Source organism: Apus apus, chromosome 27, assembly GCF_020740795.1.
Source record: "Apus apus isolate bApuApu2 chromosome 27, bApuApu2.pri.cur, whole genome shotgun sequence".
Taxonomy (NCBI): Eukaryota; Metazoa; Chordata; class Aves; order Apodiformes; family Apodidae; genus Apus; species Apus apus.
Window position 1 is genome coordinate 605,641 of NC_067308.1, and position 136,402 is coordinate 742,042.

General features: G+C 56.7%; 7 protein-coding genes and 1 long non-coding RNA gene across 9 annotated transcripts; 2 read left to right on the top strand and 6 right to left on the bottom strand.

Moving 5' to 3' along the window:
• Positions 1-9,667: 9,667 nt before the first annotated feature.
• VANGL2 (VANGL planar cell polarity protein 2) lies at positions 9,668-28,838 on the bottom strand. The gene is made up of 9 exons (XM_051641029.1): positions 28,798-28,838; positions 20,648-20,827; positions 18,649-18,917; positions 18,444-18,564; positions 15,912-16,519; positions 14,126-14,262; positions 13,111-13,246; positions 11,980-12,211; positions 9,668-11,005 (listed from the first exon to the last, which is right to left on the bottom strand). The coding sequence occupies exons 3-9, from the start codon at positions 18,717-18,719 to the stop codon at positions 10,745-10,747; spliced, it is 1,566 nt and encodes a 521-aa protein (XP_051496989.1). The 5' UTR covers positions 18,720-18,917; positions 20,648-20,827; positions 28,798-28,838; the 3' UTR covers positions 9,668-10,744.
• On the top strand, positions 27,901-34,799 carry LOC127394902 (uncharacterized). Its single transcript, XR_007891699.1, has 3 exons — positions 27,901-28,010; positions 33,928-34,071; positions 34,601-34,799. It is a non-coding gene; the product is annotated as an uncharacterized LOC127394902 (long non-coding RNA).
• A 2,395-nt stretch (positions 34,800-37,194) lies between these two features.
• NHLH1 (nescient helix-loop-helix 1) lies at positions 37,195-37,704 on the bottom strand. Its single transcript, XM_051641139.1, has one exon. It carries the CDS (start codon positions 37,702-37,704, stop codon positions 37,306-37,308), a length of 399 nt encoding a protein of 132 aa, XP_051497099.1. The 3' UTR covers positions 37,195-37,305.
• Positions 37,705-57,354: 19,650 nt separating this feature from the next.
• Positions 57,355-74,736, bottom strand: NCSTN (nicastrin). Its single transcript, XM_051641008.1, has 17 exons — positions 74,588-74,736; positions 74,244-74,348; positions 72,278-72,401; positions 71,733-71,851; positions 70,253-70,398; positions 69,052-69,202; positions 67,919-68,028; positions 66,428-66,580; positions 64,858-64,962; positions 64,617-64,694; positions 64,305-64,474; positions 62,674-62,776; positions 62,326-62,421; positions 61,254-61,341; positions 60,970-61,121; positions 60,001-60,213; positions 57,355-58,033 (listed from the first exon to the last, which is right to left on the bottom strand). The coding sequence occupies exons 1-17, from the start codon at positions 74,712-74,714 to the stop codon at positions 57,911-57,913; spliced, it is 2,163 nt and encodes a 720-aa protein (XP_051496968.1). The 5' UTR covers positions 74,715-74,736; the 3' UTR covers positions 57,355-57,910.
• Positions 74,737-74,816: 80 nt separating this feature from the next.
• Positions 74,817-104,010, top strand: COPA (COPI coat complex subunit alpha). Its single transcript, XM_051640978.1, has 33 exons — positions 74,817-74,909; positions 75,704-75,817; positions 76,786-76,859; positions 77,357-77,437; positions 78,359-78,435; positions 78,530-78,639; positions 81,832-81,941; positions 83,044-83,143; positions 84,232-84,367; positions 85,075-85,157; positions 85,844-85,994; positions 86,865-86,931; positions 87,039-87,114; positions 89,882-89,964; positions 90,649-90,788; positions 91,783-91,868; positions 93,119-93,257; positions 93,534-93,696; positions 94,677-94,823; positions 95,092-95,281; positions 95,902-95,997; positions 96,327-96,415; positions 97,075-97,198; positions 97,477-97,566; positions 97,660-97,769; positions 97,957-98,034; positions 98,236-98,304; positions 98,529-98,665; positions 100,079-100,265; positions 101,205-101,315; positions 102,185-102,346; positions 102,431-102,625; positions 103,327-104,010. Exons 1-33 carry the CDS (start codon positions 74,870-74,872, stop codon positions 103,384-103,386), a joined length of 3,675 nt encoding a protein of 1,224 aa, XP_051496938.1. The 5' UTR covers positions 74,817-74,869; the 3' UTR covers positions 103,387-104,010.
• Positions 104,011-104,402: 392 nt separating this feature from the next.
• S100A11 (S100 calcium binding protein A11) lies at positions 104,403-107,025 on the bottom strand. 2 transcript variants are annotated; one of them, XM_051641160.1, is made up of 3 exons: positions 106,868-107,025; positions 105,285-105,422; positions 104,403-104,700 (listed from the first exon to the last, which is right to left on the bottom strand). In XM_051641160.1, the coding sequence occupies exons 1-3, from the start codon at positions 106,874-106,876 to the stop codon at positions 104,551-104,553; spliced, it is 297 nt and encodes a 98-aa protein (XP_051497120.1). In that variant the 5' UTR covers positions 106,877-107,025; the 3' UTR covers positions 104,403-104,550. The 2 variants fall into 2 exon arrangements, with proteins under 2 accessions (XP_051497120.1, XP_051497121.1); XM_051641161.1 differs by lacking the exon at positions 106,868-107,025 and adding an exon at positions 106,515-106,854.
• A 3,119-nt stretch (positions 107,026-110,144) lies between these two features.
• Positions 110,145-117,409, bottom strand: TCHH (trichohyalin). The gene is made up of 2 exons (XM_051641221.1): positions 117,272-117,409; positions 110,145-116,600 (listed from the first exon to the last, which is right to left on the bottom strand). Exons 1-2 carry the CDS (start codon positions 117,407-117,409, stop codon positions 110,145-110,147), a joined length of 6,594 nt encoding a protein of 2,197 aa, XP_051497181.1.
• Positions 117,410-123,788: 6,379 nt separating this feature from the next.
• CRNN (cornulin) lies at positions 123,789-125,722 on the bottom strand. The gene is made up of 3 exons (XM_051641222.1): positions 125,585-125,722; positions 124,713-124,979; positions 123,789-124,592 (listed from the first exon to the last, which is right to left on the bottom strand). Exons 1-3 carry the CDS (start codon positions 125,720-125,722, stop codon positions 123,789-123,791), a joined length of 1,209 nt encoding a protein of 402 aa, XP_051497182.1.
• Positions 125,723-136,402: the final 10,680 nt, after the last annotated feature.

Sequence of the window (136,402 nt, forward strand, 5' to 3'; positions counted from 1 at the left end):
ATTCATGTCCTGCTTGGGAATTCCAGCCAGCAGGACCCAGGACATGTCCCCTTCCTCCTCACTCCCACCCACCCCCCCCCAGCTGAGCAGAACGCCCAGTTTGGCACCAGTTTCCCAGTGCCTGGGGACAGAGGGGTGCCCGGGGGGGTGGGAAGTCTTTTCCCTCTGAGTCTCTTCCCCTGCTCTTTGTCTTCTCTGTGCAGGAGAGTAAATTATTCAGGGCTGCAACCAGAGCTCCCTTTGATGTGCCTGGCACAGCAGAGCCCTCCAGGAGCTCCTGGAATAAAACTGCACCCACCCCCCACCCCAGCTCTGGTTCTGGCTGCTTGTTCTTTGGGGGTGGGGGATGAAAACAACCGGTTCTTGAGGAGCCAGTTCTTGGTTCTCGGCGTCTTTCCCCGCGTGGCTCAGGTTGGTTTGGGAGCTCCTCAAGTTCCTGCCGAGCTGTGAGGAACGTTGATCTCGGTGGGGAGTGTGTTTCAGCCAGGGCTTCACCCGTGTGGCACCAAAGCTGGCCTTTGGTCTCCAATCCTTGGTCTGGACAGGGTTGGTGGCACCAGGGAATGGTCCCCAGGGAGGTGGGGAAGAGCTGGAGGACCCTCCTTTGCCTGATGGGGGGCCAAGCTCCATCTCTCACCCAGGGGAAAGCCTCTCCAGTGACCCCCCCGCCCACCCAGGGATGGTTTCTGAGCACTCATCAACCTGATGAACTTGGGTTGGCAGGGGACACGAGGTGGTGACAGCCAGGGAGGGCAGGGATGCCATCCCCATGGACCTGGAGAGGTTGGAGAGGTGGGTCCAAGCCAACCTCGTGTTGTTCAACAGGGCCAAGTGAAAGGTCCTGCCCGTAGATCAGGGCAACCCCAAGTGCAGACCCAGGCTGGGAGGAGAATGGATGGAGGGCAGCCCTGAGGAGAAGGACTTGGGGGTGTTGGGAGAGGAGAAGCTTGACATGATGCATCAAAGCTCACCATGGCCTGGGCTGTGTCACCAGCAGCGTGACCAGCAGGGCCAGGGAGGGGATTGTCCCCTCTTCTCTGCTCTGGGGAGACCCCCTACAGGGCTGGGAACAGCTCTGGGGTCCCCAACACAGGGAGGACATGGAGCTGGTGGAGAGAGGCCAGAGGAGGCCCTGGAGATGCTGGGAGGGCTGGAGCAGCTCTGGAGCCAGGCTGGGAGAGTTGGGGTGTTGAGCCTGGAGAGGAGAAGGCTCCAGGGAGAGCTTAGAGCAGCTTCCAGTGCCTGAAGGGGCTCCAGGAAAGCTGGGGAGGGGCTTGGGACAAGGGCAGGGAGGGATGGGATGAGGGGGAGGGATGAAAACTGGGAGAGGGAGCTGGAGGTTGGAGATGAGGAGGGAATTCTGGAGGGTGAGGGTGGGGAGAGCCTGGGCCAGGTTGCCCAGGGAAGCTGTGGCTGCCCCATCCCTGGCAGTGTTGAAGGGCAGGTTGGATGGGGCTTGGAGCAGCCTGGGCTGGTGGGAGGTGTCCCTGCCCATGCAGGGTTTGGATCTAGATGATCTTTAGGTCATGGAACGGTTTGGGTTGGAAGAGACCTTAAAGACCACCCAGATGATCCACTAAATGATCTTCAAGGTGGCTGCTCCATCCCTGGAAGTGTTGAAGGATCTAATGTGGGGCTTGGAGCAACCTGGGCTGGTGGGAGGTGTCCCTGCCCACGCAGGGGGTTGGATCTAGATGATCCTTCAGGTCCCTTCCAGCCCAAACCCATCCCACCATTCTATGGTTCCACGATTCCATGATTCTATGACTCAGTTTGAGTGGCAACATCTCTGAGCTGGGAGGAAGCCCTCGGTGGGGCAGAAAGGGGAAGGAAGCCATTGCCAAGGGGGGGGTTGGTGCTGAAGGGCTCGGAGGGGCCAAGGAGGATGGGGCTGAGAGGCGTGGTGACCTCCTGGCTCTGCATCGTGCTGCTCGGCTCCACGGGGGGTGAGTTGGGGCTGGAAAGGGGGGGGGATCTGGGGCTCCCCCCATCCCTGGGGCTGGAGGGAGGAGGAGGATGAAGAGGGTGGTGTGAAGGCAGAGGGTGCGAGGCCACGATGCCTTCCCAGGGGACCCTTTCTGGGGGGGACACTCTGCCCCATGTTCCAGGGGGGTTGAGGCTCAGACCAGTTGCTTTATGGTTTGTCCTGGCTCAGCCTTCGGGGGGGGGGGGGAGTTGGGGTTCACTGGGCTCCCCAGCATGGAGCTGCACCCCAAATCCACACCCTGGGCTCCCCAGTCCTGCCCAGCCCTTTACTGGGGTGCTCCCTGACCCTTCTGCACCCCAAACCCACACCCTGGGCTCCCCAGTCCTGCCCAGCCCTTTACTGGGGTGCTCCCTGACCTTTCTGCACCCCAAACCCACACCCTGGGCTCCCCAATCCTGTCTCAGGGGGTTGGGGTGCTCGGAGACCCCCTTTCCCCATAGCAGGGGGCTGGGGTTCTTGGGGACCCCCTTTCCCCACCACAGGGGGCTGGGGTGCTCAGGGACCCCTTTTCCCTGCTGCAGGGGGCTGAGGTTGTTGGGGACCCCCTTTCTCCACTGCAGAGGCCTGGGGTTCTTGGGGACCCCCTTTCCCCACCATAGGGAGCTGAGGTTCTTGGGGACCCCGTTTCCCCACCACAGGGGGCTGGGGTGCTCAGGGACCCCCTTTTGCCACAGCAAGGGTCTTGGGGTGCTTGGGGACCCTCTTTCCCCATAAGAGGGGGCTGGGGTTCCTGGGGACCCCCATTTCCCACCACAGGGCACCCGTTGGTGCTGGCCTTGCTGCTGGGTGCCCAACCCTGACGGTGGTGTCACCGTGGGGCTGGTGGCAGCTGGTGGCCCTGCCCGACTTCCAACAGGCTGGGTGTCCCCACCAGCCCCCACGGTGTCACCCCCCTTGTCACCTTTGTCCTTCCTGGGGGAGGTTTGTCTCCGTGGGGCCGCATGGGAGAACTAAGGGAGAGGACACCCCAGCCTGGGCTGCCACCAGCAGTGGGACCAGCAGGATTGTCCCCCTCTGAGATCCCCTCCTGCAGGGCTGGGAACAGCTCTGGGGTCTCCAACACAAGGAGGACATGGAGGTGGTGGAGAGAGGCCAGAGGAGGCCCCGGAGATGCTGGGAGGGCTGGAGCAGCTCTGGAGCCAGGCTGGGAGAGTTGGGGTGTTGAGCCTGGAGAGGAGAAGGCTCCAGGGAGAGCTTAGAGCAGCTTCCAGTGCCTGAAGGGGCTCCAGGAAAGCTGGGGAGGGGCTTGGGACAAGGGCAGGGAGGGATGGGATGAGGGGGAGGGATGAAAAGTGGGAGAGGGAGCTGGAGGTTGGAGATGAGGAGGGAATTCTGGAGAGTGAGGGTGGTGAGAGCCTGGCCCAGGTTGCCCAGGGAAGCTGTGGCTGCCCCATCCCTGGCAGTGTTGAAGGGCAGGTTGGATGGGGCTTGGAGCAGCCTGGGCTGGTGGGAGGTGTCCCTGCCCGTGCAGGGGGTTGGATCTGGATGATCTTTCAGGTCCCTTCCCACCCGAACCAGCCCATGACTCTCTGAACCTGGCAGGACGTGGGGCAGCAGCTCCCACTGCTCCCCTGGCACCCACCAGCCTGGCCCAGTGATGTCCACTCCTCCACCTCAGGTCACCTGAAGTTGAAGGGCCCTGGGACAAGCCACTTCTTGCTTTTCCCTGGGCCCTGGTGACCTGCAGCTCCATCCCTGCTCCTCGGGGGCTGCTCTGGCTCGGGGAGGCACCGATGGGAATTAACGCTCCCGGTTCCCAGCTATTGTCCTGGAAGATGATGATACTTTTCAAGTCATCACCCACAATTATTACGTGTTCGAGTCCAATGGAGACCCCGGCACGAACATCGGGCAAGACGAGAAGGGGACACCATCACCAAAGGTCACCCCAACCCCCCCTGGCTCTTGGGGTTCCACAGGAGAAGGGAACAAAACCGGTGAGTCCCACTGAGGAAGGAACCCATGTGGAGGTGCCACCAACCTGGAGGGTCCTGGGAGAACCACCCCCCCCATCAACAAGGTGCCTGGCACCCCCCAACCCCTCCAGCACCCCCATAACTCCCATCTCATCCAGTAGGAACCACCATGGGTGGTCACGTCAAGTACTGGTCCCCTCTCCTCTTTGTGGCCATCGCTCTGCTCGTGCTCTTCTTCACCTACCGACGGACCAAGCGTAAAGGTGAGAACCTCCCCCCCTAAATATCCCCCCCTCACGCCCATCCCCCAGCTCTGGGGGGCACCAACATCTCCCTGCTTTGCTCAGCCCTGTGCTGGGTGGGCAGGAAGGGGTGAGATGCACCTGGTTGCCCACATCCTGGAAACAGTGAGAGGTGCTGCAAGAAGTGGGTTGTTCTGGTGGGTCTTGATGAGGGGGGGTTGGGTTCAGGCTTTGGGGGGGTTGGGTTCAGGCTTTGGGGGGGTGGGGAGGGCAGGGTCAGGCCCTCATACCAGCTCCAGACCCTCCCCAGAACCCCCTTTTGGCCACGTTTTAGTCCCATGAAGGAAAAGGACCTGGGGGTGTTGGTTGCCAGCAGCTGAGTAGGAGTTAGTGGGTGGTGAGGGGAGGGATTGTCCCCCCTGTGCTGGGTACTGGGGAGGGGGCACCTGGAAGCTTGGGGTCAGTTCTGGGGTCTTCAGGACAAGGAGATGGAGGGGCTGGACTGTGTCCAGAGAAGGGCAAGGGAGCTGGGGAAAGGGCTGGAGCACAAGAAGGAGCTGGAGAACTTGTGAGGGGGAACTGAGGGTGGTCAGCATGGAGAGGGATTGGAGGACAAGGGGAAGGGGCTGGAGAACAAGGAGGAGAAGGGGCTGGAGAACAAGGAGGAGAAGGGGCTGGAGAACAAGGAGGAGAAGGGGCTGGAGAACAAGGAGGGGAAGGGGCTGGAGAACAAGGAGAAGGGGCTGGAGAACAAGGAGAAGGGGCTGGAGAACAAGGAGGAGAAGGGGCTGGAGAACAAGGAGGGGAAGAGGCTGGAGAACAAGGGGAAGGGGCTGGAGAACTTGTGAGGAGCAGCTGAGGGAGCTGGGGGTGTCCAGCCTGGAGCCCAGGAGGTGAGGGGAGACCTGCTGGCTCTGCAGCTGCCTGAGAGGAGGTTGGAGCCAGGGGGGTCGGGCTCTGCTCCCCAGGAACAAGTGATGGGACCAGAGGAAAGGGCCTCAAGGTGCCCAGGGGAGGTTGAGGTTGGATCTGGGGAACAATTCCTTCCTGGGAAGGGTTGTCAGGCCCTGGCCCAGGCTGCCCAGGGGGGAGTCCCCATCCCTGGAGGGGTTTCCAAGCCCTGGAGATGGTGCTGAGGGACACAGGGCAGTGGTGGCCTTGGCAGGGCTGGGGGAATGGTGGGACTGGGTGATCTCAGAGGTCTTCTCCAGCCAGATCCCTGGTTCTGTGTCCCTCAGAGGTTCCCCCTCCCTCACATCTGGCTCTCCAAGCCCAGATGTTTGTAACCCTCGTGTCTGCCCTGACCCACAGGGGCCCAGGATGGAGCCACCCAAGGCAGCGACTCCTCAGGTGAGAGGGGGTCACCCCAACCCCCACCCCAACCCCAGCCCACCTCCCCAGCCCCGTGCTGGAGTGTCCCCTCCTCCCACCAGTGCCCTGCCTCACAGCCCAGCTCCTTGTGTTGCAGATCTGGGAGCTGTGGGTCAGCCCCAACCTGACAACACCTCCCTGACCATCCCCGTGCCCAAGGTGAGTCCCCCCTGGTCCATCCCTCTGGGGAAGCCCGTGCCTCAGTTTCCCCACCCATCCCGGTACATCCCCTGCCTCTCTTGCAGGAGGAGAGGAAGGAGTTGAAGAAACCCTCAGACTCTGATTTTAGGTCCTCAGACTCAGGTTCTGAGACCTCAGACTCAGATTCTGAGACCTCAGACTCAGAGGATTCCAAAACCACACCTGGGAAGAAGAACCTTGCCTCAAGTCAGGAATTTGGAAGTGTCCAAGAACAGGTTGGATGGGGCTTGGAGCAACCTGGGCTGGTGGGAGGTGTCCCTGCCCATGCAGGGGGTGGGACTGGATGGTTTTTAGACCATGGAATGGTTTGGGTTGGGAAGGGACCTTAAAAACCATCTGGATGATCCACTAGATGATCTCAAAGGTGGCAGCTCCATCCCTGGAAGAGTTCAAGGGGAGGTTGGATGGGGCTTGGAGCAGCCTGGGCTGGTGGGAGGTGTCCCTGCCCATGGTGGGACTGGGTGGGCTTCAGCTCATGGGATGGTTTGGGTTGGAAGGGACCTTCAAGACCACCTGGATGATCCCCTAGATGATCTTCAAGGTGGTTTTCCCATCCCTGGCAGTGTTGAAGGGCAGGTTGGATGGGGCTTGGAGCAACCTGGGCTGGTGGGAGGTGTCCCTGCCCATGCAGGGGTTGGATCTAGATGATCTTGAAGGTCCCACCAACCCAAACCATTCCATGATTCCATGGTTTCACCCCAATGCTGAGGGGGGGGGGGGTGGGCACTGCCAGCTGAGTCCCAGCCCCTCCAGCCCACGCAGGTCCCCAGGGTGGGTTTGTAGCCCCCCCAACCCCTGATCTTCCTTCCCCCCAGCCTGGCAGCCCCACAGCCACTGCTGGTTCCAAGGACTCTGAAGATCCCAGTGCCTTCCAGACAGCTCCAGGGAGCAAGACTCCATCCCCCAAGGGGGGCAAGTGGACCTGGCTGCGGTGATGGTCCCCAGCACCACCTGCCACCTCCGCCTTTCCAACTGTGGATGCTCCAGAGTGTGCCTGGATTCTGCTGGGAACAGGGAGCTGGGTGGGAAAAGGAACTGGGTGGGAACGAGGAACTGGGTGGGAACAAGGAACTGGGTGGGAAGAGAGACCTGGGTGGGAACAGGGACCTGGGTGGGAGCAAAGAACTTGGTGGGAACAAGGAACTGGAAGGGAACAGGGACCTGGGGGGGAACAGGGACTTGGACGGGAACAAGGAACTGGTTGGGAACAAGGAACTGGATGGGAACAAGGACCCAGGTGGGACATGTCCCATCACTGTTGTGTCCCATGTCCCATCACTGTTGTGTCCCATGTCCCATCACTGTTGTGTTCCATGTGGAAGGACTTTTTGGGGGTGTCTGTGTGGGGGGGTGGGTCTGGGGGCAGCTGCCCTGGGCACAGCTGAGCCAATAAAGCAGGAATTCACCCCCAAATCCCTGGATTTCCTCTACTCTGAGGATGGGGGAGCCCCCTCCCCAGCCCCCCCCAGCCTGGCTCAGAGTCACTTTTCCCCCCCCCATCTTGGGACCTCAGCAGGGGTGGTTGGGGTGGGATTTTTTTTTGGGGGGGGAGAAAAAACGTGTTTCTTGTGTTGCTCTGTTACTCACAAAGGAGGGGGGAAAAAAAACCCCAACCAACCAAAACAAAACCCACACAGGACTCAAAAAAAACCCCCCCACCCCCCACCCCCGACCTGCCTCAGTTTCCCCTCCCTCTGCTCCCCCCCCTCCCCCCCCCAAGGCTGAGATTGAGGGGGGGGGGGGAAGGTGTAAAAACCAAAGGAAACGTGACGTTGGGTCCCAGTGAATCGGGTGTTGCTGTAGCTGGGGGAGACCCACAAGGTGGGTTGTGGGGGGCTCTGGGCAGGTTGGGGGGCAGGGAGGGAGCTGGGGGGGGGGGGGGGGGTGAAAGGGGGGAGGCAGGTGCTGGCAAAGCCCCCAGCTTGGCTGGGGCAGGGAGGTGACCACAGCCAGCAGCTCTACCAACCCCAAACTTCAGCCCCCCCCCAAACCCCCAAACTTTGGCTCCTCAAACACTTAATTCTTGGTCCCCATCAACCCCAAACTTTGACCCCACAAACCTCAAATTCTGGGTCCCCATCAACCCCAAACTTTGGCCTCATCAACCCCAACTCCTTGGTCCCCATCAACCCCAAACTTTGATTCCTCAACCCCAAATCCTTGGTCCCCATCAACCCCAAACTTTGACCCCACAAACCTCAAATTCTGGGTCCCCATCAACCCCAAACTTTGGCCCCATCAACACCAATTCCTTGATCCCCATCAACCCCAACTCCTTGGTCCCCATCAACCCCAAACTTTGGCCCCATCAACCCCAAACTCCTTGGTCCCCATTGACCCCACAAACCTCAAATTCTGGGTCCCCATCAACCCCAAACTTTGGCCCCATCAACCCCAATTCCTTGATCCCCATCAACCCCAACTCCTTGGTCCCCATCAACCCCAAACTTTGGCCCCATCAACCCCAATTCCTTGATCCACCTCAACCCCAACTCCTTGGCCACCATCAACCCCCACATTTTGGTCCCCATCAACCCCAACTCCTTGGTCTCCATCAACCCCAAACTTTGACCCCATCAACCCCAAACTTTGGCCCCACCAACCCCCACATTTTGGCCCCCACCAACCCCAACCCTTGCCCTGCACCATCCTCCAAAGCTCAGGACGAGTTGGTTCCTCTCCACTTTCTTCCTCCAAAAGCACCAGGACGAGGGCAAAACAGCAAAAAAAAAGTCCAAAGGGGTTTATTTTTTATATATATATATAAAAAAACCCAACAAATTTGTACAATTTTAATTCCTCTATGAAAAAAAAAAACAACCAACCAACCAAACCAACCAACAGAACTTCCTACCACGGCCTTAAATGCTTTGATCCACTGCAAACTGGGTCAAAAAACCCACCTTTTTTTATATATTAAAACCCCAACTTTCCATGGGACAATTCTCTACACACATGCACGAGGGTTCAGCTCGGAGGGGGGAACCAAAACCAACCCCCAAAGCAACCAAAAAAGGGTTTCTTCAACTCCCAAGTGGAAAAAATTCCCCCTTTCCCCACCGACCCGTCTGCTCCTATTCAGGGAAGTCTTCTTGTTTGCATGAACCACCCCAAAACGGGCTCCCAGTGGCACTGGTGGGAACTGGGAGGGTCTGGGGGGAGGGTTCAACTGGGTCTCTCAGGGGTTGGAAATGCTTGAAAAATGGGGATTTCCTGGAAATTGGGCAAGTTAGTCCCAAGTAGCCCCTTGACTGGATGGGGACAGCCCCCCCAGAACCCCCCCAGTATCTTGGTGTTGCTACTGGGAGTTACTGGGGAAGCCCCCAGCCCCTCTGGGGTGACACAAGTGGCCCCAGCAGCCTCCTCATCCCCTCCCAGTACCTTGATGTTGCTACTGGGAGTTACTGGGGAAGCCCCCAGCCCCTCTGGGGTGACACAAGTGGCCCCAGCAGCCTCCTCATCCCCTCCCAGTACCTTGATGTTGCTACTGGGAGTTACTGGGGAAGCCCCCAGCCCCTCTGGGGTGACACAAGTGGCCCCAGCAGCCTCCTCATCCCCTCCCAGTATCTTGGTGTTGCTACTGGGAGTTACTGGGGAAGCCCCCAGCCCCTCTGGGGTGACACAAGTGGCCCCAGCAGCCTCCTCATCCCCTCCCAGTACCTTGATGTTGCTACTGGGAGTTACTGGGGAAGCTCCCAGCCCCTCTGGGGTGACACAGGTGGTCTCACCAGCCTCATTGTGCGTGTCCCCCCCCCCCCAGCTCACCCCCCTTTTAGTGCTTAGGACAAAAGAAACCAAAACCAAATCCAACTGGGATGAAACTGGGATGAAGCTTCCATGACCACCAACCCCTCCCTGCCCAACCACAATCCCTCCAGAACCCCACAAGACCCCCCCAGGACCCCATAAGACCCCCCCAGGACCCCACAAGACCCCTCCAGGACCTCACAAGACCCCTCCAGGACCTCACAAGACCCCCCCTCCAGCCCAGCCCAGCCCAGCATGGCCAGACAAGGAGATCCAGGAAGAAACCCATGAGGTATTTGAGACCTTGACACCACCAAGGCAGAGGTTTCATCACCAGTCCCTGCTGGTGGCATCACCATGGACCACCTGCCCCCATGGGACATGGATTAAGGACCTCACTGAGCCACCAGCTCCCAGCACCCTCACCAGGAACCCCTGGTTTCATCACCTCCCACTGCCTCTAGGTCCAGAATTGGACCCTGAGAGACACCTGAAGCTCCTCTGGCTGCAGCTGGAGTGGGGAAGCCCCGCGGAGATCCTGCTGGGACCAGGGCCATGGGTCACCTCAGGAGAAGAGGAACCACTTAAAAAAAAAAACCCACCCTTCTGGTTCTCTTCAAAAACCAGATCTTCACTTGCTTTTGTGAAGAGCTGAGTGTGGAAACCAGCAGGAGAAGGGTGAGAAGGACGTTCCTACAGCCAGGAGCAGCATCGCTCTTGGATGGTGTTGGATAGTGTTGGATGGTGTTGGATGGTCTTGGATGGCCTTGGATGGTCTTGGATGGCCTTGGAGGTTTTCATAGCAGCCATGGATCACGGAGGTGTTTGCAAAATCCTCACCAAACCCACATCTCTGAGATCAAAAACCAGCCCCAGATGGTGGGTGGTGGTTTAAGGCCAGAGCCAGGACAACGGCCAGGTAGAAAAGGAGCCAGAGCAGAAGGTCCTTGGGACCTGGTGGTGCTTGAGGACGCTGGTGAAGAACATGTGGAGTTAGCCCTTGAGTGATGGCACCGAAACGCCCTCTCCTTCCTGGCCATGCTGCTGTCCCTGGGGATGCTACATGGACTTCAAGGAGGAGGAGGAGGAAGGAGGAAGGAGCTCAGCCCACCCCAACCTGGGGTGGAGGGCGAGTGGTCCCTGGGTTGGAGCCAGGCATGGGTGCTGCTTGATGGCACCCACTGAAGTTCTGCCCTCGGGCCTCCCTGAGCCCCATGGAGACCAGGGGGGTTCAGAGAGGGTCTCCCCCCTCCAAAAACCCCTCCCCAACCTTCTCCAGCTCACACGGAGGTCTCAGACTGAAGCCTCATGACGAACTTGTGCGACTTGGGGTCCACGAACTCCTCCGAGAGCTTGAAGAAAGGGATCTTCTTGGTGCTCACCACCAGGCTGAAGTCCTGGCGCTTCAGCACAAAGACCACCCCGTCCTTCAGGCCGTTGGTCACCGGCTCCTCGCTGACCAGTGTCCACTGCTTGGCCAGCCAGCGGTCCTTGTGGTACTGGATGGTGGGTCCTGCCGTCAGGTACCGTTCCAGGAAGGCCTGGGAGGAAGGAAAGGAGATGTGAACATCACAACCATGGGATGGTTGGGTTGGAGGGACCTGAAGGATCATCTAGATCTCACCCCCTGCATGGGCAGGGACACCTCCCACCAGCCCAGGCTGCTCCAAGCCCCATCCAACCTGCCCTTCAACACTTCCATCATCCACAACTTCTCCAGGAAACCTCTTCCAGGCTCTCACCACCCTCACACTCCACAATTCCCTCCTCATCTCCAACCTCCAGCTCCCTCTCCCAGTTTCCATCCCTCCCCCTCATCCCAGCCCTCCCTGCCCTTGTCCCAAGCCCCTCCCCAGCTTTCCTGGAGCCCCTTCAGGCACTGGAAGCTGCTCTAAGCTCTCCCTGGAGCCTCCTCCTCTCCAGGCTCAACACCCCAACTCTCCCAGCCTGGCTCCAGAGCTGCTCCAGCCCTCCCAGCATCTCCGGGGCCTCCTCTGGACTCTCTCCACCAGCTCCGTGTCCTCCCTGTGTTGGGGACCCCAGAGCTGTTCCCAGCCCTGCAGGGGGTCTCCCCAGAGCAGAGCAGAGGGGACAATCCCCTCCCTGGCCCTGCTGGTCACGCTGCTGGTGACACAGCCCAGGCCATGGTGAGCTTTGATGCATCATGTCAAGCTTCTCCTCTCCCAACACCTCCAAGTCCTTCTCCTCAGGGCTGCTCTCAGGTGAAGGTGAACATCACCTTCCCATGGCTCAGCCTACTGGTTCTCTTGCAGCCTCAAGCTGCTGGGCAGGTCCTGCAGGAAAATCATCTCCACGTGGTTGGTTCCCATCACTGCCTGGTGCTCCCTTGGGGTTACACCCACCTTCCTGCCTCTGTCCCCCAACCCCTCTTCCTCCTGGGGGAGAAACACTGAAGATAAAAAAGCCCACCTGAGTCCTCACCCTTTGGACCAAGCCCCTGAGCAACCCTGGAGACCTGTCCCACCTCCCCTGTGCACCCCAACTCTGTGCACACCTTGGGGGTCATGTCGTGGGTGATGCAGAACTCGAGGTGCTGCAGGATGCTCTCCATGGTGTGGTAGGGCTGCTGCTTGGTGGTCCTCAGGTACTTCTGCATGGCCCGGGCCATGGAGGCAAAGATGGCCTGAGCTGCCTCCCGTGGGTCCATGATCTCCCGTGGGTTCTTCTGGTCCTCCTCCTGCAGCCTCTTGATGTGGGTGAAAGCTTCTTCCACTGCCACCACCAGCCTGCCAAGAGGAACCCCAAGAAGACCCTACCTAGAGATGGAGCCTCTTCCACCACCAGCCTGCCAAGAGGAACCCCATGAAGACCCTACCTAGAGATGGAGCCTCTTCCACCACCAGCCTGCCTAGAGGAACACCATGGAGACCCTACCTAGAGATGGAGCCTCTTCCACCACCAGCCTGCCTAGAGGAACCCCATGGAGACCCCACCTAGAGATGGAGCCTCTTCCACCACCAGCCTGCCTAGAGGAACCCCATGGAGACCCTACCTAGGGATGGAGCCTCTTCCACCACCAGCCTGCCAAGAGGAACACCAAGGAGACCCTACCTAGGGATGGAGCCTCTTCCACCACCAGCCTGCCAAGAGGAACCCCAAGAAGACCCTACCTAGGGATGGAGCCTCTTCCACCACCAGCCTGCCAAGAGGAACCCCAAGAAGACCCTACCTAGGGATGGAGCCTCTTCCACCACCAGCTTGCCAAGAGGAACACCAAGGACACCCTACCTAGGGATGGAGCCTCTTCCACCACCAGCCTGCCAAGAGGAACACCAAGGAGACCCTACCTAGGGATGGAGCTTCTTCCACCACCAGCCTGCCAAGAGGAACCCGAAGAACACCCTACCTAGGGATGGAGCCTCTTCCACCACCAGCCTGCCTAGAGGAACCCCAAGAAGACCCCACCTAGGGATGACAGGAACCCCACTTCCACCCCACAACCTTTCGAAGGAAGATCTTCCAGCACCACCCAACGCTTGGGATGCTCTTCCCCGAAAGCAGAACCACCTCAGCTTGGAAGAGACGACCCCAAGGAGCTCCCCACTCTCTCCTACCAGCCCAGCTCCTCACGGGGGGAAGGGGGGGGTCCTGAAATGGGTCCCCCAGCACCCAGGGGTGCCGGTACCTGGCGCGGCGTTTCCGCACCCGGCGCTCGTGTTCGGCCTCCTCGTAGTAATACTCGTTGTGGCTGTTGTCGCGACGTCGCGCGGCCGCCGCGATCACCGCCCGGGACTGACCCGTGGAGTTGTTGGTCGTGTTCTCTGTGGGGAACGTGGGGAGCTCAGAGGGACCTTTGGGGGGGACCCCAGTGCTCCCCAGGCCCCACGGATGGGTGGCTGTGGTCCCACTGCGGGCTCTCTGGAGTCACCAGGAGGGGAAGAGAGGGATGGGGAAGGGAAGGAGGAGGGAGAAGAGGAGGAGTTGAGGGGTGGGGAAGGGAAAGAGGAGGAGTTGAGGGATGGAGAAGGGAAAGAGGAGGAGTTGAGGGATGGAGAAGGGAAAGAGGAGGAGTTGAGGGATGGAGAAGGGAAGGAGGAGGGAGAGGAAGAAGAGTTGAGGGATGGAGAAGGGAAAGAGGAGGAGTTGAGGGATGGGGAAGGGAAAGAGGAGGGAGAAGAGGAGGAGTTGAGGGATGGGGAAGGGAAGGAGGAGGGAGAAGAGGAGGAGTTGAGGGATGGAGAAGGGAAGGAGAAGGGAAGGAAGAGGAGTTGAGGGATGGGGAAGAGGAAAGAGGAGGAGTTGAGGGATAGGGAAGGGAAAGAGGAGGAGTTGAAAGATGGGGAAGGGAAAGAGGAGGAGTTGAGGGATAGGGAAGGGAAAGAGGAGGAGTTGAAAGATGGGGAAGGGAAAGAGGAGGGACAGGAAGAGGAGTTGAGGGATGGGGAAGGGAAGGAGGAGGGAGAGGAAGAGGAGAAGTGGGGTGGGGAAGGGAAAGAAGAGAGAGAGGAACAGGAGTTGAGGGATGGAGAAGAGAAGGAGGGAGAGGAGGAGGAGTTATGGGTTGGAGAAGAGAAGGAAGAGGAGTTGAGGGATGGGGAAGGGAAAGAAGAGGAGTTGAGGGATGGAGAAGAGAAGGAGGGAGAGGAGGAGGAGTTGTGGGGTAGGGAAGGGCAGGAGGATTTATGGGACGGGGAGCTCACCCTCGCCGAGGGAATAGACTTTAAAGCCAGACATTTTCTTGGACAGGACGGACTTGGGCAGGTTGAGGAGGGCGGGGTTGTAGACCGGGAAATCGTGGTAATAGTTCTCCAGGATCCAGACGGCTGCTCGCTGGATGCTGCGGGAGACACGGGTGGGAATGGGGGGCACGGGCAGGAGAGGAGGTGAACCCCGGGAGGGGCCAGGGGGGCAGGGAATGGGGGACGGGCAGCGCGGGGCCTGCAGGCACCCACACGTATGTGCATGGACATGGGAGTGCCCGTGCACGTACGTGCGTGTGCACAGGCAGGTGGGAGGGTTGGATGTGATGATCTTAAAGGGCTTTTCCAACCTCAGAGATTCCTTGGATGTACAGAGCACAGCTGCACGTGCACACGCATGAACACCCGTGTGCACATGCATGAACAACCATGTGCACACACATGAACACCCCTGTGCACACGCATGAACACCCATGTGCACACGCATGAAGACACGTGTACACACATGAAGACCCGTGTGCACACGCATGAAGACCCGTGTAAACACACGTGAAGACTGATGTGCACACGCGTGAATTTTGTGGTTGGACATGATGATCTCAAAAGGGCTTTTCCAACCTCAGTGTTCCTGAGATTCTCTGAACACACACGTCAGTGTCTCAGCATGTGAACACACAAGCATCAACACCTGTGCACAAGTGTGGAATCATAGGACCATGGGACGGGTTGGAAGGGACCTTGAAGATCATATAGATCCAACCCCTGCATGGGCAGGGACATCTCCCACCAGCCCAGGCTGCTCCAAGCCCCATCCAACCTGCCCTTCAACACTGCCAGGGATGGGGCAGCCACAGCTTCCCTGGGCAACACACACACATGGACTCCTGTCACTGCACACATGTACACACACACACACACACACACACACACACACACACACGAATTCTACAACTGGAATTGATGACCTTAAAAGTCTTTTCCAACCCGAATGATTCCATGACTGTAGGTGCATTGAGGCCCGTGCACACACGTTTGTGCACACGCACCAGGACATGTACATACATGTGCACACATGTGGGTGGACTTGTGTCAACACACTTGCACGTGCACGGCACCAACATACATGTACATACACATGTGCACAGGATCAATGCACATGCACACACACGCACGGGCTCCAGGGAGAGCTTAGAGCAGCTTCCAGTGCCTGAAGGGGCTCCAGGAAAGCTGGGGAGGGGCTTGGGACAAGGGCAGGGAGGGATGGGATGAGGGGGAGGGATGGAAACTGGGAGAGGGGAGATATAGGTTGGAGATGAGGAGGGAATTGTGGAGGGTGAGGGTGGGGAGAGCCTGGGCCAGGTTGGCCAGGGAAGCTGTGGCTGCCCCATCCCTGGCAGTGTTGAAGGGCAGGTTGGATGGGGCTTGGAGCAGCCTGGGCTGGTGGGAGGTGTCCCTGCCCATGCAGGGGGATTGGATCTAGATGATCTTTAACTCATGGAATGGGTTGGGTTGGAAAAGACCTTGAAGACCACCCAGACGATCCCCTAGATGACCTTTAAGGTGGCTGCCCCATCCCTGGAAGTGTCCAAGGGCAGGTTGGATGGGGCTTGGAGCAGCCTGGGCTGGTGGGAGGTGTCCGTGCCCACTGTTGCATCAACCTGACCTGAAGACCCCTCCAACCCAAACCACTCCCCGATTCTCCGGTTCCACCCACACACCCCTGAGCCCTCCCCCACCTAGAACAAAAGGGACAGCCCCCCCCGTGTGCCCCCCCCAGCCCCATTACCTGAGGTGCCCGACGTTGTAGAAGCGGCTGGCGCCGTCGGCCGAGCGCACGGCCTTGAGGGTGAACTGGGGCTGGAGCTGCCGAAGCTCCAGCAGCACCACGGCCAAGTAGTGCACGAAGAGCAAGGCGTCCACCAGGGAGACAGCATATTGCACCACCCCCTGGTAGTTCCTGTCCCTCGAGTCCAGGATCCTCACGCCGTAAAAAAGCCAGTAGGAGACCACCAGGAGGAAAACCAGCACCATCAGCAAAGCTCGGAAGACGAAGACCCGAGGGAAAAAGGCTTTGGGGCGGCGGAAGAAAAGAGCCCAACTGCCCAACAGCAGGATGAGGAGTTTGAAGGCCACGGAGATGAAGAGCCCTTCACAGGGTGTCCCACAGGGTTCCAGCTCTTCCCGCCACAGCAGCTGAGGCAGGAGCATGAAGGCGAGGGGGGTGAGGAAGGCGAGAAGGGCCAGCGCCCCGGCCAGCGACACACCCAGGTGCCGGGAGCAGTCCAGGTGGGCACTGTCCTCCATGTCCTTGGTGATCCGGGTGATGTCATCGTGAGAGATGCTGTGCTCCGACGTCCCCGTCACCACCGTGGTGGTTTCCCCCCAGTTGTCGTCCTGTGGAAGGGGGAGGAGAGGATGAAGGGATGGGTTGGGTGGGTTGGAAGGGACCTGAAAGCTCATCTAGATCCAACCCCCTGCACGGGCAGGGACACCTCCCACCAGCCCAGGCTGCTCCAAGCCCCATCCAACCTGCCCTTCAACACTGCCAGGGATGGGGCAGCCACAGCTTCCCTGGGCAACCTGGGCCAGGCTCTCCCCACCCTCACACTCCACAATTCCCTCCTCATCTCCAACCTCCAGCTCCCTCTCCCAGTTTCCATCCCTCCCCCTCATCCCATCCCTCCCTGCCCTTGTTCCAAGCCCCTCCCCAGCTTTCCTGGAGCCCCTTCAGGCACTGGAAGCTGCTCTAAGCTCTCCCTGGAGCCTTCTCCTCTCCAGCCTCAACACCCCAACTCTCCCAGCCTGGCTCCAGAGCTGCTCCAGCCCTTGGATCATCTCCATGGCCTCCTCTGGCCTCTCTCCAACAGCTCCGCGTCCTCCCGGTGTTGGAGGCTCCAGAACTGAACACACTGCTCCAGGTGGGGTCTCACCAGAGCCGAGTGAAGGTCAGGCAGGGGGATGACTCCACCTCCCCCCTCACCCTGTCCCCAGCACCCCCCACCCCACCCCAGCCACCAAACCTCCAAGCCCGGCGCGTTGCCCGGCGCCATCACCCCCATTCCCGCGGCGAAAACCTCCGGCCGCGGGGGGGGACAGACAACAATTTGGCCAGGACCCTCTAGGAAAATCCCTCCGTGCTGCCGTCCTCCACCTCTCTCCAGCACCAGCAGAAGCAGGTTTGGAACTGGGAAGCTCCCAGGCAAACCCCCTCATTAGCTGGGCCAGAAGGAACATGCCCGGTTGTGTCCCAACACACCCTCGTTGCCGCCGCCGCGCCGGCGGGTGCTGCCGCCTCCAGGGCAGGACCAAGTCACCAGCAGCTCAGAGCCAACCAGGTCTCCCACCTCTTCCAAAACCCCCTTCCCTCCAGCAGGAAGGGGGTGGAAAAGACCCCTCCCCAGTTGATCCCTCCCCAGCTTGGGAGAGGGAGGAGAAGCGGCACCGGAGGTGCTGGGAACGCCGCGGCGGTGCCTCCGCTCTGTCTGTCTGTCCTCTCACCCAGACCTTCACATTCCACTTCACAGCGCTTTGGTATCCCTGAAATTTGGGGCTTTATCATACCCTGCTTCCCCCCCCCCCCCCGCCCCCAGCCCTGAATTTCAGCAGGAATTCCATTCCAAACCGCAAAACCAAAGCCCCAGCCCGGGGGTTTCCCAGAGGGGTGTGGAGCGCAGGAGGGTCCAAGGAGGACCAGTCCATATCTCAACCCATTTCCAGGGAAATCTATGATTCCATGGGCTCTCTCTGGCCACGACTGGACAGGGCAGGCTCAGCCACCACCACCGGCTCTGCCGGCGCCGACTCCTCAGTGGGGGAAGATGAAAAGAGCCGGAGCCGCCGGCGTGGGTGGCTGGGAATGATGAAAGCTGGAGCTCCACCAGCACCCAGCACGGGGGGCACGGCAGCTCCACACCAAGGGATCCCGCTGGTGAAGGGATGGAGCTTTGGGATGGGCTCCTTCACACCCAACCCACTTCCCAGAGCGATCCCGCCGGGAGCCGGGCTGGAACGATCACACCTCGACACGGCCCGGCCGGCGCCGAGCCAGGAGCTGGAGTTGAAACCTTCGGGAGTGGATCCCCAGGGAGTGGATCCCCAGGGTGTTGCCCACCTTGGGCACAGCCCGTGCCCACCCTGGTTGCTCCCCTGGGGTGCCAGGGCAGCCGGTCCCCCTTTCACTTGCCCCCTTCCCACAGCCACGGGTCAGCCCGATGGGTTCGACCGCTCCACCGGGAGCCCCCATGGCCCCCACCAGCAGCTCCCACCCTGGGCAGCCCCCCCGAGACGCCGACCCCCTTCTTCCCCCCGCCCAACTCACCCTCTCGTCCCCCCGAGTTGACTCATTGTCCAACAAGGGCTCTCCAGGTGCTTGGATGGTCACCGACTTGTCCCCCCGGCTCCCATCGCGGCTTTTTGAGCGATGTCGGTCCCGCCGGTCCCTGGGAGGCAGGAGAGGGGAGCGAGGTGGGCACACCAGGGTAGCAACACCCCCCTGGGGAGAAGGGAACCCCCCAACCCCTCACCTGTGCTTGCGGGAACTGCGGGAGTGCCCGGATTTGTAGGAATATCCCGAGTACTGCGACTCATTGTCCATGGTGTCGGAGCGCCGGGGCTTGTGCCGCTCCACGCCGAGGACCTTGGGTCTCCCCGGCCCCGGGACAGCAGCCAGGGCCTCCTTCAGAGGGGGCTTCTTCAGGCCCAAGGGCACCTTCAAGAAGTCGACCGTCACCTTGAGGGACTCTATTTTGATCAGCTGGTTGGGACTCGTCTCAGGAGAAAACGTCTCTCCCGCCTACGGAAGCCGGAGGGAAAGGTCAGAGGCGGCACCACAGCTTCCCAGGAATCCCCCCAGGGCTCCCACCACCCATCCCATCCCTGCACCACCACAGCTCCAGCCCCTGGTGGCAAATGGGGACAGGACTTCAACGAGGAATGGAAATTTGGGTCAATTTGGGGACATTTTCTGTTTTACCCCACGCCTGAACTCGTCCGGGATGGCCACTCTCCCCTTTAGGAGGGACACAACATCATCAGCTGCTGTTCCGGGTGATTTACACTTTTAATTAATATCTCACAACCCTTATTTTAACTGCCAAGAGAGCGCTGAGGGTGGGGGCCCAGAACAAACACCAAAAAAAAAAACAAAAAGAAGAAAAAAAAAAAGGAATGAATAATCAGGCCCAGGGAACGTTTCAGGCCCATCTCGCAGCGCCGGGCTCTGCCCAGACACGTTTCCCAGCAGGGAGCTGGGATCCCACACCCCAGAGATGGGAGCAGGAGCCCCGGGTTCTCCAGGAGCTTTGTGCCAAAAACCAGCTCCCCTGGGAGCTGCAGCCTGAGCTGGGGGAACTGGGGAGCTCCCAGGGTGGTGGGAGCCACCAAGGATGGGAAGGCTGGCCTGGGCCATCCTGGGAACACCTGGGGATGGGGCCAGCATGGCAAGATTGGCTTGGAGAAGGACCCATCACCCTGCTTGCCAACTCAAGGCCAAGCCCACGTTCCCATGATGGCCACTTGTAGGGTGCAGACATGAGAAATGCCCACACACCATTCCCACCTCAGGGTGCTGGATCTCCACTGGGTTGGGACAACAACCCCTTGGTTAGATCCCAGCTGGGCAGTTGTGTTGGTGGTATCCTGAGGTTCCAGGTCACCCCCTTGGGTTTGGGGGACACCCAAGCTGCTTACAGCCCCACTGCAGGCTCGGTGGTGGCTTCCCAGGAGCTGTGATCCCAGCGGGGAGGGGACCAGGACACGGATTGAGTGTCCTTGGGGACACTGCTGCCTGCCCCACGCTGGGGGATGCTGGCTCCCATCAAAAGGGTCCTACCAAATCCTCCTGTCCTCACTCTGAGGGTGCTGAGGGGGGTTGTGGGCATCTCCCAGAGCCCCAAACCATCACCACCCCCCCCCAGCACCTCCTTGCCAGGGCGTGGGGGGCCCACGCAGAGTTTGGGGGTGGGTCTGTGCTGGGTTTCCAGGGAGATGCCATTTCAACCAAAATAAACCCCCCAGTGTCTTTTGGCCTCTTTTCCAAAAGCCACAAGGAAGTGGGGGTGGGGGGTGGGGGTGGGGGGAGATGGGGTCGAGGAGGCAAAAAAAAAAATAAAGGAGCAGGGGGGGTCAGAGGAGGAGGAGGAGGGGAAAGGAGGGGTGGGGGGGCCCATCCTTTTGTCCCAGATGCTGGATGCTCACACATTTATCACTATGGAAACAAAAGGCCCCCCCCCCAACTGGTTGTCTAGGAGATGGTAACAGGGCCAGGAGCTCGTCCCAGCATCCCCAGCGAGCACTGGGGGAAGGGGCTGGGAGAGAAAGGACCCCCCTGTGCCCACCCCCCACCCCCCAACCTCCTGCCAACCTCCCCCCCCCCCCTCTTCTTCTGGGCTTTGTTTGCAGGCAGGGATCGAGTTTCTGCTGGGAACAATGCCTGGATCTCTCCTCCATCCAAGGACCAGGCTCCTCCCCAGTCTGGACCATTAACACCATGAGGAGGTTGATACCCGGGGCAGGGGGACTCACCGGTGGGGTCGGGGTGAGGTGGCTGGAGGTGGGTGCTGTCCCCCTTCTTGGTGGTCACCGAGGCACTTGGGACATCCTGAACCTCCGGAGGGCCAGGGTGGCATCCAGCTGGAGGGGGCTGAACTGGGGGGGGGTGTCTCCTCACGGGATGGGTACCCGAGCTGGGGGTCCACGGTCCAGCTGGGGGAAGCAAAAGGGAAGGGAATCAGGAGCTGGCTGGGCCACCCCACAGATGGTTCTGCTCCCTGGGGACAGGGACCACGGCGTGTGCTGCCACAGCCACGTGGCCGGGGCACGTCACACCAGGCAGCACCAGCCAAAGTGCCCGTCCTCTGGGTCACCCACCCTCCCCAGGAGCTCCTGGCTTGGCTGTGACCCCCCCTGTGAGCAATGGGCCTGGGAGGAACGGGAGGGTGGGCAGGAGGTCCCCAGAGATGCAGCTCCAAACCTGCCCCACCATCAGATCCAACCCTGCCCCACCATCAGATCCAACCCTGCCCCAGCATCACCTCCAAACCTGCCCCAGCATCACCTCCAAACCTGCCCCAGCATCACTTCCAAACCTGCCCCACCATCAGATCCAACCCTGCCCCACCATCAGATCCAACCCTGCCCCAGCATCACCTCCAAACCTGCCCCAGCATCACCTCCAAACCTTTCCCAGCATCACCTCCAAACCTGCCCCACCATCACCTCCAACCCTGCCCCACCATCACCTCCAAACCTGCCCCAGCATCACCTCCAACCCTGCCCCAGCATCACCTCCAAACCTGCCCCACCATCACCTCCAAACCTTTCCCACCATCACCTCCAAACCTGCCTCACCATCATCTCCAAACCTGCCCCAGCATCACCTCCAGGCCACACCAGCACCCTGTCCCCAACCCTGGCACAGTAGGATGTGACCCTCTCCAAGGTATCCAGAGCCATCCCAAGCTCTGCTCCCACCAACCCATCCCAGCAGAGCCAGGCACTCCTGGAGAGGTGAAGCTGATGGAGCAGCCAAAAGTCAAGACAGGCTTTTCCTACATGTCTCAGGGCTTTGAGGCATCAGGCCCTGGCCTGAAGCCCCCTTGGCCACCCCCATCCCGTGGCCAGCAGCCACACTGGAGCCTGTCCCCAAATCAGGGCTCTGGTGACACGGGGACCCTGGGGCCACCCAGCTCCTGAGGGCAAAGCCAGAGCTGGGAGATGAAGGTCAATCCACTCAGAGGGAGAACAAGGAACAGATTCCCAAGGGGAACAAGGCACAGATTCCCAAGGGGGGAACAGGACACAGATTCCCAAGGGGGGAACAGGACACACAGTCCCAAGGGGAGAATAGGGCACACATTCCCAAGGGGAACAAGGCACACATTCCTAGGGGGGAAAAAGGCACAGATTCCCAAGGGGAACAGGGCACAGATTCCCAGGAGGAACAGGGCACAGATTCCCAGGAGGAACAGGGCACACAGTCCCAAGGGGAACAGGGCACACAGTCCCAAGGGGAACAGGGCACACAGTCCCAAGGGGGAACAGGACACACATTCCCAAGGAGAGCAACCCATGAGCCCTGGGAAGGGCAGCAGAAGGTCGTGGTGAGCCCAGCCCTTCCCTCACAAGCTGGTGACAGGGCAGAGGTGCCAGGGACCTTTTCCCAGGGCAGAGCACGGGACGGTTTGTTCCAACACGACCCATGGGCTGATCTCTGCACCCAGACCAGGGGTCAGCTCCAGCCAACGAGGACCTTCCATCTTCATCCATACCAAGCTGGCCAAACTTTCTCCCCAGCAAAGAGGTGGTGGTTGTGGTGGGAGGGAACAATCCCCATCCTGGAAGTTCTCCCAGCTGGATTTGTAAACCCAGCAGCCACCCCACGGGTCTCTGGAGCTCCTCATCCTCCCGTCCCACCGCTGCTCTGGTGCCAGCAGAACAACTTGGCTTCTCCAGCAGGGAAGAAAGGGATTTGGGTTGGTTTGTTTTTTTTTTTTCATCTTGATGGTTTGCCTGGCAGAGTGAGGAAAGCCGGTTCAGCAGCACCGGGTGCTCAGGTGGAGGTTGGGATTGGATTCCTTGTCTCCAGGAGGAGAAGCAGCTTCACCTTCCCGAGCCTGCGGGACGCCGAGCAGCGCCCAGGGCTGGGAGAGGGAGCCAGACACATGCAAACGAGGAGGAAAACTCACTTTTTTTTAATAGTGAGGTGATTAACCCTCAGAACAAAGTCCCCAGGGGAGGAGAGGATTTGCCATCTCTTGGCTTCTTCAAGTCCAGACTGGATGGTTTCTTGGGATGGGGCTGGAGAACTTCACAGGGTTCAAAGCAGCGAGATGGGGCTTTGGGGTGGTCAGCAAAGCTGCTGCCACCTTCCCTCCTGCCTTTGAGAGCAGAAAGCTCCAACATTTGCATTCAAATGCTGAAAAGAAAAGAGATCCAAGCATTTCCAGACCAGAAAACTTGCTGATTTCCAACAGCTCCAGGACAATCTTCCCCTCGGAGGGAAATCTTCTCCTTCCTTCTGGGACAGGGCAGCACCAGCCCACACCTCCTTGCTTTATTCAGCTCCAAGACCTCAGCAAGAGCCAGGGACAGGGTTTGCTGGAATAAAACCTGCCCTGAGCCAAAGGCAGAGGAAGAAACCAGTGGCTGGACAACTCCTCTCCTGGCCAAAAAGGGTTGGGATCCCAGCAGCTGCCCTGGCAGTGGGGGGTGGGATCAGAGAGAACCCACCTGCTCCCGTGCCAGAGCTCAGTGATTTATTCCCCTGCTGCTCCAAATCCAGATCAGGCAAATAAATCCCAGCACCAAGGCAGGATGCTCCGAGGTGGCTACAAGAGGGGGGGGTGAACGCAGCCTGTCACACCCCAGCAGCAGCTGCCTTCCCACCAGCAAGGAGAAGGAAAGATCAGCCACATCTGGGCTGACAAGCACCACAACGACTGGGAAACTGAGCCACAGAGCAGGCCAGGAGGATCCTTGTCCATCATTCCACCACTGTTTATCCTCCCTAGAAAGCCCTGGGGGGGGGGGCTGGGAGCAGAGCTCTGCTCGTGACAGAGATGGGGAAACTGAGGCACACCTCAAGCTGGCCTCTGTAGCCACACAAGCTGTTTATGGCCAGGCAGGAAACCCAACGTGAGCCTCAACCCAGAACTTCTGGGCTGTCCTTGACATGGTGGGGGGGGGTTGGCCCTGGGGACCCCCCCAAGCAGTCCTACCCACAATGGGGGTACCCCCAGCAGGGCTCCAAAAAGCAGCCTGGGAACAGGAGGCACCTCCTGGCCCCAGCACAGGGGTCTGCCCAGCCCAGGGACCAGCACATTTGCTTGCTTGGCTACACAAACACGCCCTGTTGCCTCCACACAATGGGAACCTCCCCACCCCCCCCACCCCTCTCCCAGTGGCCACCAAACAAGCCCCCCAGCTGGGGATGTGGAAGGGGGGGGGAGATGTGGGGAGATGGAGCCATGACCCTATTTCATAAACAGCCTCCCCCCAAAAAAAATAAATGCTTGGGGAGATGGAGGAGGTGGCTGACACCAGGAGATGGGGGCCCACCAAAGAGGAGGAGGTGGGTGCACAACCAGGAGAAGCTCTGGATGCTCCTGCTTGGGTAGTGGGGGAACTGGGAGGGGTCTAAAAAGATCCCCCCACCCTGTGTCCCTTAAAGCCAGAGGCTGCTCCAGCTCCTTCCCACAGCCAAACCCCAACCAGGCTGGGAAAGCAGCTCCCCCCAACCCCACTGATGGGGGAGAAACCCACAAACTTCCAGTTCTTTGGTCTGTCGGGTCCAAGGGAGGCAGGGAAAGGCTCCTGGGAAGCCCCAGTGGCTTAATCCAAGTGTCCCCCCTCCCCCTCCTCCATGGGGTCTCATTCTGCTCTCAAATTGCTCAGCGTCAGCTCGGATGCAGGAGGTTTCATATCCCTTCCAAACTGCCACCTTCAATCACCATCACCCGGGGATTGTTCCAGTATCCAACAGGAACGTCCAGCCCCTCATTTGCTCCATCCCCACCGAGTTTCCTCCAGCAGGGAGGTCCCTCTGGGTGACCAGGAGACAAAACCCCCTGAGATTTGGGTGCCTGGGAGTGATGGAGGTGGCAGGTATATATAAAAAAAATAAATATATATATATATAAAAAAGATCTGGAACCAGAGGGAGAAAAGAAAGGGGGGGAAATAAAAGCCACCAAAAAATAACCATGGACAAAAAAAACCCATCAAAACCTTCCAGAGATTTGCATGAGAAGGGGGCTGGATGCAAAGAGAAAGGGATTTGCATTGCAAAACCTGCCGGCACCAAGGGATCCTAACTGCAGCCCTCCCGGGCACCCAGCACCCCCTGCAGCTCCACCTCTCCCTTCCCAGGGCTCAGCACCCAGGGCAAGGGCTCAGCACCCAGTGCAAGGGGCCCAGCACCCAGTGGAAGGGGCCCAGCACCCAGTGGAAGGGGCTCAGCACCCAGTGGAAGGGCCCAGTACCCAGTGGAAGGGCTCAGCACCCAGTGGAAGGGGCTCAGCACCCAGTGGAAGGGCCCAGCACCCAGTGGAAGGGGCCCAGCACCCAGTGGAAGGGGCTCAGCACCCAGTGGAAGGGCCCAGCACCCAGTGGAAGGGGCTCAGCACCCAGTGGAAGGGGCTCAGCACCCAGTGGAAGGGGCTCAGCACCCAGTGGAAGGGCCCAGCACCCAGTGGAAGGGGCCCAGCACCCAGTGGAAGGGGCCCAGCACCCAGTGGAAGGGCCCAGCACCCAGTGGAAGGGGCTCAGCACCCAGTGGAAGGGGCTCAGCACCCAGTGGAAGGGCCCAGTACCCAGTGGAAGGGGCTCAGCACCCAGTGGAAGGGGCTCAGCACCCAGTGGAAGGGGCTCAGCCAGCACCCAAACCCCCATCCCACCTCATCCCGAGCTCCTGAGGAGCACTCAGGGATCCCTGGAAGAACAAGCAGCAGCTTCACCCTCATGGTTTCTGGAGCTGGGTCAGGCACCACCATGGAATCATGGAATGGAGAAGGTTGGAAGGGAACTTAAAGCTCATCTAGATCCAACCCCCTGCATGGGCAGGGACACCTCCCACCAGCCCAGGCTGCTCCAAGCCCCATCCAACCTGCCCTTCAACACTGCCAGGGATGGGGCAGCCACAGCTTCCCTGGGCAACCTGTTCCACGTGCACCTTCTGACCCTCATAGTGAAGAATTTCCTCCTCATCTCCAATCTAAATCTCCCCTCTTCAAGTTGAAAACCATTATCATTTGTCCTGTCACTGCCCTCTCTTTTCCCAAGTCCCTCCCCAGCTTTCCTGGAGCCCCTTCAGGCACTGGAAGCTGCTCTAAGCTCTCCCTGGAGCCTTCTCCTCTCCAGGCTCAACACCCCAACTCTCCCAGCCTGGCTCCAGAGCAGAGCTGCTCATCCCTGGCATTGCCCCTTGGTGCCCAGTTTGCCACAGGTGCCCACCACCCCCCCAGGGAGGTGCTGCAGCTCCCACATCCCATCTCCCAAACCCCACTGCCCAAATCCCACCTCCCTCTGCCCTCCTGCTCCCACCATCCCTCCAGCCACACCAGTGGCACCTCCAGCATGAAGTGACCAACCTACAGTCACCCCGGGAGGATCCAAAGGTGGGTCCCAGGCTGCCCCTCCAGCAGCCCCAAGCACCCCAGTGGGGCTGCGGGACCCTCAGACTGGGCGAGCCCGGAGGTGTGGGGGCTCCACGGGTGGTTGGGGTCATTTCCTGGGATTCAGTGTCTTCACCAAGAGCATCATCAGAAGCTTTGTCCCCAAGGTGCTGCCACCACACCCCAAAAGGCCAGATCCTACCCCAAAAGGCCAGATCCTACCCCAAAAGGCCAGATCCTACCCCAAAAGGGACACCCACAGCATAAATGAGATCCATTATAGCTCTGCTCCATCAACTCCAGGTGCTTCACCCCACTGAAACCCTGCCAGGCAGGCAGCATGATCCAGAGCCTGGAGATGAGATCCACCTGGGTGCAGGCAAGGAGGAAGGGGACTCGCTCAGCAAACACCCCTGGAGGCCACAAAGGCAAAAATTCCCTGGTCCACGGGGTCCCTGGTCTTGCCACCCCTGGTGCTCCTGAAAAGCTCCTTCCTTCCTCACTGGAGCAGCCAGGGAAGGGCCGTGGCTTCCTCCAGGGTCCCCTCCCAAGCAATCCTGGCTGGACAATGAAGCCATAAAGCATCTGCCAATGCTCCGAAACCAGAACCGAAATCTCCAAGTCAAACCAAAAGACCTGGGTGGGGATGGGGGGGGGGGGGGGGGGGTTGATGGGGACCTGCCTGACGCCGGGGTGATGGGCTCCCTGCCCAAACCTCCTCTGGCCCCCATTGTCTGCCAGCTGAGGAGAACAAGGAACCACATTTAAGCACTCAAATGGCTGAAAGGAGCCTAGAAGGAGCACGGGGACCAGCAGCCAGTGTCCCCAGTCCTGGTAACCAGTGCCCCCAGCCCTGGTAACCAGTGCCCCCAGCCCCGGGTAACCAGTGCCCCCAGCCCCGGGTAACCAGTGCCCCCAGCCCCGGGCAACCAGTGTCCCCAGCCCCGGGTAACCAGTGCCCCCAGCCCTGGTAACCAGTGTCCCCAGCCCCGGGTAACCAGTGCCCCCAGCCCTGGTAACCAGTGTCCCCAGCCCTGGGTAACCAGTGCCCCCAGCCCTGGGTAAACCAGTGCCCCCAGCCCCGGGTAACCAGTGTCCCCAGCCCTGGGTAACCAGTGCCCCCAGCCCCGGGTAACCAGTGCCCCCAGCCCTGGGTAAACCAGTGCCCCCAGCCCCATCCTCAGGGCTGTGCCTCCAAGACCCAGGCTGCCCAGGGGAGACCCCCCCCTAACCCACCCACCCCTTCCCCAGCCACCTCCAGCTCCAATCAAGCCGTCTGCTAATTAAATCAGCCAGTCTCATCCTGAGCTCCCCCCCCCTCCAGCACAAAGGCAGCATAAATACCCAGGAGGAGCTGGGCTGAGCAGAGATCACATCTGACTCAGGCTGCCCGGGGAGCCCAGCTCGGTCCCAACACAATCCCAAATTGCTGTGATTAAGCAAGAACCATCCCCAGAGGCTCCGTGAAGATAATATTTAATTCTTCTTCTTCTTTTTTTTCCTGCCTGGGCTATTATACCAAGGCCTAAAGGGGCAGGGGGGGTGTGTGGGGGTGTGTGTGTGGGGGGGGGGTGTGTTTGGGGGGGGAGAAAAGAGACTCTACACCCTCTCCCAAGGAAGGAAAACCTCTCAGGCCAGCCAGAGGAGCAGGAATGATGGCTGAGCTCCTGCCCGGTGGTGGAGTGGAGGGAACTCCCTGTCGGCTCAGGGCACTGAGCCAGGATGGGACCAAGATAAACCGGATCCCAATCCGGCCGGGTCTCTCCCAGCAGCAGGTGAGGGTGCTGGGGGGGGGGTTGGGGGGGGCTGCCCCTGATCCCACATCCCACCAGATCCAAGCAGGACCATCCGACTCTTTCACCTCCCCATCCTCAGAGCAGCCCCCTCCTCCCCAGCCCTGGCACATGGGGAGGGAGAGGGACCCCCCCACCCCCCCATAGGTGCCCACCCGTGTCTCCTTGTTCCTCTTGTTGCTCTCACCAGGGAGAAGGGGCTGAGCTCCCCCCCCCCCCCCCAGCCTGGGCACAAAGGGCTGCGAGGCCAAGGGGAGGTTTGACCAGTAAACTCCAGTATAAACACGCCCGCTGAGCGCTGGGAAACCCACAGACACCGGCACCGAGCCCACCCGCCCACCCCCCCTCTACATCATCACCCACCGAGGGGGCTCCCCAGGTCCGGGAGGGTGGGATGGGGGTGGGGTGGGGTGTCCCCGGGGTGTCCCCCAAAACCACCGCAACCCTTCGAAAAAGGGAACAACCCGCTCCCCGGCCAGCGGGGCTCAGCCCCGGCCGCATCCTCAGCACCCCCCACCCACCCACCCACTTTGGGGGGTTGGGGGGGGGAGGAAAGCGGGGTAACCCCGCATCTCCCGCACCCCCAGCAGCCTCTCCCCGCCTGGCTGCCGGCCCAGGAAAGTCCCCGGCTTCCCAGGCCCTTCCTGCCGAGCCGAGCCGAGCCGAGCCGAGCCCCGCTTCCCAACCCTCCCCTCCCCCCCACCCCAAGTCCCGCTCCTCATCCCGCAACCCCCCCCCCCCCCGTTATCCCGCATTGCCCCGCACTCACCATCTCCACCGCAGCTTCGTACGCGTCCCCCCGAATTTCCCTCCCCCCCCCCCCCCAGCGCTAAAATCCCGGGGTGGTGGTTGTTGCTGCTGCTGCTGCTGCTGCTGCGGGGGAGGAGGAGGAGGAGGAGGAAGAGGAGGAGGAGGAGGCGGAGGAAATCCCGAATCCCAGCGGCTCCCCCCCCCCCCCTCCCCAACCCCGCCGTGCTCCCGGTCCCGATCCCGGCGTCTCGTGTGTCCCGTGTCCCCCCCCCCCCCCCAATCCCCGCCGCTCCCGCCCCCATTGTCTCCTCTCCGGGGCCATTGTCTGGGGAGAGACACCCCCCCCCCCCGCCTGCTCCCCCCTCCCCGGACCTTCAGGTGGGGTAAAAAAGGGGGTTGGGGGGGGGGGCAGCCCAAGATGGGGGTCCCGCCTCAGAGGGGGGGGGTCCTGGTCCTTTACCGGGGCTGATGGGGTAAGGATGGCGGTGGAATTTGGGGGGGGGGGGGGGGGCGGAGGTCCCTGCTGCTTGGGGGTGGGTGTTATAAGGGGGTCCCTTTTTGCTTGGGGGGTGGGTGTGATAAGGGGGTCCCCGCTGCTTGGGGGGTGGGTGTGATAAGGGGGTCCCTGTTTACTTGGGGGGTGGGTGTGATAAGGGGGTCCCTGTTTGCTTGGGGGGTGATAAGGGGGTCCCTGTTTACTTGGGGGGTGGGTGTGATAAGGGGGTCCCCGCTGCTTGGGGGGTGGGTGTGATAAGGGGGTCCCTGTTTACTTGGGGGGTGGGTGTAATAAGGGGGTCCCTGTTTACTTGGGGGGTGGGTGTGATAAGGGGGTCCCTGTTTGCTTGGGGGGTGGGGGTGATGCGGCTCAGGGTGAAGCCCTAGGGGATTCTCTCCCCGTCACGCAGAGCCCACCAGGGCCTCATGCTCGGGGGGGGGGGGAGGGGGAGGGGGCGGCCCCCATACCCCCAAAAGCCCCTCTGCACCTTGGCATGGGGGTCACGGAACCAGTCCCACTTTTGTTGGGCTTTTTTTGGGGTGGGGATAAGGACCTTCCTGTGACCGAGGGAACTCGCCGTGGCCCTTGGATCCCCCCACCCCTGAAATCTGGGTCCGTCCCCCGGGTCTGGCTCTGTCCCCTGGGGGGTCTCAGTGCTGGGGGTGGGGGGGAGGGTCCGGCCACGATTCCTGTGGGAAAAACGTCCTGGTTTGCCCCAGGAACAGGTCACGGCACTTGGGAGCCCCCAACTCCCTTACTCCCCAGGGACAAGGAATGCACAGGGAACACGGAGGGGGGGACACGGGGGGGACAGCAGCTCAGCACACACCCACAGACCACTCGTTTAGAGTCGTGCCCCACGTGAGCCCCCTCCACCAGCCGTGGGGGTCCCTTATGGGGAGGGGGGGAAGCTGAGGGGTGCCATGGGGGACACACTACTTATTGACGGGGGGGTCCCAGCACCCCCACCTGCTCCAAAGGGGGGGACTCCTGGACCCTTACAGGGCCCAGAGACCCCCGTGCAGAACCCACAGATAGAACCAGATCCCCCCCGGAGCGAGGAGGGGTCGTGGGACCCACCCCACGAGTGGGGAACCCCCGCAGGGCGGGGGGGGGGGAACCCCCTGCCCGGAACAGCCGGGCGGGCTCGGCGGGCGCTTTATATCAATGAGCGAGGCTGGGAGCGGGTTGGCCACGCCCCCTCCCCGGCGCTGACCAATGGCGTGCGGCGCTCCCAGCCCGGCGCACGCCATTGGCTGGATTTAAATGGCTTGTTTTGCCTGAATGGGGAGGAGGGAGCGGGACGGGGCAGGGTCGTGGCAGCGTCGGGCTCGGTTTGCCCTGGGCTGGGGGGGGTCCTGCTCAGCCCCAGTCCTGGCACAGCTCAGCCCGTGTGTTTTGGGGCCCTCTGGGTCACCTCCCCACCAGCCTGTGCCCCATAATAAGCCGAGGGAGCAGGCAGGTGGTGTCCGACATCCAGAAGGGTCTGAGCTGCTGGGTGAGGGAAGGGAGAAGCCAGAGCTGTGAGCTGGAGCACAGAGCTCAAGGCACCTCAGGAGAGTCTCTCTGAGTCCAGCCAGCTTGTCTCTCCCTTCTTGTCCAAGGTCTTGGCTCTGGTGGAGGAGACCACCCAGAAGCCATCACTGAAGCTCCCAGCCCAGGGTGCTCCAGCAGCTCAGCCAGTGACACTTACCCCACCAAACATGTTCCAGCCTCTCTGCTGGGCTCCACGCTGCAGCTGTTCCAGCTTCACCCCGTTCCCTGGGGCAGTCTGAGCAGCCCTGGGGCTGCTCCCAGTTCCTTCTCTGTCTCCACCTCCAAAATGGCAAGGAGACACGATGAAGACCTGAGGGAGGTGGATCCCAGCCTGTGCTGCCTCCCCTGCCTCCTGGCACAGAGCTGGGGGGTCGGTGCCCCCCCCCCTTTCAGGTGGTTCAATGGGTAGTGGGAGTCACTGGAGCTGCCTTGAGATGTAACTTTGGGGGTGCAGGAACTATGGCCAAGTTTGGGTCCCCGTGACCCTGCAGGGTTTGGGGATGGCTGCCGAGTGTGGGCCCCTCTGCTGTCCCTCCCCCCTGCAGCCAGCTGCCCCGGGCTGTCCCCTCACTCCTGCTCCAGCTCCAGGAGTGATTAATGGGCCCTGGGAGCTCATTCCTGGCCAGCTGGGGTGGCTGGAGCCTCCCTGCCATCTGGGAAGAGCTGCATTGTTCCACCTCGTGATTTACAGGGACAGTCCCTCCCTCTGCACCCTGCTCACCAAACAGAGGAGCCCACCCAGCTCTCAAGGTGCCCAGGCCCGTCCCACGTGGAGCACCCGGGATCAGCAGTGCACAGGGTGCTGGGTGCTTCCCACCCACCTCCCGAGGATGAAGGAGACCCCAGAACCTGCTCTGTCTTGCCCTGGCTCTTGGAAATGAGCAGGGAAGATGCAGTGCCCTTGTGAGGTCCTCCCTGAGCACAGCGGGGGACACTTGTGTCCCCCCACACTCACCAGCCCCCTCCCCTTGCCTAGAGCTGCCCCACCACCCCCACACAAAGCCAGACCCCAGAGGGATCCAAAGCCCACCCATCCCAAGGGCTCGGGGCTGGTTTTCCTGCTCCACAGGGAGGGGAAGGAAGAGGCTCCAGGGAAAAAAGATCAGGAGGTCCTGGAAAGCACCGGGCTGGGGGTGGTGGCCTCTCCCTGCCCTGGGCAGGACCAGCAGCCTCCGTCCCAGCCCCACCGAGCTGTGTCTGACCCCTCTGACAGCCCTGGGGCACAAAGGGTGCGTTTGAGAAGGTCCCACTGGTGCCTTTTGCCTTTGTCCCCTGCACCCATCCCAGTCCCAGCAGCAACGGGTCCCCTCGCAGGGAACAGGGGATGTTCCAGGCTCCGATAGGGCTGGGGGGGGGGGGGAGGTTTCCCAGGTTGGGGGGGGATGTTTTTTTCCCAGCTTGGGGGGTGACAGGGCTGTGGTGTGAGCCTGCAAGGGCCCGCTCCTGGGGACCCAGCAGATGGCACTGCCGCCCCGCGCAGCCGAGCAGGGGACCCAGCTGCTGGCCACGCTGCCACCCCCGGGGGGAGCAGGGCACACGCCCCCAGCCCGGCCCCGGGGCAGGAGGCTGAGACCAGGCGGGGGGGCCCTTCCCCCTTCCCAACCCGGGGTGTCCCGCCCTGCCCCGGCTGCTCCTTTTTTTTGGGGGGATCATAAGAACCACAGAAAAGGACCCGCTGCCACATCCCCCCCCCCCTCCACCTCGTTGGACACAGAAAAGCCAAGGGGCAGAAGCAGCTGAGCAGTTTAGTGCCCAGTTTATCTGCATCTCCAGGACAATTTTCCAGGGGGATTTTTCCCCCTTCCCCCCCCCCCCCCCCCCCCCAAATTGAAAAGCCCTTGTGAAACATTCCTGGTGCACACACCGACCTGGGCACAGGGACCAGAGTCCTCCAGAGGTTGGGGAAGGGCTGGAGAGATGGAGATGGGTGTGGGGAAGGGGAGAGGGAAGGAAATGGCTTCGGGAATTAGAGGAGGGGGTGGGAAAGGTTTAGGAAAAGGCTGAGGGAGGTAGAGGAGAAGAGGAGCTGCCTGTCACCCTGCCTGCCAGCACAAAGAGCAGGCAAGGGACCCAAGCTGTCAGATGACAGCACGGCCAGAACCAGCATCTAAATTAGCATGAAGTGTTTCCATTGTGTGAGGCACAATGAGGACCAGATGTCAGGGCCAGGGTTGGCAGCCGGGAAGGACCACGGGTCCCTCAGAGGTCTGGGGGCTGCCCAAACCTGGTTGTCACCTCCCAGAGAGGAGCCAGGGCTGGGTTGGAGGTGACCATCCCACACCAACCTCCCCTGGGAGGAAATCCTTCACTCTGAGGGTGGGGAGAGCCTGGGCCAGGCTGCCCAGGGAAGCTGTGGCTGCCCCATCCCTGGCAGTGTTGAAGGGCAGGTTGGATGGGGCTTGGAGCAGCCTGGGCTGGTGGGAGGTGTCCCTGCCCATGCAGGGGGGGACTGGATGAGCTTTATGGTCTCTTCCAACCCAAACCAGTCTGTGATTCCATGATTTCATAAGACAGGCTGGGAGAGTTGGGGTGTTCATCCTGGAGAAGAGAAGGCTCCAGGGAGAGCTTAGAGCAGCTTCCAGTGCCTGAAGGGGCTCCAGGAAAGCTGGGGAGGGGCTTGGGACAAGGGCAGGGAGGGATGGGAGCAGGGGGAAGGGTTTCCAGCTGGCAGAGGGAGCTGGAGCTGAGATGTGAGGGAGAAATTCTGGGCTGTGAGGGTGGGGAGACCCTGGCCCAGGCTGCCCAGGGAAGCTGTGGCTGCCCCATCCCTGGCAGTGTTGAAGGGCAGGTTGGATGGGGCTTGGAGCAGCCTGGGCTGGTGGGAGGTGTCCCTGCCCATGCAGGGGGTTGGATCTAGATGAGCTTGAAGGTCCTTTCCAACCCAAACCATTCCCTGATTCTCGGGAGGCTGGGAGCAGAGCTGGGCCAGGATGCCCACAGTGAGGACACGGTGCATCCCAAGGGGCAAAATCCCTGAGCAGGGACAAAAGGAAGCACTGATGCCCCAGAAAGGTCCCCTCAAACACCCCACCACTGACCTGCTGCAGCCTGGAGGAGCCTTCTCGTTGTTTCCCCCCCTCTCCCTCCCCCACGTTCATTATCCCCCCTTTGATGCAGCTCAGCTGAGCCGAGGCCAATTGATTATATGAAGAAATTTGGAGCAAGTCGTGGAGCAGCTGCAACCACCCCCGGGGACGCGGCAGACAAAGGAGACGAGCTGCAAACTTGTTTCCCCAGCACAGCCCGGCCTGAGCTGAGGAGGTGGGGACAGGGGCTGGGGGGTGTGCCATGGGGCAGGGGACAGGGCTGGGGGGTGTGCCATGGGGCAGGGGACAGGGCTGGGGAAGGGGACAGGGATGGGGGGGTCTGCACAGTCAAGCCCTTGGGGACTTTGGAGCCAGGGTTGTGCTGATGTCCCAGGGGGATGCAAGAGGGTGGTTTCTGGGGTGGGTTGGGAGCTGCTGGTGTTTGGAGCAGGTCATCGTAGAATCATGGAACGGTTTGGGGTTGGAAGGGACCTTAGGGATCATCTAGACCCAACCTAGATGTCCTCATCCCTCTGCTGTCCCTGGGAAACGTGGGGTCTGTTTGTCCCCGTGAACCCAGGCTGGGCTCCAGACCTGGGGAAAGCCCAAGTCATGGTGTCCACCCATGGGTGACCCCAGGTCCAGCTGGAGCTGGCAGGACTCTCCCAGCTCCGAGGGGACACTCCCTGGTCCCCTGGCCAGCGAGGTGGTTGATGATCTCCCTCCCATCCCATCCTTTCCCTTGGCACCAACTCCCACCCCAGGAACCCACCACCGAGGAGGAGATGATTGAAGACAAGATGAGAGAAAGCAAGACCCAGGGAAGCCGGGCACTCCGGGCTCAAGATCTCTCTTTTCCTGGCAGTTTAATTCATTTCCCCCTCCCCGACTTCCTTGTGAACTCATAAATAAAACCTTGCACAGTCTGAACAGCCAAGACAAACACACTCTGGGGCACACGGTGTAGGAGGGGGGGGGGGTGTTGTTTTTTTGCAGTGTTCATTATCAATCTTATTTATTAGGAGTATTATTATTTTCGTGTGTGTTTGTTCACGAGTTTTCCTTTCCCAAAAGTGCACGAGACAGCAAATAAATAATAACATTTCTCAATAAATTAATTCAATAAATATCCTCATGGCACAGAGACCTGGCTGGGGGGGTGGAGGGGGAGGGTGGGCTGCCCTGCTCTGGTTTGCTCTGCTGCTGCCCCCCCAAAAAAAAAAGAAAGGTGACAGGGACATGACTGTGTCACCTTCTCCAGCCCTTGGGGATCCCACAGTTACTGGGGAGACCTTGGGAGGCAGAGGTGTGAGGAGACAGAGGTAGTGATCCTTCTCCCTGCTTTTATGGGGAGGGGGAAACTGAGGTACAGAGTGAGGGGTCTCTGGGAGCTGGGGGGATGGAGCTGGGGGGGGTCTGTGGTGTCCTGGGAAGTTCTTGGAGCTTGGACACCCACACAGGTGGTGGCCAACAACACCTCAGCAGGGCAAAAAGCAGAGGGTGGGATCCTGCTGGGACCCCCTGCTCCTGCTCTGGGGGGTTTGCTGGTGTTCCCAGGACATGGCACTGACCCTCCGGCCAGGAAGGTTTCATCTCGGGTTCTCCAAAACCCATCTTCACCCAGCACCCACCCTGGGCTGGAGCTCTGCCTGTCCCATGGGGGGGTCAGGGAGGAGCAGCCTCAGAACATTCCCCATGGGGGGGTCAGGGAGGAACAGCCCCAGAATATTCCCCATGGGAGGGGTCAAGGAGAAGCAGCCCCAGAACGTTCCCCATGGGGGGGTCAGGGAGGAGCACCCCCAGAACCCCTGGACTGGGCTGTGCCTCTGCTCCCAGTCTGGACCATCAGCTCCAAACACAACCGGTGGTTTCTACCTGGTCCTGGGTCCCCCCCCCCCCACCCGGGCTCTGTTTGTGCTCCTGCCACTGCCCGTGCAAAATCAACTTCTTCCAACCCAACCACCCACCCAGCAAACCCAAGCAAACCATTCACTCCTGCAGTGAGTTTCCCCCAGCCTCAGCAGGCTCCTGCTGGAGGGTGCTGGGCTCAGCTCTCCCTTCCTGCTCCCCTCCCAAAGTGCTGATCCATCTTATGGGGGGGCCAGGGAGAACCCCCCCCAGCTGCTGGGAGCTGGGCAGAGGGGGCTGTTCCTCCTTCCTCCCCACTCCAACCCTGCAGAGCGTGTGCTGGGAAAGGTCTCACTGCACCAGTGCTCTACTGGTGTCAACTGGGCGGCCCGCTGGGGTGAAACCTCTTTGCCATGAGCTCCAGCAGCAGCTGCACTGCAGGTGCAGGGGGTTGTGGGGCTGGGGGAGCTCAGCGTGGGTGCCCCCCCCTAAACTGGAGCACTTATGACCCCCCTTAAGCCTTTACCCCCCCCCCCAGCACTAAAGGGGAGACAGAGGAAGAGCAGGGAGGGATGAAGAGCTGCATGGGGGGGGGGGGGGGGGGGGGGTGTCTGCTGCCCAGGGGTGGTGGCATCTGTTGGTGCAACAGGCCAGCTCAGGAGGGCTTCACACTTGTGCACTAGTGCAAAGGAGGGTCAGGCAGCCCCCCCCCTCCCCAGGGATACAGGGGGGCAGAGTGCAGAGCTTGGGGGACATGGGTGGGGGGCCTTGGGGGGGACACCCCAAGGCTGCCCCTGGTCTGGCAGGGCCACTGGGCACCTTAGGGGCAGCACAGCCCCTGCCCGTGGAAAGTGTGGCCAGGTCCTGGAAGGGGGAGGGGGGGGGTGTCTTTGTGCTGCCCTTTGGGGGGGCCACACCCACAGCTCTGTGCCCAGGGACCCTCCCAGGCTGGGGTCCCTCCGTGGAGAAACTGGTCCCGACGTGAACTTCCCAGCACGAGGCCAGGGGCAGAGCAGCAGCAAAGGGACAAAACACCCAGACTGGCCGTGCTGGTGGGGTGGCTGGTGGCAGGAAGAGCAGCCAGACAGATGGACAACCCGCCAGGGCTGCTTGGTGCTGCCGTGTCTCACAGGTCTGTATTTTCTGGCTCTTCTAGAAGGTGACAGACAGACAGACAGACGCTGGCCGGGTGGTTCCTGCTGAGGGACGGGGAGCAGAGATGGTGGAGAAACGTGGGCTCAGGACCCCCTGGCAGGATCAGTGGCAGGACAGACAGAAGTTGGGAAGGTGCAGGGCCAGCACAGGCTTCAGGCAGCAGATCCAGCAGGACAGACAGACGGCTGGTGGGGCAAACACCCAGCCTGGCTCAGGCAGGATGGAGAGACCGACGGACACAGACTTGGTGGCGGGGAAAGAAGAGAACATGGTCCAGGAAGAGGGGACAGCAGGGGACTCGGTCCTTTCCAACAGACAGAGGAACACAAGCACAGCCTTTTGGGCTGCCCAAGATGTGGATCAGCTCACGGACGGACAGACAGACTCAAAACTTTGGGCTCAGCTGCCCAGTCCAGGTAAGAAGACGCGACAACCAGCCGAGACGGACGGACGAAGCTGGGGCGGCTCAGACATCCAGCACGTGGTTCAGGTAGGAGATGTAGCAGATGGCCAGGCGGAGGATCTCGATCTTGGAGAGCTTCTTGTCGGGGGGCAGGGTGGGCAGCAGCTTCCGGAGCTCAGCAAAGGCCATGTTGAAAGCTTCCACACGGATGCGTTCCCGCGTGGCGTGGGCTGTCCGGTACTTGGCCGTGGCGCGGCGCCGGCGCCGCCGCTCCTCCCGGCTCAGGTGCTGCAGATCTTTCTTCAGGGCTTCTCCTGGTTCACCCACCCGGGATTGGGAACACAAACCCACCCCTCCAGTGTCCTCAGCTCCCCCAGAACGGCCGCAGTCGCTGAAGACGGACTCGGGCTCGGAGTGGGTCGGCGGGAGGTCGATCTCCGTCTGGTCCGAGTTGAGCATCATCTCAACTTGATGATCTTAGAGGTCTTTTCCAACCTGAGGGATTCTATGATTCTGTAAGGAACAGAGGGGAGATTTGGGTTAGACATCAGGAGGAAATTCTGGGCTGTGAGGGTGGGGAGAGCCTGGGCCAGGTTGCCCAGGGAAGCTGTGGCTGCCCCATCCCTGGCAGTGTTGAAGGGCAGGTTGGATGGGGCTTGGAGCAGCCTGGGCTGGTGGGAGGTGTCCCTGCCCATGCAGGGGGTGGGACTGGATGATTTTGAAGGTCCCTCCAACCCAAACCATCCCATAATTCCATGGTTCAGTTATCTTCACAGAAGAGAGGGACAGACACACAGATGCTTCAGAGCTGCTTTCTGCCAGGACAGACTGACCCTGGGCAGCAAAACTGCTCAGCTCGACAGAGAAGGTCTCCAGATCCCAGCAAGCCCCTGGTTATTTCCCCCCCCCCTCCTCCTCATCCCACACAGTCTCCCCAGGGGAATTTCAAAGTTTTCCCATTTCCCCAGAGATCTCCTCGGGTGGGTACCATCCTGCACCATCCGCAGCAGGAGAAAGGTGACAGGATGCATATAAATAAAATAAATAAGGCAAGAAACCTCCTCCGTGTGCGCAGGGACCCGAGGGCTCCTTCCTGCAGGGCCCAGATTCGGAGCTGGCAGGAATCAGAGCCCAGCTCCTTCCAGGGGCTCTGGAGAAGGACGCACAGGAGCTCTCAGCATCTCCTGGGGGACACCGGGGGCAGCGCGGCTGTTTGTTCCGCCTGCCCTGCCGGGACCGGGGACAGCTCGTCCCTGCCAGGCTGGGATGGGGCTCCGGGTCCCGGGAAGCTGAGCAGGAGCCGCTCTGGGGGGCTCCGGGTCCCGGGAATTGGAGCAGGAGCCGCTCTGGGGGGATCTGGGTCCCGGGAATTGGAGCAGGAGCTGCCTGGGGGGCTCTGGGTCCCGGACAGTGGAGCAGGAGCCCTTCTGGGGGGCTCTGGGTCCCGGGAATTGGAGCAGGAGCCGCTTTGGGGGATCTGGGTCCCGGGAATTGGAGCAGGAGCTGCCTGGGGGGCTCTGGGTCCCGGACAGTGGAGCAGGAGCCCTTCTGGGGGGCTCTGGGTCCCGGGAATTGGAGCAGGAGCCGCTCTGGGGGGATCTGGGTCCCGGGAATTGGAGCAGGAGCTGCCTGGGGGGCTCTGGGTCCCGGACAGTGGAGCAGGAGCCCTTCTGGGGGGCTCTGGGTCCCGGGAATTGGAGCAGGAGCCGCTCTGGGGGGCTCCGGGTCCCGGGAAGTTGAGCAGGGGCCGCTATTTGGGCTCAGGGTCGCGGGAAGCGGAGCAGGAGCCGCTCTGAGGGGGCTCTGGGTCCCGGGAAGCGGAGCAGGAGCCGCTCTTGGGGCTCCGGGTCCCGGGAAGCGGAGCAGGAGCCGCTCTGGGGGGCTCTGGGTCCCGGGAAGCGGAGCAGGAGCCGCTCTGGGGGGATCTGGGTCCCGGGAAGCGGAGCAGGAGCTGCTCTGGGGGTCTCAGGGTCCCGGGAATTGGAGCAGGAGCCTCTCTTGGGGCTCCGGGTCCCGGGAAGCAGAGCAGGAGCCTCTCTTGGGGCTCTGGGTCCCGGGAAGCGGAGCAGGAGCCGCTTGGGGAGCTCCAGGAGAAGGTAGAAACCATTTCTGCCGGCTCTCCGGAGGGATGACAGGTGGTGGATGAGCGAGGGGAAAAACAGACTGCGGGGGCGAGAGGAAGGGGGGGAAGGGGGGGGGGGGGCGCTTATTGTGTGCTAAATGAGCCCGTATGTCATGGATCCTGGCACCCCCGACATATGGAACCCAACACAGCTGCTTTGCTTGATGTGGCCAAATAGACGCTGGCTCCGAGTTCCCTCCGGGATCCTGCGTCGCCGGCCGGGAAAGATGCCTCTTCTCTCCCTTCTCCTCCCCCCTGCTGCTTTCCCCAACACAGCTTCGGGGCTTCCAGATGCCTCCAGGAGCAGGGCTGGGAAAAAGCAGGTCTTGCCGTGGGGATATTTTTCATCCCCTCACTCAAGCCCCCAGCAGTGCTGGGGTAGGAGCAGGGGAAGAAAAGTTCAGCTGGGGCGATTCTGCTGCTGGGAAGGGGAAAGCAGGCTGGGAAAGCAGCCAGGCAGAGATGTACAACATCTTACCTCTCTCAGGCCTGACAAGCTTGTAATGAGCCATCAGACTGAGAAATGGAAATGAAATGAATATGGACAGGGGAGGATTGGGGAGGAACAGCCCAAATCCCGTGGGAAAAAGGCTTGGGGGGAGCAGAGCCCTCCAGGGGTGTGTAGAAGGAAACACAAGGAAACCCCTAAACCTGCACAGAAAGGTCTGCACGGCCCCTCTGAGCACCCCCCCAAACATGGGGGGTGTTTCTTTGCACGCTGACACACGTGTGTGCACGTACACACACATGTGCACACACGTGCACACACAGAGAACTGGTTCCCAGGATACAGGGGCAAATATTCCCCTGTTCCAATCTCCTCTGTGGGAATCCCACGTCCGTTTATGCTCAACAATTTCTACCCGAGTTCATAAATCTACCCCAAGTTGGGCATCTCTGCACAAACATACGCACACACTCGTCCTTGCACTCTGAAATTCAGATTCCACCCCCAAAAAAAGAGATGAACCTGGACTTTTCTCTTTCTCCAGCACAAAACCTTTCAGCTCTGGCTGAGGGAACAAGTCAACCACCCAGATCCTAATCCAGAGGTTGCTCCTGTGAAGCCCTTAGCCTGGAGGTGATGGAAGGGCTGATGGAAACGTGGCTTTTGGGACCCACAGAGATGTCCTCTCATGGCTCTGAGCTCACAGGGAACATTCCCTGTCCTTAGAGTCGGGGTTTGGGTTTCATTTGCTCTCCCTGCCACCAGCCACAGGGACAAACCAGCCAGGGACCAAGAGCCACAACTGAGGCAGGAGCGTGTGTCCCAGCTTCTGAATTAGCCACCTCTGGGCTTTTATGCTCTTGTTTTAAAGCGTTTCCAAAAACCCTTGATTATTTGAACTAGAATAATTGATACTAAGTCTTTACTAATTTTCCACAAGACTGAGTTACTTGTTCCCTGCAGCCCTGGCTCCTGCATTGTTCAACCTTCTCTCTTCCCTTCTAACTTTCATTTCTTTCCTCCTTCTGCCCTTGTCCCCTTCCTGCAGACCTGGGACCTTCTTTTTTTGCTGCTGGGTGCTGGAGGGACCCATCCTGCCCTGCCCCAGGGAGCAGCTTGTTGCTGGGACCACCACTCAAATCATGGAATTGTGGAATGATTTGGGTTGGGAGGGACCTTCAAGGTCATCTAGATCCAACCCCCTGCATGGGCAGGGACACCTCCCAGCAGCCCAGGCTGCTCCAAGCCCCATCCAACCTGCCCTTCAACACTGCCAGGGATGGGGCAGCCACAGCTTCCCTGGGCAACCTGGCCCAGGCTCTCCCCACCCTCACCCTCCTGAATTCCCTCCTCATCTCCAACCTCCAGCTCCCTCTCCCAGTTTCCATCCCTCCCCCTCATCCCATCCCTCCCTGCCCTTGTCCCAAGCCCCTCCCCAGCTTTCCTGGAGCCCCTTCAGGCACTGGAAGCTCCTCTAAGCTCTCCCTGGAGCCTTCTCCTCTCCAGGCTCAACACCCCAACTCTCCCAGTTCTCACCCATTCCCCCCTCGTCCTCTCCCTACAAGCCTGTTCCTGGTGGCTGGGCGGGCAGGGACCCTTCTGTGTCACCTGCAGCTTGTGTCACCCCCTGTTCCCGCCGGGCTGGCGCTGCCACCGCCCTCCCCTGGACCAGCGCTCCCAGTCGCGGCGGCTCCAGCAGCGGGACTGGGACGCAGCTCCGGGCGGGATCACCCGAGGGGCTGCAGGGGGGGCAGGGAGAAGGAGGGAAGGTGGGTTCTGGGGCGGGGCACGGGCCGTGGCAGCTCCTGGGCCGTGGGGTGGTGCGTGGGCATCCAGGATCCCTGTCACGCCCGCAGCTCCGCATCCGTGCTCGGCTTCCCCCCAGCTCCTGGGGCCGGGGAACTGCGTTTGAGCTCCTGCCCTGGCTTCCCCACCTTTCTGTTTCCCTCTCAGCCCGGCACGGCTGCTCTGGAAACAACAGGCCTGTTCTCCTCTTGCTCTGCAACCCCAAGGGCTGCCCGATCCCACCCAGCTGAGGTGGCGGCCACGGGTGGGGGATTCACCCTGGCAAGACCCCCCGGCTTCAGCTCAGGGCAGGGAAGGAGACAAGCAACCATCTCCTGGCCCCTCCTGGGACACCAGCACCGAGGCACGAGTGTGTCACTTCATCTGGGAGCAGGAGAAGCTGCAAAACCTCCTCCTCCTCAGGCAGGCGGGGATGGTGACAGGGCACAGGCTGGGGGACACGTTGCTGCCACTGGCTCAGTGGCCTGGGGAGTGAATTTAGGGTGCATCAAACACGGGAGGCAGGAATCCTGCACGGGGGTCTCAGGGGCAGAAGGGTGGCAGCAGGAGATGCTGGAGCATCTGCATGGAGAGAAGTTTCAGACCCAAACAAGCTCCTTCTCCTGCTCCTCCTCTGCTCCTTAGTCCAGTCCTCAAAATGCTTTTCCTTCTCATGGGTGACTCGTGCTCTGAGGGGCTCTTTTTCACTCCTTCCTTCAGATGACCCATAAACCACCACCTTCCTAAATTCATCCACTGCCAGAACCTCCTTTAAACCTCCCTTGGCCCCAGTCCTGCCAGCAGCAAAACCAGGAACCTTCCACCCCTGATGGGAACCAACACTTCCCACCTCCTCACTTGCCCTTTCCCTTGCACTCCAGAGCAGCAGTGTCACCATTCTTGAAGACTCCCTGGCCACAGGGAGACTGACAGACCCACCACTTTCAGGTCACCTGGGTGGAGGTTTCTTTGCTCTTTCCCCTGGTCAGAAACCCCTCGTACCACCACCAAGCCCAAAGTGTGTGGGTGGTTACACCTGGTGCCACAAGATCAAGCCCCTTCCTGAAGGAGGAGGGTGTTGAGGGCCACCTTCCCACCCAGACCACACCATCCTACTCCTCACCAGCACCAAACCTCCCAGCAACACCCAAGAGCACTGCTCCCCCATCCCCAGGACAACCACCTTACCCCCAAACCGATGACCATCCCCGACCTCCAGCTTTTCTCTTCCAGCAGGATGAAGCTCAAAGTAATCCAGGGAGGAAGGAACCACTTGGCTCATCCATCCATCCAGGAGGCTGAAAGTTTTCCCTGGGTGTGTGGGTGGTGTTCTGCTCCACGGGATGGACCTGGGTGAGGGGGTCAGGGGGAGCCTTGAGGCCAGGACATGCTACTCCTTGGGCAGGAGAGCAAGTGGGTTGAGATGGACACCCCAAGGAGGCATGTGCCCCACACAGTATTTATACACCCCAGCCTCGCAGGCCGGGTCCGACCCCGGCTGCCTCATTGGCCGCTCCGGTGCTCCCCCCCTCATAAATATTAAAGTCAAGCGAGGGGTTGTCATTGGCTGTGCGGGAGGTTGGAGCCCCCGGGAGAGGAGGGAGGTGGAGGTTGGATGTGGTCCTGGAGGGTGGATGGAGGTGGTGGGCTGGGAGGGAGGGAGGAGGGTGGGGGTGCTCGGGGAGAAGGCGACATCTGTTCTCCATGCATATTTCATAAAGGAGAAATAGAGAGATGGGAGGGAGAGGGAGGAGAGTCCCTGCGCCGGGCGGGGATGAGGAGCAGAGCCTGCAGGAGGAGCAGGACGGATGGGACAAGCCTCGCTTGGGGGGTCCCACCCGTGTGCGTGGGGTGGGCTGGGCTGGGCGGCCGTGCTGGGCTGGGCTGGCAGGTCCGTGTGTCCGTGGGCACGGGTGTCCTGGTGCTGGTGTCCGTGGGCAGGCAGCCCTGCCACCCACGGGCCTGGGGGTGCTGCTGCGGGGCGGGGGAGTGCCCAGCTCACAGCTGACCCCCTCTCAAACAGGCTCCACCGGCAGCAACCACCAGCCCACCCACCCACCTGCCCATCAGCTGCTGGAACCTTCACCTGCAGCCAAGTTTGGGGAGGAAAGAGAGAGAATGTGAAAGGCAGGGGTGCCCGGGAATTGCTCTGGAGCACGGGACCCTCTCCTGAACCACGAACAGGGACCTCGTTTGTGGCTCAGACGTGCTCTCTGCCTCTCACCCTTCTCCAATGCCCAGTTGCTTGAGAAAATCCTCCCTGGTTTCTCCTCATGATCAGGAAACCCCCTGCCCCGAAATCCCCGCATCCCCCAGCCCAGCCCTGCACCTCCGTGTGTCCTCCCAGACCTCCCTGCAGCTTATTTATTGGAGACTCCCACTTCCATCCTCTCCCTTCTCCGACTGCTGGGGGGGGGTTACATCCCCCCCTAGCCCCCCCCCACCTCTGCCTCCCAGGCCCTGGGGGCTGGTTCCCCCCCCCCAGCTCGGCAGGCGAGGCCCAGGTGATGGGCACGGGCACCTGGGCGGGCTCCAGCCCCTGGCACGGATCAGCAGATGGTCCCGGCGAGCGGGGAGGGGGCGGGCGGGGGGGGGGGACACACGAGGCAGAGGGATCAGGTGGCAGCGAGGAGCTGCCTCCCCATTGCTATGGCACCGATTAGGAAACAATATTCCCCTAATGAGCTCGTGGCGATGGCCACATTCCCCCCCCCCCCCCCCATCCCCATCCCCATCCCATCCCCATCCCCCCCCTCCCAAAGCCACCCGGTGACACACGTCATGTCACGACACGCGTGTCACACGCTCCTCACTCCCGTCTGGGCACATGGGGGGTGGGGGTGGGTCTGTGCACATCCTTGCACGCCCCACATTCTCCCCCCAACCTTCCACCTCCCCCCCCCCCCCAGAGCCCACCGCGCTGTTTCCCTTCATTCCTGGCTCCCGGGTCTCCGCTGTTCCCGGCTCCCCTGCCCACCCCCAGGGCCGATCCCCCTGCCAGGACGCCAGGGGGGCCCCCCCCAACTCTCTCGGCAGCTGATGCTGCTCCGGGCGTCCTGCCGGGCCGGGCCGGGCTGGGGGAGCGCAGGAGCGGGGCTGGCAGAGGAGCCTTCCCGCTGGGAATGCCAGCCCTGCTCCTGCCCGCCCCGCGGCAGCTCCTGCTCAAGTTCTTCTCTCAAGTTGGGGCACTGGCAGATCCATCCTCCCTCCCCAAATCCATCCTCCCTCCCCAAATCCATCCTCCCTCCCCAAATCCATCCCCCTACCCCAGATCCATCCTCCCTCCCCAGATCCATCCTCCCTCCCCAAATCCATCCTCCCTCCCCAAATCCATCCTCCCTCCCCAGATCCATCCTCCCTCCCCAGATCCATCCTCCCACCTTGGATCCATCCTCCCTCCCCAGATCCATCCTCCCACCCTGGATCCATGCAGCTCTCCCAGGGAATGGTGTGTGGGGCTGAGGCTCTGGGAAATCCATCCTCCCACCCTGGATTCATCCTCCAACCCCAGATTCATCTTCCCACCCCAGATCCACCCTTCCACCCCAGATCTATCCTCCCACTCTGGATCCATCCTCCCACCCTGGGTCCATCCCCCCTCCCCAGATCCATCCTCCCTCCCCAGATCCATCCCCCCTCCCCAGATCCATCCTCCCTCCCCGGATCCATCCCCCCTCCCCAGATCCATCCTCCCTCCCCAGAGCCCTCAGCTCTCCCGGGAACAGCCACACGGGGGGGGCTCTGCAGCGACACGGACGCCCGAGACAGGGCACAGACCCTACCTGGGGACCGTCCTCCCTGCTGGGCCGCAGTGACAGGAGCACAGCGCTCCCAGCAGCCCAGGGCCCCTTCCCAAGCACCCTCCCTCTGCCCTGGGACGAGGAAGACTCTCAGCCTTCCTCCTCCCGCAGGTAAGAGCCGAGATTGCAAAGGCCCCTTGGTCCCTCAGCATCCCGAGTTTGCAGGGCTGGGAGGGAGGATTTCATCCCAGGATGTCCCTCAGCCTGGGGAAAAACTGTTGCTCTTTGTACCTGAAGAACGGGGACCCCAGCAGCCCTGGAGGGTGGGATGTGCCAGGAGCACGGGATGATGAAGCCACGAGTCCCACAGGAGGGTGAGGGCAGAGTCAGAAACCTGAGCTGTTTCTCCTGCAACCCAAGCCAAGAATCCCCCTGTGCTTGAAATCCTCCCTGGTCCCTGCTCAGAGCCTGCATCCCGTGGGAGCTGCTGTGACTCCTGGGGTTTTGGCTGCTGCCTCCTTCCCTACCTCCTCAGCAAGGACAACTGAGCTCCAGGTATCCCAAAGCTGCCCAGAACCTGATGAGATTTGGGAGAGGGAGAAGAAGAAACCTCCTGGCTTTGTTCTTCTGAGTTTCCCAGCTCCCTGACTGACAGAAACGGGTATTCCTGGTCCAAACCAACCATGTTTCTTTCATCCCAGGAGCCCAGGAGCTGCAGAAACCCCATGTTTTCCTCTGAATTCCTGGGCCTCAAAGTTGGGTTCAAGAAGCAGGAGGCTGGGGGACCCTGCTGGGGGGCACAGCCAACTTTTAAGAACCTCTCGACCCCTTCAGCTTGACCTGAGAGGTTGATGGAGCCAGGTGGGTCCATCGTGGTGTTTCCACCCAAGGGTTTGAAGCCCTCCAGGAACCTGCCCACCTCACAGCCCAGGGTTGAGGGATCAGCTGCAGATGGAGGAGCCGTGGCAGAGGGATCCAGGCCCCCTGGATGTGTGCAGGGAGGACACTGAGAGGGATGAGCAGGGACTCCTGGAGGCAGCATTTGGCAGGAGATGAGGTGACATATTGTACAAGGCCACCGGGGACCACACTGGCCTGGGCTTGTCAGGGAAAACAGGCAGCTTTAACCCTTGGTCTGCTGGAGCAGACCCAGCTGGAGTTGGGTACGTTTTATAGAGGGGCTGCAGGTCCAAAGAAGGGGTGGGAGACCTGGAAGGAGATCCCTGCCACAGCTCAGAGATGCTGGAAAGACAAGAGTCCCTGGGGCCTCTCACTACCCCTGCCCATCAGCTGGTACCTCCATGCACATGGTGGGACTGTGTCCCAGCTCTCCAGCAAGGACCCTCTGTAGAACAAAAGGCTCTGGGCTCTGCTGTGCTCCTGGGAACATCCAGCTGCTCATCCATGGCAAAGTCTCCTCTGGCAGACCTGCCTTTTGGACCGTTCCCTGCAGCCATCAGAGATCCATGAACAGAATCATGGGATGGGTTGGGTTGGAAAGGATCTGAAAGCTCATCTAGATCCAACCCCCCCCTGCACGGGCAGGGACACCTCCCACCAGCCCAGGTTGCTCCAAGCCCCATCCAACCTGCCCTTGGACACTTGGTGAGGCAACCACAACTTCTCTGGGCTACCACAGTGTCACGCTGGGTGTCACCATGGTCTGTCCAAGAGCAGTGTGTGCAGGGGCAGGTGCCAGCCCCATCAGGTCTGCCTTGCAACATGCTCTTGCAACCAGCAGCTGCAGCCCAGGCTGGCTGAGAAGGTCCAGACACTCCACACAGATGCCACAAGGCCTCAATGACCACCCTGTGATGCTCAGCTGGGTGATGCTCCCAGCTACCAGGCTCTTTGCAGACAGCAAGTGGGAAGCAGAACTATTTGGATCAAGGCTGGAGAATCACAGAATGGTCACAGCTGGAAAAGACCCCTGAGATCACTGAGTCCAACCCAGAAAAACCCACCATGCCCACGAGAAGCACCTGGGCAGCCTGTTGATCCCCACTCAGGGTGATGTTCAGCCTGGAGAGGAGGAGACTGAGTTGGGGTCTGATCAGTGCTGGTCAACATCTCCAGGGGGTGTCAGGAGGGGGGGACCAGGCTCTTCTCAGTGACAGGACCAGGGGCAATGGGCACAAACTGGAGCACAGGAGGGTCAAGTTAAAGAGAAGGAGAAACTTCTTTGAGGGTGACAGAGCCCTGGGACAGGCTGCCCAGGGAGGTGGTGGAGTCTCCTTCTCCAGAGACATCCCCAACCCATCTGGAGGTGTCCCTGTGGGATCTGCTGGAGGTGCCCCTGCTCTGGCAGGGGGTTGGTCTGGATGCTCTCCAGAGGTCCCTTCCTCCCCTGTCCCCTCTACGACGCAGGTCCAGGGCTCAAGGCCTTCAGGGACGAGTGTGCCAGAGCTCACCAGTGCACGCCCAGCAGTGCAAGCAGCCACACCAGCACGGGAGCAGCCCCAGCCCTGCCCTGCACAGCACCCAGCCCCGCGGGGAGGGAGGTGCGGGAACCAGCACCCCCAGCACCCCCAGCACCCCCAGCACCCCCAGCACCTCCAGGACCCCCAGCACCCCCAGCACCTCCAGCACCCCCAGTACCTCCAGCACCTCCAGCACCTCCATCACCCCCAGCACCCCCAGCACCTCCAGCACCCCCAGCACCCCCAACACCTCCAGCACCTCCAGCACCCCCAGCACCCCCAACACCCCCAGCACCCCTAGCACCTCCAGCACCTCCATCACCCCCAGCACCCCCAGCACTCCCAGCACCTCCATCACCCCCAGCACCCCCAGCACCCCCAGCACCTCTAGCACCTCTAGCACCCCCAGCGCCCCCAGCACCCCCAGCACCCCCAGCACTCCCAGCACCTCCATCACCCCCAGCACCCCCAGCACCTCCATCACCCCCAGCACCCCCAGCACCCCCAGCACCCCCAGCACCCCCAGCACCTCTAGCACCCCCAGCGCCCCCAGCACCTCCATCACCCCCAGCACCCCCAGCACCTCCAGCACCTCTAGCACCTCTAGCACCCCCAGCACCTCTAGCACCCCCAACACCCCCATCACCCCCATCACCCCCAGCACCCCCCGCACCCGTGTCTCCCCGTTTCCCTCCGCGCGCTCCCGAGCGCCCAGAAGAGGCCCCTGCTCCGCCGGGCTCTCCCCACGCCCCGGCTCCTGCCCAGCAGCCCCGGCCCCCCCGGCCCCCCTGTCTCCCCTCGCCCTTTGTCTCCGCGGCTTTCGCCGAGCGCCGGGTGGGTTGAGCGGGCGGTGACAGACGGTCCCGGGGCTCGGTAACCAGACAATCTGTCACCACCACCCCTGACAGCTTTCGCAAGGAGCCCCTTGCCTTTCATCCTGCCCCTTCCCCTCTGCTCGCCCCCCTCCCACCCGTGCTCCCCCTGCCTTTTGGTCCCCCCCCCCAACCCCCCAAAAAAGAAAAGCCAAATAGCGACAGAAGCTGCTGATCATAATATTGCTCTAATCGAGTCTGTCATCATCGGATCCAATCTAATTACGTTCAGATCCCTCTCTTCTCCTGACTCTCTCTATTGCCTGTCCATCTGTCCCTCTCTTCCCTTCCAGTCTTTGTGTCCATCCATCTGTTCTCTCCAGGCCTTTCTCCCTTCCCAGCCTGTCCCTGGGCCCCTGCCCCGTTCCCAGCGTGGCTGCCCCGGCCCTTTCCTCCAGCAGTTCCCCCTCCAATCCATCTCCCTCCAAGGCCTCTCCATCAAGCCATTTAGCAGCAGCTCCCTGCCTCCTCCAGCCCATCTGCTTCGCCCTCGCTGCCGCCTGCGAGAGGCAGAGACGCTGCTCGGTTTCTCTGTCCATCTTGATTAGCCCCAGAAACCTCCCTGCTCAAGCTGTGCTGGCACCGGGGAGGGATCACCTGGGTAGCGAGAGCTGAGGGGCCTGAGCAGCATCTTCCATCCCTGCCCCAGCCTCCTCCTCCTCCCAGGTCCTGAGCAGCCTCCTCTAGCCCTGTCTCATCCTCCTCCTCCTCCTCCCAGAAGGTCCTGAGCAGCCTCCATCCCCTCCCGGAAGGTCCTGAGCAGCCTCCATCCCCTCCCAGAAGGTCCTGAGCAGCCTCCTCCATCCCTTCCCCAGCCTCCTCCATCCCTTCCCCAGCCTCCATCCCCTTCCAGAAGGTCCTGAGCAGCCTCCTCCATCCCTATCCCAGCCTCCTCCTCCTCCCAGGTCCTGAGCAGCATCCTCCATCCCTGTCCCAGCCTCCTCCTCCTCCTCCCACAAGGTCCTGAGCAGCCTCTATCTCCTTCCAGAAGGTCCTGAGCAGCCTCCATCCCCTCCCAGAAGGTCCTGAGCAGCCTCCTCCATCCCTACCCCAGCCTCTATCTCCTCCCAAGTCCTGAGCAGCCTCCACTTGCCCTGTCCCAGCCTCCTCCTCCTCCTCCCAGAAGGTCCTGAGCAGCCTCCATCCCCTCCCAGAACGTCCTGAGCAGCCTCCTCCATCCCTACCCCAGCCTCCATCCCCTCCCAGAAGGTCCTGAGCAGCCTCCTCCATCCCTATCCCAGCCTCCTCCTCCTTCCAGGTCCTGAGCAGCCTCCTCCATCCCTACCCCAGCCTCTATCTCCTCCCAGAAGGTCCTGAGCAGCCTCCTCCATCCCTATCCCAGCCTCCTCCTCCTCCCAGGTCCTGAGCAGCCTCTTCCATCCCTACCCCAGCCTCTATCTCCTCCCAGGTCCTGAGCAGCCTCCTCTAGCCCTGTCCCAGCCTCCTCCTCCTCCCACAAGGTCCTGAGCAGCCTCTATCTTCTTCCAGAAGGTCCTGAGCAGCCTCCTCCATCCCTGCCCCAGCCTCCATCCCCTCCCAGAAGGTCACCCCAGGGTTTTCTGGCCTCTCCCATGCTGGTCTCTGTTGGAGACCAGGGCAAGGGACAGAGATGGGCCCTGGGCTTGATCCAGCCTGGCAATTCCTACACCCCTATTTTTAGCACTCAGAGCTTGATTTTAAACGTGTTGGGCTCAGGTGCCTGCTGGGTCCCAGCCAACTGCCCAGCCCTGAGAGCCATCCCAAGAGGAGCTGCTCCTTCTGCTGGACCTGCCTGCTGCTCAGGGCAGGACACAGAGAGCACCTGTCATGGGAGCAGGAGCACAGGAGAGTGACCAGAGGCACCAGAGGGGACACAGGGCTCGATGCCTCCTTTGGGAAGCAGAACATCAAGGCTCCCTTACCTCTGGATCCATTTCCTTCCTCCACAGACCAAAGACCTGCTGGTCCACCAGGGCACAGGGTGGGCTCAGGGCCCCCTAAGAGACTCGAGGACAAAGCACACAGAGATTTGGAGTATGAGCCAAGGCTGGAGCAGCTCTGGAGCCAGGCTGGGAGAGTTGGGGTGTTGAGCCTGGAGAGGAGAAGGCTCCAGGGAGACCTTAGAGCAGCTTCCAGTGCCTGAAGGGGCTCCAGGAAAGCTGGGGAGGGGCTTGGGACAAGGGCAGGGAGGGATGGGATGAGGGGGAGGGATGAAAACTGGGAGAGGGAGCTGGAGGTTGGAGATGAGGAGGGAATTGTGGAGTGTGAGGGTGGGGAGACCCTGGCCCAGGGTGCCCAGGGAAGCTGTGGCTGCCCCATCCCTGGCAGTGTTGAAGGGCAGGTTGGATGGGGCTTGGAGCAGCCTGGGCTGGTGGGAGGTGTCCCTGCCCATGCAGGGGGTTGGATCTAGATGATTTTGAAGTTCCCTCCAACCCAAACCACTCCATGACTCTGCTCCCCACCTGGCATCCTTCCTCCCCAGCCTGCCCAGCTCCTGCTGTCTGTCCTGTTCCCAGTCTGTGCTGTGGGCAGCAGTGGCTGCAGCTGGTCTGAGGTTGAGCTGTTCCCTGGATAGAATCATGGGATCGTGAAGGGTGGAAAAGGCCTCCAAAGGATCATCAAGTCCAACCACCAACCCAACCCCACCATGACACTAAACCATGTCCCCAAGTCCTCCAGGTGGGGTCTCACAAAAGTGTCACTTCTTGGAGCAGTGACACAGAGCAGGGAGTCACAACTACTGCTCTGCCACCTCCCCAGCCCCAACAAGAGCACAGGAGCTGCTCCTACAGCTCATCCAAACCCTCCTGTCCATTGTCAAAAAGCCCCTTTGGTCTCCAAAACTCAATCCCTTCCTCCCCCACTTCACCCCCAAGGGCTCCATCTCTATTTGAGTTGCTGACAAAACACAGAAAACAAATTCTTTAAGACAACACAAATATTTTATCATTGTTTTTTTCCCTTCCTGTCTGCACTGCTTCCTTCTCCCAGAAGCCAAACAGCTCTGGCTTTGTTCTGGGTATTAATTAACTTTCCTGCCTCTTAATATTCCAAAGCCATCAAGTTCCCAGGAGCTGGGAGGTTGGGTGCTAAGAAAACACACATTTCCTCTCCTTTCTCCTTGTCTCATTGACTGTCACCCCCATATGTCTCCCCCCTCAGGGCACCAGGGCAGCTGCAAACCCTCCTCCCTGGGCTCAGCTGAGTTCAGAGGTCAAGAGAGTCGGTGGCATCTTTTTTTGGGGGGGGCAGAAATCCCTGGAAGAGTGGGGAGAAAGGAAATGGATGCTTGGAAATTGTGTGTGTGAAGGGGGGAGTTGGGGCTCAGCACGATGCCCGGGGGCTCCAGGGTGCCAGGTGGCCTCCTTGGCCATGGGAGCTGCCCCAAAACCAACCTCATCTGGGCTTTGCTGGAGCTGGTCTGGGGTGATCCTGGTGGGAGTTCATAGAATCATGGGATGGGATAGGATGGGTTGAAGGGACCTTCAAAATCATCCAGGTCCCACCCCCTGCATGGGCAGGGACACCTCCCACCAGCCCAGGCTGCTCCAAGCCCCATCCAACCTGCCCTTCAACACTGCCAGGGATGGGGCAGCCACAGCTTCCCTGGGCAACCTGGGCCGGGGTCTCACCACCCTCACCCTCCACAATTCCCTCCTCATCTCCAACCTCCAGCTCCCTCTCCCAGTTTTCATCCCTCCCCCTCATCCCACCCCTCCCTGCCCTTGTCCCAAGCCCCTCCCCAGCTTTCCTGGAGCCCCTTCAGGCACTGGAAGCTGCTCTAAGCTCTCCCTGGAGCCTTCTCCTCTCCAGGCTCAACACCCCAACTCTCCCAGCCTGTCATGGAATCATGGAATCATGGGATGGGTTGGGTTGGTGGGACCTTCAAGATCATCTAGATCCAACCCCCTGCATGGGCAGGGACACCTCCCACCAGCCCAGGCTGCTCCAAGCCCCATCCAACCTGCCCTTCAACACTGCCAGGGATGGGGCAGCCACAGCTTCCCTGGGCAACCTGGGCCAGGCTCTCCCCACCCTCACACTCCAGAATTTCCTCCTCATCTCCAACCTCAATCTCCTGGCCCAACTTGAGCCCATTTCCTCTTGTCCCATCACCTGGAGGAAGACAGCCACAGCCACAGCCACAGCCACAGCCACAGCCACAGCCACAGCCACAGCCAGCCAGGAGACAAGTGAGATCCCTGGGTTTCTGCTCCTGGCTCAACACTTTGCAGCCAAAAGAGCTGGCAGCAGGTAACACAATTACTCCTCTCCAACAGGAAAGGTGGTTCCAGTCTCCAGTTGATCTTCTCCAGGCCTGCCCTGCCTGCACCAGACCCACTGGAGCTGGGAGGAGGTGGGAAGAGGGGCAGAGCTGCAGCCTTCACCTTCCAGAGCCGAGCAGGAGGTGCAGTCAGGCCCCTGGGAGCAGCTGCCCCAGCCTTCCCTGGCATCAACAACCTGTTTATTTTGAGGAGCAGCTCAGCAAGACTTGCTGGAAGTTGCATCACTTCTTTTTTTTTTTTTTTCCCTCCCCCCTGGGACAGGGCTGCAGAACTTGCTTCTTCACCCCTTGAGGGTGAGTTTCCCCTTGGCTGCTCAGCTGCTTTCTCCTTTCTTGCCTCTTCCTTTGGCCAAAAGTTGAGCAGGGGGGAGAACCTGCAGAGCTCCCACCCCACCAAACCAGCTGAATAACTGACCTGCTGAACTCGGGTGGCTTGAAGGATGCCAAGTACTTGGACAGGACTCAAAGCTGTCCAGGAAGAACTGGTTAGACCAGGAATGATGTAGAACAACCTTTCCATGTAGTAGGTCTGGAAGAAATCCAAGTATTCATGCTTTGGAGCAACAAGCCAAGGTGTAAAGAGGGAGAGAAGAGAACTTCCCAGGGAACTGGAGTGAGTTTTGTCTCCTCTGCTGCCTGTGCTGGAGGGTCAGCAGCTTTGGTCAGCTGGGAGAGGCCCTTGAGAGGCTGCAGGAAGATTTGCCAGGAGAAATCTGAAGGTAGAAAACCAACCAGGAGTCTCCAGAGCATTCCTGGGAATTGTTTCCCAGCTGGATGATGTCCTCCTGGACCAGCCAGGACAGCCAGGAGTGGTCCCAGCTGCAGCCCTGCCCCAGACTGAGGGGCACCCAGGGCTGCTCTGCTGGGAGCTGCTGCCTCAGAGCCACCCAGAGCAGGGAAGGTTGTTTGTTTTCCATCTCTTTTGCATCATTCCCCAAGCAAACTTGGCTAATTATCAAAGCAAATTGGCTTTCATGGGGGGAATGATCTTCTTCAGCCTCCCTCAAAGGTGGCCACACCACCAGCTCTGCCCTGTCACCCTGGGCAACTGAGACTCCACCTTATTGAGCAGCTCAAAGCCCAAGAGTCCATCAAACACACGGAGCTGCTGCCCAGGGCACAGCAATCTTGTTTCTATCATAGAACCATGGGATGGGTTGGAGGGACCTTCAAGATCATCTAGATCCAACCCCCTGCACGGGCAGGGACACCTCCCACCAGCCCAGGCTGCTCCAAGCCCCATCCAACCTGCCCTTCAACACTGCCAGGGATGGGGCAGCCACAGCTTCCCTGGGCAACCTGGCCCAGGCTCTCCCCACCCTCACACTCCACAATTCCCTCCTCATCTCCAACCTCCAGCTCCCTCTCCCAGTTTCCATCCCTCCCCCTCATCCCATCCCTCCCTGCCCTTGTCCCAAGCCCCTCCCCAGCTTTCCTGGAGCCCCTTCAGGCACTGGAAGGAAACAAACCCAAGATCTTTTATCACCAAGATAAAAATAAACCTACGTAGACACCAACACTGACGACTTTCCACGTGAATTTCCTGAGGAGGCCCTTCTTCCCCACTGCTCATTAGCATTAGGGATGCTCTAATTAATGCCCAGAATCTCAGGAGGGATGGGGAAGGGTGTTATCAGGGGAGTTATCAACTCTCAGGCTTTGCACAGCTGAGGACAGCTGGGGTGGGCAGGAGGAACCAGGGACACAGCTCAGCCCAAAGCAACACACTGAAGAGGGGGAGACACCAGGGGACAAACCTGGTTCCTGTTTCAAGTTGGGGACACAGGGACTGCAGGGAACTGGGGGCATGGGGAGCCACGAGCCAACACCACAGCCAAGAGGGCCAGTGCCACTCTGGGGTCCCTCTTCCCACCTCCTCCCAGCTCCAGTGGGTCTGGTGCAGGCAGGACAGGCCTGGAGAAGATCAACTGGAGACTGGAACCCCCTCTCCTGTTGGAGAGGAGTAATGAGTTACCTGCTTCCAACTCTTTTGGCTGCAAAAGAAGAGCTTGGGCAGGAGGTCAGGGAGGTTCTGACCCTCTGCTCTGCCCTGGTGAGGGCACATTTGGGGAACTGGGTCTAGTTCTGGGCTCCCCAGTTCAAGGACAAGGAGCTACTGGTGGGAGTCCAGCACAGGGACACAATGCTGAGGGGACTGGAGCACCTGCCCCAGGAGGAAAGGCTGGGAGAGCTGGGGCTGTTCAGCTGGAGAGGAGGAGACTGAGGGGGGGGGTCTCATCAGTGCTGGTCAACATCTCCAGGGGGTGTCAGGAGGGGGGGACCAGGCTCTTCTCAGTGACAGGCCAAGGGGCAATGGGCACAAATTGGAGCACAGGAGGTTTAACCTAAATAGAAGAAAATCCTTCTTGACTTTGAGGGTGACAGGGCCCTGGGCCAGGCTGCCCAGAGAGGCTGTGGAGTCTCCCAGTCCCTGGGGACATCCCCAACCCATCTGGAGGTGTTCCTGTGGGATCTGCTCTAGGGGATCCTGCTCTGGCAGGGGGTTGCACTGGATCATCTCCAGAGGTCCCTTCCAACCCCCACCAGCCTGTGAAAGGATGGCTGAGGAGGGAGGCTCTGCAGGGCTGACATTAACCCCAGGCTGCAGCAGCTCCCCGGGGGGCAGGGGCTCAGCAGCCCTGCACAAAAGCAGCCAAGGATTTCCTGGTCCCAGAGGAGGGCTTGGAGCAGCCTGGGCTGGTGGGAGGTGTCCCTGCCCATGCAGGAGGTTGGATCTAGATGGTCTTGAAGGTCCCTCCAACCCAACCCATCCCATGAGTCTATGAAGAACCCCATGTAGATTGATCCAACTGGCTGCTCAGCCACCACTGATCCCACCATCTCACCACACAGCACTGACCCCCCATGGGTTAAGTATCTGCACTTTGAGATGTCAAACCAAATAAGGATCTAACCAACTTCCCTTGGGGAAGGAGAAACACACTCTACAAAATTCTTTGCCTGACCACATGTTCTCCCCCTCAGCCCCTCTCACCCACAATCATTGCAGGCACAGAAATGGCCTAGTTGGGTAATTTGGGGGAAGTGACTTTGTTCTGACAAAGCTGGAATGGGCCCAAAGCTGAGGAGCTGGAGGCTGTGAAAATCCTCCTTGTACAGACAAGGTATCCCCAAGGAAACTGAGATTCTTCAGCAGTGTTAGAAGAAAGGCAAAGCCAACAGGCACAGAAACATTCTGCCAAACATCAGGAGCAGTTTCCTGATATCTGGATGCATCAGGAAGTGGGAAAAGTCTCCCTCAGGGTAGCACTGAAAAATACAAGGTCTGAATCACTTTAAAAACTCCTGGTTGAGAAAAGAATTCACCACCACAAAGCTCTCATGGTCCTCTGGGGAAGGGAAAGTGTCTCCTTTAGTGCCTGTCAGCTCTCATTTCTGGAATTAATCCTCTTTTTGAGGTCCTTGCTTTGGACAACAGCACCATCACACCTTTAAATCACAGTAACTGAAGAACAAGGGAGTCCTCATACAAAAAAAACCAAACCCAACCAACCAGTCAGAACCACCAGTCCTGAGGGCTCAGCCTTGCTGGGCACAAAGCAATGGCATGGAAGGAAACAAAGTTGTCACTCCTCAAAACCACATTTATTACACCAGAACCTAAAGATGGACCAAGATCAAGGTACAAAACACACTTGGAGTGACCAGCCCTGGAGAGCTCACAGCCTAAACAGCAGGAAGTTCATTCCCTGGCCTGGCTGAGGGCACAAAGTCTTCCTTTTGTCCTTCCCTGGACTGTCTGAGGGTTCAAAGTCTTTCATTTGTCCTTCCCTGGACTGTCTGAGGGCACAAGATCTTCCTTTTCTCCTTCCCAGGTCTGTCTAGGGGCACAAAATCTTCCATTTGTCCTTCCCTGGCCTTTCTGGGGGCACAATATCTCTCATTTATCCTTCCCTGGCCTGTCTGAGGGCACAAGATCTTCCTTTTGTCCTTCCTAGGCCTGTGTGGAGACATAAAATCTTCCATTTGTCCTCCCCTGGCCTTTCTGAGGGCACAAAGTCTTTCACTTGTCCTTCCCTGGACTGCCTGAGGGCACAAGATCTTCCTTTTCTCCTTCCCAGGTCTGTCTAGGGGCACAAAATCTTTCATTTGTCCTTCTCTGGCTCTTCTGGGGGCACAAAATCCTTCATTTATCCTTCCCTGGACTGTCTGAGGGCACAAAATCTTCCTTTTGTCCTTCCCAGGTCTGTCTGAGGGCACAAAATCTTCCTTTTGTCCTTCCCAGGTCTGTCTGAGGGCACAAAATCTTTCACTTGTCCTTCCCTGGCCTTTCTGGGGGCACAAAATCTTCCTTTAGTATAAAAAGAATCTTAAGTGTTTCACTGGGAGTCAAACCCCAAATCAGACCAACTCTTTTTTTCCTCCTGAGACCAAAACATGTTGCAACCCCTGTTGGTTTTGGTCCTTTTGGCAACAACTGAGACAAAACAACCAAAGGGGTTAATTTGTAAGCGAAGATTGGTTTTTTAATTAAACAGGACTATTTATATATATATATATATACACACATACCCCAGAAAATATTGCACCATTTAAAAAAAAAACAAACCAGGACATTTTACATCTAATCATCTGTTAAATACACCTTGTCCTCCCTGCATTGATTCACAACACCTGGTGGACGTGGACAAGACAACTTGTGCTGGCAGACACTGTGGGATCTGCTGGTCCACACAAATCCCAGAGAAAATACCTTTCCTTCATGGAGAACATCCACATGGTTGTCCCAGTGGCATTCAGGACCAATCCTCCCTCTGGAGTTGCTCAGGAGTCAGGATAAATTCAAAAGAAAAGGCTTTGGGAACTTCCCAGTCTCAGTTTCTTCAGGGCTTGGTCGGCACAGTTTTCTGGGAAAGTCTCTTCTGCTTCAGGGCTCAAATATCCAGAACTTGGGAGCTCTGGAGAGACCCACCTGCATCCCTATCCAGAGAGAGGGGCATTCCAGTGTAGTTTGCTCTTTGACAATTGTAATCCAAGGGTTAAGACTGCTCCATCTTCAGTAAGTCACAGCCCCAGGCTCCCGTGGGATGCTAAAAAGTAGATCAGCTTTGGCGTTGATAAAGTAGGTGGCAAAGAGGGAGAGGATGAGGATGGCAATGCCCACCAGCAAGGTGATGATCTGGGAAGGGAGAAGAAACACTCAGCATCCCTGGTTCAGACTCAGGGAGGAGGAACAAACACCCAACATCCCTGGTCCAGACTCAGGGAGGAGGAACAAACACCCAACATCCCTGGTCCAGACCCAGGGAGGAGGAACAAACACCCAGCATCCCTGGTCCAGACCCAGGGAGGAGGAACAAACACCCAACATCCCTGGTCCAGACCCAGGGAGGAGGAACAAACACCCAACATCCCTGGTCCAGACCCAGGGAGGAGGAACAAACACCCAACATCCCTGGTCCAGACTCAGGGAGGAGGAACAAACACCCAACATCCCTGGTCCAGACCCAGGGAGGAGGAACAAACACCCAACATCCCTGGTCCAGACCCAGGGAGGAGGAACAAACACCCAACATCCCTGGTCCAGACCCAGGGAGGAGGAACAAACACCCAACATCCCTGGTCCAGACTCAGGGAGGAGGAACAAACACCCAACATCCCTGGTCCAGGCTCAGGGAGGAGGAACAAACACCCAGCACCCCTGGTCCAGACCCAGGGAGGAGGAACAAACACCCAGCACCCCTGGTCCAGCCCCAGAGCTGCAGCAGCTCATGGAATTTGCAGGGAATGGGGGTCTCTTACCAGAGACCAGCTCCCTCCTGAGGCACAAGCAAAATAAAAAAGATCCTCCGACCTTGCAGAGCTGGACAAAAGTCACCAACAAGGCACATAAACTGATGTTTAAGGGAAAAGGATCCATGCCAGTTGTATCATGGATAAGGAACCCATCATGTTTCATGTGGTCAAAGCAGTTTGCCAAGATTTTTAGCCTGGTTTTAATGTAAGACATTGGCTGCTCCTGCCTGGACTGTCACCTCCCCCAGCAAGGAGCTGGAAGTGCCTTCAACCCAGCAGAGCTGCTGGGAGAACCAGCATCTCTCACCAGCAGCACAGAGATTTCCTCCTGCTCAGCACCTTTCCTGAAGCCCAAGTGCCAGCCCAGGCACTTGTGAGACTCCTTCCTCCCAACCCTTCCTCTTGCAGGGCAGGAGTGCTGCTCCTGGTCCCCCCTGGACATCTTGGCCTAGTCCCTGTGCAGTGGTTGGACCCTCTTGGGCTGCTACAACTGTTTAAAGTACATTTTCTACTGGGTGAACACTTCTAGGCTCAAACTCTGCATCTCCAGGGCACCAGTTACTGGGCTGTAATGGGCTGGGAGACATGGGCAGGTCTCTGGGCTGGCCTGGCTGTGTCAAAAAACCCTCAGTGCCAGAAGAATAACTTGCTCAGATGTCAAAGAACCACCAAAGAGATGCAATAACTGCCTGGGCTTGCACTTCCTGATGAGGAGAGCACTGCAGAGTCTGTCCCCACAGGGTATGACATCATTAACAGCCAACCAGAGGGAATCCAGACAGACCCAGGGTCCCAAGTTGCCTCTTAACCCTTATTCTGCTGGTGCTGGAACCAGCTGAGGGCTGCCTAGACCCTGAGAGCCTTGGCCCACCTGAGAGCCTGAGTCACCAGCAGCTTTTGTTGGTGCCCAAGTGATTTCTGGGCTTTCCAGGGAGGATTCAAACTGCAAAGAGAAGATCTGGGCTGTGGATCAGGCAGAGCAGCTGAGCAGCCAGATTCCCTGCCTTGCCTCCCTGTGCTGAGGGAAGGGGGGAAGATTCCTGTCACTTCTCTCTGTTATTCCCAGCCCTCAGCCTGCCCAGGGGACTCTGGATTATTCTGCTCTGTCTCAGCCACAACCAGCAGGTTATTCACCCACAAATGGCTGGAGATGGCAGGATTAGCACCAACCTTTCCTTCCTGATTCCCTCATTCCCAAGGATCAAAGCCTGGCTGCTCTCAGCTGGGAAGCTGACACTGCCACAACATCTCCCAACAAACTCTGAGCTGTTGCTCCAGCTCCCAGGTGATGTTCTTCTCAGATCTCTTCTTTTTCCTCTACTTGTTTCATTCAGACAGGTCCAAACTCACCTCTAGCTCCCTGCTGGCTACCAGGAAGATCCGGGCACGGATCTCTTTCCACCGACTCTCTGTCCAGGTGGAATATTCTGTGGATCCCCACTGCCTCAGCTCAAAGGCAGGAGAAAGAGCTTTGCTCAGGTGGACAGTTGAGCGAACACAGTAGGGGACTCGGGATGTTGAGTTGGGGTCCAGGGAACCCTGAACCCAGGCATAGTCATAGATCTGCAGGGAAAATGGGAGGGAGAGACAGAAATGAGCCACCCATGGAGTTGACCCCAGGGCTGGAGCAGCTCTAGAGAAAGGCTGGGAGAGTTGGGGTGTTGGGCCTGGAGAGGAGAAGGCTCCAGGGAGAGCTTAGAGCAGCTTCCAGTGCCTGAAGGGGCTCCAGGAAAGCTGGGGAGGGGCTTGGGACAAGGGCAGGGAGGGATGGGATGAGGGGGAGGGATGAAAACTGGGAGAGGGAGCTGGAGGTTGGAGATGAGGAGGGAATTCTGGAGTGTGAGGGTGGGGAGAGCCTGGGCCAGGTTGCCCAGGGAAGCTGTGGCTGCCCCATCCCTGGCAGTGTTGAAGGGCAGGTTGGATGGGGCTTGGAGCAGCCTGGGCTGGTGGGAGGTGTCCCTGCCTGTGCAGGGGGTGGGACTGGATGGTCCTCAGACCATGGAATGGTTTGGCTTGGAAAAGACTTTGAAGACCACCCAGATGATCCCCTAGATGATCTTTAAGGTGGCTGCCCCATCCCTGGCAGTGTTGAAGGGCAGGTTGGATGGGGCTTGGAGCAGCCTGGGCTGGTGGGAGGTGTCCCTGCCCATGCAGGGAGGTTGGATCCAGATGATCTTGAAGGTCCCTCCAACCCATCCCATGATTCCACAACTATTACAATCAATACCAAAGATTCCCAAGCAGCTTTCCCCAAGAACAGGATCCAAACTGGGCAGCTGACCTGCCCTTGCCCAGCAGCCCACCCTGATGGTTCCTTACCTCTTGCTCACTGTTGGGTGCCTTTTCAGGGTTCTGGCACTCTTCCTTGGTGAGGTTAACCACAGTGCCTGTGAGGTTGGCTAGGACATACTGCACAAGGTAGGTGGTGTTCACAGGGCTGGAAACAGCCACGTAGTGTTGGGGAACATCACCTGGAACAGCCAGAACAGTGGGGATTGGCAGGGAGGTGACCAGAAGAGGACAATGTTAGTACTCAGAAAGCTGCCAGGTAACATATGAGGTCAAACACATTCTTGTGTTCTTCATCCCTAGGTTGTTCTTACCCAGAATTCCTTTTAAGTCTGGTTTAATGATGGATTGAAACCAGGAATTGTTCATTTTAATCAGAAATCCATACAGCATCCGAGTGACCTGGGAGGGAGATGGAAACTGGTTCACAAAAAGGGGAGAGAAAACAGCATCTTCACAGCTAAACCCCTCAGGATTATTTGGCTGACAGATGTTTCCTGCTACAGGGGCCAAGAGCTCAGCAAAGGAAAGACTTGGTGTCACAAATTTAGGTAAGTCAGGACAGAGCTGTGAAAATTTGGGGTGATTCCAGCCCCACTGATTCCTTAGCTGATCCCCGTGGCATTTCACCTCAGATTCCTCTTCTGCTTTGTGGCAGGAGGATCAAGGAGCTCTGTCTTGTAAAGGGCTTGTGGAGATTAGTGTCTGCCCTGGGATGGAGAGGTGAGGAACCAGGGAAGGGTTGTCCACAACATCAGAAGGACATGGAGCTCGTGGAGAGGGTCCAGAGACCACAGAGATGACCCAAGGGCTGGAGCAGCTCTGGAGCCAGGCTGGGAGAGTTGGGATGTTCAACTGGAGAGGAGAAGGCTCCAGGGAGACCTTAGAGCAGCTTCCAGTGCCTGAAGGGGCTCCAGGAAAGCTGGGGAGGGGCTTGGGACAAGGGCAGGGAGGGATGGGATGAGGGGGAGGGATGAAAACTGGGAGAGGGAGATTGAGATGAGATCTTGGGAAGAAATTCTGCCCTCTAAGGGTGGGGAGAGCCTGGGCCAGGTTGCCCAGGGAAGCTGTGGCTGCCCCATCCCTGGCAGTGTTGAAGGGCAGGTTGGATGGGGCTTGGAGCAGCCTGGGCTGGTGGGAGGTGTCCCTGCCCATAGAGGGGGTTGGATCTAGATGATCTTTCAGGTCCCTCCATCCCAACCCATCCCATGACTCTATGAAAGGTTTTTCACTCAGCTGTGGTGAGGAAAGGCAGAAGGGGGGAGGCAAAGCCCTGCTGGAGACAGACAGGACAGCCTGCTGTGTAAACAGACATAAACAGAGACAGAAGGGAGGGACGTGAGGGCTCAGCAGAGATGCCAGGGACTCGGTTCCATCTGCTCCTACCGTTCTTGGATCTGCCTGGATGGCCGAGGTGCTGCTGGCTCCCCCTGCCAGTCGGTACAGAGCACGGGCCACCACGGTGGCCACTTCAGCCAGGGACTGCAAAGGAAGAGAGCTCTGTGGTCAGCAGGATGGGCAGACCCACCACAACAAGCAAGGAGAGCAAGGCAGGACCCACACACCCAGCAAACACCCTCCCCCTGCCTCTATCCCAGTGCTTTTGGCCCCACACAAAGCATTCCCACCTTCTTCCTGCCCCTTTTTACCCCCCCTCCTCCCCAGGATCCTGCTTCTACCTGCCCCTCCCCACAGCTCCATCCACAGCAGGTGAAGGAAATGCAAAGTAGGAACCTTGGCTGTGCCTGTGACATATTCCAAGGTCTCCTCAGGGCTCAGCCCCTCAGGATACTGCATCCGGATGTTCTCTGGGGTGTCATACATGCTCTGGTAGTATCTGCAAAGGAGGAGGGACACGGAGGTTGGGGAGGGGGCAGAAAGAAACCACAGGGCATGGAATTCAATTCAGAGTCAGCCTCAAGCCAAGAGTGGGAGCAGGAGCCTCCTGGGAGCAGAGAGGCAGCCCTGCCAAAGCACTGCCCTGCCACACGCTCCTTAAACCATTTAATGAGGCTTTCTAATTAACTTGGCCCTTCCACAGCTTCTCCCATCTGAGGATCTCCAAGCAATTTACAAGCTGTGATTAGCTTTCAGGTGGGCAACAGCCCAATCTATTAAATGAGAGGAGAAACTGAGGCAAGGACAACCCGTGCACGAGGTCTCCTGGGATGAGGGCTTTTGATGCAAGCTGTGCCAGTGGGTTTGATTAATGCCTTATCTTGGAGCTGGTGTGGAATTCCAAGTGAACTCCAGGACAGATTTACACCAAGGCATCTGCAGCACAGGCAGCTGAACTAACTGGGAGTTGGGCTGAAATCCCAGAGCATGGTCCCTCCTCCTGATGCTCCCAAACAACCTGGGAGTGATCCCGGGGTACAAAGAAGGGTCACACAGGAGTGAATTTCCACCCCAGTTCCCCTTCCCAGCTCTGAGTTGTGCCTCCTCCCATCCCAGCTCCTCTTCCCCCTTCCCACCACTGACTTGTGCTTCCTCCCCTCCCAGCTCCTCTTCTCCCATCCCAGCTCCTCTTCCCCCTTTTCCAGCACTGACTTGTGCTTCCTCCCATCCCAGCTCCTCTTCTCCCATCCCAGCTCCTCTTCTCCCTTCCCACCACTGACTTGTGCTTCCTCCCATCCCAGCTCCTCTTCTCCCTTTTCCAGCACTGACTTGTGCTTCCTCCCACCCCAGCTCCTCTTCCCCCTTCCCAGCAGTGCAGATTTAGAGGTGAAAGGGAAGCTGCTTCCCCATGATTGCTCCAGAGCATCTCAGAAAGAGCAGAGAAGGGCAGAAGATGAAGGGAAAGAGACAATCTGAAGAGTCTGGGGAGGAGGGAAGAGCCCCATGTCTGTCCTCTACCCCACATTCCCACTCCCAAAGTGGAAGAGGAGCAGGGAATCCCCAGGGAACACACTGCAGTGGGGTCATGTGGGGTGAATCAAAGGGCCCTTCCCAAAGCCTGGGGCTTCTGCCATCACCAACAGAAAGCTGTGGTAAAAAACAACAACAAACAAACACATAAAAAAGGAGGTGGGGGGGGGGGGGGGGCAAAGCAAAGCTCCCCCCAGGCTTCAGGAAGCACAGCTGAGGCTCAGGCACGCTCCGTTGCCATTTGCTCACCTCTGGCTCCCAGCCAGCGGTGGGGAAACATTTTCTGTCCAAAACTGGATTTCTTTCGGTTGTCAGAACGATTCTGTCGTGCTTGTCCAATTCCACGGTCTCCCCCTCTCCCCCTGGAATGCTGCTCCACGCGGGTATCAGCAGCACCACCCGCCGGCAGGGGCCGGGCAGGAGCTCAAGTGCCCTCTGCTGGATTTGACGCCCTCGGTCAGGGCTCAACTTGTTCCCACCCACCCTGGAAAAAGTACCTGTTGTGGAAGGCAGCCCTGTGGTCGGTCAGGACCACCCCTGGGATGTGACGGGCACGGAGGAAACGTTGGAAGGAGGAGGGAGGAAGAGGTTGTGAAAACTGAACTTCCTGCAAAGTCACGTTTGCTCCCAGGCTGCTGCTGTTCAGAATATCCAGCAAGTTTCTAACCTGAAGGGGAAAGAAAACATCCCTGCTCCACTGGATGTGGGATTTCTCTGGGAAGGTTGCCATCCTGCTGGGCTAGAATCCCACAGTGTGTTGGGTGTTGGGTTTTTTTCAGAGGAATGCCTGGGGATTCCCTTCCAATTACCTGCACTTCAACAGATGAATTCATCCTTGAGACAGGATCTGTGTGCATCCAGAGAACTGAGTCCTCCCTCAGAGCCACCTGCAAGGAGAAACAAACCCACCCTCAGGACATGCCTGGATGAGTCTTGTACAGCAGGGAAATCCAGCCCAGGGATCAAAACAAATCCAACCCAGCAAAATGCTGGGAAAACTACAGGTGAATTATCAGAGGGGATTAAAAGATCCCTCAAAGCATCCCCCACCTGATTCAGCTCCAGGAAGGAATGGATGTTGTCCAAACGGAGGGGGAACTTGTCCTTTTCCATATCATACACCATCCTTGAGCTGCCAATGTAGTCAAAGGTCTCCTGCAGTGGGAAAAAGAATCAAATCACCCATGGATCACCCACAGGTCGTGGCTGGCACAGCTGACAGCAAGAGTTGAGGGGCTGAAGTGGAACAAAACCTGGGTTGTAAGGGTCTGATCCTGCCCCAGGGGTTTCTGGAGGTGTGCACAGCTTGGCACACACCTGAGGATAAATGTGACATTGTGCCTGGCTGCAAGTGAAAGGGTGGTGTAGGAAGGGATGGAGCAGAGGGTTAGGAAGGAAGGCAAAGAGGAGAAAAAACAGGGGGCAGGTCATCAATTCCACAAGCAAGGAAGAGAGAGAGGCAAAGTCAGGCTTAAGTGACTGTTCCTGTGAGAGCAGAGAGGCACCAGCACAGCCTTGACTCCTGGGTTTTTGGTAAAGAGGAGAGCAAGGCAGGGAAAAGTGCAAGTCTCCACTCAGGGAATTAAACTTATGAAGGGAAAGGTGTCTGCTTCCCTGGAAAAAAAAAAAAGAGGGAGGGGTGAGAGAAATGAGCTTGTGAAAGGAGCTGGGGGTGAGAAGGAGCCCCTGAGAAACCCCAGGACAGAGGAGGGCAGGGAAGCCAGGCAGCCCCCAGCCAAGTCTTATCATCCCTCCTCCATCCCGGGAGCAGAGCAGAGAATGTCCCCTCCTCAGGGCTGTATGTCCCTCTCCTCCCCAGGGAAATTCCTGCCTGGAATGGAGGGAATCACATGGCTGCAGCAGGGGCTGTGGGAGCCAGCTTCACAGAGCTGCACAAAAGAAGCCATCAACCAGAGGAGATGCCTTGAGGGGAACATCAGCTGTTGGCCCATCTAGTCCCTCCTCCACAGGCTTGTTCTGCTTTACCACAGCTGCCAACTCCAGTGCTGGGCTCTCAGAAATGAGCTGCATTCCCCTGCTGTCAACATATATATTTTTAATCCAGCCTTTTCTGGGCTTCATTTCAGAATTTCAAAGCAGGGGGTGAGGCAGAGAAGAGACACACAGGCAGGGACAGGGGGACAGCAAAGTTTGAGACATTCCTGAAAGCTGAGGAGGGACTTTGGGCAAGGGCTTGTAGTGAGAGGACAAGGGGGGATGGATGAAAAGTGGAAGAGGGAGGCTGAGGTTGGACATGAGGAGGGAATTGTGGAGGGTGAGGGTGGGGAGAGCCTGGGCCAGGTTGCCCAGGGAAGCTGTGGCTGCCTCATCCCTGGCAGTGCTGAAGGGCAGGTTGGATGGGGCTTGGAGCAGCCTGGGCTGGTGGGAGGTGTCCCTGCCCATGCAGGGGGTTGGATCTAGATGATCTTCAAGGTCCTTTCCAACCTTCACCAGTTTGTGATTCTATGATTATTACTGGGGGAGTGGAGAGGACCAGGGGGGGGGATACAGAGAAATATTTCTGCCTGAAGAGCAGGGAAAAAAGTTCCTTTCAGGGAGCCAAGGGCTGCTTTGCTACCTTAGAACAAGGCAAATGGTGGAAGGAGGGTGCTGCTCTTACCCCTTGGAAGAAGGTAAACATGATATTCCTTTGCAGGGAATGAATATCTGGCAATTTATGAAGGGCTTCAGCAGCAGCCAAGTGGGTGACAAAGGAGGAGACAGCACTCTCTGCCCCAGGAGCAATGTTCCAGAAGAAGGAATGGCTGTCAATCTGCAGGAGTGAAGAGGAGGGGTGAGAAATGTGCACACAGAGCAAGGAACACTGTAGAGGAAAGGAAATCTGTCACCTCTCTCCTGTCCCTTTCATCCTACTGGATGGATCCTACTGGTTAATGGATTAAAACTGGAACAGGGGAGACTGAGGTTGGAGATGAGGAGGGAATTGTGGAGGGTGAGGGTGGGGAGAGCCTGGGCCAGGTTGCCCAGGGAAGCTGTGGCTGCCCCATCCCTGGCAGTGTTGAAGGGCAGGTTGGATGGGGCTTGGAGCAGCCTGGGCTGGTGAGAGGTGTCCCTGCCCATGCAGGGGGTTGGATCTAGAAGAGCTTTGAGGTCCCATCCAACCCAAACTACTCCATAATCCTATGAAGAAGCTGAAGGGTAGTGGAAGGACCTGGGGTAGGAGCCAATGCTGGGGTGGGATCTCCACCCCACTCGGGGTGGGATCTGGGTTTGGGGATGAGAGGAGATCCCTGTTAGAGGCTTCTCTGAGCCCTCTCACCAAGCCTGGCTTAAAGCAAGTCCAGAGGAGGCCTCGGAGATGATCCCAGGGCTGGAGCAGCTCTGGAGCCAGGCTGGGAGAGTTGGGGTGTTGAGCCTGGAGAGGAGAAGGCTCCAGGGAGAGCTTAGAGCAGCTTCCAGTGCCTGAAGGGGCTCCAGGAAAGCTGGGGAGGGGCTTGGGACAAGGGCAGGGAGGGATGGGATGAGGGGGAGGGATGAAAAGTGGGAGAGGGAGCTGGAGGTTGGAGATGAGGAGGGAATTCTGGGCTGTGAGGGTGGGGAGACCCTGGGCCAGGTTGCCCAGGGAGACTGTAGAAGCCCATCCATGGTTGTGTTCAGTCTTAGGCTCTTGCCTCACTGGAGGGTATGAATTGTCAGTTCAGCTGCCAGACAGGGAGGTGAACTTCTCTCAGCTCTGACCCTGACTCACTGCCTGACACACAACAGCCTCTCTGTGGGATTCAGCCTCCCCCCCTCAAAACCAAAACACAGAAGAGCCAACCACACTGTCTCCTCCTGCAACACTTTTTAAGGATGTGAAACATCTTAGGGAAGTGCAACAAACACATTAATTACTAGTCTGGCTCCAGCAGTGGAGAAAATGCTGACAAAATCTCACAGAGAGACAAAAACCAAGTGCAAAAGGTGGCAACAAGTGGTGAACCCACCAGTTAAATGCTCATAGTTGTAGGAACACAACAACCAGGAAGATCTACAAGGTTTTGGAGGATGGGAAGAGATGAAAATATCTGAGGATTATATTCCCATGGAACTCAAAACCCCAGCTCTTCCCAGAATCCTTTCAGACCCAGCAAGATCAAGAGGTACCTACTCGTGTGGCAACAAGAATAACTTCCTTGTCAGGCTCCACTTTCCCAGAGGAGTTGATGGGCTGCAAAGTGCTCCACACGTTGTAGTCAAGAAGGGGATCACACACAATCTCTAGGAAGCAGAAACAACACTGGCTTGAGTTGAGACCACAAGTGAGACATGAGCTTTCAGGTCAACAGTGGGGACATCCTGGCCACAGGGCAGCCACTGGCAAAACCTCCCCCCAGGATCTGGATTTCAATTCATGGGACACAATTTAATGGAGCAGGAACCTCAGAGCCCTTCCTGATGATCTGTGTGGCAGGAATGAGGTGCCTTTCCCAGCCAGCATCTAAACACAGCCCCAGATTTCCTTTACTGCTTCAAAAGGTGACATTGGAAAGGCTCAGTTGCCAAGCAAAGCTTGAAGGCAACTCAAATCTTCTTCCTTCTGCACATCTTTTTACTGAGACCCAGGGAAGCTGTGGAAGCTCCATCCCTGGGGGTGTCCCAGGGCAGGTTGGATGGGGCTTGGAATAACCTGGAGAGGAGAAGGCTCCAGGGAGAGCTTAGAGCAGCTTCCAGTGCCTGAAGGGGCTCCAGGAAAGCTGGGGAGGGGCTTGGGACAAGGGCAGGGAGGGATGGGATGAGGGGGAGGGATGGAAAGTGGGGGAGGGATGGAAAGTGGGAGAGGGAGCTGGAGGTTGGAGATGAGGAGGGAATTGTGGAGGGTGAGGGTGGGGAGAGCCTGGGCCAGGTTGCCCAGGGAAGCTGTGGCTGCCCCATCCCTGGCAGTGTTGAAGGGCAGGTTGGATGGGGGATTGGAGCAGCCTGGGCTGGTGGGAGGTGTCCCTGCCCAGGCAGGGGGTTGGATCTAGATGGTCTTCAAGGTTCCTTCCAACTCTAACCATTCTATGACCTATATTCCAATGGGATTCCAACTGAGGAGCTTGTGGAAGACTCATCCCTGGAGGTGTCCAAGGGCAGGTTGGATGAGGCTTGTGCAGCCTGGGCTGCTGGGAGGTGTCCCTGCCCATGCAGGGGGTGGGACTGGATGAGCTTTAAGCTTCCTTCCAGCCCAAACCATTCAGGAATGACATGAGTTTTATCCTCCCCCCATCCCCACAATGAAAAAAACCTGAGGAATCTGCTCACCTGGGTTGATGCTGAAGGTGCTTTGGAGGGAGCTGCGCCTCATGCAGGTGACAGTGTTGGTGACAGCATGCATGTGGGAGAAGAGCTGCATGGCACACAGGGGGTACTCAGGGCCAACCCCATCCCGAGGGACATTGTGGTCTTGGTAACACTGGATGGGAAGAAAAATCATTGACAGGTCTTAAACCTTCCTGTGGCAGCACCGAGGGCTGGAGGTGGAACCAGAACTTGTGTTTTTATTGGGGGTTTTAAGGTCTAAGCTGAGAGGAAACCCAAAAGTTCTCCCTGCTCTCCTGAGATGTGCAGCAGTTCCCCCTGTCCTGGAGGGGAAGTGGCCTCAGGTTGTAGCAGGGTTGGATCTTGGGAACAATTCCTTCCTGGGAAGGGTTGTCAGGCCCTGGCCCAGGGTGGAGTCCCCATCCCTGGGGGGGTTTCCAAGCCCTGGAGATGGTGCTGAGGGACACGGGGCAGGGGTGGCCTTGGCAGGGCTGGGGGAATGGTGGGACTGGGTGATCTGAAAGGTCTTTCTCAGGCAGAACAATGTTGTGATTCTGCTGGTTCAATGATTGGTGAAAATGTGTCACAGGGGATTCTGGAGAGTTATGGGATCACAGAGTCATGGAATGGCTTGGGTTGGAAGGGAGCTCTGGAGATCATCAAGTCCATCATCCTGGGGTCAGTTCTGGGCCCCTCACACCAAGAAGGACATGGAGGGGCTGGAGTGTGTCCAGAGAAAGGCAATGGAGCTGGGGAAGGGGCTGGAGAACAAGGAGAAGGGGCTGGAGAACTTCCAAGGAGCAGCTGAGGGAGCTGGGGGTGTCCAGCCTGGAGCCCAGGAGGTGAGGGGAGACCTGCTGGCTCTGCAGCTGCCTGAGAGGAGGTTGGAGCCAGGGGGGTCGGGCTCTGCTCCCCAGGAACAAGTGATGGGACCAGAGGAAAGGGCCTCAAGGTGCCCAGGGGAGGTTGAGGTTGGATCTGGGGAACAATTCCTTCCTGGGAAGGGTTGTCAGGCCCTGGCCCAGGCTGCCCAGGGGGGAGTCCCCATCCCTGGAGGGGTTTCCAAGCCCTGGAGATGGTGCTGAGGGACACGGGGCAGTGGGGACTGGGCAGGGCTGGGGGAACAGTGGGACTGGATGATCTGAAAGGTCTTCTCCAGCCAAAACCATTCCATGATTCTCCTGCTGGTCAGGAAGTCCAGTACCTGCTTAATAACTTGTGTCTCGTTGGCATCTTCAAGGAGAAAAATTGGGAAGTCAAAGTCCTCATAGGAAAGCTCATTGCCCAGGGGATTCCACAGGGTCTGGTTGCAGTGGGCAAACTGAGGGCCATAATCTTTGGAATAAACACCTGGAAACAGAAAGAACCAGGGAAATCAGAGCCTGGAAGAGAACCCCAAGAATCCCAACCTGCAGGAGCACCTGGGCCTGCTGAGAAAACAGCAGCACATGAAGAACCAGCACCATGATGGGCTGAGGAAGCAGCTGAGAAAGGTTTGGAGGGTGGAGCTGGTCAGACGTGGAGGCTGCCATGTGTCCCTCACCCAGGGAAACACCAGGTTCCCCAGGTGGAACACAAACCTGCCTCTTCCAAACCCACCCCGTGCTGGAAGCAGCTCTAAGGAAGCCTAAATGTACCACCCAGGCCCCGTGGCTGCAGGAGGGGCCAGATGCCAGCACTGCAAAGTGGTGGCAGGAGCAGATGTGGTGGCAGGAGCAGATGTGGCTCCCCCAGAGCAGAGAGGTTTGTGGAAACAAGAGATGGAGCCATTCCAGCCCTGGGGGTGAAAACAGGGACATGAAAACCCAACTGAGACCAAGGGGGAGGGGGGGTGGAGGGAGGAAGGAATTGATGACATTTTGAAAAGTGGTAGCACCCCCAGCAGCCAAGCTCTGCAAACACATGATGCTTCAAGCACCAGCTGAGGACAAAGCACAAGTTTGGGGCTCCAGGAAAGCTGGGGAGGGGCTTGGGACAAGGGCAGGGAGGGATGGGATGAGGGGGAGGGATGGAAACTGGGAGAGGGAGCTGGAGGTTGGAGATGAGGAGGGAATTGTGGAGGGTGAGGAGGGAATTGTGGAGGGTGAGGGTGGGGAGAGCCTGGGCCAGGTTGCCCAGGGAAGCTGTGGCTGCCCCATCCCTGGGGGTGTTGAAGGGCAGGTTGGATGGGGCTTGGAGCAGCCTGGGCTGCTGGGAGGTGTCCCTGCCCATGCAGGGGGCTGGATCTAGATGATCTTGAAAGTCCCTCCAACTCAAACCAGTCCACGATTTGATGGTAAAGGGGAGCTGAGATTGCAGCTGCACTTGAATCAAAGTGATGTTTGAGGTGATGGGTTCAATGTTTTGTTTCAAAGGAGCTGGTCTGAGCTGGAATCTCCTCATTTCCTGGGATGGGGCTTGGGGGAAAACTGGACTGGGATAAACTGGTTATAAAAGCAGTGAAAGTGTTGAACTTGACCAAGGGTGGTTGCAAAGGAGTTTACTGTAACGTGACACTTCACAGGATCATGGGATGGGTTGGAGGGACCTTTAGGCTCATCTAGATCCAACCCCTGCATGGGCAGGGACACCTCCCACCAGCCCAGGCTGCTCCCCAAGTTGCCTCCTCCCCTTTATGCCTCTTTCTCTGCCCACACAGTGAAGGCACCTCCTCCTCCCCAGGATGGGAAGCCCAGTTTCCTTACCAAACCCATCGTTGGGACACTTCAAACCAGGAGAGAACCCCTGGGAAGGGCTGGGCTTGGAAATGGTCACAGCCAGGCCAGACACTCGGGAGGTTTTCTTCAGCTTCAGCATCACCCTCCTGGAAGAGGGAAAACATGAAGTGGAATCATTAATTCATTCCTTAATTAATGGAGAGTTACAATCCAAGAGCTGCTGCTGCTGAGGTAGAGCATCAAAACAACCCCAATGTCCCTTTTTCTTTATGTTCTGGCACAGGAACAAGGAGGAAACTCCTCTCCTTTCCTGCTCTGCTCAGCAGAGATGTGACCCATCATCATCCTGCTGTTTAATGAACTTGACTAATTGCTGCAGTGATGAGGATTTACCCAGAGCTGAGCTCTTCCAAGCCCATTTCAGAAAGAAACAAACCCGGGTATCAAATGAGATTAAAACCTCCAACAGTTCACCCTGGTGCAGGTTGGGCTGAAAACCAACCAACAAAACCTTTTCCTCCCCAAATGAGGGACCCACCTTGATCTTCTGGGGTTCCAGAAGATCAACTGACCTGGTGAAGAGGTGCCCATCCAGCAGGATCATGTAGGGGGGGTGTGGGCCATCAGCAAGCACCCAGTTGAGGTCCTCCTCCTTCTCAACCACGTGGATCACCCCCGTGTCTCCACTGATGGAGGCTGTGGGGACACAGGGTGAACTTCCCAGGGATCTGCTTCCTTCTCCAACCCACCATGGAGGAGCAGGGCAGAGAATTAGTTTGGGCTCTAGGGAAGGAAAAGCTGGTGGGATCAAAGGGCTGGAGGAAGTTAATTTGGGGAAGAGGCACCAGGGAGCCAGAGTAGGAGAGAAATAAGAGGAGAAATCAACTTGGAAAGTCTTGGTTGGGAAAGGAGCAGCAAGGGCCTGAAAGCAGCTTTTGTTGAAGGACACCAGGGCAGGGCCTTCAGCTGACCAAGCACTGACAGGGCCCTGTGACTGCACCACGGGATGGGTTGGGTTGGAGGAAACTTAAAGATCACCTAGATCCAACCTCCCTGCATGGGCAGGGACACCTCCCACCAGCCCAGGCTGCTCCAAGCCCCATCCAACCTGCCCTTCAACACCCCCAGGGATGGGGCAGCCACAGCTTCCCTGGGCAACCTGGCCCAGGCTCTCCCCACCCTCACCCTCCACAATTCCCTCCTCATCTCCAACCTCCAGCTCCCTCTCCCAGTTTCCATCCCTCCCCCTCATCCCATCCCTCCCTGCCCTTGTCCCAAGCCCCTCCCCAGCTTTCCTGGAGCCCCTTCAGGCACTGGAAGCTGCTCTAAGCTCTCCCTGGAGCCTTCTCCTCTCCAGGCTCAACACCCCAACTCTCCCAGCCTGGCTCCAGAGCTGCTCCAGCCCTCCCAGCATCTCCGGGGCCTCCTCTGGCCTCTCTCCACCAGCTCCATGTCCTTCCTGTGCTGGGGGCTCCAGAACTGGTCCCAGTTCTCCAGGGGGTCTCCCCAGAGCAGAGCAGAGGGGACAATCCCCTCCCAGGCCCTGCTGATCCCTCTGCTGGTGACACAGCCCAGGCCACGGGGGGTTTCTGGGCTCCATCACTCATTATTGCTCCATCTGGAGCTTCTCAAGGCTGAGGAAGGAAGGACAAAGGGGAAACTGAGGCCACAAGACCAAAGAGCACAGGGAGGGGCCAGGACCTGCCCCAGGGGCCCCCTCAGTGACTCCAGATGGTGAGTTCAGAACTGGGCAGCAGCTGGACAGCCCAGCACCAGGACAGAAGGTTGTGACACCAAAAGGGTTGAGCAACAAAGCAGGTCCAGGTGGAACCTCACCTGGTCCCCAAGGGAACAGGGGAAGGTCAAAGACCTTCCAGAAGAAACTACTGATAAAAACAAGCACTTTGCCCACCTCCCTTGCAAGTGAGTAAGTGTCAGGAACTGCCTTTTCTTCTGGGAGAGGAGCCAGAGAAGCTTGGAGCTGGGGTTCTGTGAGAGACCAGGCACAGCTGGGCCAGGTGCCAACCCTGGGTGCTGGGAGGGGCTCAGGGGGAAAGTGAAAGTGGAACTGAACTGGAAAGGAGCAAAACACCAACTGGAAAGGAGCAAAACACCAACTGACACCAATTTCCACCAAAAATGCTGCTGGCACGGGGCTCCCTCAGGGATCCAGTCCCAGCAGTCCTGCCTCCCCCATCTCAGTGTGACAAAAAACCCCCCCAAGGTGAACAAGCTCTGTGCAAAAGCTCAGCCCAAACCCCTGCTCCCTGGAAGTGTCCCAGGGCAGGTGGGATGGGGCTTGGAACAGCCTGGGCTGGTGGGAGGTGTCCCTGCCCATGCAGGGGGTTGGATCTGGATGATCTTGAAGGTCCCTTCCAACCCAACCCACCCTATGGTTCTATGATTACCCAAGCAGGACGAGAAGGGAACAGATCTAAGAACGACAAGGCTGCTCGAGGTCCATCCGGAGCTGGGTCACCCCCTCCTGCCCGCGGCACGACCCCCCCCCCCAGCAGTGACCCCCCCAGCTGTACTCACACTGGCAGCCGATCTGGTGGGTGGCATTCAAGAGGCGAACGCACGGGGCGGTTTTGTTCAGGGGGATGTAGATCTTCCTCTCCACAGAGTTCCCCTGGCAGGAGCCTGGGGAGAAGACACAGCCCCAGCTCAGAGCGGGGGGGGACAAACCGGGGGCTCCCCGCACGGCCCAGGGATCTCCCCAGCTCTAGGCGAGGGGGGGAAAAACGAGCTGCTCCTCCTCCTCTTCCACTCAGAAAGGACCAAGCGAGGCCTCCCGGCGCCGCCATCTCAAGAGGGGCCCAACGGGGACCTCCCCCCCCTCAGCCCCCGAAGCGGAGGCCGCCGGGCCCGGGCAGCCTCACCCGCTGCCAGCGCGGCCAGAAGCAGCCCCCGGAGCATCCCCCGCCAGGCCGGGAGCCGGGCCCGGCAGTTCCGAGCAGCGGCCTCCGCCCCGGGGCCGCCGCCGCCGCCTCTCGCCGCCGCCGCCATCTTCCCGGCCCTTCCGCTTCCGCCTCCTCCGCCTCCCCGGCCGGAAGCCGCTCTGCCCGGTGGGAGGACCGAGACTCGGTGGTCGGGGAGGGGAGCGGAAGTGGCGCTGCGGAGCTTCCGGGCTGCGGACGTGGAAGGCCGGGGGGGGGGGGACGATGCTGACCAAGTTCGAGACCAAGTCGGCGCGGGTGAAAGGTAAAGGCGGCGCCGGGAGCCTCGGGGGAGCCCAGGAGGCTGTTTCGGGAGCGCCCGGCAGCCCTGGGCCTGAGGGGGGGGGGGCGGGTCCGCTGCTCCCCGGCCCCGTTACCCGCCCCCCCCCCCCAGGGCCCTTTCCCCCCCCCCCCAGGGCCCCGTTCTCCCCCCCGGGCCTTGTTCCCCCATCCCCCCACGGCCCTGTTCCCCTCCCCCAGGGCCCTGTTCCCCCCTCGGGCCCTTTTCTCCCCCCTCCAGGGCCCTTTTCTCCTCCCTCCAGGGCCCTTTCCCCCCCGCCCTTTCCAGGGCCCTTTCCCCGCCCCCCTTTCCAGGGCCCTTTCCTCCCCCCCCTTCCAGGGCCCTTTTTCCCCCCCGCCCAAGGGCTCTTCCCCCTCTCCCTCCCAGGGCCCTTTTCCCCCCCCCCCAGGGGCCTTTCTCCCCCCAGGGCTCTTTCACCCCCCCCCCCCAGGGCCCCGTTCCCCAGTCCCCGATTCCCGTTCCCCAGTCCCCGATTCCCGTTCCCCAGTCCCCGATTCCCGTTCCCCCTCTCCCGATTCCCGTTCCCCGCCCTCCCGCTCCCCGTTCCACCCCCCCCCCAGGTCCCTGTTTCCTCCCCCCCGATCCCCGTTTCCCCCGCTCCCCGTTCCCCCCCCATCCACCTTCCCCCCTCCCGATCCCTGTTCCCTTGCTCCCCGTTCCGCCCCCCCCCCGGGCCCCGTTTCCCCCTCCCCCAGTCCCCGTCCCCCCCCGCCTCCCGGGGCTCCCGGCGCGGCTCTCAGGGCTCCCGGGCCCCGCAGGGCTCAGCTTTCACCCCAAGCGGCCCTGGATCCTCACCAGCCTCCACAACGGGGTGATCCAGCTCTGGGACTATCGCATGTGCACCCTGATCGACAAGTTCGATGAGCACGATGGTGAGGGCAGGGGGGGCAGAGGGGGCAGGGGGGGCAGGGGGGGCTGGGACCCACCCGGGGGGAGCTGGGGAGGGTTGGGGGCAACTGGGGAAGGTTGGGGGACAGCGGGGGAAGGTAGGGGGGCAGCTGGGAAAGGTAGAGGGGCAGCTGGGGGAGGTTGGGGGGCAGCTGGGGGAGGTTGGGGGGCAGCAGGGGAAGGTTGGGGGGCAGCAGGGGAAGGTTGGGGGGCAGCTGGGGAAGATTGGGGGGCAGCAGGGGAAGGTTGGGGGGCAGCTGGGGGAGGTTGGGGGGCAGCTGGGGAAGTTCGAGGGGAGGCTGGGGGGACCTGGGGAAGGTTGAGGGGCAGCTGGAGAAGGTTGGTGGCAACTGGGGGAGGTTGGGGGGCAGCTGGGGAAGGTTGGGGGGCAGCTGGGGGAGGTTGTTATTGCTTTGAAGCTCTTCTTGATGGTGACAGGAGTGAGGGGGGACATAAGTTGTAGTGTTTAAGGGGTGGGAGGGGCTGGGGAGGCCAAGGAGATTCCAGGGCTGGAGCAGCTCTGGAGCCAGGCTGGGAGAGTTGGGGTGTTGAGCCTGGAGAGGAGAAGGCTCCAGGGAGAGCTTAGAGCAGCTTCCAGGGCCTGAAGGGGCTCCAGGAAAGCTGGGGAGGGGCTTGGGACAAGGGCAGGGAGGGATGGGATGAGGGGGAGGGATGAAAAGTGGGAGAGGGAGCTGGAGGTTGGAGATGAGGAGGGAATTGTGGAGGGTGAGGGTGGGGAGAGCCTGGCCCAGGCTGCCCAGGGAAGCTGTGGCTGCCCCATCCCTGGCAGTGTTGAAGGGCAGGTTGGATGGGGCTTGGAGCAGCCTGGGCTGGTGGGAGGTGTCCCTGCCCATGCAGGGGGGTGGATCTAGATGGTCTTGAAGGTCCCTCCAACCCAACCCATCCCATAATTCCATGGCTTCTCCATCCTGCTGCCTCCTCCTCCCTCCAGGCCCTGTCCGAGGTATCGATTTCCACAAGCAGCAGCCTCTCTTTGTCTCTGGAGGTGATGATTACAAAATCAAGGTAAGAACTGCAGCCCTTCAGCTCTCATTCCCCAGGAGGGGATTGTCCTCATCTGGGGCAGGGAGAATGGTCTAAAGAAACTGGTTCAGAAGAGCATGGATGGGAGGGAAAGAATTTTTGGGAATCAGGGTTCTCAGGGTGAGGGTGGGGAGAGCCTGGGCCAGGTTGCCCAGAGAAGCTGTGGCTGCCCCATCCCTGGCAGTGTTGAAGGGCAGGTTGGATGGGGCTTGGAGCAGCCTGGGCTGGTGGGAGGTGTCCCTGCCCATGCAGGGTGGTGGGATCTAGGTGATCTTGAAGGTCCCTCCAGCCCAGCCCATCCCATGATTCCATGATTAACTGGAGCAACTTTAAGCCTCGTTGCATCTCCCGTTAGAAAAACACCTTCACATGGAAGAGGGGAATCCCTGCAGGGGAACTCCCAAGTGGGAATCCATCCCAAACCCATCCAGGAAGGTGGGAAGGGAAGTTCTGATGGTTCTGCTTCTGTTTCTGGCCAGGTCTGGAATTACAAACTACGTCGTTGCCTGTTCACCCTCCTGGGACACTTGGATTACATCAGAACCACCTTCTTCCACCATGTGAGATGTTCCTCTGCTCCCTCTCTCCTTGGCAGGGATGATTCTCCTTCCCTGAATTGGAATTTTCCTCCCTTTCTATCCCTGAGCTGGAATTTTCCCCTCTTTTCTGTCTCACAGGGATCATTTTCCATCCCTGAATTGGGATTTTTCCCCCCTTTTATCTCCCCAGGATGATTTTCATTCCCTCAACTAGAATTTTTCCTACTTTCTCTCTGATAGGGATTATTTTCCTTCCCTGGATTGGGATTATTTTCCTTCCCTGCATTGGGATTCTTCCCCCTTTCTGTCCCTGAACTGGAATTTTTCCCCCTTTCTGCCTCACAGGGATGATTTTGCTTCCCTGAACTGGAATTTTTCTTTCCCTTTCTGCCTCACAGGGATGATTTTCCTTCCCTGAACTGGAATTTTTCCCCCTTTCTGCCTCACAGGGATGATTTTCTTTCCCTGAACTGGAATTTTTCCTTCCCTTTCTGCCTCACAGGGATGATTTTCCTTCCCTGAACTGGAATTTTTCCCCCTTTCTGCCTCACAGGGATGATTTTCTTTCCCTGAACTGGAATTTTTCCTTCCCTTTCTGCCTCACAGGGATGATTTTCCTTCCCTGAACTGGAATTTTTCCCCCTTTTTGCCTCACAGGGATGATTTTTCTTCCCTGAACTGGAATTTTTCTTTCCCTTTTTGCCTCACAGGGATGATTTTCCTTCCCTGAACTGGAATTTCCCTCAGGAAATGATCCTGGACTTGCTGCCACTGGAGCAATCCAGCCACCTTGGCCTTTCCTAGAGGCATCAATTCTTCCCCCAAAGTCTTAAATAAGATGAAAAACATTCATTCATGGGGACAATTGGAAAGATTTACATGGAGAGGGAATTTCTGGTGTGTTTATAGTTTAATTACATGCTCCTTTTGGCTTTTTTTTAGGAATATCCCTGGATCTTGAGTGCTTCTGATGACCAGACCATTCGTGTTTGGAACTGGCAATCCAGGACTTGTGTTTGGTAAGATCAGGAGGGTTCTGGTGCAAATTAAGGGGGTGAATTAATGTCTTTTTTGGGTTTCAATGTCATTTTTTTTTGGTCCTTGTCCCCACAGTGTGTTGACAGGACACAACCACTATGTGATGTGTGCCCAGTTCCACCCTTCAGAGGACCTGGTGGTCTCAGCCAGCCTGGATCAGACTGTCCGTGTGTGGGATATTTCAGGTGAGCTGCTCAGGTCCAAGGGGGGACAAATCCCACTTGAAACCTGGAATTCCTGGAAGGCTGAGCCAGGACAACAAGGAACCAGCCCTGAGGCCACTCACTCAACTCCTTCCACTGGGATGGGAGGGACAAAGGCCAAGGAGAAGCTCGTGGGTGGAGACAAGGAGGCTTCACTCACCATTTACATACTCAACTGGGGGGAAAAATGATAATTTAATAATATTTAATAGTATTTAATACTAATTAAATGCTCACAGGACACACACACAGGGCAGGGCTCACATACCTCACCCCACCCCTCCCAAATCACTTTGCTCCCCCTTTCTCTCCCTCCTTCTCCCCAGCCACACAGGGGGATGGGGTTGAGAGTCCCTCCACAGGCTGGTGGTTCCTGCTGCTCCTTCCTCCTCAGGAAGAAGGATTCCTCACAGTCCTTCCCTGCTTCCCCACCGTGGCAGAGAATCCTTCACCAACTTCTCCTCTGTGAGCCCTTCCCACCAGCTCAGGAGCAGCTGCTCCAGGGTGGGTTGCCCAGAGGGTGATGGGCTGTCTGGGGAACCATCACCTCCCCTGGTGAGGGATCTGCCACAGCTGCTTCATCCAAGTCCACTGGCAGCAAATCCAAGTCCACCCCCATCCTGGCACCTTCAGGGAATGTCCCACCACCTTCCTCCACACATCTACCCATAGTAGATCTTCCCCTTCCTCCTCTGCCTCTCCAGCCCAGCTCCTTTTCACTCTGCTCAGCACTTAGCTCTTTCTTTGGAGCTGAGGAAGCTTCTCAGCTTCTCACACCCCTTGGGGTCCTTCCCCCACAACAAACCCCAACCCCCCAAACCAGCCCAGGCAGAAAAGAGCAACTTGGCTCTGGGACCAGGAGCTTGAAATTAAAAATTCCTTCTTGATGGAGACTTGTTCCCCTTCACTGCCACCTTTTCCCTGAGGCAGCAGAAGAGGGGATCCACAGCTTTGAGCAGCCAAAAAACCCACTACAAATGGAGATCTGCAGCCTAATTAATGCCTAATTAATTTGAAAGCCAGGGTAGGCAGCGGGTGTCACTGTCAGAAGGGACATGGAGCTGTCACCAGGCTTGGAGCAGGATTTTGGACACTTCTGGATCAACTTTATCCCCTTGAAAAAAACATTTAGGCAGTGATAAGACACTGAATCTGAGAGAGGGATAAAAAAAAAGCCTCTGGATTGCAAAAAAAGGGGAGAGTCTGGGGACTTGGGTGTTGCTTTCTCTTTGGTAGCTTAGTTGTGGGTGGTGACAGGGAGGTAAGAGAAGAAAGTCTTGATAGAACTTGAGAGAAGAAAGACTTTTTCAGTCTTTTTGTCTATTTTGGGAAGTACTGTGGGAGTTGGAATTCAAAACTCCAGGGTGTTTTGCTTCTTGCTGTTGTTTGATGATCCCTGGGCCCTGAGGTGCCTTTGTGGGAGGAAATCGGATCCCTAAGGGAAAAAGTAGGAAGAAAGAAAATGGAATCATGGGATGGGTTGGGTTGGAGGGACCTTCAAGACCATCTAGATCCAACCCCCTGCATGGGCAGGGACACCTCCCACCAGCCCAGGCTGCTCCAAGCCCCATCCAACCTGCCCTTCAACACTGCCAGGGATGGGGCAGCCACAGCTTCCCTGGGCAACCTGGCCCAGGCTCTCACCACCCTCACCCTCCACAATTCCCTCCTCATCTCCAACCTCCAGCTCCCTCTCCCAGTTTTCATCCCTCCTCCTCATCCCATCCCTCCCTGCCCTTGTCCCAAGCCCCTCCCCAGCTTTCCTGGAGCCCCTTCAGGCACTGGAAGCTGCTCTCAGGTCTCCCTGGAGCCTTCTCCTCTCCAGGCTCAACACCCCAACTCTCCCAGCCTGGCTCCAGAGCTGCTCCAGCCCTGGGATCATCCCCGTGGCCTCCTCTGGCCTCTCTCCAGGAGCTCCCTGTCCTTGTTTTGGGGGCTCCAGTCCTGGACCCAGCTGGTGTAACCACACCAACTCTTCCAAGGGACAGACTCTGTTGTCCCCACTGCAGTTTGGGTCGGTGTCACCAGCAGGGCCAGCTGTGTCACCAGCAGGAGCTGGGGAGAGAGCAGCCTGGTTATTTAAAACCTGTCCCCCTCTCTCTGCTGCCAGCTTTGCTGCTGTGTCCTCCCACAATCACTCTCTCTCTCAACAGCTCCAGCTGCCAAATTGGGTTGGAGATGCCACAGACCTTGGGTGGTTTGTTTTTTTTTCCCCCCTCCTCAGCTGATTTGTGATGAGGGGTTTTGGGATGGGCTGAATTATTGACTCAGCTGGTGCCCCAGTCAGACACCCTGCTGAGAGGATGGAAAGACACTCCAGAGAGTGATGAGGGAGGGATCCAAAAAACAATCCCACTCCCTCATTTTCTCCCCAGATGGTTGGCATCCTTAGCAGGGTTGTGTCCTGGCTCCTCCAGCCCCCTAGGAAGGGTTGTTTGATGGTTGTGTCTGGTGGCTGTTGTGCTCAGTCCCAGAGAACACAGTTTGGTGGTGAGTTCTGACTGTTCCAAGTGCTGCTGTCAACCTGCAGCTTCTGCTGACGTTGGGGGGGTGGGGTGGTGGTGTTTTTAGCAGGTTTAGGTTTCTGAGGGGGTTTTGATGCCCTCGGTTCAAGGGGTTTAAAGGTCATGCTCCAAAACCCTGCAGTGTGAGGGATGAGGAGCGTGACCCGGGCTGGGCACCAAAATGGGAAGATGAGCCCGTGCAGAGAGGGCTCCTTGCTTCAAAACCTGCTGATAAAGGATCTTCCATCCCAAACAAGTGTGCTCACCATTGAAAGGTGTCTCCTGCTGCTCTCCTGAGAGGCAGAACCATGATCCAGAACCAGGAGGTCACCAGAGTGGCCTGGGGGACGTTCCCTGAAAACCACAAGCTCTGAGTAGCAAAGGATGTGAGGGGCAGCAATGGGAGTGTGTCAGTCCTCTGCATCCCAGCCAGCTGAGATGATCCTTGCTGCATTCCAGGCTTCCCTTTGGTGGCTCTGATCCAAGCTTTTGTGCTTTTGGAAGTGGGAGGGAGTCCTGGATGTTTCCCACTCTCTTGCATTCCCAGTTTCCACCTGAATTTGTGTGTCCACAGCCGAGCGCTCGACGTGGTGATGATTAGAAACATGGTGTTGATAATACAATATTTGCTTTCTTCACTCCTTCCTCTCCTTCCTGTTTGTTCCACAAGGCCTAAGGAAGAAGAACCTGTCCCCTGGAGCTGTGGAATCAGATGTCAGGGGCATCACAGGGGTGGATTTGTTTGGGACAACGGATGCAGTGGTGAAGCACGTCCTCGAGGTACAGTGTCAATGTCTGTGTGTTGGTACAGCCTGTTCAGACTGACTGAGATCACAAATGATCCTCCAAAACCCCAGGAAAAGAAGAATGGAGACACCTGACTCAGCTCTGCAGAGTTCTGGGCTTTTGGAGATCATGGCATGACTTTTTCTGAGGTTTTGAACATAGGAAATGTGGAGATGTTTGCTCAGCCACCAAACATCCAGCCAAAAGCTCAGTTAAATAGCAGATGTTATTACCTCGTGTTGCTGGAAGGCACAGAGGAGATGATGGAAGAGGCAGCCATCCAGGATGGCTTGTTAAAGCTGGGAAGTGGAGCTGCTGCTGAGCCCCAGCTTTGCTCTCCTGGTGAAAAATGGTATCTGCAAAGCTTGATATTGCTGAGCATCAGTAATGTGACTGTGGAATTGCTGGGTATGAGCAGTGTGGGGTTTAAAAATCATACTGGTTTGGGTTGGAGGGAGCTTCAAGACCATCTAGATCCAACCCCCTGCACGGGCAGGGACACCTCCCACCAGCCCAGGTTGCTCCAAGCCCCATCCAACCTGCCCTTCAACACTGCCAGGGATGGGGCAGCCACAGCTTCCCTGGGCAACCTGGCCCAGGCTCTCCTCACCCTCACCCTCCACAATTCCCTCCTCATCTCCAACCTCCAGCTCCCTCTCCCAGTTTCCATCCCTCCCCCTCATCCCATCCCTCCCTGCCCTTGTCCCAAGCCCCTCCCCAGCTTTCCTGGAGCCCCTTCAGGCACTGGAAGCTGCTCTAAGCTCTCCCTGGAGCCTTCTCCTCTCCAGGCTCAACACCCCAAACTCTCCCAGCCTTTCTATAGAGCAGAGCTGCTCCAGCCTTGGATCATCTCATCAAATCCAGCTCTGTACTGGAGCTGTCAAGTGGCCTCTGAGAGGCTGCAGAAGATGGGGCACAGGTGACAGCCCCCCAGCCTGGCCCATGTCCCACCCCATCAGGATGAGCGGCTTGTGAGGGACATGGCTGAGAATCTCTAAGCTCTGTCTTCCCAAGACTCTCTTCTTGCATTTATTTTTTCCTTTGCCCTTCCTCTCTTCCTTCCAAATGGTTTCCAAGGCTCTGGTTTTCCTTGCAGGGCCACGACCGTGGGGTGAACTGGGCTGCCTTCCACCCCACCATGCCCCTCATCGTGTCGGGAGCCGATGATCGGCAGGTGAAGATCTGGAGGATGAACGGTGAGAGGACCCTCCAGGGGAAGCCCTGAGGGACAAGGGGTTAAGGGTTCATTTCCACTTTGCAAACCTGTCTGGATGATGGAAGGGTTAGTAATCCCAAGCTTTGGTGGCTTTGGCAGTTTGAGGAAGGCTCAATTCTCTTGTAGCACACACTGCTGAGGAGAAGCTTGTAGGAGTAGGAGAAGCTTGTAGGAGTAGAACTTCACCCAAGTTTTTTGGATAGGCACCAATTCAATAAGAAAGGGAGGTGATTCAAACCCCAAAAGACCTCCCTGAAGAATGGTTGTGCTGCTGGCAGCTCAGTCCAGCTGGACTCCACACAATCCTTTGGAGCTCTGGAGTCATCTGGATTATCTGTGTGTCCTGGGTGAGCTGTGCTGGTGGTTAGAGAGGGAGCATCAGTGTGAATTGCAGAGAATCATAGAGTGGAGGGGGTTGGAAATGACCTCTGGAGATCATCCAGTCCAACCCCCTGCCAGAGCAGGATCACCTCCAGCAGATCCCACAGGAACACCTCCAGATGGGTTGGGGATGTCTCCAGAGAAGGAGACTCCACCACCTCCCTGGGCAGCCTGGCCCAGGGCTCTGTCACCCTCAAAGTCAAGAAGGATTTTCTTCTATTTAGGTTAAACTTCCTGTGCTCCAATTTGTGCCCATTGCCCCTTGGCCTGTCACTGAGAAGAGCCTGGTCCCCCCCTCCTGACACCCCCTGGAGATGTTGACCAGCACTGATGAGACCCCCCCCTCAGTCTCCTCCTCTCCAGCTGAACAGCCCCAGCTCTCCCAGCCTTTCCTCCTGGGGCAGGTGCTCCAGTCCCCTCAGCATTGTGTCCCTGTGCTGGACTCCCACCAGTAGCTCCTTGTCCTTGAACTGGGGAGCCCAGAACTAGACCCAGTTCCCCAAATGTGCCCTCACCAGGGCAGAGCAGAAGGGCGGGAGAACCTTCCTCACCCTCTTGGCCACACTTGGGTGTATTAACCAGTTCCTGATGCAGTTGGCTGTGTTATAAAGTGCCTGCTGTGCTTCTGTGGCAAAGCTGAACCCAATTCCAGCAGGATTTTCCTTGTTCTTTCCCACCTCTGGTTAGAATCCAAGGCCTGGGAGGTGGACACCTGCCGGGGACACTACAACAACGTCTCCTGCGCCGTCTTCCACCCACGGCAGGAGCTGATCCTCAGCAACTCAGAGGACAAGAGCATCCGTGTCTGGGATATGTCAAAACGGTGGGTGCTCAGCAGGCAGCTGGAACAGGCTCATTTCAGGAAGTTTTTACATCTTTCTTTCTTTTTCTGCTTGAAATCAAACACCAGAAGCCGTTAAAACATCCCTGCTGGTGGGTGATAATCCACGGGGGAGAAGTTGTGTTTTTTGTAGAATCATGGACTGGGTTGGAAGGGATCTGAAAGCTCATCCAGCCCCAACCCCCTGCATGGGCAAGGACACCTCCCACCAGCCCGGGTTGCTCCAAGCCCCATCCAACCTGCCCTTGGACACTGCCAGGGATGGGGCAGCCACAGCTTCCCTGGGCAACCTGGCCCAGGCTCTCCCCACCCTCACACTTCGGAATTCCCTCCTCATCTCCAACCTCAATCTCCCTCTCCCAGTTTTAATCCATTCCCCTTTGTCTCCTGCTCCAACCCCTTGTCCAAAGTCCCTCTCCAGGTTTCCTGTTCTGCTCTGTCCCTGTGGGACATGTTAGGAGCAACATCAAGGGCAGGTTGAGGAGGGCTGATGGTGGCCCTGCTGCTGAGATGATGTTAAATGGCAATCTATTCTTTATCAGAAGGATTTAAATACAGAGTTTTGAACTCACCTCATGCTTGATTCTAGAGAGGGTCAGCGTGGCAAAGCTTAGGACCTTGGGATCTGAATTTTACTCCAAGGTTTCCATTTATTTGGAATCTTCTTTATTCCTCCTCTTGCACTTCAGCACTGGGGTCCAGACCTTCCGCCGTGATCACGATCGCTTTTGGGTCTTGGCTGCTCATCCCAACCTCAACCTCTTTGCTGCAGGTAAGAAAAGCTCCTCCTCAGTGTCTTGACACGTTGCTGTGAAGAGAAGATGCTTTTCATCTGGGAAATCCATGCAGGATTTGCTTTTCTCCAGTAGACTTGGCAGGGCACAGTGACTCGCAGATGCCTTTATTGAATGTATCATAGGGAAAGAACCTTATTTAGTGAAACACAATCTCAGTGTATCAGCTGCAGTTCAGAACTGGAACAGGGCAGCCTCTGCATTGGCAGCAGAATTATGGGATGGTTTGGGTTGGAGGGACCTGAAAGATCATCTAGATCCAACCCCCTGCATGGGCAGGGACACCTCCCACCAGCCCAGGCTGCTCCAAGCCCCATCCAACCTGCCCTTCAACACTGCCAGGGGCTCCAAGAGTGCTGTAGGGCTGAGAAGGGATGGGACAGATCCCAGGGGGGCCCACACTAGACTATTAACACTTAAATAATGAGTGAAAAGCTGGCAAAGAGGGTCAGATCATGGATTTAATAGGAAACATGAGGGGGGGGAGAAGGCTTAGGAAAGAAGTGGCATCAGCCGCTGCTGAGGAGCAGTGCATGGTGGTGATCATGCTGGTTTTTGTTGCCCTTTCCTTGGTTGCAAGGGCTTGGCAGTGGCATCTTCATAATGAAAAAAGCCACAGGGTTTTATGAACTATTTAAATGACTTCTGCCCTGCCTTCTCTCAGGCCACGATGGGGGGATGATTGTCTTCAAGCTGGAGCGGGAGCGTCCGGCCTACGCTGTGCACGGGAACATGCTGTACTATGTGAAGGACCGTTTCCTACGCCAGCTGGACTTCAACAGCTCCAAGGATGTTGCTGTCATGCAGCTCCGGAGGTAGGAGATGGGTGCTCATCACCTCAAAAACAAGTTCTTGCCACTCTCCTGGGTTTGTTCTTTGTGTCTCACTCGCAGACAGGGCCTGTTGTGTTCGCATCCCTCAGGTTCTGGTGACGCTTCTGTCAGAGAACAGCCCAGAAGGTGGTTTTGACCATAGAATTATGGCATGAGATGGTTTGGGTTGGAAGGGATCTTCAAGATCATCTAGGTCTAACCCCCCTGCATGGGCAGGGACACCTCCCCCCAGCCCAGGTTGCTCCAAGCCCCATCCAACCTGCCCTTCAGCACTGCCAGGGATGGGGCAGCCACCTGAAGGATCATCCAGGTGGTCTTCAAGGTCCCTTCCAGCCCAAACCATTTCATGATCTGAAGACCATCCAGTCCTACCCCCTGCCATGGGCAGGGACACCTCCCACCAGCCCAGGCTGTTCCAAGCCCCATCCAGCCTGCCCTTGGATACTTCCAGGGATGGGGCAGCCACAGCTTCCCTGGGCAACCTGTCTCAGGGTCTCCCCACCCTCACACTCCAGAATTCCCTCCTCATGTCCAACCTCCATCTCCCTCTTCCAGTTTTCATCCATTCCCCCTTGTCCTCTCACTACAAGCCCTTGTCAAAAGTGACTTTTTATCTGTGCATGGATATAAATTCTTTCTACACTACCTTGAAGTTTCAAACTGAAATACCAGCTCTTTATGAAACACTGATCTTCTTAAAATGTTTCCAGGTGAGGCTGATTCAGAAAATTCACCAAAATGGAGCTTTTCAGTACATTTCAAAGAACAACTGAGTTTTTTTTCCAGAAGATGACTTTGATAGGAATAATCTTGGTCCTCTCTAACTTCCTCCTCTTCTTCATCCTTCTTCAGTGGCTCCAAGTTCCCTGTGTTCAACATGTCCTACAACCCAGCTGAGAACGCTGTCCTGCTCTGCACAGTAAGTCACTTGTGTTTAAAAAAACCCCCCTTTTTCCACCAGGCTGGGAATGTCAGTTCTGTGTAAATCCTCTCTCAAAATGGGGTTATTTTCCCCCCTCTCTTCAGCGAGCCAGCAACCTGGAGAACAGCACTTATGACCTGTACACCATTCCCAAGGATGCAGACTCCCAGAATCCAGATGGTAAGCATTTCTTTATTCCCATTAATCCTTGGGAGTGTTTCTCACTGTGGAGCTGTCCCCTCCTCCTCTCTCCAACTCTGTGTGTGTGATATATATATATAAAAAAAAGCTTCATTTCTCTCAGCCTCTCCTCTTGGACTCTCTTCTCCCTGTTTCCCCATGTCCCTGCAGCACACAGCATTTGGCAGGTTTCCTGCTCACTATATCACGCTGCACTGACTTGAAAAATTCATGTTCATCCCAACCTTTTACTGCTACAAATATATATTTTATAATTTTGTTATTAGGAGCTTTCCATTTTCCCTCCTGACACAGCAGGAGCCTTCCTGGCTTGTCAGCAGAGATGGATTTTCACCAGCTACGTTTTGGTTTAGGAGGTTTTATACCCTGAAAAGTGGCTGTAAAAGTGTCAGTGCCAGGGTGCCAGGACTCATTGTTCCTCTCAGCAAATTCCAGATCAGTTTTGGGCAATTTACAAGTCAAAACATGATTTAGGCAAAAAAAAAACCCCAACACAACAAAACCTATCATTCCATTTGGGATCTGAAACTCCAGCTGGTTCCTCCTGCCTCTGTTGTCAGGGCAGTAAAGATTTGGAAATGAGTGGGAGTGATGAATGAGTTCAACTGGAATCCAGCTCACTTGCTCCTGGATTTACTGATTCCTGCTCTGCTGAGGAGAGTCAGCAGGTGCCTTTGGAGAAAAGGAGCTTTTTTAGTAACTTCTTTGAGATGAAATGTCACTGAATTTATTTCAAATATGGAGTTGGATCAAAGCTGCCTCTGGAGACACCCAGCTTGTCACCCTTGGGATGGGGAAAGGGGTTATTCTTTTAGAGGAAGGAATATCTGGGCCTCATGAAAACCATGCACTTGAGGGAATTTTTGAAATTCTACTGGTCACTATGTGTCCTCTGGCCAGCAGGTCAAGGGAGGGGATTCTCCCCCTTTCCTTGGCTTTCCTGAGACCCCCTGGAGAACTTTGTCCAGTTCAGGAGCCACCAACATAAGAAGGACATGGAGCTCCTGGAGAGAGTCCAGAGGAGGCCATGGGGATGATCCAAGGCTGGAGCAGCTCTGCTCTGGAGAGAGGCTGGGAGAGTTGGGGTGTTGAGCCTGCAGAAGAGAAGGCTCCAGGGAGACCTTAGAGCAGCTTCCAGTGCCTGAAGGGGCTCCAGGAAAGCTGGGGAGGGGCTTGGGACAAGAGGGGGCAGTGACAGGACAAGGGGCAATGGTTTTAAGCTGGAAGAGGATGGATTTAGATTGGAAATGAAGAAGAAATTCTGCAGTGTGAGGGTGGTGAGACCCTGGGCCAGGTTGCCCAGGGAAGCTGTGGCTGCCCCATCCCTGGCAGTGTTGAAGGGCAGGTTGGATGGGGCTTGGAGCAGCCTGGGCTGGTGGGAGGTGTCCCTGCCCATGCAGGGGGTTAGATCTAGGTGATCTTGAATGTCCCTTCCAACCCAACCCATCCCATGATTGTCTCCAAGCAGGTGCTTTATATACAACCTATATTCCCAGGTCTGTAATGTAGGCATTTAACCTGTCCCTCAGAGTTGCCACCTCCATGTCCTTCAGCTTCTTGACCTGACCTACCAGGGCAGCTAAGCTTTCCTATCACTCTCCAGCAGGGAACACCTTTCAGTCATTTCCTTCCTGATCTCCAGTCACTGTTAAAAGACTCAAAGCCAAGGGGAAAATGCTGAGCTGTGGAGATCCAGAAGTTTCCATCAACAAACCCCAAGCAGAGCTGGGAATTGGCCTCGGACAAGTCTTGTCTTGGGTGGTAGAGGAGGCCTGAGCCAGTCAGGTTTATTTTTTTAATTTCAGCATTAGAATTGGGTCATTTAAACTGCTTTTAATCATCATTGGTGAGGATGTAGGGGCAAGTAGCTCTTGGGGAAGCAGCACTTGGTCTGGTGTGAGGCTCAGAGAAGGCAGGAGTGGTGGGAAAAGGGGCTGAGGACTAAAGAGAATTGAATTCCCCCAAAACAGCAGCAGCTCATTCCCTTCTCGGTTCCCTTCTCCCTTTCAACATGTTAGAAATGAAATGTAGTGTTGGTTTTGCATCTTAGTGTTAGAAACATCGTGTCGGGTTTGGTTTTTTTTTTTTATATATAACCTAGTGTTAGGAATGTAATAGTTTGTTGAAGAGAAGTGAGATCTCTGCAGGTTCCAAGGACACCTGGGGGGGTTTTACAGTCCAAGAAGCTGAGGGGCTGAACTGGGCTCCATCTGGGGGATCCCAACATGGAGCAGGATTGATGGCCGAGATCAGACCCAACAAAGCCACTTCTATCTTGCTCCTCGGGGCAAGATGACACTGGTTTGTTACAGCCAAGAGGGCAAGAAAGGTCAGAATTATACCTTAAAAGGTGAAACGTGACCTGCTAGAATGGAGCATGTGAACAGGGGTGGGAAACTTGCAGGATCATTTGAAGCGTGGGATGGGCTGGAAACCCTGAGCTACCCAGCCAGTGGGGAAACAGGGGAGGGAACTTTGGTTGGGAATAGGGAATAGAAACCGTTATTCACCTGACTATGGGTGTGCCTGCTTGTTTAGGTCACCCCTTCTTGCCAGAGTGTCAATAACCTGTGCTTGGCTGAAGGATCCGTGCGGGCCTGTTCGCCACAGATGTCTCTCACAAACAGCCCCAGGGCAAACCCGAGTGAGCAGGAAGCTCCAGCAGCTGAGATGGGTTGGAGAGAGACTGATGAGACGTGTTGCCTTGCCAGAGGCTTTATTCCCTGCCTGTGTTTTCTCTCCCCAGCCCCCGAGGGGAAGCGCTCGTCTGGGCTCACGGCCGTCTGGGTGGCTCGGAACCGCTTCGCTGTCCTGGATCGGATGCACTCGGTGAGGGGAGGAGCTGGTGGGGTCACCTTTTGGGCTGGGGGTGCTGACATCTGGAGGGGGGTAGACGGGAGAGCAGGGAGGTGGAGTGAAAAGAGTTCTTGGGGAAGTTGGGTTAGGGGGATTCTCAGAGATCAGCTGGCAAAGTGGTGTCAGCGGGGAGCGGCGGGTGGAGTCTGTGAATTAGGAGAGTGAAAATGCAGGGAGCTGAAGGATCAGATGTGAGGCTGGAGCAGCTCTGGAGCCAGGCTGGGAGGGCTGGGGTGTTCAGCCTGGAGAAGAGAAGGCTCCAGGGAGACCTTAGAGCAGCTTCCAGTGCCTGAAGGGGCTCCAGGCTCTAATCATAGCATCACAGACTGGTTTGGGTTGGAAGGGACCTTAAAGATCATCTCGTTCCAGCCACAGCTTCTCTGGACAACCTGGGCCAGGGTCTCACTGCCCTTAGAGGGAAGAATTTCCTCCTCGTGTCCAACCTCAGCCTCCCTCTTCCAGTTTTAATCCATCTCTCCCTGCCCTTGTCCCAAGTCCCTCCCCAGCTTTCCTGGAGCCCCTTCAGGCACTGAAGGTTGCTCTAAGATCTCCAAGGTTTATGGAACAGTCCCACAAAACAGTTTTGGCATCTTTTCCCAGGACCCCCAAGCCTGATGTCTATGTTGAGTGCTAACATTCCCTCTCCTCCAATGGCAGATCCTCATCAAAAACCTGAAGAATGAGATCACCAAGAAGGTGCAGGTGCCAAACTGTGATGAGATTTTCTACGCTGGCACTGGGAACCTGCTGCTGAGGGATGCAGACTCCATCACCCTCTTCGACGTGCAGCAGAAGAGGTAAGACCTCCCAGTCTGCTGGGAGAGGCTGGGATATTGCAGTCCTACTGGTGTGTGCCCTCTGGGGACAAGTGACAGCTGTCAGTGCCCTCCAGAGTTCAGCCTCAAGTGCAGGCTGCTTCAGACTGATCCCAACCACGACCAACAACTCTCAGCAAGAGCAGGGTGTGAACACAGCCAAGGTGCAGTTTATCTGTGCCATTGATCCCAGGGAGGTGGGTATCATCCCATGGGAAATGCTGTGACTGCAGAACTAGGAGCTGTAAGAGTGGAGAGACATCAAAAAAAAAAGCCAAACTCAATCAAGCTCAACTTGCCTGGTGTCCCTGAGGTTTTGTATCTGCTCCAAATGCTCATTTGGCATTATCATGGGATGGGTTTGGTTGGGGAGACCTTAAAGATCATCCAGTTCCAGCCCCCCTGCATGGGCAGGGACACCTCCCACCAGCCCAGGCTGCTCCAAGCCCCATCCAACCTGCCCTTCAACACTGCCAGGGATGGGGCAGCCACAGCTTCCCTGGGCAACCTGGCCCAGGGTCTCAACAACCTCACACTAAACAATTTGCTCCTGATGTCCCACCTAAATCTCCCCTCTCCCAGTTTTCATCCCTCCCACCCAGGCTGCCCAGGGTGGAGTCCCCGTCCCTGGAGGGGTTTCAGAGCCATGTAGATGAGGTGCTGAGGGACATGGTTTAGCAGTGAACTTGGTAGGATTGGGTTGATGGTTGAGTTGGATGATCTTCAAGGTCTTTTCCAACCAGACCAGTTCCATGACTCCATGTGTTGCTGCACAGCCACGGAGGGGGTTTGTTTTGCTGTGCTGCTCTGCGGGGACACTCGCTTCTGCCTCATGAGTTTACAGCTCCAGCTTTGCAAAAAAGGGCCTTCTGGGCACCTGTAAAACAGGTTCTGGAGTTTGGGCACTGGTGGTTCTCATCCAGAGCTGGCTTTGGAGGTCCTGTTCACCTCTGATGCCCCTGCTGTCCTCTCCCAGGACTCTGGCCTCAGTGAAGATTGCCAAGGTCAAGTACGTCATCTGGTCGGCTGACATGTCCCATGTGGCTCTGCTGGCAAAGCATGGTAAGCAGGAGAGGACACACACAGTGTTCCACCCAGATCCCAGAGCCCTCCATCTCCTTCCTTGGCCTGGAGCAAGTCCCTTGCTGGAGAAACCACTCAGTGCCATGGCTAGCACTGAAGGCACAGCTGAGGACTTTCCCAGTGTGGGCTCTGCCACTCTGGCTCTTCAGCAGAACCTTTCTGTAAAACAGAGAACTCCTTGTTCTGCTCCAAGTGATCCAGCTCATCTCCTTCATCCCAGGCTGCTCAGGGAGGTGGTGGAGTCACCATCCCTGGAGGGGTTCAAGAAATGAGTAGATGTGGCACTTGAGGACATGCTCTACTGGGCATGAGGGGGTTTCTCTGTGTTGGGTGCTGGTGTGTGGGGTTGGGTGGGTGGGTTGTCTTGTTTCCCTCTCCCCCTCTGCATGGATAGTTGGACTAGGTGATCTCAGAGGCCTTTTCCAGCTGTGACAATTCTGTGATTCATAAAACAAAGGCAGATGGTGACAATTCAGTTGTGGTTGCCATCATCTCCTTACTGTCTGACACTGAATATTGTGCCTGTTGCTGGGGCTGTGGAAGGGAGGAGCCATGACTCAGAGGCAGGTGTTTTAACAACAGAGGGTTCCCTTACTTCATAGGGTCACAGAGTCACCAGGGTTGGAAGGGACCTCTGGAGATCATCTAGTCCAACCCCCTGCCAGAGCAGGGTCACCTCCAGCAGATCCCACGGGAACACCCCCAGATGGGTTGGAAATGTCTCCGAAGAAGGAGACTCCACAGCCTCCCTGGGCAGCCTGTCCCAGGGCTCTGTCACCCTCAAAGAAGCTTTTCATTATCTTCAACCTTCTGTGCTCCAGTTTGTGCCCATTGCCCCTCATCCTGTCACTGGGCACTGCTAGAAGAGCCTGGTCCCCCCCTCCTGACACCCCCTGGAGATGTTGATCAGCACTGACGAGACCCCAACTCAGTCTCCTCTCCAGCTGAACAGCTCCAGGTCCCTCAGCCTTCCCTCATGGGACAGATGCTCCAGTCCCCTCAGCATCTCAGTGCCCTGTGCTGGACTCTCTCCAGTAGCTCCTTGTCCTTCATGACCTGGAGAGCCCAGAACTGGACCCAGTTCCCCAAATGACACCTCAGCACAGCAGAGGGGCAGGAGAACCTCCCTAGGAGAACCTACTGGCCACACTCTTGATGCACCCTAGGATGTCATTGGCCTTCTTGGCCACAAAGGCACATTGTTGACTTCTTGGGGCTTTCCTCTCCAGCCATCATGATCTGCAACAGGAAGCTGGAGTCGCTCTGTAACATCCACGAGAACATCCGCGTCAAGAGCGGCGCTTGGGATGAGAGTGGGGTTTTCATCTACACCACCAGCAACCACATCAAATATGCTGTCACCACGGGGTGAGTCTGGGAGTTGTACGTGAAGTCCTTCATCTGACCTTGTGCAGGCTACCTTGGGGTTTCATTTATGGCAGATATTTGTGAAATGGGACTTTTATTTCAGCTTGGACGTGTCCAGCTCAGACCTCATCTCTGGGTGCTTCACCCTGTGGACTGGTGGTTTATCACTGGGCTGGCTGTGCTGTTCCTTTGAGTGGGATTAAAATAACCTCCAGGGCTTTTGAGTCTCCTTGGAGGCTGGGAATGTGGTCATCTGGATGTGTTGTGTTGGGGTAGGGATCATGGAATCATCCGTACCCTGGACCTGCCCATCTATGTCACCCGCGTGAAGGGGAACAACGTCTACTGCCTGGACAGGGAGTGCAGGCCCAGAGTCCTCACCATCGACCCCACAGAGTTCAAGTTCAAGCTGGCTTTGATCAACAGGAAATATGATGAGGTGAGGAGACATGAGGAACCCTGCACTCTCCCTTGATCTGTATCTGCAGCTCAAGGGAGGTCCCTCATAAGTGGTCAGAGGGGAGACTGGGTTCACAGAAACATAAAATGCCAAGTTGGAAGGGACCTCAAGAGTCATCTGGTCCAACCTGTTGTTCAGCCTGGAGAAGAAAAGGCTCTGGAGAGATCTCATAGTGGCCTTCCAGTATCTGAAGGGGCTGCAAGAAAGCTGGGGAGGGACTTGGTACAAGGGCAGGGAGGGATGGGGTGAGGGGAAGGGATGAAAACTGGGAGAGGGAGCTGGAGGTTGGAGATGAGGAGGGAATTCTGGAGGGTGAGGGTGGGGAGAGCCTGGGACAGGCTGCCCAGGGAAGCTGTGGCTGCCCCATCCCTGGCAGTGTTGAAGGGCAGGTTGGATGGGGCTTGGAGCAGCCTGGGCTGGTGGGAGGTGTCCCTGCCCATGCAGGGGGTTGGATCTAGATGAGCTTTAAGGTCCAGCCCAAACCCTCCCGTTACTCTTTCTAGATAAGAAAGTGGTTTAAATGAGCAGGCTCAGAGCCCTCTCAGGATGAGTCTTAAAACTGTCCCATGTGGGGAAATCCACCACTTCCCTTGGGAGATTATTCCAATCTAATTATTCTCATGGTGAAAATTTTTCTTCTGGAGTCCCATCAGAATCTCCTCAGGAAGAACTTTTACCCATCACCCCTTGTCTTTCCATGGGACTCCTGGTAAAAAGGGAGTCTCCATCTTCTTGGTAGCCACCCATTATGGACTGGTACATGGTGATAAAGTCTCTCTTAAGCCTTCTCAAGGCTGAACAAACCCAGCTGTCTCACCCTCTCCTCATGTGACAGGACCTCCAGTTCTCTCATCATCCTCATGGTCCCCTGGACCATCTCCAGAAGGTTGGAAGGGCCCCTTCCAGGGATCTCTGAAGATCATCTAACCAGTTTCAGTGCCTGGGCTGTTTCTTTGCAGGTGCTGCACATGGTGAGGAATGCCAAGCTGGTGGGCCAGTCCATCATTGCCTACCTGCAGAAGAAGGGCTACCCAGAGGTGGCCCTGCACTTTGTCAAGGATGAGAAGACCCGTTTCAGCCTGGCCCTGGAGTGTGGCAACATTGAGGTGAGGAGGGTGCTGGGGGAAAAGCTTGTCCTGAGGGGCATCACTTCCAAACCTCTTTTTTTTTTGGCTGCAAGGAGGAGGAGTATTGAGCAGAAGAAGTGTGAGTTGAGGGTGGTAGCAGGTCTACCAAGGTACAGACCTTCAGCTGGTGGGAACGGTTTAGATCCTTGTAACCCCAGGCTTTCCATCATGGACATCATCAACAGAAGCCTGCAGAGAAACCTGCTTTCTGCAGAGCCTTTGGTAACCATCTTAATTGCCTTGTTAGATTGCTCTGGAAGCAGCCAAAGCTCTGGATGACAAGAACTGCTGGGAGAAACTGGGAGAAGTGGCTTTGCTGCAGGGCAACCATCAGATAGTGGAGATGTGCTACCAGCGCACCAAGAACTTTGACAGGCTCTCCTTCCTCTACCTCATCACTGGCAACCTGGAGAAGCTTCGGAAGATGATGAAGATTGGTGAGTGCCAGGGTGGTGGCAAAGAGGAATTGTAGAACCATGGGATGGTTTGGGTTGGAGGGACCTTCAAGGTCATCTAGATCCAACCCCCTGCACAGGCAGGGACACCTCCCACCAGCCCAGGCTGCTCCAAGCCCCATCCAACCTGCCCTTCAACACTGCCAGGGATGGGGCAGCCACAGCTTCCCTGGGCAACCTGGCCCAGGCTCTCCCCACCCTCACCCTCCACAATTCCCTCCTCATCTCCAACCTCCAGCTCCCTCTCCCAGTTTCCATCCCTCCCCCTCATCCCATCCCTCCCTGCCCTTGTCCCAAGCCCCTCCCAGCTTTCCTGGAGCCCCTTCAGGCACTGGAAGCTGCTCTAAGGTCTCCCTGGAGCCTTCTCCTCTCCAGGCTCAACACCCCAACTCTCCCAGCCTGGCTCCAGAGCAGAGCTGCTCCAGGCCATGGAGATGATCCGAGGGCTCCTCTGGACTCTCTCCAGGAGCTCCATGTCCCCTTTGTGTTGGGTGCTCCAGAATTGGAGGTTCTGAGTGTCGTTCCCAGAGGGAATGAATGACCTCATAGTGAAGGCCAAGCCCAGCAAAGTTCTCAGGACTTTTTTTTTCTCCTTGGTTTAGCTGAGATCCGTAAGGACATGAGTGGCCACTACCAGAATGCCTTGTATCTGGGAGATGTGGCAGAGAGAGTGAGGATCCTGAAGAACTGTGGGCAAAGTGAGTAACATCAGACTTAACACATGTCCCTGTGGGCTGGGGAGAGGCTGGAGAGGTGGTTGGGATGTGCAGTCATTTTTGGAGGTGGCTCAGCAGAATCTGAGAAGCTGAAGCAGGTGAGCAGAAAGAGCTGGGGTATCATCCAGGAGACCTGAGTGAAGATATTCTTGTTGCCTGCAGATCCTAATCCAGAATCCAGTGACAGTCCCTAAAAGTGGGATTGATCTGCTGCTCATCTTCCCTTGGGTGACCTTGTGTGTGGTGGGAGGAGTTTCCTTTTCTCTAGGCAGTGAAGAACCAACACTCACATTGGTTGTGTCTCATTTCAGAGTCCCTGGCCTATCTCACAGCTGCAACTCATGGTCTGGATGAAGAAGCTGAAAGCCTGAAAGAAACCTTTGATCCTGAGAAGGAAACGGTCAGCACCATGAGCAGGGGCTTCCTGCTTCATGGCAAGAGCTCTGGGGGTTGGGAAGAAGATGACAGTGGGGTCTGGAGGTTGTGGGACTGGCCAGGCAGCTCCTTTGTGGGAAGGAGGCACCATCTCCATTCCAGCCACCCCTTATTTGGCTTGAGACTGTGCTGCTTGGGGCTGGTTAGAGGAAAGAAAGGGATGATCCAAGGCTGGAGAGGCTCTGGAGACAGGATGGGAGAGTTGGGGTGTTGAGCCTGGAAAGGAGAAGGCTCCAGGGAGACCTGAGAGCAGCTTCCAGTGCCTGAAGGGGCTCCAGGAAAGCTGGGGAGGGGCTTGGGACAAGGGCAGGGAGGGATGGGATGAGGGGGAGGGATGAAAACTGGGAGAGGGAGCTGGAGGTTGGAGATGAGGAGAGAATTCTGGAGTGTGAGGGTGGGGAGAGCCTGGGCCAGGTTGCCCAGGGAAGCTGTGGCTGCCCCATCCCTGGCAGTGTTGAAGGGCAGGTTGGATGGGGCTTGGAGCAGCCTGGGCTGGTGGGAGGTGTCCCTGTTCATAGCAGGGAAGTTGGAACCTGATGATCTTTAAGGTCCCTCCAACCTTCACCATTCCATGATTCTGTGATTGTCCTTCCATGGCCTTTAACTGGTTTCTGCTCCTCTCAGATTCCAGACATTGATCCCAAAGCAAAGCTGCTGCAGCCTCCTGCTCCTGTCATGCCTCTGGACACCAACTGGCCATTGTTGACTGTCTCCAAGGGCTTCTTTGAAGGAACAATTGCCAGCAAAGGTAACATTTGTCCTTGCAAAGCTGCATGAAGCTGGGATCTGCTGAGTGGAGATGTTTGTCTTCTGAGCTGTTGCTCTTAACCTCAGATTTGTTAGGAGGTTGGAACCCAGGTTGGCTTTTCCACCATCTTTGGCAAATCTCTCCAATCTTTGGCCTTTTGGAAGCACAAGATGGGACTTGACAATAGGATGGGGGGGAGGTTCTGGCCCAGCCTGGTTCTTTGTTTAACACCTGCCCCACTCAGAGGGGAGTAAATGAAGGATCTTGCCCTTTTGTAGGGAAAGGAGGTGCCTTGGCTGCTGATATTGACATTGACACTGTTGGCACTGAAGGCTGGGGAGAAGATGCAGAGTTGCAGCTGGATGAAGGTGGGTGAATCCAAGGGTTCTTCTTGCAGAAGAAGGCAAAGTTTGTGCCTGTGCAAGAGCTCTGACCATTCCTCCCCTGCCCCCTCCCTCCAGATGGCTTTGTGGATGCTGGAGAGGGCTTTGGAGAGGAAGGTCTAGGGAAAGGACAGGAAGAAGGAGGTGGATGGGAAGTGGAAGAAGATTTGGATCTTCCCCCTGAACTGGTAGGAGGCTTCTGGGATGCTTCTGAAGTAGCCCAGTTGTTACTTGGGAAGGCAGTGACAGCTCCTGGTGGGGAAATGGATGCTGGGCTTCTGCAGAGACTTGGTCACCACAAGCTGTGGCCAGCTCTGCTTTCCTCTGCATGCTGGAAACTTCCACCCTCATCACTGCTCCCTGTATTTCCCTCAGGATGTTCCTGCTGGCCCAGCAGGAGCAGCAGAGGATGGATTCTTTGTGCCACCCACCAAGGGCACCAGCCCAGCTCAGGTAACAGCACAACTCTTTGGTTGTCCTTCTCAGAAGCTTTTGACTTTGGTGGTGCTTTTTGGGGCTGTTTTTTTTTGATAACACTCCCCTGGGAGCACAGCTCAGGAGCTCCACAGGGGCTAGGGCTGGTGAGGGTAGGTGAGAAAAACGTGGGCAATACACACAGGTCTTCTTCTCTGTCTTTTCCCTCTGCTCTTGCAGGTGTGGTGCAACAATTCCCAGCTCCCTGTTGACCACATTCTGGCAGGCTCCTTTGAGACAGCAATGAGAGTAAGTTTCCCCTGGAGTTTCTTGGGAAAAACTCTGCCCTTGTCCTCATGTCTTTTCATCTCTGATCCAGTCTGAAGCTTCATTTTATGTCCTTCAATGACCCATCTTGTGCCTCGTTTTCCCTGGGCTTAAAACAAGAGGTGCTGAGAACCTGGGTGGTATCTCTGTGACCTTTGTCCAACCTTGGGCAATTCTTACACAGCAGGTCAATGTGTCTCTTGCAGCTCCTCCATGACCAGGTAGGAGTGACAAACTTTGGACCCTACAAGCAGCTGTTCCTGCAGACCTATGCCCGTGGCAGAACAACCTACCAGGCCCTGCCATGTCTGCCTTCCATGTATGGGTTCCCACACCGCAACTGGTGAGCAACTGGGACAGCTCCTTCCCTGTCCTCTTTGCCTTCTGCCACAAACCTCCCAGGCTCCCTAAGAGGTGCAGCCAGGAATGTCTCCTCCCTCCGTTCTGGTAATGGTTTTCCCTCTGTTGTGCCCTGGTTGAGGGCACAGCTGGAGAACTGGGTCCAGTTCTGGGCTCTCCAGGTCATGAAGGACAAGGAGCTACTGGAGAGAGTCCAGGGCAGGGCCACCAAGATGCTGAGGGGACTGGAACATCTGCCTGTGAGGAGAGGCTGAGGGAGCTGGGGCTGGAGAGGAAGAGACTGAGTTGGGGTCTCATCAGTGCTGATCAACATCTCCAGGGGGTGTCAGGAGGGGGGGACCAGGCTCTTCTCAGCAGTGCCCAGTGACAGGATGAGGAGCAATGGGCACAAACTGGAGCACAGAAGGTTGAAGATAAGGAAAAGCTTCTTTGAGGGTGACAGAGCTCTGGGACAGGCTGCCCAGGGAGGCTGTGGAGTCTCCTTCTCTGGAGACATTTCCAACCCATCTGGAGGTGTCCCTGTGGGATCTGCTGGAGGTGACCCTGCTCTGGCAGAGGGTTGGACTGGATGAGCTCCAGAAGTCTCTTCCAAACTCATCTGGACTTGTTCCTGTGGGATCTGCTGTAGGTGACCCTGCTCTGGCAGGGGGTTGGACTGGATGATCTCCAGAGGTCCCTGCCAACCCCCACTACCCTATGACCCCCTATTCTGAAGGGAGGAACCTTCCTGTTTGCTGGATCTTCAGAGGGATCCTGTCTTTAGTGGGACTTCTCTGTGGTTGGATGTAGAGCTGTTAAAGAGCTGCTGTCAATTGTTAGAGTCTAAAACCAGGCTGAAACACCTGGGGTGCTGCTTTTTGTGCCACTGAGGTTCTGCCTCTGCCAGAGCTGGTCTGAGACATCCAGAGAACCCCAGGTGTGTTTTGACAGTGGTGCCTGGAGGTCACTGGAGAAAAATCAGCCAGACTTTCCAGCATGAACTGGTGCAGAGGGAGCTGGGCATGGTACAAGGGGGAATGGAGTAAAACTGGAAGAGGGAGATTTAGGTGGGACATCAGGAGGAAATTGTTTAGTGTGAGGGTGGGGAGACCCTGGCCCAGGTTGCCCAGGGAAGCTGTGGCTGCCCCATCCCTGGCAGTGTTGAAGGGCAGGTTGGATGGGGCTTGGAGCAGCCTGGGCTGGTGGGAGGTGTCCCTGCCCCTGCAGGGGGTTGGATCTAGATGCTCTTTAAGATCCCTTCCAACCCAACCCATCCCATGATTGTGGGTGGCAGAATTATGGAATCACAGATGTCCAAGACAAGTTGCAGTCAAGCTGATGGTCCGTGTGTTCCTGCTGGCTGTTCAGTGGTCCCGTGTGTGTGTGTGTGTCCCCAACCCTTCTTTGGTGTCCCCAGGAAAGAAGCTGGCCTGAAGAATGCCCTCCCTGCTGTTGGGCTGAAGCTGAACGACCTGATCCAGCGCCTGCAGCTCTGCTACCAGCTCACCACAGCTGGCAAGTTCGAGGAGGCCGTGGAGAAGTTCCGCTCCATCCTGCTCAGTGTGCCCCTGCTGGTGGTGGACAACAAGCAGGAGATTGCTGAGGTGAGAGGCAGAGTTCCCCTCTGGGGAGCTGTCTCCAGGTCTGGGCTCTCCAGTTTGTTAAGGATAAGGGGGTGTTGAGCCTGGAGAAGAGAAAGCTCCAGGGAGACCTTAGAGCAACTTCCAGTGCCTGAAGGGGCTCCAGGAAAGCTGGGGAGGGGCTTGGGACAAGGGCAGGGAGGGATGGGATGAGGGGGAGGGATGAAAAGTGGGAGAGGGAGCTGGAGGTTGGAGATGAGGAGGGAATTCTGGAGGGTGAGGGTGGGGAGAGCCTGGGCCAGGTTGCCCAGGGAAGCTGTGGCTGCCCCATCCCTGGCAGTGTTGAAGGGCAGGTTGGATGGGGCTTGGAGCAGCCTGGGCTGGTGGGAGGTGTCCCTGCCCGTGCAGGGGGTGGATCTAGATGATCTTTAAGGTCCCTCCAACCCACACCATTCCATGATCTACTGGAGAGAGTCCAGCACAGGCCACTGAGGGGACTGGAGCATCTGCCCCATGAGGGAAGGCTGAGGGACCTGGGGCTGTTCAGCTGGAGAGGAGACTGAGGGAGGACTCATCAGTGCTGATCAACATCTCCAGGGGGTGTCAGGAGGGGGGGGACCAGGCTCTTCTCAGCAGTGCCCAGTGACAGGATGAGGAGCAATGGGCACAAACTGGAGCACAGAAGGTTGAAGATAAGGAAAAGCTTCTTTGCTGTGAGGGTGACAGAGCCCTGGGACAGGCTGCCCAGGGAGGCTGTGGAGTCTCCTTCTCTGCAGACATTCCCAACCCATCTGGAGGTGTTCCTGTGGGATCTGCTGTAGGGGACCCTGCTCTGGCAGGGGGTTGGACTAGATGATCTCCAGAGGTCCCTTCCAACCCCCACCACTCTGTGACTCTCACTGTTCATTACCTGCTTGCCCGTGGGGCAGGAGACTCAGCTCCTGCCTCTGTCCTGCCCCCCAGGCCCAGCAGCTCATCGCCATCTGCAGGGAGTACATTGTGGGCCTCTCCATGGAGATCGAGAGGAAGAAGCTGCCCAAGGAGACCCTGGAGCAGCAGAAACGAATCTGTGAGGTACAGAAAGGGGGTGAAATTTCTCCACTGGGAGGAGGAAGCAGCTTTGTGGTTTCTAAGGGCACTGGGAAGCCTGAATTCTGCCATTTCCTCCTGCAAAGCGGATGTGGCCCTGGCTCCTGGGAGGGGTTTCTTGCAGCATTTTGAGGGTGTTTGGTTACTTACATGATTGGTAGTGACTGTGTCCCTGGTTTTTTCCTTCTGCCCCCTTCCCTTCCTTCTGCCCCCTTCCCTTCCTTCTTGCCCCCTTTCCTTCCTTCTTGCCCCCTTTCCTTCCTTCTTGCCCCCTTTCCTTCCTTCTTGCCCCCTGCCCTTCCTTCTTGCCCCCTGCCCTTCCTTCTTGCCCCCTTCCCCTTCCTTCTTGCCCCCTTCCCCTTCCTTCTGCCCCCTTCCCCTTCCTTCTGCCCCCTTCCCCTTCCTTCTGCCCCCTTCCCCTTCCTTCTGCCCCCTTCCCTTCCTTCTGCCCCCTTCCCTTCCTTCTGCCCCCTTCCCTTCCTTCTGCCCCCTAACCCTTTCTTCTGCCCCCTAACCCTTTCTTCTGCCCCCTAACCCTTCCTTCTGCCCCCTAACCCTTCCTTCTGCCCCCTTCCCTTTCTTCTTGCCCCCTTCCCTTTCTTCTTGCCCCCTTCCCTTCCTTCTTGCCCCCTTCCCTTCCTTCTTGCCCCCTTCCCTTCCTTCTTGCCCCCTAACCCTTCTTTCTGCCCCCTAACCCTTCTTTCTGCCCCCTTCCCTTCTGCCCCCTAACCCTTCCTTCTGCCCCCTAACCCTTCCTTCTGCCTCCTAACCCTTCCTTCTTGCCCCCTTCCCTTCCTTCTTGCCCCCTTCCCTTCCTTCTGCCCCCTAACCCCTGCTTGCTGCCCCCCCTGCAGATGGCTGCCTACTTCACCCACTCCAACCTGCAGCCCGTCCACATGATCCTGGTGCTGCGAACTGCCCTCAACCTCTTCTTCAAGCTCAAAAACTTCAAGACAGCTGCTACTTTTGCCCGGCGGCTGCTGGAGCTGGGCCCAAAGCCCGAGGTGGCCCAGCAGGTAGGTCTGTGAGGAGCAGGGGGGGCCCTGCAGTGGCAGAACCTCTTGGGTCTCCTCCTCTGCTCACCGTGGTTATTTCTGCAGACTCGCAAGATCTTGTCAGCCTGTGAGAAGAACCCCACGGACACCTACCAGCTCAACTATGACATGCACAACCCCTTTGACATCTGTGCTGCCTCCTACCGACCCATCTACCGTGGCAAACCCGTGGAGAAGTGTCCCCTCAGTGGAGCCTGCTACTGCCCCGAGTTCCACGGGCAGATCTGCCGTGTCACGACAGTAAGGGAGTCTCAAAGTCTGTCACCAACCCCTCCTGACCCAGGGGGATTGATTGTGTGAGGGTGGGGAGGCATTGAAAGGGGTTGCCCAGGGAAGCTGTGGCTGCCCCATCCCTGGCAGTGTTGAAGGGCAGGTTGGATGGGGCTTGGAGCAGCCTGGGCTGGTGGGAGGTGTCCCTGCCCATGCAGGGGGTGGATCTAGATGATCTTTAAGGTCCCTCCAACCCAAACCATCCCATGATTGTCTCCAAGCAGGTGCTTTATATACAACCTATATTCCCAGGTCTGTAATGCAGGCATTTAACCTGTCCCTCAGAGTTGCCACCTCCATGTCCTTCAGCTTCTTGACCTGACCTACCAGGTCCCTTCCAACCCAAACCATTCCATGATTCCATGTTTCCCTTGAGAATCCCCTCCAGCACCTTCCCCCATGCTTACCCTTAACCTTGGCCTGAGTTTTTGGGTCAAGGGGAGTGTTGAAGGACTTGGCCTCTGAGGAGCAACTTGGGAGTTGTGAAACACTTAATAGCTTAGATGCTGCCTCCAGGGCACTGCAGGGATCAGCAGCCTGTGTCCTCCAGCCCCGAGAGGCTCTGAGTGCTGGGGTTGGGCTGTCGAGGTGCTTTTAAGCATTAATCATCTCCCTTCCCTTCATTCATCACCTCCCTTTCCCTCATTAATCATCTCCCTTTCCTTCCTCAGGTGACAGAGATTGGCAAAGATGTCCTGGGGCTGCGGATCAGCCCCCTCCAGTTCCGCTAGGGCCTGGCCCAGGGAGGTGTGGGCTCAGAGGGCCTCATGCCACAGCACATCTTGGAAACCTTCCTCTCCCACCCTCCCAGCTTCTAGTCTAGTCTCTCCACCATAGCTGTGCCTGTGCTGTGTCTCACCTGCTCTTCCCCTCCCAGGAATGCTTAGGGCTGCTTCCCAGGAGCAGCAACTTGCTCTTCCCTTTCCAAACCCCCCTCATGGTGAAGTTGCTGTGACCTGTTGTCTCCAGACAGATCTTCTCCAGAGGATAAAGCTCTTGCTGAGCCCTGATCACCACACAGGGCACTTGGTAGAAACCATGTGAGAGGCAGCAACTGCCTCTGACATCTCTTAGTGTTGGGATCCTGAAAAATGAGCTCCAAGACATCAAACCTGGCTCTGCCAGGAATTGTGGCACTGCCTGGAGCCAGGGCCAGCAGAGCCTGTCCCTGCTCCCCTCAGAAGTGACAGCAGCTCAGCCTTCAAATCCTAGTGTTGACTTCTTCTTGTGTTGTCCTAGCCCTAGTTCTCAAAATAATCAGCTTCTCTCCTGAATAAAGTAAATTGACCATCTCCATCTTCCTTTTTGGTGTCTGAGCTGCTGAGATCAAAATAAAGATGAATTTCCTCTTTTCACCTCTCCTCCCTCCTGCTCTTTGGCAACCTTGAGCTGCCAGGCTTGGAGGAAGTTTCCAGAAAATGGAGGCTGGACTCTTGAAATGATTTTTCATGCCAGCAGGGGCTGCTTCCACTAATTGCTAGTGTGTGATTATCCTTGTTGGGAATGCCCTCCTGTCTTTGAATGTTCCCTCTGTAGCTGTACCTTCAGTCTCACCGTGCCTTTCCCTCTGGCACTCACCAGGTTGGATGATCTCCAAATCCAGTTGGGATTCATAGTTGCTGGCAGTGACAAGGATGAGAACCTGGAGAAGCAGAGGGTAGGACCTAGAGGTCCTCTGCTCCCTCTCTGCCTTCTCCTACTGCTTTCCCCTCCCTTGGGATGCTGAAATAAACCCACATCCTTAACGTCGGGATTTCAACCCTTTTATTTTAAGACGTAAAAATGAGGCATGGGGAGGTTCCCACGTGAAGGGCACTGCTTTCCAGCTTCTTCCAGGAATGCTGGGTGGTCTTTGAGGAATGTTCACGGTGGTGGGGGAGGCACAGAGGGCAGGGTTAGGGGGTGGGGGCTTTGAGCAGGGTGTTGTGACAGGCCACGGCGATCCCCCCGATCAGGTTCAGGAACTCCTGGAAGTCGAGCTGCCCGTCGCTGTTCAAATCCAGCTTCTTCATCATCCTGTCCACCACAGCTGGGTCCTTCTGGTTCTGCCAAAGGACCAAAGAGGTGAGAATCCATATCTGAGGAACCCTCCAACCGTGCAGGGAGATGAACTGCCCGGTTTGTCACTGGCAGAGGGAAGGGGGCAGAATGGAGTCGGGCCAACTCTTGCCAGGCCACGCTCTGGCTTCTCAGGGACCTGAAGGGGCTACAGGAAGGATGGGGAGAGACTTTTCACCAGAGAGGGCAGTGATAGGATGAGGGGGAATGGTTTTAAACTGGAAGAGGGGACATTCAGGTTGGACATCAGGAAGAAATTCTTCACCATGAGATTAGGAAAGCATTGGAATAGGTTGCCCAGGGGGGTTGTGGCTGCTCCATCCCTGGAGGTGTCCAAGGGCAGGTTGGATGAGGCTTGTGCAGCCTGGGCTGGTGGGAGGTGTCCCTGCTCGTGGCAGGGAGGTTGGAACCTGATGATCTTCACAGTCCCTTCCACCTCAAACCACTCCATGATTCTGGTGGAAAGGAGCTCATCCCCTCGCCCACCCCACCGTGCTCGTGGGGACAGAGGCTTTAACTGCTGCCCCGGGGGGGCTGGGGTGCACACTATGGGAGGTTCTTCCGTGCTCACCTTGGTGAAGGCAGCCAGCTCAGTGTTCATGAAGGCCAGGAACTCCCTCTTGGAGAGGGTGCAGCTGTCCCCTTCCCGCCCTGCATACTTCTGGAAAACGGCCAGCAGGGACTCGATGCAGCGCTCGGTCTCGGTGGGCTGCAGGAGCAAGCAGAGGGTGAGCCCTGAGGGACCTTGGCCTTGCAGAAGTTCAAGGTGACCACTTCTGGTGCTGGGGTGGGGGGGTGATGGACACCTCCTCGAAGACTTCTCCCACGCCCAACCTGTCCGGCTGCATTTTTCTTTGGTATTAAATTTCCCTGGTGCCTTGGCACAGCCCGGCGGTGCAGCAGGACCCAGAGGATTGGGGAGTGGTTGGTGGAAAATCCCCTGGGGAGATGTCAGTTCCCATCGGAGGAGTGGGAAGGGCTTGTGCTGCAACCACAGCGACGTGCTCGTTTTTGGTTGTTTGGTTGTTTTTTTTCCCCCCCATGCTCTTTCCAGCGCGGCTTCTGGAATGATGAGCCTGGGTCCCCCTTTTCCCTCCCCTTGCCCTGCCTGGACAGAGCAGAAACTCTGAGTCAGGAGAGAAAAATGCGGAGTTGGCTCCTCAAGCTCCCGCCTCTGGGCAGGGCTGGAGCTGAGTTGGCCCAGGGGGGATTTGGGGACTTGGAGGGGGGAACCTGGGGCTCCTTCCCCTCCAGTTTTTGGGGAAGGGGAGTGGAAAAAATCGCCCTCCCCTGCCTGACCTCAGCATCCTGGGGACTCCGGGCCACATCCTGCCCCACCCGAGGGCTCCGTTCAGCCCTTTTTTGGTGAACGTGAGAGGAGCTGAGTTCTTTCCCTTCTCAGCAGCAGGTCCTGGGCTCTCAGCTCTTCTGCCCCCCCCCCCCCCCAGCCCCCCAAATCCCTGCTGCCCGGGGGGGTCGGGGCTGCCAGAGCTGCAGCCCGGCCGGGGGAGTCGGAAGCACCAGCAGGAAAAAAGGAGAGGAGCGGGTGGGGGGGAACAACACAAATGCCCCCCCCCCCCGCCTCCCCGCATCAGCAGGGACCCTCTGCCCTCCCTCTCCAGCTCCGCACCCCCACCTGGGCCCCCTCCCCGGCCCCGATTTCCCTCAGCCCTCGGCACCGTCTCCTTTTCCCCGTGCCGAGCTGTTCTCTCCCCTTCAAGCCCTGCGGCCGCTTGCGGGAAAATCCCCCGTTTTGCCAGCGCCCTCCTGGAGCCCCATCCCGGGGTCCCGGCTCACTCACCATGGCTGGGGGGCTCGGGGGGGCTCGGAGCCGGGCTCGGTGCGGAGCGGTGTGACGGGGCAGGACCCGGGGCAGGAACCGGGGCGGTTTTGAGCCTCACGCCGCCTCCCCCGCCCAGCCCTGACTCAGCCCCCTCGGGCAATCGGCGGCTCTAACGGCAGATCGGGACATGCCTGCGGTCCCCGGGAATGTGCTGGGCCCTTTCTCTAGGCTCTCCAGTCCTTTTTTTTCCTCCCGCTTTTTATTCTTTATGCTTTGATTCTCTCCTTACCTGTTTTTTGCCCTCCCATCTTTTACCATTAGTCCCTTTCTGGCTCAGGGCTGAGCTCCCCCCTGGGGCTCCTCGCTGCTACCTGGAGCATCCTGGGGCTTTTCTCTTCCTACCCGGAGCTTTGGGCTTCAGCTTTTCTGGGGGTGTTGAGCCTGGAGAGGAGAAGGCTCCAGGGAGAGCTTAGAGCAGCTTCCAGTGCCTGAAGGGGCTCCAGGAAAGCTGGGGAGGGGCTTGGGACAAGGGCAGGGAGGGATGGGATGAGGGGGAGGGATGAAAACTGGGAGAGGGGAGATTTAGGTGGGACATCAGGAGGAAATTGTTTAGTGTGAGGTTGTTGAGACCCTGGCCCAGGTTGCCCAGGGAAGCTGTGGCTGCCCCATCCCTGGCAGTGTTGAAGGGCAGGTTGGATGGGGCTTGGAGCAGCCTGGGCTGGTGGGAGGTGTCCCTGCCCCTGCAGGGGGTTGGATCTAGGTGATCTTGAAGGTCCCTTTCCAGCCAACCCATTCCATGATTCTAATGAGGTAAAGGCAGATCAGGTGTGTGTGTGTGGGGGGGCAGGCAGCATTCCCCGGCCCACACAGCTGGGGCTGCCCACCCTTGGGGGGCTTGTCCCCTTCAGCACTGATCATTCCCACCCTTGGAGCTTTGCTGGTAGCACCTTGTAACCGCCTCGTGTTGCAGCGGAGGGATCAGCAGCCCCGTGGGGCCGGGGTGCTGCACTGGGAGCTGCCTGCAGGCAGGATTAGTCCCCAGCAGTGCTGGTCTGAGCTCCCTCCCTCCATTTCAACTCCCTGGAAGGTTGAAAAGAGGGTGACATGGAGCTGGAGGAGGGACAAGAAGCACCCAAAGACACCCAAAAGGCAAGTGATGTGCTTACATGGAGCACGGGGGCTGCGGGGCTTGTGCTGCTCAGAAAACCAGCACACGGGGGCTGTGATTCCCAACCCCTTCCCCTCAACTGGGAGCCAGGGAAGCTGCTGGGACATGTGGTGTTTACTGGTGTTGGCTCTTTTGTCCCTTGGTTACGGCAGTTTTTCCACGCCCTCGGGGTGACGCCCGGGCCGGATTTCCTGGTGCCTCCCAGTGCTGGGAGTGGCCACTTTCCACCCCAAAAAAGCTTCTGGGAGGGGCGTGTAGGGGGTGTCAGGGGGGCACCCCCTTTCTGCGCAGGAGCTGGGGTGTGCTGTGGGCTCTGGGACAACTTCCAGGGACAGGGCTCTTCGAGAAATCCTGCTGGGACTCAGCACAGAGCAGGGGAAGGGGGAGCAGCGAATGGGGAACAACTGCTCCCAGTAGAACTTTCCACTCTTGCCCCAAACTCTCCTTTTTTTTCCCCCCACCACCACCAGTTTGGAGAAAAACTCCTCCCCTCCCCAGTCCAACTCCTCCCTTCCACAACCCAGCTCCTCCCAACCTGGAAACAGTTTATTCCACAGAAACCAAAAGGCTTTTCCCAGCCCTGGGAGCTGAGGGCAGGAGACCTGCTGCCTTCTCCTCGCGTCTGACACTCCCAGCTGCATTTTGCAAGCTCCTCTTTGTGCTCCCTTGACAATCAAACCCGAGCTGGGCGGAGGGGGGGGTGTGGGGGGGTGTTATTTCCCCCTTTTCCAAGAGCAAATCCCCCCAGGGGGTCGTGGCTGGGCCCCCCTCCTGGCTGCGGTGGGGGATTTGGGGGACGCTGTGTGTCTGGCTGCTGCGGGTGTGTGTGTTTGCAGCCAGGGCTGTGGCCCTGTTTGCAGACAGACCATCTGTGCTGCCATATGTTTTGTCACCAAGACGTGCCACTGTCACGTGCACCGAGGAGGCATCTCTGAGACTGTCACCCCGTGCACCCCCCCCCTGGCTGGGGTAGACCCTTCCCAGTCCCCTTGGCACCAGGTTCAGAGCATCCCAGGATGGTGGCTGTGGTGAGGGGAGCGAGAAGCCCCCTGAGATGATGGACCTGAGGTACCTTTGTTCCTTCTGGCCACCATCACCCACCAGCAGGCTCTGGTTGCATTTAAGAGCAAGACACAGATGGTGCTGGGGTTGTCCTCACTTCTCCTTGTCTCCTTAGAGAACTGCAGCCCCATCTGCTGCTGGAGGAATTGGTTCACTCTTGCATGAGAGAAAGACAAGTGGATAAAAATCTGTTTGTTTGTTTGTTTTCCCAAGGAAGATGATGGATATTCCCATCTCCTCATGGACCACTGGTGAGATCTGGTCTATTGTCCATGCTGTGCTGCTGCCTCCCTCCTGCCCCAGGATCCAGGAGTGGTCCCAGGTATGGGGCAGCCCTGGGGAAAAGGCAGAGGGATTCATGTGGCCAGGAAAAGATGTGTCTGGATGGCTCTTAACTGGCAGTGACCTTGCACTGCTGGCCCTGCCCGTGGAGCACGGACACGTCCCTGTGTGCCCATGGGGGTGTCAGACCCCACAGCATGTGGGACTCTCTGAAATCACCCAGACAGACAGAGTTTCAAAGGTCTGTGGGCTCCTCCACACATAGGAGGGGGGATTTGGTGGGATTTTCACCAGCCCCTGTCTGGATTAAGTGTCTGGGATTAGGAGGAATGTGCCATCTGGGCCAACCTCCAAGCTGGCTGAGGCTGTTGTAGAAACGAGGTCCAAGGATGAAGGGTGGCAGAAGTCAGTGCAGTCACCAGCTTTTTATTCTGATTTTTCATGCAATACATCAGTGTGAAGAAGAAAGAGACCCCCCCACCACCCACCACCATTACCCTAAGGTGGAACCACTGAAGAACCACTCAACTGCTTCAAAGCCTCCGTGAAACTGGAGCTGGGATTCTTCTCTTGGGGGAGAAGGAAGGTGTAACCAACAGCTCTGAGTCTAGAAAAGTGGGTTTTGGGTTTGTTGTTGGTTTTTGTTTGGGTTTTGGTTTTTTGGTTCGTATTTTTTTTTCTCCCAGCCTCCAGGATTTTCAGGCCCCAGAATGAGAGGGATGGAGCTACTGGGATTGTTAATGTTTTTGGTGTTGCATAGCAGGAGCCAACAGGAGAGCAGTCATGGGGCCAGTTCATGGTCACACCGGAGGGTGGAAGAGGTGACAGGGACATAAAGGACAGAGAGACCCAAGGAATCCAATTAGAGCAGAAAAGCATCTCCACACCGTGTGAAGGTGGGCAGACAGGAAAGCAGAAGCTGCAGACCCTGGGGTGACTCTCTCAGCTGTGGAGGATTTGGGAGGTGGAAAATCCCCCAACCCCCCAGACACCCTGACTGAGCCCCCCCTTCACCCTTTTGTGGTGAACACTTCTGTGCCACCACACAGTAACATCCTATGCTGAAAGCAGAGAGCAGCAGAGATCCCCAAAGAGACTTGGAGAAGCCCCAGCAGCTCCATGGAGTGGACTTGCCCTCAAGGTGCCTTGGTGTCCTCCCCAGCAGGACGTCTCAGGGCCTTCTGTGAGCCTGGGGTGCTGGAGGGACCCTGGGAAAGAAGTGGCTCCTCCTCCCGTTGAGGTCGAGCATCGCTCACATCCCGTGGGCTCCTCTTGCTCTTCTCCTCCTGCCATGGCTGGCGGGTCTTCTCCAGGGGTTGATGCTCCTCACCCTCATGGCAGTGGCTGGCTTCATCTCTCCGGGGTGGCTGGGGACGGCTGGCTTTGGTGGCACCAGCTTCCCCTGGAGCCTGGGGCAGAGGTGGGCAGCTCTTGGCCTCCCTGTCCTCACGCTTCCACACCTGGACGGATTCAGGCTCCTCTTGAACCTGCTCCCTCGTAGCTTTGGATCCATCTCTCCGGGGCTGATGCTCCTTCTCTGTGACAGGCATCTTGGGGCGCTGGCTGTCCCTCCTGTCCTCCTTGGTCTTTGCCTGGTAATGGTCACGTTTAGCAGCATCAGGCTCAGGGGCAAAAGCCTGGCCAGCCCCTTCCTTCACCCCTGTGTCAGTCCTCTCCTGTGTCTCACTGAGCTCCTCTGTGTTCTCTTGGGAGATAGAAGCTGAGGTGCCTCCTCGCCGTGGTGGTTCGAGCTCTCCTGTTTCTCGCTCATCCCTTTGGGGTCGTGGCTCTGGGTCGTTGCTCCTGTCCTCTGGGACTGCTGGTGCCTGGCGTGACACATAGCACTTCTTCACATAGACAGGCTGTCCAAGGTCATGGGGCTGCTTGCAGATGATCTCATAGGTGGTAGCTTCAGGATTGTTCAAATTCTGAATCACGTGGACCAGGTACGCGATGCTCTGAGGGTCACAAGCCTGAGGAACCACCTGCACCTCTGGCTGCACGTCGGGCTCAGCAGGGATGTAATGGACCCTCATGTCGGTGACAGATGCCTGCTGTCCTGGGGGACAGAGGTCTCTGTTGTCTACCTCCACCGTTTGGTAGAGGCTCCTCTCATGTCTTTGTGCTTCCTCCTCATCTGTCTGGAACTTGCTTGACTCACGTAATTCTTCCTCTCGTAAAAGCCTCTCATTCCTCCATTCTCCCTCTTCCAAAGGCTCGCGGGGGATGCTTTCAGAAACCTCAAGCTCTACTTCATTTGCCTGAAGACCAGTGAGAATGTCGCTCTCTTCTTCTTCTTCAACTATCTCAAGGATGGTTCTGTCACGTCTCTCTCTGTGGGATCTACGAGCCCCTGGCTCTTCCCTGACTCGTGTCTCACGACTGCGGCGCTCGTAGACCTCGAGGTCCAGGTCCCGTTGCCGATCGATCCTCCTGTCCCGCACGGGCTCTTCGCTCTGTATTTCACGGGAGATCCTCCTCTCATCCTCAAGTTCTTCACTTACACGGGGACGGTCCCTCCTTTCACGCTCGGCACGTGGCTCCAGCTCCCGGGACACACGTTTGATGTGTAGATCAGCTTCTGCTGCCACCACCCTGGTGTCTCGTGTCCTTTCGGTCCTGGCCCCTGGCTCTTCCCTCACTCGTGTCTCACGACTGCGGCGCTCGTAGACCTCGAGGTCCAGGTCCCGTTGCCGATCGATCCTCCTGTCCCGCACGGGCTCTTCACTCTGTATTTCACGGGAGATCCTCCTCTCATCCTCAAGTTCTTCACTTACACGGGGACGGTCCCTCCTTTCACGCTCGGCACGTGGCTCCAGCTCCCGGGACACACGTTTGATGTCTAGATCCGCTTCTGCTGCCACCACCCTGGTGTCTCGTGTCCTTTCGGTCCTGGCCCCTGGCTCTTCCCTCACTCGTGTCTCACGACTGCGGCGCTCGTAGACCTCGAGGTCCAGGTCCCGTTGCCGATCGATCCTCCTGTCCCGCACGGGCTCTTCGCTCTGTATTTCACGGGAGATCCTCCTCTCATCCTCAAGTTCTTCACTTACACGGGGACGGTCCCTCCTGTCACGCTCGGCACGTGGCTCCAGCTCCCGGGACACACGTTTGATGTGTAGATCAGCTTCTGCTGCCACCACCCTGGTGTCTCGTGTCCTTTCGGTCCTGGCCCCTGGCTCTTCCCTCACTCGTGTCTCACGACTGCGGCGCTCGTAGACCTCGAGGTCCAGGTCCCGTTGCCGATCGATCCTCCTGTCCCGCACGGGCTCTTCGCTCTGTATTTCATGGGAGATCCTCCTCTCATCCTCAAGTTCTTCACTTACACGGGGACGGTCTCTCCTGTCACGCTCGGCACGTGGCTCCAGCTCCCGGGACACACGTTTGATGTCTAGATCAGCTTCTGCTGCCACCACCCTGGTGTCTCGTGTCCTTTCGGTCCTGGCCCCTGGCTCTTCCCTCACTCGTGTCTCACGACTGCGGCGCTCGTAGACCTCGAGGTCCAGGTCCCGTTGCCGATCGATCCTCCTGTCCCGCACGGGCTCTTCGCTCTGTATTTCACGGGAGATCCTCCTCTCATCCTCAAGTTCTTCACTTACACGGGGACGGTCTCTCCTGTCACGCTCGGCACGTGGCTCCAGCTCCCGGGACACACGTTTGATGTCTAGATCCGCTTCTGCTGCCACCACCCTGGTGTCTCGTGTCCTTTCGGTCCTGGCCCCTGGCTCTTCCCTCACTCGTGTCTCACGACTGCGGCGCTCGTAGACCTCGAGGTCCAGGTCCCGTTGCCGATCGATCCTCCTGTCCCGCACGGGCTCTTCGCTCTGTATTTCACGGGAGATCCTCCTCTCATCCTCAAGTTCTTCACTTACACGGGGACGGTCCCTCCTTTCACGCTCGGCACGTGGCTCCAGCTCCCGGGACACACGTTTGATGTCTAGATCCGCTTCTGCTGCCACCACCCTGGTGTCTCGTGTCCTTTCGGTCCTGGCCCCTGGCTCTTCCCTGACTCGTGTCTCACGACTGCGGCGCTCGTAGACCTCGAGGTCCAGGTCCCGTTGCCGATCGATCCTCCTGTCCCGCACGGGCTCTTCACTCTGTATTTCACGGGAGATCCTCCTCTCATCCTCAAGTTCTTCACTTACTCGGGGACGGTCCCTCCTTTCACGCTCGGCACGTGGCTCCAGCTCCCGGGACACACGTTTGATGTGTAGATCAGCTTCTGCTGCCACCACCCTGGTGTCTCGTGTCCTTTCGGTCCTGGCCCCTGGCTCTTCCCTCACTCGTGTCTCACGACTGCGGCGCTCGTAGACCTCGAGGTCCAGGTCCCGTTGCCGATCGATCCTCCTGTCCCGCACGGGCTCTTCGCTCTGTATTTCACGGGAGATCCTCCTCTCATCCTCAAGTTCTTCACTTACACGGGGACGGTCTCTCCTGTCACGCTCGGCACGTGGCTCCAGCTCCCGGGACACACGTTTGATGTGTAGATCAGCTTCTGCTGCCACCACCCTGGTGTCTCGTGTCCTTTCGGTCCTGGCCCCTGGCTCTTCCCTCACTCGTGTCTCACGACTGCGGCGCTCGTAGACCTCGAGGTCCAGGTCCCGTTGCCGATCGATCCTCCTGTCCCGCACGGGCTCTTCGCTCTGTATTTCACGGGAGATCCTCCTCTCATCCTCAAGTTCTTCACTTACACGGGGACGGTCCCTCCTTTCACGCTCGGCACGTGGCTCCAGCTCCCGGGACACACGTTTGATGTCTAGATCCGCTTCTGCTGCCACCACCCTGGTGTCTCGTGTCCTTTCGGTCCTGGCCCCTGGCTCTTCCCTCACTCGTGTCTCACGACTGCGGCGCTCGTAGACCTCGAGGTCCAGGTCCCGTTGCCGATCGATCCTCCTGTCCCGCACGGGCTCTTCGCTCTGTATTTCACGGGAGATCCTCCTCTCATCCTCAAGTTCTTCACTTACACGGGGACGGTCCCTCCCGTCACGCTCGGCACGTGGCTCCAGCTCCCGGGACACACGTTTGATGTCTAGATCTGCTTCTGCTGCCACCACCCTGGTGTCTCGTGTCCTTTCGGTCCTGGCCCCTGGCTCTTCCCTCACTCGTGTCTCACGACTGCGGCGCTCGTAGACCTCGAGGTCCAGGTCCCGTTGCCGATCGATCCTCCTGTCCCGCACGGGCTCTTCGCTCTGTATTTCACGGGAGATCCTCCTCTCATCCTCAAGTTCTTCACTTACACGGGGACGGTCCCTCCTGTCACGCTCGGCACGTGGCTCCAGCTCCCGGGACACACGTTTGATGTGTAGATCAGCTTCTGCTGCCACCACCCTGGTGTCTCGTGTCCTTTCGGTCCTGGCCCCTGGCTCTTCCCTCACTCGTGTCTCACGACTGCGGCGCTCGTAGACCTCGAGGTCCAGGTCCCGTTGCCGATCGATCCTCCTGTCCCGCACGGGCTCTTCGCTCTGTATTTCATGGGAGATCCTCCTCTCATCCTCAAGTTCTTCACTTACACGGGGACGGTCTCTCCTGTCACGCTCGGCACGTGGCTCCAGCTCCCGGGACACACGTTTGATGTGTAGATCAGCTTCTGCTGCCACCACCCTGGTGTCTCGTGTCCTTTCGGTCCTGGCCCCTGGCTCTTCCCTCACTCGTGTCTCACGACTGCGGCGCTCGTAGACCTCGAGGTCCAGGTCCCGTTGCCGATCGATCCTCCTGTCCCGCACGGGCTCTTCGCTCTGTATTTCACGGGAGATCCTCCTCTCATCCTCAAGTTCTTCACTTACACGGGGACGGTCTCTCCTGTCACGCTCGGCACGTGGCTCCAGCTCCCGGGACACACGTTTGATGTCTAGATCCGCTTCTGCTGCCACCACCCTGGTGTCTCGTGTCCTTTCGGTCCTGGCCCCTGGCTCTTCCCTCACTCGTGTCTCACGACTGCGGCGCTCGTAGACCTCGAGGTCCAGGTCCCGTTGCCGATCGATCCTCCTGTCCCGCACGGGCTCTTCGCTCTGTATTTCACGGGAGATCCTCCTCTCATCCTCAAGTTCTTCACTTACACGGGGACGGTCCCTCCCGTCACGCTCGGCACGTGGCTCCAGCTCCCGGGACACACGTTTGATGTGTAGATCAGCTTCTGCTGCCACCACCCTGGTGTCTCGTGTCCTTTCGGTCCTGGCCCCTGGCTCTTCCCTCACTCGTGTCTCACGACTGCGGCGCTCGTAGACCTCGAGGTCCAGGTCCCGTTGCCGATCGATCCTCCTGTCCCGCACGGGCTCTTCGCTCTGTATTTCACGGGAGATCCTCCTCTCATCCTCAAGTTCTTCACTTACACGGGGACGGTCCCTCCTTTCACGCTCGGCACGAGGCTCCAGCTCCCGGGACACACGTTTGATGTCTAGATCAGCTTCTGCTGCCACCACCCTGGTGTCTCGTGTCCTTTCGGTCCTGGCCCCTGGCTCTTCCCTCACTCGTGTCTCACGACTGCGGCGCTCGTAGACCTCGAGGTCCAGGTCCCGTTGCCGATCGATCCTCCTTTCCTGCACGGGCTCTTGTCTCCTGTTGACATCTCTCTCTTCTCTTTCTTGATCCGCTCTCTCTTTATTAGTTACTTTATATTGAAGCTCTTCTTTCTCTCTGTTTCTTTGTTCGTCATTATCTCTCTCTGCTTCACGATTCTTGTGATACTTGGTTTCAATTTCTAGCGGTTCCTGAATGTATGACTGATGTGGGCGTCTTGTCTCCAGGCATTCAGGCTCACATGTCTGGTCGCCTCTTTCTTCAAGTTCATTTTGTTCCACTGCACGTAGTAGGTAGCGGTTTCTCTCTTCTCGTATTAATTCAGGTTTATGTAGCTGATTTTGCCTTTCTCTATCTGCTTCTTGTGGCCAATGGTTGTTTTGATCATATGCTGGTAGTTCTGGCTCCTGTGGCCGGCGGCTACTCCACCGGTTTGGCAGTGGTTGAGGTTCACAGGTCTGACTGCAACTCCTCACGTCTCCCACTTGTTCTCTTTGAGTCCTCTCTTGATTTTGCTTCTCATCTGCCCGCCGTCCAGCCTCACGTGCTTGCAAGCTGCCACCCTTGCTGAGTTGCACATCGCCTCGTCTGTCCAGCCCTGGTGGCTGACGTCTTCTCTGGCTGTTCTGCTGGTTGTGTGGCTCTTGGCTTCTTTCTTCTTCTATCTGGAGGATTGACTCCCCCGGCTCTCTGCTTAGTTTTGCTTCATTTCTTCTTCGGGTGTTCTGTTTCTGGTGATGACTCCTCGTTTCTTCTAGTGTTTCAAGCTCGTTGACCCTGGTGTCTCGTTGCAGCTCAGGTTCAGAGGGGGGATGATGATCATTCTCACAGGTTTGTCGTTCTTCTTCCTGGAGCTGCCGACGGCTCTCTCTGCTCTTAGTTTCTGGCTCTCGGAGTGACTTGCTGCTGGTCGTCAGCTTTGTTCTCTGCAGAAGACCTGGTGCCTTTCGGGGGTACCAGTAGCAGGCCTTGGCCACTCGGAAGGCCAAAAGCAGGAACTCATTAAAATCTATTTCCCCATCTCCATCCCACTCCAGAAAGTGCAGAATCTTGTCGAGCGTTTGAGGGTCATGGGGCTTCTGCAGGGAAGACAAACACAGGGAAACAAAACCCAGGGATTTTTAGCCTTTCTGCTCTTTATCAGGGAAGTGCAAAGACAGGGACAACTGCCATCCTTCCTGCTTCCATCTCTCACACCTTTGCTTTTATAACTCAGCAATAACTCCATGTCTTTGTTCTCCATTCTCCTGGCTGAGACTAACAAGCTCTCTTCTCCCTGGGCTTTGCCACATCCCTCCACTGGCTGCATTTCCTTCGAGAGAAAACCAGACCTCATAGAATCCTTCTGGTTGGAAAAGACCTTTGAGATCATCAAGTCCAATCATAAACCAACTCTATCAACCATTAACCTGACTCTACCAAGTCCAGTGTTAAACCATGTCTCTCAGCACCACATCTACACAACTTCTAAACACATCCAGGGATGGTGACTCCACCACCTCCCTGGGCAGCCTGTTCCAATTCTTGACAACCCTTTCTGTCTGTTCCCCAGCTTTTGCCCATTTGCTCCTGACAAAACAAGTTGAAAAAGCTGTGGAAACAGTTGGTTTGAAGGAACACAACTGCTGCTCTGCTTTGGTGAAAGCCTCCCCCATCCCACTGCCGTAAGAACCATCCCCTCTCCAGAAGGAGGTTTTCTACTCCCAGCCCCCCAGTCTTGGCCTCAAGCCCTTCCCATCACAGGACTCACGGCTATGACATCTGCAAACTCCCTCTGGATGAACTCCTTCATCTTCCTTCGGCTGAGGTTGGAACAGTCTCCATCTTCCTTCACAAGTTTGTGAAAGACACTGATGATGGTGCAAATGCTGTCCAAGAAGCGAGACATCTTCCTGCAGAATCAAGCAAGCCTGCAAGAGGAGGAACAGAGCTAAGGATGGGGGATTCACTTGCTTCTGGGCATGAAAACAGGGGAGAGAAATGCCACCTGTGTTAATGGGGTTCTAGATGCCCTGTGCTGGGTGTCCTCTCCTGTGCCATGGTGAGTTCTCTTTCACCAGAGCACTGGGAAGGAATCATAGAATCATAGAATCATGGAACAGTTTGGGTTGAAAGGGACCTTCCAGATCATCTAGACCCAACCCCCTGCTTGGGCAGGGACACCTCCCACCAGCCCAGGCTGCTCCAAGCCCCATCCAACCTGCCCTTCAACACTGCCAGGGATGGGGCAGCCACAGCTTCCCTGGGCAACCTGGCCCAGGCTCTCAACACCTACACAGTGAAGAGTTTTCTCCTAATGTCTAATCTAAATCTCCCCTGTTCCAGTTTTAATCCACTTCTCCTTGTCCTCTCTCTGCAAGCCCTTGTCTAGAGTCCCTCCCTAAATGCTTGGGGTTTTTAGTGGGATGGGGAGTGTCCTCTAACATGTCTACTGACGTATTTGAATGACGTTGGGTAGGGGGTGGCAGGATGCCTGCATTTGTGGGTCGCAGGGGGGGAACTGGGGGTGGTGACTCAAGAGATGCCCCAAGAACCAGCCTCCATGTGACTACACCAGGTACTTCTGTCTTCATGACCCAAGTTGCTGTCTCTGCCTGGCACTTAGATACACCAGCACCTCTGAAGCAGGTTAGAGAATATCTGAGGTGGAGCTGGCATGGCCTGAGACAAGATCTAACTGGGTCAGAGACAGGTAGGGTGCTCCCAGGGAGTTAAACCAAGCCCTGTGGCTGGTGCTCTTTGTGACCATGAGGAATGCAAACCAATTGATACAGCAGCAGGTCATTGGCAAAGAGATATTGGCCAAAAGAGAACTATCAGATCTCGCTGGTCAGAGCTCCTGATTAAATGTCACTGAGATCTGCCTGGCAGAAAACAGTGCTCCTGTTGGAGCTTTGTGTCTGGAAACCTCAGAAGCCACCTCCTTCCTTCTCTCCTTCCTTCCTCCTGGCAGGATCCCTGAGCCTGTTATCAGATCCATCAGAGCTGAGATCTCTGAGCCGTGTCTGCCTTGATGCCTCTACAGCTGCACGTAGGCATGGACACGAGTGCACACCTCTGCATGTGCAATTCTATTTATTGGGGTTTTTTTTTGTATTTCTGTAGAAAACTGAACATTTCTCCAGTTTCTCCATATCTCCAGCTGGGATCTGACTCCAGACCAAAGCAAGGCACAAACCCTGGCTCCCTCATTTTCCCTTTCAGAAAAGCTGCATCTACACATGGATGCCCTGTGGGGTTCCTGGTAACACCAACCATCACTGCACTGGGTAGAAACCCAAAAAACTCTCTGAAAATCCCACAGCAGGGATGATGCTGCCACCCACCATGAGTCCTACAGAAACACCACATCTTTCTCCCAGTTTCAGAAGAAGGCACTTACCCAACTCACCAATGGGATCCAGTGGGATTCCTGTGAAGCCGTGCGGAGCGATGGGAGGACGTGGGAGCTTTTATAGGGTCCTTGACGGAGCTGCAGAAAGGAGACACCCTTTGTGGACGTTGTCTTGATTCATCTTTGGCCAAGCCCAGCTGCACCTTCACGTCCTCAAACGGGTTATTTAACTTACCATCCCCTTCCCTATCATTTTAACCCAGAAATAGCAGTTGCCATGTGGCAATTCAGGCACTGCCTGGTTCCACCTAATCCAGACTGTAAAGTTATTTTACAGGATGATTTTATTTCAGATTAAAAAAGAAAATAAAATCAGCTGGAGTGGCTGTAAAACATTTATGTGCATTAATGGGAGGGTCTAATTTTATAGAAACATACACCTGCATAGGAATGAATTTATATATATACATAACATCCATAAAAATAGTAGCAGAGTGAAATTCTGAGGATGGGGCAGAAGTGCTGGTGGCAGCAGAGCTCAATATGAGCAGGCTGGGGACAGTTGAGGTCTCTGTGGCCCATGAACTTGGCACCACAATGCCAGATTATTATTTTTATTTGCTTTTTGGACAGTTCCTTCAACACCTTGGGCCTGAGGTCAATGGGGTTTGGATCTGGCTTTTGCTTCCAGAAGGACAGAAGAAGACCTAAATGTTCTGAAAATGCACAGGCAGCGAGCTCCCCAGATCCTCCAGACCTTGGCTTGTGAAATGTGCTGCAAAATGTGGTTTATTTTTGATAACTTCTTTTTCAGGAGCCTTTTTGTTTGTTGTTGTATTATCCATGTTTATTTATTGGCAGAAAAAAAAGGCCACACCAACAACCCAACCCCAAACAGAACATCTAAAATTGGGAAAGTTTGCAAACTGAGTTTTTGGACAAGGAAAATGTTTAACGAGCAATGACTTTTCCTTGAGATAAATAATGCAAAGACTTTTTTTTTTTCATAGTAACTGTCTTCCCTGACTGACTTTGATTTCAACTTTGCTTGATCTTTAATTATAACAAAAGCAAACACCTCTCTGCTGAGAGGTCACTTCATGTTGAGTCTTCATCTGGTCACCCTAGGCAGCTTTTTTGCTGTAATTACCTTGACAATCTTCTATATTTTAACAAATCCTTTAACAGTAAATTAATTAGAAACCAACTGATTCCTTTATTCACCCTGAACTTTCCCAGTAGACAGAGCAAATAAGGAAGACACCGACCATGCCACCTGGGCCCCTGCTTTTGGTGTTGGAGGTAGGATGTTGCCTTGACAAGAGTGACGGGGACATTGCAAGGAGCCTCCAGAGCATGAACTTGTCATGCAGCCTTGGGTGAGTGGCTCATCTGGCCCATCCATAAGGTAAGATCATCCTGGGTGTAGGAGCCTAATTAATTAGTGCTGGTAACACCTTGGGGATACTCATACGAGTGCGTACGGAGGATCGTTACTAACCATGCTTCATTTTTGAGCTTTTTTTCAAGATTAAATTATACTTGTGCAAATTATACCCCACCTGTGGGATAATAATACCCTTGGGAAACTGTAATTTTCTGGTAGATTGGAGTTATTATGAAAATTAGAGCATTAGAGTGTGGCTTGGTGTCCTGTAACAGTCTGGAATCCCCCTGCAGGGGCTGGGCGCTGTGGGATGGTCGGGTGCTCCAGGAGCTGCTGGGCAGAGTTGGGGCATCCATGCAGGAAAAGGTCATCTCCTGCTTCCCCCTGCTTGATTTTTTTTAATTCCCAGGACAAAGCAATGAGCTTCAAAGCACATTCTCAGCAGCCCTACAACCACCTTTTCTCCCAGGGCTTCGCTTTCCCCAAAGATGCTTTCGTCAGACAGGACTTGGGTGGGTTTTTAAAAGCTGTAACCCAAGGATGTGGGGTCCATCCTCTTCCTCCTCCTCACCCAATCTTGGGCCCATCTGTGTTTATATAGGGTGACCAAACTTCTGTTGAATTTAATCTGAGAAGAACTGGGCTCCTTGTGAGTTGTATAAAAGACCTTTTCTCTTCCAACACCTCCCTGCTTGCAGGACTCTTAGGTATTTGTGTCAGTGGGAAAATGTTCGTATTCTCCTTAAAATGAAACAAAACCTCCTTTTTCACTTCAACTATGACACTCCTGGTGGCAAAAATAACATTGTTCAGAATAGAGCATATAATTAAGAAGAAATTCTTGAGTGTGAGGGTGTTGAGACACTGGAACAGGTTGCCCAGGGAAGCTGTGGCTGCCCTGTCCCTGGCAGTGTCCAAGGGCAGGTTGGATGGGGCTTGGAGCAGCCTGGGCTGGTGGGAGGTGTCCCTGCCCATGCAAGAGGTGGGACTGGATGACCTTTAAGGTCATTTCCAACCCAAACTGTTTGAATTTTCTCTGATTTAGGTGCCTGCTTGAACTAGAGGGTCAGTTTTCTTACTGCAGCTGCAGCTGATGGCAGCTGATGGACAGACAGACAGACTGCCTGGGGAGCCTTGTGTCTGGTCATTTCAGCCCCTAAACCAGAGCTGATATGAAGCAAAGAACTTTTGGACAAACCTCTCACTGAGACCTATTTAACCTAAAAAACTGGAGTCCTCTGGAAAACGAAGTGTTTTGAGGAATGGCTCAGATGGCAGGAGGCTTTGACAGATAGATGATGAAATTTAAGTCTTGACTCTCCCATTTCATCTCCACAGTGGCCACGAGGTGGGTCAGAAGCTCTTTTTTTTTTTTTTTTTTACATATTTAATCAGCAGTCGAGGAGAGTTGTTTGTGTCCAATACATTGAATTTTGACATAAGCACCATCAAAGCAAATCGGTTTGGGGACAATTTTGAAATGCTCATTTTCCTGATTCAGCACCAAGCAAATTGTGAAATTCTGGGGTGTCCCAAAGGAATGACGTTTTGTGGCCCAGTGAGGTCTCTGGGTGCTGCTTCTCACTGGCCGCAGAGCAGGAGGTGTGGGTGCATTTATCAGGTGTTTGATGTTGCTGATAGGTCACAAGTGAGATTGCATGATGGAAAACAGGCTGAGCACCCCCCTCCCTGTGGGCCTGCCTGGTGGTCATGGAATGGTTTGGGTTGGAGGAACCTTAAAGATCTACATCCAACCCATTTGCATGGGTTGGGACACCTCCCACCAGCCCAGGTTGCTCCAAGTCCCATCCAACCTGCCCTTGGACACTTCAAGGGACGGAGCAGCCAGAACTTCCCTGGGCAACCTGGGCCAGGGTCTTGACACCCTCACAGCCAAGAATTTCCTCCTCATCTCCAATGTTTATCTCCCCTCTTCCAGTTTTAATCCACTCTCCCTTTTCCTTTTTCAACAATCCCTTCTCAAAAGCCCCTCCCCAGCTTTCCTGGAGCCCCTTCAGGCACTGGAAGCTGCTCTAAGGTCTCCCTGGAGCCTTCTCCTCTCCAGGCTCAACACCCCAACTCTCCCAGCCTGGCTCCAGAGCTGCTCCAGCCCTCCCATCATCTCCGGGGCCTCCTCTGGACTCTCTCCAGGGGCTCCATGTTCTTCTTATGCTAGGGGCTCCAGAACTGGTCACACTGTTCCAGGTGGGGTCTCACAAGATAAACCCCACTGACTTCATCAGTCTGACTTCATGCCCTGAGTTACCCACATTCCTCTGTGTGTGTCTCTGGACTGATGCCCCAGGACCTGGCTCCCTGCACTGAATCTGAGCTGGAACTTGGCTCCAGTTGTGCACAGTTTGCATGTCAGGGTTTTATCCTGCCCTCCCAGTTGGTGCTGGGACCGGATGTACCCGAATGATCATTTTCCCCATGTTTAATGTATCTCAGCTCCTTCCACAATGAACAGGATTGTTGATCTTCATACTCCACACTCCCCTTGCTTCTGAGATTACTAACAAGGGAGGTTCAATAGGACAAATCCCTCCCATGCTAAGCAGCTGTTTATTCTTTTCACAGCAAACATGAAGAACACCTGGAGCAGATGGATGTTGGGAGGACTCTCTTCAGGTTGGCTGTGCTGTTCTGTTGATCCAACCTTCTGCCCCCTCTGCAGACATCCCTTGCGGGGATGTCCCCTCCCTGCCCGCAGGAGCAACCGATTCACCTCAGGGAGATAGCAAATGTGGCCAAGAAGAAGCTCCCTGAGGCTCTCCACCCCCGAGACACACCAGCCTCCAGCTGCACCCTGGAGCTATCTGGCCATATGTCAACATGAGAGATGGATGCTCAGGTCCTTTACACCTCATTATGGTGACCCAGGTGTTTGCTCAGAGCTGGGCTGCGGGCATCACTGCAGCAGCCTGGAGAGGACAAGGCTCCAGGGAGACCTTAGAGCACCTTCCAGTGCCTGAAGGGGCTCCAGGAAAGCTGGGGAGGGACTTGGGACAAGGGCAGGGAGGGATGGGATGAGGGGGATGGATGAAAACTGGAAGAGGGGAGATATAGGTTGGACATGAGAAGGAAATTCTGGAGTGTGAGGGTTGTGAGACCCTGGCCCAGGTTGCCCAGGGAAGCTGTGGCTGCCCCATCCCTGGAAGTGTCCAAGGGCAGGTTGGATGTGACATGGAGCAACCTGGGCTGGTGGGAGGTGTCCCTGCCTGTGGCAGGGGGTGGGACTGAGTGAGTTTTGGGGTTCCTCCAACCCAAACCATTCCATTACTCTATAACATATGGGAACACTGCACCCTTTTGCCTTCAGTTTTATTGCTTTGCTTAGACAGGCAGAGACAACCTAATGCAGGGTAAGAGAGGTCTCCAAGAGGGAAGGTCTCTAGTCATGCAGAGCTCAGGGGAGTGAAGCCCAGGGGTTAATAAGAGATAAAACAAGTTGTGACAGGTAGAAATGCAAAACCCAGGGTGAGGCTGGACAGGTGGAGCTCCTCACAGGAGCAACAGCCTCACTTGGGCTTGTTTCAGCCTTTACTACTGTGGTGGCCACTGGTACAGAGGCTGTAGGAGCTGTTGCTCCATCGTGGGTTGTCTTTGGTGATGAGGGTCTTGTTGTTGTTGTGCTGGACATGATGGAGCCTCTGCCTCACTGTGCTCCTGCTCCAGCACCTTGGATTCAGGGAGATGATGGAAAGTTGGGTCATGGAGTGATCCCTGGAGCTTGGGATCCCAACGGGGGCTTGCACCCAACTGTGGGGGCAGCAGCTTCTGGGCCTTGCTGGAGTTGGGGTCATGCCAAGGGGCCTCACAGACCTGGGTCTCTTTGTTTGGGTCTCTCCCTTGTGTCTCAGAGGGACAGTTCAGGTCCTGCTCTTCTGACTCCATCTCTGGGCTCTGATAGTCATTTGAACCCTGTCTTGGTACACCAGTTTCTTTGGTCAGGTGGGGTTTTGGGTCCTGTTTTGGCATCTCAGTCACTTCAGCCTTATGGGTATTTCTGTCCTGCTCTGGGGTTGCAGTGCCCAGGATCTCACCTCTCTCTGGATCCCCTCCTGGCGCTTCAGTCCCATCATCCTGATGGGTGTCCTCTTCTTGCTCTGGTTTCTCACCCTCCTGGGTTTGATGGTTGTCTGGGTCCTGCTTTGGTGTCTCACCCTCCTGGGTTTGACGTGTGTCCTGATCCTGCTTTGGTGTCTCACCCTCTTGGGTTTGACGTGTGTCCTGATCCTGCTTTGATGTCTCACCCTCCTGGGTTTGACGTGTGTCCCGATCCTGCTTTGATGTCTCGCCCTCTTGGGTTTGATGTGTGTCCCGATCTTGCTTTGATGTCTCATCTTCCTGGGTTTGATGGGTGTCTGGGTCCTGCTTTGGTGTCTCAGCTTCCTGGGTTTGATGGTTGTCCTGGTCCTGCTCCTGTGTCTCAGCCTCCTGGATTTGGTGGTCATTTGGGTCCTGGACCTGATTGCTCACATCCTGCTCATGGACTTGCTCATTGTGGAAGACCCTCCCCTGTGCTTGCAGCCCCAGTGGCTGCTCCCCAACTGCCTTCTCTTGCTTTATCAGCTCTTGATGATCTTCTGGTCCCTGGTGCTGCTGGAGTGGCTGGTAACAAGCCTTGGCCACGCGGAAAACCAGACTGAGCAACTCTCTGAAGTCAACCCTGCAGTTGCTGTTGTCATCCAGGAAGCACAGCACCTTCTTGACAGTTTTGGGGTCCTGGGGGTTCTGTAAAGAGACAAACAGTGTTGGCCAAGCCCAGAAGCCTTTTGGGCCATCTCTCTGGGAGAACTCAAGCAGTCTCTGGACAGAAATCCAGCCCTTTGTTCCCCCACCACCATGACTTGTGTAGCTCCCCACACGAAGCTCTACAAGCCTCTGGCACTGGAAGACTGAACAGCCTCTCCTCTTCCCTGCAGATCCTGGGCTTCCACAGAATACTTCTGGTTGGAAAGGAGCTTCAAGATCATTGAGTCCAACCATTAACCCAGCTGTGCGGAGTCCACTGCTAACCCATGTCCCTCAGCACCACATCTACATGGCTTTGAAACACCTGCAGAGGTGGTGATGCAATCACCTCCCTGGGCAGCCCATGGCTGGGCCTGACAGTCCTTTTGGGGAAGAAGTTTCTTCTAATATCCAACCTAAATTTCGCCCGAGGCAGCTTGAGGCCATTTCCTCTTGTCCTTTGAAGGCATCTGGGCCTTTTCCAGGGACCTGACTGGCCTTGACAGCCAGTGGGCTTTGCCCACCCTACCGTGCTCCCAATCCCAACCCTGCAGCCAAAAGACACCAGCCCATGGTGGGTGCTGGTGGTGGGGCTGGACTCTCACCTCCATGGCCTCAGCAAACTCCTGCTCCATGAGGTACCTCAGCTCCTCCAGGCTCAGGGGGCTGCACTTCCCATCCCTCCTGGTGCACATGTAGAAAGCAGAGATGATGCCATCCATGTTTTCCTGGGGCTGGGACATCTCCCTGCAAAACTGAGGCAGCCTGCAAGAAAAACACTGACAAAAAAGGGGCTTTTTTTGTTTATTTGCTGGTTTTCAGGTAAGTTCCTCTTAAACAACACAGCTGGACAGACAGAGAGAAGAGTCACAGAGTGGTCAGGGCTGGAAGGGACCCCTGAAGGTCATCTAGTCCAACCCCCCTGGCTAGAGCAGGAGAAGGGGACAGAGAAAATGAAACTGTACAAGGGAAGGGAAGAGAGAGAGAGCAAGTAGGATCTCACAGGAAAAAAACAAATACAAAAAATGAAACTGGGCTGCAGAGGTGGCCAGGTGTGAGGACCAGGGTGATGAGGAGGTGAGGAACAGCCAGACCTGCAAGGCTGGAGACACACAGGAAGAGAGGAGAGAAAAAAAATATCTCATTTGGCTTTTCCTGGAGCAGAGCTGGGAATGGAGCTCATCTGGAACGAAGTGTGGAACAGGGCAACTCCAGATCTCTTTTATTAGTAGCAGTACTTTCCTTTAGCAGCTCCAGGGACATCCTCATGGCCAGAAGCTTCTGGGAGCAAAGTCAGAGAGTGTGAAAAGTCCATCCAGGCTTACCTGGGTGAGGAGCAGGAGTGCTGAGCTTCAGGAGAGCAGTTGAGCAGATCAACCCTTGACTGTCTTTATATAGAGTTGAGGATCCCAACCTGCATCTCCCAGGGGAGACACCCCTCCAGTGGGGCCACCCTCACCCAATGACATTGTCACCCCCCTGTCTTCATTAGTCTCTTTCTCATTAACTTCAGCTTTGATGCTTTGTTCTGGAGTCAGTGCCTGATCCTTCCTCGCCCCACCTACAGACACACTTCAGAGGAATTTGACAGAAAAGGTTATTTTTATCACTGGAGGATTAAGTTTAAGGTGCTGCTTGAACAACACCCAGGACTTGTGTTGGGCAAATGTGTTTTGGGAGATCCCCAGGGACTGTCACGCAGGGGAGGAGACAACCCGAGGTGAATCAGGGGGAAGAAAGAGAAAAAAAAAAACAACAAAAAAACAAAGGAAGGAAAATGAGGAGATTGTGATGCCAGGATGAATGAGATTCCTTCCAGAAACTCCCTCTTCTGGATCCCGCTGAGAGGGAGGCATTGAGCAAAGAAACCTGTTCAAGCAGTGCCACCAAGTGGCACTTGGAGGAGGACAGAGGGGTGACATGGTGTGTCCCAGGGCCAGGGAGCAGCTGGGGGCATGGTGGGCTCCATCCCCCAGGTACCTAAAGGGGAAACTGAGGCACATAGAAAGGAAGGGACTTAAACTCCTGCAGTGTCCAGCACCAGCTCCTGCTGCAACCTTGTGTCCTGCGGGTGAGGCCACCATACTGGAGCCCAGTGAGTTAACTGGGAGCCCAAGAGAGGTAAAGATTTTCAGAGGTCCCGACTTTAGCTTTTAATTTTTGAAAGTCTTCTTCTTGGCCAATACAGCCTGGAAAAAGGTGAGATCAGAAATCCATAGAGCTTTGAAATGACAAGGTGTTTGGAGCACAGAAGGTAAAATGCCTCCAGTTTTGTTCTAAAAAAAACAACCCTAAAAAAGCCACTTCCAGGAAAATCATAGAATGGTTTGGGCTGGAAGGGACCTTTCAAGGTCATCCAGTCCAACCTTCAGGAAGATGCCCTGGGTTGCTCCATGCCCAGCAGGGGGAGGTACATGAGTCCCTCTTGGATTATGTGAAATCCTTACAGATGCACTGGGAAGGACTGGAAGGAGTAACTGGGAGGCTGCAGGGGCAGGAGGGTTGGCAAGTTGTCCTGTCCTTGGGTTGTGTGTTCAGCCCTCTCGAGCTCAGGGCTCCTTTTTCTCTGCCCTGAAGCTGAGATGTTTCTAATCACAAGTTTAACCCCAGGTGCCATCAGGCAGCTCTCCTGTCAGCCAGAGTGGGCAGTGCCTGGGGAGGAGCCCTGATCTCCCTTCTATTTCTGTCTCTCACACCTGCATGGAAAGACACCACTGATCAGAGAAACACCAAGGAGTTCTGGTTGGAGAAGACCTTTAAGATAATCAAGTCCAACGATTAACCCAACTCTACAGAGTCTGATGCTAAACCATGTCCCTCTTTCTTCTACCATGTGGCATGTTTGCTGCAAACCTTCTCCTGAAGCTGCAGGGTAATTGGGGGCAATTACTGGGGCACCTCGGAGAGGCAGAAGCAGTTGAGGATGTTCTTGCTGAAGTTATTTCAAGCCAAACCACCCAGAGCCTGAGCAGGGTGGTTTCTCCTCTTGGAGACAACCCTAGACAATGACAGGTTTGTGTTGTACAGGATTCCCTACGTGCTTCATGAAGCAGAGAAGGTTGGAGGGTCAAATGACACGTGAAGAAAAGTGCTCACACCTGGTTTGCACGTAGAAGAAGAGGTTTTGCACCAGCTCATGCCTGGTTTGCACATAGAAGAGGAGGTTTTGCACCAGCTCACACCTGGTTTGCACCCAGGAGCAGGTTTTGCACCAGCTCACACCTGGTTTGCACCCAGGAGCAGGTTTTGCACCAGCTCACACCTGTTTGCAATGATGCTGGGGGGGGATTGAATTGGGATGGGGCTGGGAGGGGTTTCTCCCTGAAAAGGGTCTGGGAAGCAGCTGATATTCCTCCTCTCCAACCCAAAAGCAGCGTTTGTCCTGCTCTTTGCCCTCCAAACTGCTTTTCTAGCAGAGCCAAATCACTTTAACCAATTAATACACGGCACCTTGGGCTGAGATAAAGCTTCAGCTCCAATTTCTCACCTTTCTCCCAGTATCAAAGGGACCCAGCAGCCTCCAGGGCTGTGCTGAGAGATTCCCAAGGACCTTCAAGGGGTTTTGGTGCTGGAAATCCAAATTTTGGGGCAGTGTTTTGTTTTAGCATGAGGATTGCTCCTTCCCTTGCCGAGCCACTGGCCCTGGAGAGAAGAATAAAGCCTTTGGGACTTTTTGGGACATTTGAAGCAGCCAAAAAGGGCTGGTTTTCCAAGGTGGAGTCACCATGGAGATGTGGAGGTAAGGTGTGGGGATGACTGGGGAGGGAACAAGTCCAGGGCTCTTCCCAAGTGAGATGGAGTTTGCTGTGGGAGTTCAGTTTTCTGAGCTCACCAGTAGGAAACACATTTGAGGCACTGGGCAAACCAGCTTCTCTGGAGAGGCAGACTGGGAAAATGCTCTCTGGTGGCTTCCTTGAAGCAGTTTGGTGGCCTAAATTTATCCCCATCTGTCCAATTCACCTTTGGTTTTTGGGCATAAAGAGAATCCTAAGTGCAAATCCCAATCCTGGTGTGTACGTTCACATGAGGGGAGCTTTGTTCCCCAAGGCTTGGGTGAAACTGGAGGTGACACCAGAGCAGCTCTGGGACTTTGGTGTGGTCATTGGGAGCAAGGTTTGTGTCAGCTGTGCAAGGAAAAAAAAAAGCAAGGTGTGGAAAATCCAAGTGTGTGGCTTTCAAATAACTTGGTGGCTGGTTTTAGCACTCTGGGGGTTGCTGAGGGTCTACAACTGAAGTGGTGCTTTAATTTCTCCTGCTGCATCTCAAAGTGGAAAACTTCAGGTAAAGCAACCTCACCTAAAGTTCTTTTATTTGAAAATATAAGTAGAAAACTGAGGTCTCCTTAGATAGTCCAGGGTTGTTTTCCTCTCTTCTGTCTGAAGACCAGATGACCCTTAGAGGTCCCTTCCAACCCCACTCATTCTGTGTAGACCTTGTGGGTCTGGGAAGTTGCTCAGCTCCTTGGTCAATGGAGAGGAAAGGGGGCACAGAAAAAGTACCCCCAGAAGTTGGTGGGATGGGTTGGGTTGGGACTGGGGTGTTTAGGGCTGGGGCTCCAAGGGGTGGGAGTTAGGGCAGAGCTGTCAAGTTTCTCAACACCATGAAAATAAAGCAGGAGATGACTGTTTATTCCTGCCCGACTCCCATTGTTCCTGCTCAGCAGGGAAGAGCAGAAGTGTAGGTTGGTGCTGATGGAGCAGGGAAAGTGCCGCGCTGGGGGTTTAATGGGAGGAAACATTTAACTACTGGTTTGGGAGGCGTTGGGAGGGACGGGGCTTGCTCGGGGAGGTGGAAAGCAGAAGTAAACCTCTGAGTAGAGCCTGCACGCTGCTGTCCTGAGGCCCAGAGGGTTTCCCGGTGGTTGTTCCCCTCCTAACCTCCCTCCTTTGCTATTTCTTCCTGTTATTTCAGAGAATTATTAAGGTTGGAAGGGACCTTAAAGATCATCCAGCTCCAACCCCCCTGCCACGAGCAGGGAACCCAACCACTAGACCAGGTTGCACAAAACCTTGTCCAAAACCTCCAGGGATGGGGCATCAACAACCACCCTGGGCAACCCATCCCAGTTCCTCCCCACCCTGAGAGAGAAGAATTTCATCCCAATACCCAACTTAAATCTCCCCTCTCTCAGTTTAAAACCATCACCCCTTGTCCTACCACTATCTTTGCTGATGGTTTCCTTCTTTAGCTTGCTGAGAGCAGTTCACAGGGAGCTTCAGGTTTACCTCCTGTTTCTTGTCTCCTTCCACACACACAAAAAAACCCCAATTCCTGCATTTTTTCAGGGCTGGAGCTCATTAGCCAGGGACTTTTATCACTCCATCTCTGTCATTATCAGGAATTAAGCTAATTGCAATAAAATGCTTTCTATTCCTGGGCTGCTTGGGTCTTTCAGCAAGTGATTTCTGTTGTAACCTGCTTTATTGCTGATTCCTGGTGACATTAAGCAGTGCAAGACATCAGCTTTTCTCTCATGCAGGTTTCCCCTTCTTTTTTTTACATGTTAATGAACATATTAACATATTTCTTCAGAGATAATTGGATTCTGAGGCTCCCTGTGGTAACACACTGAAAGTCAGCAAGCGATGCCTTTCACAGCCAAAAGATTCTCTCTGCATTTGAATAATCCCAGCATTAAAATTAGGAATTAATCTCTTGGTTGAAACGAGGCTTTGGAGGATACTTTCCTTGTTTTGAGACTGTTTTAATACATATGTTAACTGCACTTAAGGAGAAGTTAATTAAACTTTTCCTTTTCATTTGTACCCTACAGCTCATGGAGGGGCACAGGTGTCTGGGCTCATCTTCTTCTTCTCATCCTCCTTGTGAAGGGAGGATTTTTCTGTGCTGCTTTTTTGCTCATAACTTGTTCCAGCTGGATGTTTTGATTCAAACCCCAGAATCTGTCATGGAGTAAATGATATTTTTGGAAGGTGCAAAGGAACTCAGAAGTTCTGTATAGTTTGTATCAACTGACAGATGATCAAGACAAGATGAATCAGACAACTACTACTCGTTACCTCCAGCCCAGAAGACTTTAAGTCCTGTTTTTATTCTCATTTCAAGTCATGGATTTAAACTTCAAAAGGGGAGATTTAGGTCGGATGTTGGGAGGAAATTTTTGGCTGTGAGGGTGATGAGACCCTGGGCCAGGTTGCCCAGGGAAGCTGTGGCTGCCCCATCCCTGGCAGTGTTGAAGGGCAGGTTGGATGGGGCTTGGAGCAGCCTGGGCTGGTGGGAGGTGTCCCTGCCTGTGGTGGGACTGGATGGTCTTTAGATCATGGGATGTTTTGGGCTGGAAGGGACCTTAAAGACCACCCAGATGATCCTTCAGGTGGCTTCTCCATCCCTGGAGGTGTCCAAGGACGGGTTGGATGGGGCTTGGAGCAGCCTGGGCTGGTGGGAGGTGTCCCTGCCCATGCAGGGGGTTGGATCTAGATGATCTTTATGGTCCCTTCCAACCCAAACCACTGTGGGATTCGATGCTTTTCTTCGTCTAGGGTATCATTCTGGGCTCAGAGCCACCTCTGCCACGTGGAGGGACCTTGGCTTGGGATGGAGGCAGTGGCAGTTTTCTCCTGCCACCCATGGAGCTCGCTGCCTCATCCCAGGGCCGTCAGTGGTGGAGATGGGCTGGGATGGACCAGGTTAGTTTGCTCAGTTGTGGTCTCTGCTGGCTTGCTCCACTTGAAAGCTGAGGGTTTGGTGGAGACCTGACTCGCCTCTCGTGGCCGTGGTGGAAGTGAGTCATGGGCTGCACTTGTTCCAGCTGCTCCCCTTGGTGGTGGGAACAATCTTGGTGCCTTTGCCCGTTAACTTCCTCCCTGCCCAGCACAGCAGCAGGAAGATTTCAGATTTCAGTTCTTTTTGCTCACTTGTTTTGGGAAGAAGAGGCAATTTTGGGCAATAGTTTAAAGTCTGAGGTTTCTTGCCTTCTCTGGTTGGGGTGGAAAGCTGCTTTCTGCTGGCATCTGGCCACCAAGGAGTGATCACAGGAGCATCAAGGGTGGGTGGAGAGGAAACAACAACAAAGCTCTCAGAGGTGGATGTGCTGCAACCATGGGAGTGTCGTCTGGGGCAGAGGGGACATGTTGGGAAAGGTGACTTGCTGGAAACCCTAGGATAGCTGGACTGGTGAAGGTGGATCTGTCTGGGCAAGGTGCTACTGGGGAGGAACAAGGTCTTGTGTGGAACTGGCAGGTGAGGATGGGAGTGGGTGCTCTGGGACAAGATGGAGCTTGCCTGGCAGGGCCACAAATGGGGCAGCGCCCACTGAGGTGAGCAGTGCAGGGCTGGGAGCTGCTGGCACAGGGCTGGGGGGGTGAGGAGAGGCAGGTAGAAGGCAGCTGGTGCTCCTTGTCCTGCTCTCTGCTGCTGCAGGAACACATCTCCTGCCTGCTCCACTCGTTTTTTCCAGAGATGTCCAGACAGGGAATCATAGAACCATGGAATGGTTTGGGTTGGGGGGACCTTAAAGACCATCTAGATCCAACCCCCTGCATGGGCAGGGACACCTCCCACCAGCCCAGGTTGCTCCAAGCCCCATCCAACCTGCCCTTCAACACTGCCAGGGATGGGGCAGCCTCAGCTTCCCTGGGCAACCTGGCCCAGGGTCTCCTCACCCTCACAGCAAAGGAATTCAACTGGTTGCTTTATGTCATAAGGACTCACCTTTCTTCAGCCTGGCTTTCCCAGGAAGTCAAGCTTCCACGGTTCCAATTTTAACCTTTTAACCTATTATTTGCATGCAGATTTGACACAGTGTGGTGGTTCAAATGCCAAAATCTCTGCATGCAAATCAGTCGAGGTTTGGTTCATGCTGCTGCAGCAGAAAGGACTGATCAGGTCTCCCATCATCAGGCTGTTGGACACAAGACAGATGGTGGAAACCAGGCTCTACCAGTTCTGCCTGTGGTCTGCCTTGATTCAGAGCAGCTTTTCTGTTTGTTTACACTGGGAAGGAGGGAGCAGGGGAGGTGCTGGGCTGGGTCAGACTCTCCCAGCCTTTCTCTGACAATTCTTGCCCAGGTGGAGGTTTGTGCTGGGTTTTAGAGCTGTCTCCAACTCGAAACCAACTGGTCACAGCCCGTGGGCAGGAGTCACCTGGTGCTGAGCCCAGGAATGTGCTGGATGGGAGCCTGAAAAAAATGGGGTGAAGAAAAAGGGAATTTGGAGCCAATATGGGAATGGGTGAACTTGTCATTTTTTGTGAAATGCTCCTTAGTGCAGCTCTGGAGAGGTGTGAAGAGTTGATAGACTCAGAATCGTTCTGGTTGGAAGAGACCTTGAAGATCATCAAGTCCAGCCATAACCCAAATCCCCCCACCATAACCTAATTTACCTGTTCAGGTGTGCTAAGGGGTGTTGACCTCTCTGCTTTTAATGAAGAGTGGGAAATGCTGGTTTTAACTGGACTTGTCAGGCTCTTCTGTGTGTCTGGAAGACCTTGTGGAGCTGGTGATTCAGGGGAGGAGAATGTGGAATCCAGACTGGCACTGCTGCAAGTGCAGATGTGCAGCACTTGGCCTGCTCTGGAGGATCCACTTCCTAAAGTGACTCATGAGGCGCCATGGAAAAAGCAGTCCCAGCTCTGGGGTGCTGATGTGGTCCTTCACAGACTGATTTGGGTTGGAAGGGGCCTCAAAGATCATCTAGATCCACCCCCCTGCATGGGCAGGGACACCTCCCACCAGCCCAGGTTGCTCCAAGCCTCATGCAACCTGAGCCAGGGGTCTCACCACCATCACAGAAAAGGTGCTCTAAGGTCTCCCTGGAACCTTCTCCAGGCTGGACACCCCCAACTCTCCCAGCCTGTCTCCAGAGCAGAGCTGCTCCAGCCTTGGATCACCTCCATGATCTTCTCTGGACTCTCTCTGGGAGCTCCTTGTCCTACTCATGTTGGGGCCTCCAGGATTCATCTCAGTTCCAGCTGAGATGTCCATAGACAAGTTCTCAGCCTTGTTGGCCATTGACTGGGAAATGAGATCCTCAACTTTGTTTGCAAACCAAGTTTGGTCATTCCTGGTTGGATGGTGTTTTGTCCTTTCCTTCCTCTGAGAGGAAAAGGGTAAATTACCAGCTGATATGTTTGGAATCCCACAATCACAGCTGCTGCCTCTTCCAGCTGTACCAATTATACTCCTGATGAGGTGTCATGTGGGAGGAATAATAAGAGATGGGTGAGGGGAGGAGATCATGGTGAGGGGAACATGAGAACTGGCAAAGGAATGAAGAGCTGGAGAAGGCAAGGAACAGGCTTTTGAGATGCAAGCACAGAACATCTCCAGATAACACGGAGCAGCAAAAGGATCCAGCTGGGTCTGGTCCTCTTCTTACTTTGTTGCTTTCCCACCAGCACTGCAGGCCCAGGCCTGGGACCAGGGCATGGCAGCTCAGTCACAGAGACCATCTCTGATGCAGGTTGCTTGAGTGAAGAGATGCTCCCAGAAACTACAGTCCATGCACCCAGCAAACAGATGTTTTCTAGATTTAGTTTCCATATAAAACATGACACAAATGTGGCCCTGGGTGGACGGTAGAGTTCTTCAAAGAGCTTAGGAGACCTCCACCTTGGTCTTGAAAGCCTTCAGGGTGATTCTCCCCATCTACTCTGCTCTCATGAGAACCCACCTGCAGAGCTGCATCCAGATCTGGAGCCCCCAACATAAGAAGGACATGGAGCTCGTGGAGAGGAGGGCACAGAGATGATCCTTGGGCTGGAGCAGCTCTGGAGCCAGGCTGGGAGAGTTGGGGTGTTGAGCCTGGAGAGGAGAAGGCTCCAGGGAGACCTTAGAGCAGCTTCCAGTGCCTGAAGGGGCTCCAGGAAAGCTGGGGAGGGGCTTGGGACAAGGGCAGGGAGGGATGGGATGAGGGGGAGGGATGAAAACTGGGAGAGGGAGCTGGAGGTTGGAGATGAGGAGGGAATTGAGGAGGGTGAGGGTGGGGAGAGCCTGGGCCAGGTTGCCCAGGGAAACTGTGGCTGCCCCATCCCTGGCAGTGTTGAAGGGCAGGTTGGATGGGGCTTGGAGCAGCCTGGGCTGGTGGGAGGTGTCCCTGCCCATGCAGGGCGGGTTGGAACAGGATGATCTTGAAGGTCCCTTCCAACCAAACCATCCCATCATTCCATAATTCTGTGGCTTTGCACGGGCACATTTGATGAAGTAAACACCATCCCTCTGCTTCTCATCCTTGCTGCTTCATCTTTACCTGTCATTTTTATGTCCCTAGGGTTTGTCTTCACTAATGGTTGATTTATAGATGTTCCCAAAGTCTAATTCTGCAGATCTAATCTAACTCTCAGAAGAGCCTTATTGCAACATAATGGCTGATAGATGTAGTTTCAGGCAGGATAATCTGACAGTGTGTCTTGAGAATGGTGTCTGGTGATTTATTTACTGAGGAGAAACCAGGAAACAGCTGCCAAGCTCTTCAGATTCCTCAAGATTTATTCCCTCAATCCAATAAGCTGCAGTTATTGCTGCACTCAAAGGGCTTGTTTCTTCTCTCTGCAAATACACAGAGAACATTAACACGTGGAGGTGTTTTATTTGATGTGTGTTTAGAGGCAGGAAAATCCTCTCTAACAGCAGATGTTAAAGACCCAGCAAACTAAGTGTCATCATCCAGTGAGAAGAACTTCCACTGAGCAGCTGTTTATGGATATCTGGGCTGGTTCTTCTCATTTTTCCAGGCTGCTCTGAGCTGGAGCAGAAACTTCTTGTGATGGCAGCAAACAGCAACTCGTGACCACCAGGAGAGCCCTGGGTGCCACCACCAAGTCTGACAGGGCTGGGCAAGAAATCTCAGCTATTGTATCAATTCCACACAGGCAGGTGCAGAAATAATGAGGATATTTTCACCCCTGGTCTTTCTAGAACTTCTGAAAAGTTTTATCCATCCACTGCATCAGGTCACTGCTGATATATATAGAGAGAACTCTGGTTCTAGGACCAGGGTGGTAGTCACCCAGTTGCTCTTTGAAGGGATAACTCCCCAAGGATCAAGGCAACATCATGGTGATGGAGCTATCTGATGTTCCTTGAGTCAGAGCTTCAGCAGAAAATCATGGAATCTGGAATGGGTTGGGTTGGAGGGACCTTCAAGATCATCTGGATCCAACCCCCCTGCATGGGCAGGGACACCTCCCACCAGCCCAGGTTGCTCCAACCCCATCCAACCTGCCCTTGGACACTTCCAGGGATGGAGCAGCCACCTTGAAGACCATCTAGTGGAACATTTAGGTGGTCTTCAAGGTCCCTTCCAACCCAAACCATTCCATGATCTGAAGACCATCCAGTCCCACCCCTCTGGATGGGCAGGGACACCTCCCACCAGCCCAGGTTGCTCCAAGCCCCATCCAACCTGCCCTTCAACACTGCCAGGGATGGGGCAGCCACAGCTTCTCTGGGCAACCTATTTCAGGG

Bases quoted from the DNA above. Each gene is read 5' to 3' on its own strand.
- VANGL2 (XM_051641029.1), bottom strand. From the start codon at position 18,719: ATGGACAATGAGTCGCAGTACTCGGGATATTCCTACAAATCCGGGCAC. The intron at 16,520-18,443 runs GTGAGTTGGGCG...CCCCTTCCACAG, and splicing joins CAACTCGGGGGGACGAGAGG to GACGACAACTGGGGGGAAAC. The intron at 11,006-11,979 runs GTGTGCACAGAG...CCTTCCTCCCAG, and splicing joins CCCACGACATGACCCCCAAG to GCCTTCCTGGAACGGTACCT.
- NHLH1 (XM_051641139.1), bottom strand. From the start codon at position 37,704: ATGATGCTCAACTCGGACCAGACGGAGATCGACCTCCCGCCGACCCAC.
- NCSTN (XM_051641008.1), bottom strand. From the start codon at position 74,714: ATGGCGGCGGCGGCGAGAGGCGGCGGCGGCGGCCCCGGGGCGGAGGCC. The intron at 64,963-66,427 runs GTAAGAGCAGCA...TTCCCACTGCAG, and splicing joins TGTTTACCTTCTTCCAAGGG to GAGACCTTTGACTACATTGG. The intron at 61,122-61,253 runs GTAAGAACAACC...TGGCTGTTCCAG, and splicing joins AGACTTAAAAGGAATTCTGG to GTGATGTTCCCCAACACTAC.
- COPA (XM_051640978.1), top strand. From the start codon at position 74,870: ATGCTGACCAAGTTCGAGACCAAGTCGGCGCGGGTGAAAG. The intron at 74,910-75,703 runs GTAAAGGCGGCG...CGGGCCCCGCAG, and splicing joins CAAGTCGGCGCGGGTGAAAG to GGCTCAGCTTTCACCCCAAG. The intron at 89,965-90,648 runs GTGAGGGGAGGA...CTCCAATGGCAG, and splicing joins TCCTGGATCGGATGCACTCG to ATCCTCATCAAAAACCTGAA.
- S100A11 (XM_051641160.1), bottom strand. The intron at 104,701-105,284 runs GTGAGCACGGAA...GTCCTTTGGCAG, and splicing joins AGCTGGCTGCCTTCACCAAG to AACCAGAAGGACCCAGCTGT.
- TCHH (XM_051641221.1), bottom strand. From the start codon at position 117,409: ATGTCTCGCTTCTTGGACAGCATTTGCACCATCATCAGTGTCTTTCAC. The intron at 116,601-117,271 runs GTGAGTCCTGTG...TCTTCCCTGCAG, and splicing joins AGTTTGCAGATGTCATAGCC to AAGCCCCATGACCCTCAAAC.
- CRNN (XM_051641222.1), bottom strand. From the start codon at position 125,722: ATGTCCCAGCCCCAGGAAAACATGGATGGCATCATCTCTGCTTTCTAC. The intron at 124,980-125,584 runs GTGAGAGTCCAG...GTCTCTTTACAG, and splicing joins AGTTTGCTGAGGCCATGGAG to AACCCCCAGGACCCCAAAAC. The intron at 124,593-124,712 runs GTCCAGGACCCA...CATCAAACCCAG, and splicing joins AGCAGGATGTGAGCAATCAG to GAAGATGAGACATCAAAGCA.